The sequence below is a fragment of the Bufo gargarizans genome, chromosome 5 (assembly GCF_014858855.1).
Source record: "Bufo gargarizans isolate SCDJY-AF-19 chromosome 5, ASM1485885v1, whole genome shotgun sequence".
Classification (NCBI taxonomy): domain Eukaryota; kingdom Metazoa; phylum Chordata; class Amphibia; order Anura; family Bufonidae; genus Bufo; species Bufo gargarizans.
This window is the reverse complement of record NC_058084.1, coordinates 318969278-319090486: the sequence shown is the minus strand read 5'-3', so window position 1 is coordinate 319090486 and position 121209 is coordinate 318969278. Positions and strand designations below refer to the sequence as shown.

At 43.4% G+C, this 121209-nt stretch overlaps 1 protein-coding gene across 1 annotated transcript; it reads right to left on the bottom strand.

Moving 5' to 3' along the window:
- Window positions 1–16978: 16978 nt before the first annotated feature.
- RREB1 (ras responsive element binding protein 1) lies at window positions 16979–89757 on the bottom strand. Its single transcript, XM_044292955.1, is given in 16 exon segments — window positions 16979–20268; window positions 20750–20804; window positions 20806–21190; window positions 21192–21450; window positions 23056–23220; window positions 25706–28403; window positions 29906–30095; window positions 34273–34409; window positions 35427–35571; window positions 41103–41266; window positions 42258–42347; window positions 44735–44934; window positions 46265–46381; window positions 49371–49491; window positions 79111–79173; window positions 89447–89757. Coding segments are annotated over 15 exon segments (5199 nt in total). The 5' UTR covers window positions 79123–79173; window positions 89447–89757; the 3' UTR covers window positions 16979–19807.
- Window positions 89758–121209: the final 31452 nt, after the last annotated feature.

Sequence of the window (121209 nt, the reverse complement as noted above, 5' to 3'; positions counted from 1 at the left end):
AACTCTAATATAGCCTGTATAGCATATAACCTTCAGTCCAATCCAATAGTTTTGTATTGAATGACTGAAAGCTGAGGCTGATGTGTCTTGTCAACATGGCTGTTTGCCTTAAAGGAGACGTCCAAGTGGGTGATCCCTCTCTATGACAGTCATATACCCTTATAGGACATATAGAAACACGTTCCCAGGCAGAATTTTAAACTATACCGGAAGACAAAAATAATTTGCTAGATTAATACTTAAATACGAGACATGCTGCTGTACAGCTGCGAGAAGGATTAACTGAACCCTTGGATTTCTCAATTGATTACCAATAAAATGTGGTCTGATCATTATTCCAACTCACAATTATAGACAAACATAATCTAACAAATCCAATAACGGACAGTTGGGCCTTTTGTGTCTTTTATTGGACACATTGACCACCATCAACTACTATAAGTGCACCTAGAGTTTGGCATAAAATAATGCACAAATGTGGCACAATTGAACACAGCTACAGCAGCCAAATCCCCTGCTCCTAGGTTGGCAATATGTGCGCCTTCATGAAAAAGGAGCATGTAGAAAAGTGGGGATTGACTATAGTACGACATTTAGCCACAAAATTGCACCATAATTCCAGCATAAAATTTAGTCTCGTACTAAGCCAACCAACATTTGGTATAAGGTTAGACAGAAGTCTGTTGCCATCCACGCAGCAAACATATCCAGCCTGAGCCACTGTGATGCATTTGGTGCAGGTCTACACAACCTAAGTTTACTCTCTCTACAGGACTAGTAAGTCTACCCCATCCACAGTGCAAGGGGAATTTAATAACCTGCAGCTCCTTTTTCAGCAGCAATTACCTCTAAAACTTACCAACACTTTCCCATACTGTAAATAAGATGAAAAGGCAGTGGCGTGCCTATGTTGTTTGGCACCTGGGGAGGGTCCTTTCTCTGCCCCCCCCCCCCATACTTTAAAAAAAAAAGTAGCCCCTCACCGTAGTATTGCCCTTATTGTACAACCTTCACAGTAGTTTTGTACAGATGTGTGCCCCCTAACAGTAGTTATGCCCACATTGTGCCTCCTCACAGTAGTTATGCCCTACCTGTTACCCTTTCACAGTAGTAATGCCGTATCTGTGCCCTTTCACAGTTGTAATGCCCTCTTTGTACCCCCTTCAATATAATAATCCCCATTGTGCCCCCTTCGTAGTAATAATCCGCATTGTGTTTCTTTCACAGTAATAATGCCCCTTAATAGTAGTAATGCCCATTGTACACCTTTTTTACCCTTCACAGTAATAATGGCCATAGGGCCCCCTTAATAGTAGTAATGCTCTCTGTGCTAGTAATGCCCATTGTGCCCCTTCACAGTAATAATTCCCTCTGTGCCCCATTCATAGTAGTTATGCCCTCTGTGCACTGTGCCCCCTTCACATTAGCAATGTCCATTGTGCCCCCTTCACATTAGCAATGTCCATTGTGCCCCCTTCACATTAGCAATGCCCATTGTCCCCTCTCCATAATAGAAATGTCCATTGTGCCCCCTTGACATTTGCAATGCCTATTGTGCCCACTATGTGGGTGGGGCTTATGCAGATTTCTGGGCTGCAGGCCCCGCCCACACATGCCAGCAGCACGATGTGTCTGCAGGCTGAATGGTGGAGCAGGGAGAAGTCTCCCTGCTTCACTATTCAGAGCTCCGCCGGCCTGAAGGAGGGGAGCGATGATTAAGCATTTGCTTGTTCATCGGGCAATCGGTGGCAGTAATACACTGCCAGATGAAAGTTAACAAGCATTCATGCAAATGGTCGTTAGCGATTATCTGCCGAAAAATCGGGCAGTGTAAGGCCCTTTTCAGATGAGCGAGGTCCTTGAATCGGACTCGCAGCGTGAGTATGTGGCAGCTCCTGTCCTGACCTCCCAGCACTGACGGGGTTGCATAGCATTATATTGATTTAGGATGCTATGTAACCCTTACAGTTCTGGAATGTATTGTGTAACACTGACAATGTTATCCAATACATTCCAGAACTGTAAGGGTTACATAGCATCCTAAATCAATATAATATATAATGCTATGCAACCCCGTCAGTGCAGGGAGGCCAGGACGGGAGCTGCTGCATACTCGTGCATCGAGACCAATTCATGGAACTTAATACAGGCTTATGTCTGTCTAACGTTTTTTTTTTATCTGCCTGTTTTGTCAGTGGAGTATACATTTGTTCCATTTATAGTGAGCTTTGCACCATGCCCGGTAGAAAAAGTTGCAATGGTACTCCGGTCACATAGAGGCATACTAACTAATGTAACCCTTGTAATAAATATGATTAGACTTTAGACTGAAAAAGACGTGGGTATGTTGTGCAACAAATTTACCAAATTATGTGACAATTTGAAAAGTTGTTGCAAAAAACAACAACAACCCCAAATAAGAGCAAAATAAGAGCAAAAAGTTGCACGTTAATACAATCCTTTTATACCACCTACTTTGTGGCTTAATTTAAGCCAGAATTTTGCACTAACATATTAGTACATTTTTGAAGCACACTGTCACACCCTCTTTCAATAGGCCGTGTAACTTTCCAGATAAGCCACACACCCTCATCAGCAGAGTCTAAAACGGTCTATAACACTTAATATGCTGGAAAGCATTTAAATCAATTTTTCGGTGCAAATTGCACCAGAATTTTGGCACAGTAAATAATATCGCTACACCAAACCCCAACTGCGAAACCGCGTAGGAGCATTCTGGTTTGGAGCCACTTCACATGACTCAAGACCAGAATGTAGGGCCTTAAGCTGAAAGAGATGGTTGATGCAGCTAGACAATGACCCAAAGCACAGAAGTAAATCAACTAAAGAATGCTTGAAAAAGAAGATTTCTGTTTTGGAATAGCCAAGTCACAGTCCTAACCTTAAGCCAACTGAGATGTTGTGATGTGACCTGAAGAGGGCTGTGGACGTAAAGCATCCCAGAAATACGGATGAACTGAAGCACATTTGCAGGAAGGAATAGTCCTAAATTCCCATTTCACAAATCTTATTTGCAGCTACAGGAAATGTTTGGTGGAGGTGATGGCTGCTAAAGGGGATCTACAGATTATTCAACTCAGGGGTTCACTTTTTCTCCTAGCACTGTGGAGGTTTACTCAATGTGCTCAATAAAATACACGAATGGTAGTCTGTCTATGATTGTGACTTCGATAGCCATCAAACCACCCTTTATTAGTAATTGAAGTAGAAATCCATTCAATTCCAATGAGTTCACTTGCTTTCTTGCAACTGTGTAAATATACTTTTTATTATGTATAATGGGCAACATGGTAAACCACATGGTGGACATAATGGACGACATGGTAAACCACATGGTGGACATAATGGACAACATGGTAAACCACATGGTGGACATAATGGACAACATGGTAAACCACATGGTGGACATAATGGACAGCATGGTAAACCACATGGTGGACATAATGGACAGCATGGTAAACCACATGGTGGACATAATGGACAACATGGTAAACCACATGGTGGATGGACAACATGGTAAACCACATGGTGGACATAATGGACAACATGGTAATGTTTTACTTTGCTATTTTTTAATCAATTTCAAATGATTTTACATTGATTTTCATCTAAAAGCATTCTGAAATTTGAAAAATGTTTATACATATACCCCTCGCAGTAACCGTAAAATTTCACTTGATCCATGCAGCATTTTAACTCCATTCCACTATCTAACACGTGACCTGACAGGGAAAACGTATACGGTATAAAGTATATCTTTCCTCCTTTTTAGACCTATTTTCTCACTGTTAGACCTGAGTATTGTAAAAGTAAATCAGGTAGTAAACTCTTTTCAACCAGGTTGTGTAAAACTTGCCATACACATTGCAGCAGTGCTCGAATGTACCCAGTAGTGTCTCTTATACCTTTCCCCAGTAGTAATGGCAGAAGCAGGGTGCTCTCCACTTGCCCCTACTGGTAGCAGCAAGGTCAATCCTGTAGAAGAAATACATCCCCACCTTTTCCATTAGTAGTAATAAGATCCCCCCCTCCCCCAAAAAGTTGTAGTAGCAGATGAGTTCCACTCTTGTCCCTTGTAGCAGCATATCTCACAACTGTCCCATGTTGTGGGATTGTCCCGTCCTCAAATGGGGCAGACATTATGCAGATATATCCAGAAGTGGGCATGTAAGGGCGGTTTTACGGATGCTCACAAAACTGTCTCAAAATTTGGAATGAAAAAGTTTAGATTTATGGTAGTAGTAGTAGCAGCAGCAGGGCCCCTACTTTTTCCCTCAGTAGTAGGGACAACAGGATCTTCCTCTACCTCTCCCTATTACAGATGTCCCTTCCCACACTTTCCCCCAGTACTAGTCGCAGATTCCTTCACTCCTTTCCTGAACTAGCAGTGACAGCAGGGTTCCCAGTAGAACTAGCAGCCGGATTTCACCACAAGCATCCATTCGGAATATGCTTGCCCATACATGCTCCTGCAATCTGCCTTCTGCTGCCAGTTACTACACGCTGCTACCTATTCCTGTATTGACCTCTGCAGTCACTAGAGTGGTCAGCTACAGCATCCAGGTTTGCGCATTCAGTTACTCAACTTTTCTATAGACATAAAGCATACATAAGGTCATGTTTTTCTTGCAGAAATCACTAGTACATGTGATTATATGAAAATCCGTATTATATCTAGTTTTGAGAAATGACATCCTCCAGCTGCCTGTAGTTCCCCTTTCACTACAGGTTTTCTGTACATGACTCTACAGTTCAGTGAAAGAACCATACATTTACTGCCAATGACAGGACTGGGTCAGGAACTTCTTGCAGATAAGTGTGTGTGTCCCGTGCCCATGCTGCAGACCGCAAATAGTGGTCCGCAATGCACACGTACAGGCTGAGTGCATGCTATTTGCAGATGTGGACCCATTGACTTAAATGGGTCCGCAACCCGCAATATATGGTCCACATATGTAGTGCGGAAACACGGACAGAAATCCCATGCCATGGAAGAGCTTCGTAATATTAACGTGCCTCCGCGTCGTATCTTGCGAATTGAGGGCCCATTCAAGTCACGTTTGCAGTCCGCAATATGGGCACGGATGGCCTATGCTCATCTGCATGAGCCCTAAAGGAGATGTGCTACTGTAAAGGGAGGGAGGAGGGGTTTTAGTAAAGACGTCTTATTGGCTCACAGCACGTACATCACACCTGGAAAAGCCTGCCTAACAGGCTAAGGGTGTATTCAGACATTGTTGCTGAGGTTCTCTTAAAAACCACATGTGACACTGAAAATATATATTTTTTTACATGTAAAATATGTACAATAAAGGTTTCATCTGTAAAAACTCTGAGGCTAATTACCACATCACAAAACCATGGAAAACTGGTAAAATGGCATCTTATTTTTCAGATGTGGTTTGGATGTTGCTTTTAACTGTACTTCAACCACAATGTCTAAATGTACCCAAAAATGTAAAAAAAATGTTCACTTACAGAAAGCAGAACTACACAATATTATGAAGATTTTGTTTTTTAGGTTATTGCTGATCAGTATACAGCTGCCTAAGGCGATATTGTAAAAAATAAAATAAAAATATTTCAATAGCTGTGCTTTAAACAAAACTATGGAATATTGTAAACTATAATAGCGGAGTCTTCCTTTAACCACTTCAGCCCCGCTAGGTGAAACCCCCTTCATGACCAGAGCACTTTTTACACTTCGGCACTACACTCCTTTCACCGTTTATCGCTCGGTCATGCAACTTACCACCCAAATGAATTTTACCTCCTTTTCTTCTCACTAATGGAGCTTTCATTTGGTGGTATTTTATTGCTGCTGACATTTTTACTTTTTATGTTATTAATCAAAATGTAACGATTTTTTTGCAAAAAAATTACATTTTTCACTTTCAGCTGTAAAATTTTGCAAAAAAAAACGACATCCATATATAAATTTTTCGCCAAATTTATTGTTCTACATGTCTTTGATAAAAAAAAAATGTTTGGGCAAAAAAAAAAAATGGTTTGGGTAAAAGTTATAGCATTTACAAACTATGGTACAAAAATGTGAATTTCCGCTTTTTGAAACAGCTCTGACTTTCTGAGCACCTGTCATGTTTCCTGAGGTTCTACAATGCCCAAACAGTAGAAAAACCCCACAAATGACCCCATTTCGGAAAGTAGACACCATAAGGTATTCGCTGATGGGCATAGTGAGTTCATAGAACTTTTTATTTTTTGTCACAAGTTAGCGGAAAATGATGATGATTTTATTTATTTATTTTTTTCTTACAAAGTCTCATATTCCACTAACTTGCGACAAAAAAAAAAAAATTCTAGGAACTCGCCATGCCCCTCACGGAATACCTTGGGGTGTCTTCTTTCCAAAATGGGGTCACTTGTGGCGTAGTTATACTGCCCTGGCAATTTAGGGGCCCAAATGTGTGAGAAGAACTTTGCAATCAAAATGTGTAAAAAATGACCGGTGAAATCCAAAAGGTGCACTTTGGAATATGTGCCCCTTTGCCCACCTTGGCAGCAAAAAAGTGTCACACATCTGGTATCGCCGTACTCAGGAGAAGTTGGGGAATGTGTTTTGGGGTGTCATTTTACATATACCCATGCTGGGTGAGAGAAATATCTTGGCAAAAGACAACTTTTCCCATTTTTTTATACAAAGTTGGCATTTGACCAAGATATTTTTCTCACCCAGCATGGGTATATGTAAAATGACACCCCAAAACACATTTCCCAACTTCTCCTGAGTACGGCGATACCAGATGTGTCACACTTTTTTGCTGCCAAGGTGGGCAAAGGGGCACATATTCCAAAGTGCACCTTTCGGATTTTGCAGGGCATTTTTTACACATTTTGATTGCAAAGTTCTTCTCACACATTTGGGCCCCTAAATTGCCAGGGCAGTATAACTACGCCACAAGTGACCCCATTTTGGAAAGAAGACACCCCAAGGTATTCCGTGAAGGGCATGGCGAGTTCCTAGAATTTTTTATTTTTTGTCACAAGTTAGCGGAAAATGATAATTTTTTTCTCTCTCTTTTTTCCTTACAAAGTCTCATATTCCACTAACTTGCGACAAAAAATAAAAAATTCTAGGAACTCGCCGTGCCCCTCACGGAATACCTTGGGGTGTCTTCTTTCCAAAATGGGGTCACTTGTGGCGTAGTTATACTGCCCTGGCAATTTAGGGGCCCAAATGTGTAAGAAGTACCTTGCAATCAAAATGTGTAAAAAATGGCCTGCGAAATCCGAAAGGTGCCCCTTTGCCCACCTTGGCAGCAAAAAAGTGTCACACATGTGGTATCGCCGTACTCAGGAGAAGTTGGGTAATGTGTTTTGGGGGGTCATTTTACATATACCCATGCTGGGTGAGAGAAATATCTTGGCAAAAGACAACTTTTCCCATTTTTTTATACAAAGTTGGCATTTGACCAAGATATTTATCTCACCCAGCATGGGTATATGTAAAATGACACCCCAAAACACATTCCCCAACTTCTCCTGAGTACGGCGATACCACATGTGTGACACTTTTTTGCAGCCTAGATGCGCAAAGGGGCCCAAATTCCTTTTAGGAGGGCATTTTTAGACATTTGGATCCCAGACTTCTTCTCACACTTTCGGGCCCCTAAAAAGCCAGGGCAGTATAAATACCCCACATGTGACCCCACTTTGGAAAGAAGACACCCCAAGGTATTCAATGAGGGGCATGGCGAGTTCCTAGAATTTTTATTTTTTTGCATAAGTTAGCGGATATTGATTTTTTTTGTTTTTTTCTCACAAAGTCTCACTTTCCGCTAACTTAGGACAAAAATTTCAATCTTTCATGGACTCAATATGCCCCTCACGGAATACCTTGGGGTGTCTTCTTTCCGAAATGGGGTCACATGTGGGGTATTTATACTGCCCTGGCTTTTTAGGGGCCCTAAAGCGTGAGAAGAAGTCTGGAATATAAATGTCTAAAAATGTTTACGCATTTGGATTCCGTGAGGGGTATGGTGCGTCCATGTGAGATTTTATTTTTTGACACAAGTTAGTAGAATATGAGACTTAGTAAGAAAAAACAAAAACAAAAACAAACAAAAAATTTCCGCTAACTTGTGCCAAAAAAAATGTCTGAATGGAGCCTTACCAGGGGGGGGGGGGGGGGGGGTGATCAATGACAGGGGGGTGATCAATGACAGGGGGGTGATCACCCATATAGACTCCCTGATCACCCCCCTGTCATTGATCACCCCCCCTGTAAGGCTCCATTCAGACATCCGCATGATTTTTTACGGATCCATGGATACATGGATCGGATCCACAGAACGCATGCGGACGTCTGAATGGAGCCTTACAGGGGGGTTATCAATGACAGGGGGTGATCAGGGTAATCAGGGTGATCACCCCCCTGTCACTGATCACCCCCCCTGTAAGGCTCCATTCAGACATCCGCATGATTTTTTACGGATCCATGGATACATGGATCGGATCCACAAAACGCATGCGGACGTCTGAATGGAGCCTTACAGGGGGGTTATCAATGACAGGGGGTGATCAGGGTAATCAGGGTGATCACCCCCCTGTCACTGATCACCCCCCCTGTAAGGCTCCATTCAGACATCCGCATGATTTTTTACGGATCCATGGATACATGGATCGGATCCACAGAACGCATGCGGACGTCTGAATGGAGCCTTACAGGGGGGTTATCAATGACAGGGGGTGATCAGGGTAATCAGGGTGATCACCCCCCTGTCACTGATCACCCCCCCGTAAGGCTCCATTCAGACATCCGCATGATTTTTTACGGATACATGGATACATGGATCGGATCCACAGAACGCATGCGGACGTCTGAATGGAGCCTTACAGGGGGGTTATCAATGACAGGGGGTGATCAGGGTAATCAGGGTGATCACCCCCCTGTCACTGATCACCCCCCCTGTAAGGCTCCATTCAGACATCCGCATGATTTTTTACGGATCCATGGATACATGGATCGGATCCACAGAACGCATGCGGACGTCTGAATGGAGCCTTACAGGGGGGTTATCAATGACAGGGGGTGATCAGGGTAATCAGGGTGATCACCCCCCTGTCACTGATCACCCCCCCTGTAAGGCTCCATTCAGACATCCGCATGATTTTTTACGGATCCATGGATCGGATCCACAGAACGCATGCGGACGTCTGAATGGAGCCTTACAGGGGGGTTATCAATGACAGGGGGTGATCAGGGTAATCACCCCCCTGTCACTGATCACCCCCCCTGTAAGGCTCCATTCAGACATCCGCATGATTTTTTACGGATACATGGATCGGATCCACAAAACGCATGCGGACGTTTGAATGGAGCCTTACAGGGGGGTTATCAATGACAGGGGGTGATCAGGGTAATCAGGGTGATCACCCCCCTGTCACTGATCACCCCCCCTGTAAGGCTCCATTCAGACATCCGCATGATTTTTTACGGATCCATGGATACATGGATCGGATCCACAAAACGCATGCGGACGTCTGAATGGAGCCTTACAGGGGGGTTATCAATGACAGGGGGGTGATCAGGGAGTGTATATGGGTGATCACCCGCCTGTCATTGATCACCCCCTGTAAGGCTCCATTCAGACGTCCGCATGTGTTTTGCGGATCCGATCCATGTATCCATGGATCCGTAAAAATCATGCGGACGTCTGAATGGAGCCTTACAGGGGAGTGATCAATGACAGGGGGGTGATCAATGACAGGGGGTGATCAGGGAGTGTATATGGGTGATCACCCGCCTGTCATTGATCACCCCCCTGTAAGGCTCCATTCAGACGTCCGTATGCTTTTTGCAGATCCGATCCATGTATCCGTGGATCCGTAAAAATCATACGGACGTCTGAACGGAGCCTGACAGGGGGGTGATCAATGACAGGGCGGTGATCAATGACAGGGGGGTGATCAGGGAGTTTATATGGGGTGATCAGGGGTTTATAAGGGGTTAATAAGTGACGGGGGGGGGGGTGTAGTGTAGTGTAGTGTGGTGTTTGGTGGGACTGTACTGACCTACCTGAGTCCTCTGGTGGTCGATCCTAACAAAAGGGACCACCAGAGGACCAGGTAGGAGGTATATTAGACGCTGTTATGAAAACAGCGTCTAATATACCTGTTAGGGGTTAAAAAATTCGGATCTCCAGCCTGCCAGCGAGCGATCGCCGCTGGCAGGCTGGAGATCCACTCGCTTACCTTCCGTTCCTGTGAGCGCGCGCGTTCACAGGAAATCTCGCGTCTCGCGAGAAGACGCGTATATGCGTCCAGGAGGAATAAAGCAACCACCTCCCGGACGCATATACGCGTACAGCGGTCGGGAGGTGGTTAAAAGAAATGTGTCATCAGAAAATAATCTATTCTTTAAATCACATTTTTATGTTAATATATATATATATATATATATATATTTTTTTTTTTATGAATTCACGTTTTTCTAATTTTTCCATGTCACTGCCTATAATAAAAAATTGTATATAATCCTGCAATTTTCACACTGGCCACTAGGTCTAACAGATATTAAAGGGGTTTTCCAAGACTTCATCAGTATCTAATTGGTGGGTGCCTGACACCTGGGACCCCACTGATCAGCTGTTTGAGAAGGCACCAGCGTTGGTAGTAGCGATGCGGCCTTCTTACAGCTTTGCCTAGGCTATGTGACATCACTTTCATTGGTCACATGGCCTAGGGGCAGCTCAGCCCCATTGAAGTGAATAGACAACACTGTGATCAGTGGGGGTTCCAGGTTTTGGACACCCACCGATCAGATACTAATGACCTATCCAGAGGTCTCATAAAACCCCTTTAAGGCTTTCTGTCTTTTGTGAGGAGCTATATGGGCTATAGACACAAAGAAAAGTGTAGTGTGATTTTGTATTCAACCCCCTGTACTCCAGATATCTCTAAATAAAATCCAGTGTGACCAATTATCTTCAGAAGTCACCTAATTAGAAAATAGAGCCTACCTGTGTGTAATTTATTCTCAGTATACCTACAGCTGTTCTGTGAAGGCCCCAGAGGTTTGTTACAAGTGATCAAACAGCATCATGAAAACCAAGGAACACGGCAGACAGGTCAGGGATAAAGTTGTGGAGAAGTGTCTAGCGGGGTAAGGTTATAAAAAATAAAAAATAAAATCCCAAGCTCCAAACATCTCAGGAAGCACTGTTCAATCCATGATCCGAAAATGGAAGGCGCATGGCACAACTGCAAACCTACCAAGACATGGCCATCCACCTAAAATGACAGCCCAGAGCACTAATTAAAAAAGCAGCCAAGAGGCCCATGGTAACTGGAGGAGCTGCAGAGATCCACAGCTCAGGTGGGAGAAACTGTCCAAAGGACAACTATTAGTTATGTACTCCACAATTCTGGCCTTTATGGAAGAGTAGCAAAAAGAAAAAAAAATTGAGAGCAAGTCATAAGAAGTCCTGTTTGCAGTTTGCCACAAGCCATGTAGGGGACACAGAAAACATGTGGATGAAGGTGCTCTGGTCAGATGAGACTGAAGTTGAAATTTTTGGTGTGTGGTGTAAAACACTGCACATCACCGTGAACACACCATCTTCTTCAGCAGTGACTGAATCTGGGCAAAGGTGATGGGAAGATGGTTGGAGCTAAATACAGGTCAATCTGGAGAAAAACCTGGTAGAGGCTGCAAAAGATGTGAGACTGGGGTGGAGGTTCACCTTCCAGCTGGACAATGGTCCTAAACATAGAGCACAGAGCTACAATGGAATGGTTTAGATCGAAGCACATTCATGTTTTAGAATTGACCTGTCAAATTCCAGACCTAAATCTTATTGAAAATTGCTGTTCACAGACGCTCTCCATCCAATCTGATTGAGCTTGAGCTATTTTGCACAGAAGAATGGGCAAAAAAATGGCAGACGGGGATGAGCCTCCCTAGCATCGCTGGTGACGCTAGGGAGACTCCCCTTCTCCCCCCCCGCCTTCCCCCCCTACACTGAATGTTTTCATCCATGTGCAGGGAGAGGCAGCAGTGCCGATGCGGGGACCGGGGTAAGTATATTCCATGTGGGGTGCCCGGCGAATAAGGGGACATTTGATACTTTTGGAGAACCCTTTTAAGGCTACTTTCACACTAGCGTTTTTGCTGGATACAGCAGGATTCCGAAAAAATGCTTCCGTTACTGATAATGCAACCATCTGCATGCGTTATGAACAGATCCGGTTGTATTATCTTTAACATAGCCAAGACAGATCAGTCATGAACTCCACTGAAAGTCAATGGGGGACGGATCCGTTTTGTATTGTGTCAAAGTTTAACGGATCCTTCCCCATTGACTTGCATTGTTGGTCATGACGGATCAGTCTTGCTCCACATTCCATGACAGAAAGAAAACAGCAGCTTGCTGCGGTTTGCTCTCTGGTGCGGGAACGCAACCAAACGGAACACATTTTGGAGCAATCCGTTCTGTTCAGTTACGTTTTGTCCCCATTGACAATGAATGGGGACAAAACGGAAGCATTTTTTTCCGGTATTGAGACCCTATGACTGATATCAATAGAAACGCTAGTGTGAAAGTAGCCTGTTTGTTGGTGTAACGTGAAATAAATGTGGAACAATTCTAGGGGTATGAATACCTTTTCAAGGTAATGTACTTAGAGGTGTTATTTGTCATTGTAATTCTGCCTGTGGTAATAATGATAGGTCTTAATTTCCTTTTCAGTAGCTACTATTATTAAAGGGAACCTGTCATCAACTTTATGCTACCCATACTAACGGCAGAATAAAGTAGAGAGACAGGTGAGTTGATCTCAGCGGTCTGTCATTTATAAGGTAAAATTAAGTGGTTGCTGAGAACCAGCATCACAATCCTTGCAGACTGGGCCTGGAAAAGAGTCCCGGCCACCTGAGAAGAGTCCTGGTTATTCATGAATTCCTGCTCTCCTGCCCACCTGCTGATGACTGACCGGCTTCTACCTAGTTTTCTCTCTTTAGGACAGAACTGCCAATCATCAGCAGAGGGTCGGGAGGGCAGGAGATTATGGATAAACAGGACTCTTCTCAAGTAGATTTGACTCTTTTCCAGGCCCAGGCTGCAATGGTTATGATGCTGGTTCTCAGCAACCACTTATTAGCTCATGAGTGACACACCGCTGACATCAGCATTTCTGTCACCATTTTATTCTGCCCTCATTGAGGTCAGCATAAAGTTGATGACAGGTTCCCTTTAAGCCTAGTGGCCAGTATAAAAATTGCAGGATTTACATTGATGCAGTAGTTACATGAAAAAAAAGAAGAAAACTCACCATTCTAATAAATGTGTAAACATAAAAAATGATTTAAACAATAGGTCATATTTTAATGACATTTTTAAAAGTGCACCCGTCTCACAGCATGATGAAATTCAAATGCACAACTTGTGCTTCTGTCTGTACTTCATCTATTAGGCCTCATGCACAGTATGTATTTTGCAGTCCGCCAAAAACAGATCCGCAAATAATATGGATGATGTTTGTGTGCATTCCGTATTTTGAGGAACGGAACAGCTGGCCCTTAATAGAACAGTACTATCCTGGTCCGTAATGCAGACAATAATAGGACATGTTCTATTTTTTGGCGGAACAGAAATACAGACATACAGAAACGTAATGCACACTGAGTACCTGCCTTTTTTTTGCGGACCTATAAATGCTTCCGCATGCGGTCCGCAAAAAAAGGAATGAAAAACTGAACAGACACGGAGAGAAAATATGTTCATGTGCATGAGGCCTTAGTTTGTGTAGGTATTCATAATTATTGGTACGTTTTTCAGGGTGCCTTTAAAGGCTATGTAAAAAAAAAAATTATGGTTGCATTTTACTCATTTTGGGCTGAAAATATATTTTTTTTAAATTGGTCTTTATTAACAATATTGAGCCATTCTGTGACAAGGGGTTAACTGTTTTTCTAGCTGTGTGAATGGTACTTTCCCATTGTGCCAGTCATCTAATAACCCTTATCTCTAAATTAGTAAAAAGGTCATAAACACTTATTTAGGCCACATTCTTACCAGTAATAATAATATCAGAGAGCAGAAATAAGGAGCCCCTCGGCTCCCTGCCTGACTGAGCAGAGCAAAAATTACAGGTCCTGCTAGTAGATAAACCCACTGCTGTACAAGGAAAACAGCTCGTTTTAATAAATACCAATTGAAAAAAATGATTTTTAGCTCAAAATGTGTACAATGCAATAATAAATAAAAAAAATTGCCACTAAAGGTGGTACATGGGCTTTAAGACCAGGTATTGAATTAATATGAACCAGTCAGTCTGTTATTGCCCACCAAACCAACTGGAATACCTTCATAGTGTCATCATATGGTTCCTAATGGTATTCTTATCTTTTTCAGACTTTTAAATGCACTAAGAATTATCTTTATTCCCTGCTCCAGTAATTTGCTAATGAGCCATTTGATGTGGAGGAAGCCGATACCTACTGCCTTGAACTCATGCTAACCTGCTACTTCTCCTTCGACTGACCTCTTCAGTGTATCTGGCCCTCCTGACAGCTCACTATGCCTCCCAATATCTTGTGCATATGCTGTTGTGTAGGTCTGTTGGCACATGAGCAGTAAAGCTGAGTGTACTCATTCTGACATAAGTTCCTCATTGCGCATGCACTAAACTTCGAGAACAGGCTTGAGACTACATGTTCTTGGAGTTCAGCACATGCACAGTAAGGAACCGAAAGTGGAATGAGTACATCCAAAGCTACTGCTCATGCGCTACACAGCAGTACATGGGAGATATCGGGAGGCTTGCTGAGTTTTATGGCGCTGAAGAGGTTAGTCACAGAAGGGGCAGGGTTTAGATAGTTAGCTAGACTTCGTTAGTAGTTGCCAGCCTTCTTGACTTCAAATGGCTCATTAGGATACAGCAGAAGCGAGGAATAAAGATTAGTACATTCAGAAGTCAGAAAAAGAAGAAAAGAACACCATCAGGAACCACAACATGATACCATAAAAGTATTCCAGTTAGTTTGGAGGGTGGAAACAGGCTGGCAGGTTTCCTTGTCTAAAGGCAGGTTTACACTTCCTGATTTAACAACCAATTGTCAGGAAGGAAGCGTTCCATCCCGACAGCCCGTTCATCGGCAGCACATTTACAAGGGCAGACTGTCGTTCCCAATAATCTGCTTGAATATCGGGGTCCAGTAAATCCACTTTAAAGTCCAGGTTCATAGCTGAACACTGACATATATCCCCTTCTTCAACCACGTAGCCCCTCTGAGATGAGCATTGGAACATTTTATGCTCTGATGCCAACCCTTGCCCTGCGCTGTATAGCATAGGGCAAGGGCATTTTTGTTTACAAATTTACACTGCTTGGCGGAGACTTCCACGTACCAGTGTTCCAGGTGACATCACTGACACTTATGGGCAGGCTTTAGCACTGCGCAGCGCTAAAGCCCACTCATTACTGCCAGTGGCATCACTGGGAATACTGCTAGGCAGAAGTCTCCACCTAGCAGAGACCTGGAAGGTCACTGGCTCTGCTGAAAAAGATCCAGTAATGTACCATGTTGCCTCAATTGCTGGCTTGATTCATTTTTCCATCACATTATACACTTCTCGTATCCAGGGGTTTACGACCACCCTGCAATCTAGCAGTGATAGCCGTGCTTGCACACTATAGGAAGAAGCGCTGGCCTGTTTGGTGGCAGGGAACGTGGGAGATCTTACAGACACACTAAGGCTAAGTGAGCACTTCTTTCCCCTTGTTCTAAAGATCAGTGGGGGTCTCAGCACTCAGACCCCCACTGATCTAAAGTTTTGATATGTCCCTATGACATATCAAAAGTTCACTGAAAGCAGTGCCACTTTAAGGGCCTTTTACACAAACCGGTAATAAGGCAAATTATCTGGAATGAAGCAGGCGTTCGATAACTGCTTGATTTTCAGCGGAGATGAGGGCTAAATTCACACACAGCAATCACTTCCGCTGTATAGAGACAATCGAATACTACAGTGATCAGTTGTCCCCATAAAGAATCATTGTTCCTGGGCAGCAGATCGCCGTTTAGACAGCACAATCTGCTATATAGGAGCAATGATTTTTGATGCTGGCAGAACAACAGGATCACCAGGTCAGTGAGCATCTGTTCTTTCATGGTGATCGCCAGCACCTTTTACACAGGCCAATTATTGAGGACAAGCTTTTATACAAATGCTCCTCTCCGATATTCTGCCTGATCATCAGTCGATGTAAAAGGACCCTTCGGCTAGTTTCACAGCCTAGTTCATTGTATGTAGTGTAGCTGGAAAAGGCCAGAGCACCACCAGGACCCCCTGACTATGGCTTTGTTAAAATCTCCGTTCGGACATCTGTCAGGCTGTGCCGACACAGAGCAGCCTGCCAGATCCTCTACTTCACCTCCGGATCTCCATTGACTGCATTGTGGTCCAGCGGTGATCTAGCCGATTTATTGGATAAATGCAGGGTTTTCACAGGACAAAAACAGTTGCATGCAATAATTTTTTGTCTGGCCGAGAGCCGGCATTTGCGCCAGATCAGGCAGCCGTATCTCCGAAAGGGAAATGTAAACACAACCTATAATGAGACCATGTGGGGAACTAGTCTGTTTCCGGCATTAGTGCAGGGATTCTTCCGGACGACAAAAAAAACATTGCTTGCAGCGCTTTTTCTCCTGGCCGACTCCCGGTACTTATGCCAGAAACCGGCTGACTTTTCACTGGGTTCCATTATAGTCAATGGGGTCTGGCGGGGAAAGGTAGTGTACGTATATGGCAGATATGATGAGTTCTCGCAGGAGGATTTAACGCAAGTGCCTTACTCAGGCCAATTACCGGAAATGCACCTTCCAGAAAACTGCCCCGATCCTTGGCTTGTGTAAAGACAGGCTTTACAATTTTTGGTGTCCAGCCATGACTTTCACATGTTTGTGTACTCACAAAGTGCAGCCTAATATAAGTTAAATTTTAAATATAACATTTTATTGCTTAGATTGTTTCATACAGAACAGCATTTTATTCTGAATTTGGAAGTACTGTACAGCTGAATAAAAAGGAGGAAACAAGTACCAAAACAAAAATGATTCTCTGTTCATGTGGCATAGACCAGTCTTGTACATAATGCATAGCAGCAGTTGAAGTTCCCTTTAGAAAAAATATGAATTTTGACATTTTCACCATGGCTTCCCCTTACAATGGGATGTAGTTGCTAATGTTGTTCATACAGTTAGAGGACAGGAAGAAAATGAATTGGGGTCTGTGGAAATGTGTCTAGCCCACAGGATCATCATCTATGTGACTGGGCTTTTATTGCATTCACAATCAAGTGCTTATCGTAGTGATTTCATGACCTCAACTTTAAATATATGGAGCACTTAATCTGAAACGTAGAAATGACAAAACAAATATTGTACAATAATTCAAAAAAAAAAAAATAATAATAATAATAAATCAATCTGCAAAGCCCTGAGAGGAAATAAAGAGAAAGGAAAAAAGGACAAAAATTAGCTGAACATGCAATCTAAATATCTACGATTCACCCAGAGTTCAATCATGGCATATACTTCACAGTTTAATATCCAAAAGACACAATAGTTTGGGAACAACTCATATTATATTCATTAATGATATATTTGTATTTAGACAAAAGAAATACGATAAAGACCTTATCTATCAGGGTATACATACATTAAATAAAGCTTTCATTCCATTTTCATTATTGCTAACAAACGTCCCTCTGTTCTGATGGGCTGATTAGGTCGGGTACATCACTTTACAGTATAACATGTAACATCAAAAGTCTGGAGACATACAACTTAAAAGAAAATGACTAAAATACAGACTTGTCCTTTAATTGATTCTGATTAATAAGAACACTTTGTAAAAAGAAAATAAGAAGGAATCATTGGTTGTGATTTATCATTCTCCAGAACTAGTCATGTGTCTATATATCTGCTCATCCCATATAGAAATATGTTAGTTTCCAACTACTGTTTTTAGAAAGGCGTCGCTTTAGCTGCTGCTTTGTTAAATTGGTCATTCAGTTGATTGTCAGGCATTGCACAGATACTGTGACAGTGTAGTACTGAATGATCCCTCTCGGATTTGGCCCCCTATTTAGTCTCTAAGTCTAGAACAATTTAGGAGTTATAATAGGAAGCATCTCCCTATGGCCAAATCAAATTTTTAAAAGTTGAAGTGACTAACTAAACGCATAAAAAAAAAAATCAAAAGTAATTTTTAAATCAGGTAAAATGCTTAGGATTAAGGTCAAATACCGCTCTATGGAAATGTGGAGGCAATACCGCCAGCAACCACACACAATGTGCCAGTAGCCAGAACAGGACCTTAGTAATACCAGTCTCCCCGACACAGGCAACCCACGCCATGGACAAATCAGAACTCAGTAACTGATATACGTGTATGAACGGTGTAAAGGGAGGCGTATGGCCTATAATACCAAACATTATACATTTAATTTCAGGTCCTAGAGGTCACAAGAAACCGAGGGGGCAAATTGCACAGTTACAGTAGAGTACTTAATATATAATAAACAGCCCATTCAATATTTGTATCTTACGTGTGATATGCAAAATATACACATACACGTAAATATACCCAACATGCACACTATATATATTTATATATATACACACACACATACAAACACCATTCTTAAACAGGCTCATCTTCAAGCGCCATAGTACATATTCTAATCTAGCTCCTCTTCCTCGCTTTCTTCTCACCAGTAGTACAATCCTGCCTAAAAACAAAGGTCAAAACTTGAAGGTAAGGCATCTTATATTGGAAGACAGCACTCTTTGCTTCGTTTCACAGTCCACCTTCTGTCCTCAACCTCAACGGCAGGACACATGAAAGTCTGCATTTACCTTATTGCGCACAAGCCTCTGTTTTCAACAAGAACAGGGTTGGAATGGTGCAATGCAAAAGAACTGCCAAAGGCTAACATTTTCGGAGAAAAAATAAAAATAAGCAAAAAGTTTATATTTATACATATTTAATAATACCAGGACTCAAAAGTTACTTGGTAATTTTTTGAAAGGCAAATATTGCCCAAACAGTTCTGCAAAATGCAGAGACTAGTAAGCTGGTGAATTCAAGCAAACAGAATTGAGACGTAGGTGGGCAGATCTGTCCATTGGTGGTAATGTTTCTGCTGAATCCTCTGTTGTGTTCATCCGAGGTAGAACGACTACTCAATAATAACACCAGATATGTTATGTGCAGGATCAGGTTGTGATGTTCGAAACTGCTACTTTTTTCTGGCTTATGGCGATTGCCACACGCTTTGTGAATAAATTCATCCAGAGCTTGTAATATGCACAATAGTCCACGGCAAATTCAAAGCTCAGAAATGTTGCAAACTAGCAGAGATCAGGAGGAAAACCTTTCCTTTACCTTGTCAATTTCACGTTCTTCCAGTTATTGGCTGCAGTAACATATTACTTTTTCCACAACCTGAAAAGTCCACCTCTGGAAAGACAGTGATTGATGTACACACAAAAATATTTAATGCTTCAATGGGAAAAGTCCTCTTAATATCCTCTTTTACGTACAAAACTGAATATTGAAAAAAGTGTAATACCAAAACACGTAATAAAGTAGTAAGGCACTCAATATCCATATAAAGTTTTTCTATTTAAACAAAGGTTATGGCACATGGTATGGCCTGCCATAAGCCACGGTAGAAAATTTATCAGAAAAAAAAAAATCAAGTGTAAGTATGATTCTGTCTTAGCGAAGCATGAAGGGCACCTCCTGTCATTGGCTCATTTAGACCCCACAACAGGCAGGGATTCCTCTGAGGTTATAAGATTCAAAGTAGATTTTTCAGGCTCCTTGTTGCTACCCTCTACGTTTTTGGGGTCAGCGGACGTATGGCTGTCTGGATCTTTAATGCTGTCTTTTGGGCTGTCTCTTACAGATGCAGTCTTATTGTTTTGAGATGATTCCTCAGCATCCACATCCACATTGGGGGACTGGCTTTTCTTGCTCCTGGTTGTAGCATGATCTGGCGTATCACACTCATTTTCAGATACCTGATGTGTACTGCTCTGCAATGACTCAGCATCGCTTTCTTCATCCCCTCTAAGCAGCCGTTCCTCTTTGTCGCTTTCCTTCCCTTGGCTTTTAGCATCTCTTAGTTTCTGATGGATTCGCTGGTGACGAACCAGACTGTGCTTTAGAGTAAAAGTGCGTTCGCATGTCTGACATTTGTAAGGCCGCTCACCTACAAATAAAAAGATAAAAGATAAGCATTTTTACCCTGTACTGTACAGGTACACATATATAGATATGTATACTAGAAATAACATGAATTCTATTGATATGTTGAATGTGGGGCTGGGCGTTAGAAGAGAACAGAATCCACTATCTTGGGCAGGAACTGACTCTAGCCTTAATACACATTAGACTATTGCTGGTCAAACCTGCCATTTTTGGCAAGACCAGCTGACATTGTAATGTGTATGGGGAACTCCTCACTTCATCTCATGGGGTTGAGAAAGATCAGGTGATCGCTTGTTATCCCAGGAGATAAGCCACTGATTCTAGTCTCTCTCCCTTGAAAATACATATACGCTCAGCCAAGCCAAGTGTGTCGGCCAACACCTACTGTAGGTATAAGGACAACTATAGAACAAGAGAGAATGACCCAATTGGGTGATTTGGGTTGCATCAATACAAAACAATTTGCCCATGGGCAAACTTACCTGTGTGAGATCTCATATGTCTTGTGAGATCCTGAAGGGACCAAAAACGTTTACCTACAGACTGTGCAGATCTTCTTTCGTTTGTCTGCCTTTGTCCCCGACTTTGGGACCTTGTCATCATCACTTTTATCCAATGAATTTTCCATTTTAGCTTCCATGTTCTCTTCGTTTTCGATTTGCTTCTGACCTAATGGTTCGGCCTCCACAGTAGATTTAGAAACTTTCAAGTCAACAGGCAGCATTTCATCTTGACTGCCTTGCTCATCAGCAGGAACAAGAGTCAAATTACAAGCAGGGGTTGATAAGTCATTGCATTCATATTCAACAGGTTTCTCTTCTCCCTTGCTTACACATGAGTGTGCCCTCTTATGTCTGCCTAGAGTGGCAGCAAACTTAAAATTTTTCCCGCAAACATCACATGAGTTGCTGGAAGCTTGCTCAGCTGGCTGACAGCTTGAACTCAATTAGCTTGCTTGCAAAATTAAGGTCCAGGCTTTTGTTGCTCACAGCATCATCCTCTAACTGCTCTTCTCCATCTTGTTTAGACTCCTCTTTATCTACCGTCTGATTCTCTGCTTGCTTGTTCTTGGATTCCGGTTCACTGCCCGTCTGTGGAGCTTGCTCTGCTTTATCTCTTTCCCCAGAAGTCAGGTCTAGAACATCAACTTCTGAAGCCGACAAGTCTGCATCAGACTGACTGTCTATAAAGAAACATTGACAACAGTTTAGTAGATTGCCCTACATAAACTGCCTCAATTGATTAACAAGTGCAGTGGCCCAACTGAGCACAAGAGGCAGTGTTAAAGGTACCAATATTCTTGACATCCACTGGTCGGTATATAGCCAGGGACAGGTGACGGTATAGTTTTGACAACTACTTAGCAGGTTGCAACTAAAGATCATCTACACACAATGCTAGCTTTACTTGATCTTTGTTACATCATATCTTATAGCCCATTCACATTCAGTTTTGCCTTCACAAATCTGCCTGCTGTCATCTGTAATGCATTAATACTGTGCTGACAGACTCCTGAAAAGCTAAAGGCCCCCATACTCATTATGTTCGATCGGAGATCACTGACATATGATTTTTAGAGGAAGAAGGTTCAGGCAAGTTGTATTTTAATGGCCGATCCTTTGGTGAAAAGTTCTAGCCTGCAATACCAAGCACAGCCACTAAACAATGTACGTCACTGTGCTTGGTATGCTGTGAGGATGCAGGAGTGCTGCTACCCCTTCAAACAGCTGATTTTCTGGGGGTGGATCAAGTGGATACTGATGACCTTTCCTGAAAATAGATCACCAATACCGTATTTCAGGAAAACCCAATTTTTTCACCACAACAGACTATTTTCTGATGTTAAACACTATGGGGGAATTTATCATGCCTTCACTCCAAAAAGTTTTGCATTATTACACCACTCACATTTTTTAAACATGCGTGGAAAACTGGGTGGGGCTAGCTAGTTTAAGGACTTTCACTCCAGCTTGATCACCGATACCGTTTTAAAAAGTCGCAAAGGGACTCCAGTAAGAAAACTGGAGTAGCTTTTGTAGACAAAAGTGTTAGGTTTAAAGAAAAAACTAACTTATTAAATAAAATGCGACATTTGATACAGTTGGTGAAATTTATGCCAATATAGACTCAAGCAAAGCCGATTTCAAGTATTACTCTCATGAAATTCCCCCCCTACATCTTCCACCATGCAAAACAGCAGGGTGTGTTCGGTCCAGATACCATAGGAGAGGGCTGCTGGGAGATGTGAAGTCAGCACTAACATACAAACAGCAGATTTATGAATGCACTTCTGGACCTGAATGGTATAGATAGTTTGCAAAAGAAGCATGATCTACTATTTAGTATATGCATAAACGCTATGACAAAAGCTATACAAATATCTAAGTATATCTAAAATCAACAAAGTTAAGGCTCTGTTCAAACGGGCACAAGGGCATATTCTGCATGATGTGAAGTGTGCTTCCAAATGTATACCAGACACCACCATAAGCTTATTTAGTTGCACTCTTCACATGGGTCGACTAGTGCTTGTTAATAGTTAAAGAAAAAATTTATAGTGACATATACAGGTCAAAACTGCACTTTTGGAATACATTTGGAAAATGAAGTCTATGGACACATCAGTGCATACTTTGGAGGCAATTTCCAACGTATATGCTGACGGTAGAGCCCAAAAGAGGCCGGCCATTTCTGTCCACCATGGACTCTAGGAACATTCAGTTGTGACATATCTAGACACTGAGCTGTAGCTCCTTATTTAGAATAAAGAATAAGCTAAATGTGCTACCTGTGCTATCATGAGATCCAACATCACTTTCTTTAGACTGGGCCATAAGACCGTTTCTTCTTAAGGAGAGGTTGGCAACTCCGTGTTTGCGTAAAAGATGGCGCTCACAGTTAGATTTAGTGGAAAAGAAGGCATCACACTGTGCACACGGGTAGGGCTTCTGACCTGAAGCAGGAAAAAAAGGTCTTTATCCCACTTGCTACACTGTACACAAATGCCACACGTAAGGTCATTATATAGAAAGAATGTATATGCAGTTTAGGAAATAGCGTAGAATGCGCTAAGAGTCAGTAAAGGCACACGGCATTGGAGTCAGGAGTGATGTGGGTTGAAGCAATAGAGGAGGGAGAAGGGAGGGCATAAATATCCTTTAGAACAAGAAAGCCTCTCTAGGCTGGATACAAAAGCTGCATTATGAGCACCCACTCTGCTTTAATCTGCCTCAAGTTGTTCGTTTTGCTGCTAATTAACAGCTAAATCTGCATTAGGAGATTGCACGGACCAATCCTTACTACCAGGCTGTCATGTGACCACACTATGCCTAATTACATGGATATCCGTGCCATTCCTTGTTCATCGGGGAGGAAGGAAAGCAGTGTATCAAATGACAATGTGCAGTGGTCAGCAGTTTTCTACCTCTTAATGACACATATGGAAAATGAATATGTGAGACCACTACGCTGCAGATCCTGCACTAGACGGCAGATGTAACGGGCACTTCTAGTTTAGGGGGTACTGCTGAATTCCTGGGAACATAAAAAAGGAGCGGTCACTTGATGAGGGACAGTAAATCTTCACTAGGGCATTGGGCAGGTCAAAAAATTATGGAATGCTTTATTCACCCCACTACTGTGCTTTATTGCGGTGGTAGCACCTCAAGAGTCTAGCTGCATAAAAACGGCAATATAGATTTCAGATGTTTGTTCTTATATCAAAAGAATCTACTAGTCTACACAGGTCCATCTAAATCTAACGCTCCATCACATAGGGTCAATGTGTGGATCAGATAAGTTATGAAGTACAGAGATCAAGGTATAAAGTTATAGTGCTTATATAAAGGATCTACATTATGGATAATTCGCTGTTAAAGGGGTTTAGCGCTTTGAACAATCTGTTTCTTAGAAAAGGCTCCAGAAATTAAGCAGATCTGATGCTAACAACCACAGAGTCTGTAACCCTACAGTGCCACCAGAGGGGACGCATTACACAGCCTTATCGAAAGCTCTGATCTGCATGTGTAGTGCATAGACATACCGAGGGAGAGTTGTCAAAACTGGTGTAAAGGAAAACTAGCTTAGTTGCCCATAGCAAGCAGATTCCACCTCATTTTTCAGAGCTCCTTTGGAAAGGGAAAGAAGGAACCTGATCCTTTACACCAGTTTTATTGTAGTTGCTCTCTATAAAAGTTGAGGTGCTGGCCTCCCTGAAGCAGAATTCTCCAAACCAGACAACTCCTTTGAATATTTTCTCAAAACATAATGCAATGCTAAGGGCTCATTCACATCTGCATTTAACTGTTCTTGTAGGCCATTCTCGCAGAGGAACAGCCTGCCAGAGTTCACTGGATACGGCATAGCTGGACACAGCCGTGCACCTCCGAAACCACATTGACGATAATGGTATCTGACGGTGATCCGGCCACTTTCCGGCATAAGTAAAAGAGTCCTGCATGCTGGACTTTATACCAGAAAGTGGTCGGATGACTGCTGGATCCCATTATAGTGAATAGGGTCTGGCGGTGCATGGCCGTGTCTGGGGAACTCCGTCAGGCTGTTCCTCTGCCGGAAAAGCCCGCCGGGTCAGTTAAACGCAGATGTGAATGAGCCCTAAGTTCCGAACTACTTATTTAGAATACACATCTATTAGTCAGAGCTGAGAGAAACTACTAATTGTCCCGGCATTTCTGTACATTACATGGACAGTCTACTGACTCCAATGTGTATTTTGTAATGTAACATGTTCACCAATGGTGGCTTGGTGGAGAAATCAGACTCTCGTTGCTAGGTCCCCCACTAGAGAACAACTGATCACTGGAGGTCCTAGCAGCAGGACAACCTATAATCAACTTATTTTCAGGAGATCCCTCTAAAACAAAGGGATTGTTCAAAGTGGATATCCCCTTTAAAACTGCAAGATATACATGTATCTAGTAGTCGTTACACCTGCTATTCTAATTTAAAGATTACAGGTGAAACGCGATAAATTAGAATATCGTGCAAAAGTCCATTTATTTCAGTAATGCAAATTAAAAGGCATTGCATCAATGCAGCTTAAAATTAGAATTTTAAGGTTCAGTATTCTAGGCTCAAAGTGTCACACTCTAGTCATCTAATTAATCCATACCCTCTAAGCAAATGGTACCTGAGATTGTGACTTTGGGGTTTCATAAGTTATAAGCGATAATCATCCAAATTATAACAAATGAAGGCTTGAAATATCTCACTTTGCATGGAAGGAGTCTCTCTCATATATTAGTTTCAACTTTTAAGTCGCATTACTGAAATAAATGTACTTTGCACGATATTCTAATTTTTCGAGTTTCACCTGTAAGTTTTCATGTTACATGTCTTTGTATTTATACCCATAATATGCAGCAAGCTTCAAGATTAGCTGTTATATCTGTCAAAAAAAGCTTGAAGCTGATCCTTACCTGTGTGAGTCAACATGTGTCTCTGTAAGGAGCTTGCCCAGGGAAAAACACGAGGACAGTAAGGACAGGTTATCTTTTGCAAGGAATTGGAGTAGGAGTTTCTTTTTGTTTTTTTATCTTCACCACTATCTCTCTCATCCTCACTAGTACCATTTTTGTCTACGGTATCTTTAAGGTGTTCTGTAGACTGCAGATAAGGACTGAACTTATTAGTGTCAGTTGTGGCCAACATCTTCTCAACACTTGCAAATTCACCGCTTGATTCAAGGTCTACACCCACTGCAATCTTGGGCTTATTTTTAGTTCCCTTCTTTCTACCCCTTTTCTTTGCTCCTATAACTAAAGCAGCGGGATTGGAGAGGTCAGATGGGCTTGTCATGCTTGCAACATTGTGGGATGAATCACTGGAAAGAGGTTCCATATTCTGGATTGTCATCTTGGATTTGGAAGTGCCAGATTTCTCAGTGGTTGGTGGGCTGTTGGCAGCAATTTGAGAACTAGGTGTTTTTATATCAGTTTTCAGCAAAGTTGAAGCAGATGATACTGAAGAAATGATCTGTGCAATGGAAGCCAGTGGTGGCAATTCTTTAGTGGCTGGAGGCTTTGGCAAGAGGGGAGGTGGTTTAGGCCTCAAAGGGCGTAGAATAGTTGCATTTCCAAGAATAGCAGGAGAAATTATTGGAACAGTCAAGTGTACAGGGTTTTTCACTGGTTTGGAATGTGTGATAGCTGAAGCTTTTTCTAGGAGCTCATTGGCACTTAGGGAGAGTTGGTATGGCTGACAACTAAACAGTTGATTGACCGGGCCACATATTTGCTCTTGAGTATTTGGTTGAATCTGTGGGATTTCTATTTCCTGCTTAGCATATTTAGGTATAGAGAGATCAATAGGTTCCATAGAGGAATCTGAAGAGGCAAGAGAGTTGTAGACAGGCTCCTCCTTCACCGGAAACATACATGGGTTTTTGTTCTTTTTAGAAAAGTCTAAAGGTTCATCAAGGTCCAAAGGAAAGCTGAAAGCAGGTTCAAGTTTTAGAGGAAAAGAAGAATCACTCCCATGAAGAAAGCCATTTTGTGGTTCCAGGTATGATGTGGTAGGTTTATGTTCGAGGTAAGTGCTATCCTCCAAAGGCGGAGTGTCTGATCTACTTTGCTCTGGGCTACATGGGCCACACAAGATGTGATTCTCTATTTCTTTTTCTTGAATATGCTGGTGTTGCTTGAGTATGTGGTGAATGCAGTTTCTTTTGGCAGAAAAGGCAGTGCCACACTCTTTGCATTCAAAAAGTTTATTTTTCTGAAAGTTGCTGTGGCTCCTCATGTGTATATGAAGAGCACGATAACTCTTTAATTCTTCACCGCAGCATTTACAAACTGTGTCTGGGGAACACAGAGCATCCACCATTTCAGATTTATTTGTGGATACATAGTCAATGTTCTTTTCTATATCCTTCCTGGTGAGCTTAAGATGCTTCTTACGAAGGTGTCTCTCACAGTTCGCTTTAACAGTGAAAGGATACTGGCATATTTTACATACATACGGTCTTTCACCACTGTGTGTCCGCAGGTGCCGAATCAGTGCCGCTTTGTCAGCCGCAATATAATCACATATGTTACACTGGTAAGGTGATATTCCCAAATGAGTGCGTATGTGGGCCCGCAATACACCAGAGAATGTAAATACCTGATCACAGAAGCGACAAGGATAAAACACTTTTTTAGCTTGGGTTGTTTTTTTGACATTTGATCCAGAAATTATTGATTTCAAATCCCCTTCAGTTACTTCTTGTTTGATCTTTGCCTCCAGGTCTAAAGGCATGAAGGCTTCTATAATACTGTCCTGTTCAAGCTGTGTCTTTAGATCTCGCGGTTTCATTAATTCAGACTTTGGTAGTTGGGTGTTCTGAGTAGAGGAGCTACAGTTGGCTCCTGACCTGGATTGTAAATATATGGCGCCTGTTGCAGATTCCACATTGTTCTTTATCATCCTTAATGGTGGGGGAGGAAGGCTGGGGCTGATGCAGCCTGGAGATGGCTGCTGATTGAGCTGCTGAGGTGGAGGAGTAGAAGCAGCAACAACTGTACGAGGAGTCACTGGCGGCTTTGGCTTTAATGGCGGCATATGTTTAATAATGGCAGGAGACACTTTAGACAAGGGTGGAAGACTTATCTGAGATGTTGCTGAAGTAGCCATCTTTAATATCTGCTGAATATCAGCCAACTCCCCAGAGATAGGTTTTACCACAATGCTGTTGTCCGGTTGTACTGTAAAGCCTTTCTGGAAAGGCTGCAAAGAAAGTAATTTCATATTTTCTTTTGCCGAGGGTAGAACTGAGAATGGACCACCCACAGGAGGTGCTTCTAAAGGAGACAATTTCAGCATGGCTGTGTTACTACCAAGCTCGTGAGGTAGGTTGCTCTTCATAGCTTCTATGTGTATGGCCTGGAAACAGTCTGATGAATTATCCTCCTGACTGACAGGCTTGATGTCTTTGGTGTACTGCAGGCCCAAGGCTGCCATAAAAGCTTTCTGCTCTAGCTCCTCCTCAGTTTTGCGCAGACTATTAACCTGACCCTCCTTATGGGTTTCCAAGTGCAGTTTTAGAGCTGATGGCATCGGGAATGCTTTGTTGCAGATTTCACATATGAAACTGTGCAATTCACTGATGCATCTTCGTAAATTGGTTTCACACCAGACCTAAACCCGTAAACGGGAGTGAGAGAACATATAAATACACAAATCAGTATGGCATTAGAACGCAGACTCTTCAAAATCTAGACTACCCAATCGTAATTTGTGACTATAACCACAAATGTCTCGGTGAGGGGGAAAAAAAAAATCTAACCAAAAGGACAGATTAACCACAACCATATTTGTAACTGTATGATTAGTCCTTGTGTCTTAATGAAAGGTGATCTATTGAGAAGTCATAGCATCTTCATATACATGAACCTTGTCCTATGCTGGATGTGGATGGGTTAACATCTATCTGGGTCTAAGGGCAGACCACTATTTTTTTTTCTCCACATGCCATTTAAAGCCTTGTGAACTGGGGATTAGAATGATAAGCCCTTTACTGCTATAGAAACCCAAAGAGCATTGCATGTCTCACTGTGATACTCTACATCCAGCCTATTGCACAAAACAAACAGCTGACCATCTTCCTTTTGTACGTCTTTCTTAAACAGCAGCTTAGTGCAAGATGCCCTGAAAGACTGCCCTGCCATACCCCCGTCGTCCAAGAGCTTAGGTTCTGTTCTAGCAATTAGCAGTAATTACTTGGGAATATAATGGATTTGGACCAAAGAAATCTGGATATATGGAATATTTACACCCACGTGTTTTATTTAGAAAAAAAAAACGGATCTTAGCAAACCACAAGACGTGGAATATGGTCAAAAACCAATAAAATAAAAAGGAAAAAGTATATTTCGAGTGCTAACTGCACAATACGATATCACAGTGAAAAGCATTCCATATTTGAAACTGACAGTTGCTGAATATTACCAAGACAGCAAAGTGCTTTCTAATTTATGAATTGCCATAGCCAGGGTAATTATATAAAAGGGCTAGGACAGTGGACTGAATCTCTGCCCTGGATGACGAACGGTCTAGCTACATCCCTGGCTTCATATTTCAATGTCCAGGATCAATCTTTGTAGTACTTTCCCACAGAACAGTGCTTCCCTTGCCATTTATGAGACACATACAGTAAACTCTCCAATCATGAAGGGGTTTTCTGGGAGTACAATATTGATTGACCTATCCTCAGGATAAGTTATCAATATCCGATAAAAGGGGTCTGACACCCAGCACCCCCACCAATCAACTGTTTGAAGAGGTCGATTCCTAGGCCAATCACGTTCATCTGCCATATGGTCTACGTGCAGCTCAGGCCCATTCACATAAATAGGCCTGGCCTGCGATGCCAAACAAAGCCTCTATACAATGTACAGCGCTATGCGGTGAGGGGGGGGGGGGGGGGATGCGGCGCTCACTAGAGGGTCGCAGTTTCTTCAAACAGCTGATTAGTGGGGGTGCCGGCAGTCAGACCCCCACGGAAATGATAGTGATGACTTAGTCTGAGGATAGGTCATCAATATTGTACTCCTGGAAAACCCCTTTAAAGACTTTTCTTATTTAACCAGTAACAACATATGATTGTATAGTGCTTTTAACTATAGGGAAATATTCTGTACCTGAGAAATGATAGGGAACTTATTGCAAGAAAAGTCAGTAAAGCCCAAGTCATTAAATCCAGCTGGGATGGAAGGGTTGCTTTGAATGAATGGCTTTCCAGACGGGTCTCTGGGGAGCAGCTTGTGGATTGCAGCATTGTGTCTTAGCAGACCACGGTGGGTGCGAAATGAAATGCAGCAAATGTCACACCTAGGGAGATAAGAAAAAAAGCTTATTCATACACAGATCTGCACATGACGGAATTACACTCGACTGGTTCTTGAGTCCTGTCCTTTAGGCCTCATGCACACAACCGTATTTTTCATTGTGTGCTATCCGTATTTCTTTGCAGCTAGCACAGTGACCATTCATTTCTATGGAACCATGCACACATCTGTATTTTTTTGTTACAAAAATTACAGAACACATCCTATTTTGGTCCAAGAGTAGCCCTTTCTACTGGGAGTGAGAAAAATACTAAATGTAGACGTATATATATATATATACACATACACATACATACATACATACATATACACACACACACACACACACACACACACATACACACTTTTTGAAGTAGTGAAATTGATGTGCACAACTTAGGTTACTTGTCATGTATATATAAAAAGCATAGATAAAATACCTATCAGCACCCCTAGGTTTTAAAATATCCCAGCCAGCTTAGAAGTGTAGAAAACAGAAAGGACTTTATCACCATGATTGGTACTTCTAATTTTGCATTAACTCTTCTCTGTCATCACTTGTCCCACCCCCCTTGTCCAAGAGCAGCGTAATTGTTGGCGTTCCCCTTCTCACAAGGGTGCCACAAAAGGAAAACAAATCCCTGCCATACCTAGGGGGATGTAATAAAAACCTCTCAGGCCAGCACTCAACACCTGTTGATGTGTCTTCAAACTCAGAAAGGCAAACTGAAAGCCAGCATGAAAAGATATCCGCCGGAGTTGTCCCTACCATATAGATGCTTAGCTGGGAGGCCTTGCCTTTAAGCTGCTCTTCAAGGACAAGGCAGGTCATTGCAAATCCACTCTGTGCCCTACAGGCAGCCAGGTCTTCAGCATCTTAGACTGGCACAGGATCGCCTGTCCCATACACGCCATTCTTCTTTCACAGCAGATCAGGTCATATATTTAATATATCAGTAACATCTATACACTCGGCTATTAAAAATGCCAAACTAGATGGTAAAATGCCCCACACTACTTAATAGTTAGTTTTTTTTGGCTTCCAGACATTCTGTAGAAATATACAATTCAAGAAAATTGTACAATTCATTATTTGTCGTAAGAAGATAAGAAACATTACTTTTTAGCCACCCTTGGTTTATGGCATAAAACACACTGGGGAAGATTTATTAACACTGGTGTAAAGTAGAACCGGCTTAGTTGCCCATAGCAACCAATCAGATTCCACCTTTCATTTTCCAAAGGAGCTCTGAAAAATAAAAGGTGGAATCTGATTGGTTGCTATGGGCAACTAAGGCAGTTTTCCTTTAGACCTTTTGATAAATCCCCCATCCGATTTGTGAAGCAGCAGAGAAAAATTTACAACATGGCTTCACCAATGTATATATATATCAAAAGCTAAATAGGACGCCTCCAATTGCATTTCCTACACTACGCATCAGCATAAACCAGTTGCCTACTAAACTCATACACACTTCCATCTGGAGCTGAGAATACCTTGCAGCGCCTGCCCTGATTTTGCCTTTCTAGCCTTGCACATCTTGGCTGCATGCCAGGGCACATTACTTCTCAGCATGGGCAGATGCCTGTAACATACATGATTGTTTTGCCCAGGTCTGGGTACAACACGTCGCGGGCACTGGAGTGAGGAGTCAGATAGTAACGCAATGCGTATGCAGCACTGTCCGGTGGGAGTCAAACATCGGTGTTCTGTTGTGGATTTGCTCCTCAATTAATGAGCTAATTAGCTTTACTGCATAGACATCCAGTCCCCAGGCTCCTCACTTTAGTACCTCTTTAGCTCTTTCGTATGGCAATGCTAATGCTCCAAAGACTGAGGTGTTATTTCATTAATAACCTGTTCTCCACGAGGAGCGCAGGAAATAGAGATCTCAAGGCGTGGTGGAAAAGCTATGGAGGACGCTAGCAACGCATAGACAACTTGACTATTCAGATCCAGTCTCAACCGTGTATCCTACCATTTCCCCCCCCCCCCGCCTCACATACTGAAATGGGAGACATCTCCCCTGTCTCTGTGAACTGACATCAAACAGCTGCACTGGCTTCAGCTGCTAGAAGCAAGGCTCTCACACTGCTGGCTCTCTGAACTTGCAATGGAGGACACAAGGCTCTAAATACCCTCTCCACATGCTTTCATATCCTGGCTACATTTTACCTCAGCACTCCATCAGCATCCTGTCAGGCTAGCAACACCCCCCCCCCCCTTCCCCCCCCCCTTCCCCCCAAAAAAGCATCCTAGTAGGCGCAAAAAAATGAGGAAAATAAAATAAATGTTCTCATCCATGTGTCTATCATCTAAATATGTGCATCTTAGGGGCCTTCAAACAATAGTCCACACGAGGTCTGAGTACTGTAGCTTCATGTGAAAGACTCTTCTGTCATTTTCCAGTGTAAAATTACACATGAACGCAGCAGTCATCCAAACATGCATACACACACACCTCCCTCTACACCAAGGTCTGAAACCATATCATTAGGGCTTCCTATTTTAAGGCTGCTGGTTATAGATTGGGCAGCTTGCCACCCGCATTCCATACACAGTGTAGCCGTTTTGGTCTGACCCAGGCATACGGATCACACAAAGCTCCAAGTACAGGCCACAGATCCTAAGCGAGCACAGACACACACTGGAAATTCTGAACCATCTAAAATATGAGGAGGCCTGACTGTAGGACTCCTGCTCTGTAGAGAAAACTACAAATTGGATCATATAACATTAAACCATCATGTCATGTCTTACATTGTGTGTCTGGCAGGAACACGAATCCAAGATCGGTGACCTATGCTATTATCAAGTTACAATTACAGTCTTTATGGTCACACAAATAGGATGGCTCTAAAGGTGCATAATAAATCATCGTCACTGAAAGAGTAGTACATAGAACATCATGTGAATGGCAAGGGTTGACCCCAGAAAATAAGTGCAGAGTAATCTGCAATTCTAAACTAAATCTCAAATACCAAAAAGATAGTCAGTAGGCATAATATATATATATATATATATATATATATATATATATATATATATATATATATATATATATATATACACACCAGATAATGATGACCTTCACAGGGGCACCCACCAGAGTAGATGTTTCTGAGAAAGGTGGACTGATCCCGTTGGGTTTCTTCTTGTATAAGCATATATCCAAGGCGTTGTCAGAGTCCCAAATACTGTTAGGAGTGTGCCCCGGATGGCAGCACGTTTCCCTTACTCAAACCTCGCGCTCCGTGCAGAGGGCATAGTGATGTCACCAAAGCTACGGAAACTAAAAAGAGGATCGACAAGTAATCCAACGTGTTTCAGAAAATATACTAATTTCCTTCATCATGCTTTCCTTCTATAGGTTTGGTGAGATCACTATGCGTTCTGCATGGAGAGCGAGTTTTGTTGTTTTTGGGACTCTTAACACTGCCGAGGCTGTGGCTATACAGTATGCTTATACGGGAAGAAACGCCACAGGATCAGTCTACCTTTCTCAGAGTCATCTACTCTGGTAGGTGCCCTGTGGTTCGGTAGTTCTGAAGTTCTCTTGTGAAGTCTTTGGTGTACCGGCAGGTATCATTGCACGCAGTAGGATAAGAATAAATGGTCTGGTAGATTTGTTATATTTGTATTAAACAGGTTGCGCTGCCGCTATATATTTTATTATCTGGCATTACTATTCAGCCGATAGCTGGTACCGGCTTGCATGTTGCTGCACCATTTAGATTTGAAGTAAGTGACTGCAACTGTGATTTACTATCTTAATGTAGATAAATGGATGCATGGTCAAGTGTGTAGGCTGTATTACACTGCGAGATGTTCGGGCAGTGCAACCGCCAATGGATGATAGCAAATCCATCGGTACTTTTTTGCACCGGTCTGATTACACAGGCTGAAACTGAATGTGGGAGGAAAGATTGCCACCTCAGCCATTCCTCCCTCATTCTGTTCTGTTGATTATCGGCAGCACATCCTGGATTACAAAGGGAGATGTGCTGCCCATAATCCTGATAAAATATGCCAATCAGCTGAGAAACGAGCGACTGGCCTGTATAATCGATCAGCCGATAAAACAGCAATCAACGGGAATGCGCATTCCTATGCGTTCTTGTATTCACATTTTTTACATAGCACCCTAGAGTAGGGACAAGGCACTTGAAAGCATCCTTACTTTAGAGAGGCTTCTGGATGAGTCTCCATGTGAGTATCCAGGCTAGACTTGCAGGGAAATTCTTTAAAGCACAAAGTGCAGGGAATGGCATCTTCAGTCTTTTTCACTTGCTCAACTTGCTGAATTTCTTCAACCACCTATGGAAATGCAAAAATAATTAAGAAAGAAGAGGGCTAACCTAAATTAAAAAAAAACTCTAGTTTATCATTTAAAAAGTACCTTTTACTGGAAATACTCCACACATCAAACATGGGGGGAGGATTTATCATGAAGAGAATATTTGAAGTCTGTCTGTGTTGGTGTATGTTGCTCCAAATGTATCAAACATTGCACCTTGTCTGTTAAATTTGGCTCATCTTTAAACCTGTCTAAAAAGGCTACTCCAGTTATCCACACCACCTACCTACTGGAGTAACTTTGGGCCTTTTTTTCTTTGCAACTTTTTAAAAAGTCGCAGGGCTAAATCTGGAGTGGAACTTATGAACATAGCTAACCAGGCCCACTTTTCAAAACTGGAGTGAGTAGTGTAAATATGGAAAAAGCAGCAATACTTTTTTGAACAAGTGACCCCCAAAACGTTGCAAAAGCACTTTTTGGGGACTTTTTGAAGACCTAACTCTAGAGTGCAGGGCATGATAAATTCCCCCTATAGTGTCCATGGGGCCTAAAGGTTTCTGTTGGTGACTGAGTAACCAAACTGAATGTATAAACTAGCCCAGTTTGAAGAGACCTCTTCCTAGGCCAGTGACATCACACTCATTGGTCACATGGTCTATGTGCCCCTCAGTTCCATTCAAGTGAATGGGCCTGGGCTGCAATGCCAAGCACAACAACTGCTACTGTGATATCTCCTGAAGTCCCACAGAAAAAAACTGGAGCAGCAGGGCGCATGCTCGACCTGCGCTCCATCAGATCAGGGGAACGGGACCCTTTTTCTTGGGATTGGTGGTGATCCACTGGATAGAGGACAACTTTAAACATAACCCTATAACGGGATCACTGTAGTCCTCTATATCACATTGTGTTACATCTCAGTGATACAGTTCTGATTCAAGACTTTAGGCACAAAGTGGGACAACCTACTACAGGATGCAGCTAAACCACCATCTGTAAAGTAAACTGATCTAGAGCTAGATGTACAAAGACTCAATTACCTTCTTTGCTGGAGGAGCCTCTTCCTTCTCAGTTTTCTCTTCAGGGCTAGATTTTCTTTTAGATGACAACCTCCTTCGTTTTTCTGGGGAAGGGGGACTTGTCGTTACTGCAGCATTTGGATCCTTTTCATGAATTTTCATGTGTCTAAAGCATTATGGAAAATAAGGTTGTTCAGTAGTCAGAACCTGGTTTCTCGCAGTCTCGAGTCTATGATTCGATGCTCTGTGCTAAATCGCAATTCTGTAATCTGCTGCCATATTAGAAAATGCCAGTGCAGTAGTACCAGAGAGGGAATGTTGATCATTGCAGATATCTTACAATGTGGACAAGTGAAAAATATCACAAAACATCAAGACAAATTCATCCAACAAGGACTAGCTTTCCTACTTTACCCATTACCGTTAATTTCATATAGAACTCTACTCGTAATAAAGAGGATTGATGGACTGACCGATGAGACACTGTTAAATATAATTGGCCAACCAAGGGCTGTTGTCAATTTATCCTAGCGGGCTGCAACAACCCCTTTAAAAAAAATACTACTTCCAGATTGCAAGTAGTATATTCCAGTCTGAACGCATACTGTATGGGGAGTTTTATTAAAGGGGTTGTCCCATTAAGACAACTTACCCTCTATTGACAGGATAGGGGATTAGTGTCTCATCGGCAGTGGTCTGACCGCTGGTGCACCCACTGATCAGGAGAACAGGGGCCCATGCTCCCCGTTTGAATGGAGTGACAAAAACGTATGCATGTCTGCTGCTCCGATCAACTCTATGGGACCCATAGAGCTGAATGGAGCAGAAACATGCATGTGTGACCGCTGATCCATTCAAATAGGGAAACACGTTCTCGCGATCAATGTGGGCACCAGCGGTCAGACCACCGTCAATGAGACACTCATCCCCATCCCTTTAAAACTCTAATTTTGTAAGCCACAGAAGTGCCATAGAGTACAACATGGCGAATGAATCAGGAGGCACACACCTCTTAATATATTTAGCGCATCTTGGGCTGTCTAAGTCAGAGATTGAAATCTAGGCCTGATATTTTTTGCACAAATATGACATGTGCTATAATTTACGAAAAGTGGATCAAGTCACTTGATAAATTCCCCCCATAGTTTATGCGATAGACTATATAAACCAATATTGAACATTCACAAGAAACTGCATAGGGACAGCTTGCATGCAATACATAAACCAATTCTATTTGTAACAAGAGAAAATAGTTAAATCATAGACTAATTTCATCCCCAAAAAAGAAATCCCAAACAAGTTTCCAGAGATTGAAGAAAGGAAGTCTGCAGGCAGTGTGCCTGGTGAACAGAAAGCAGACATTGCAAGTCAGTTATCTCCCAAGTCTCCTTATTTGGCATTGGTCTGGTGCTCAGCTCTGTGCTCGCCAAATCCCAGGCGTCCGACACATGACACCGTCATGAGGATGAAGGCCACTAGGCCAAAATGCTCAGGGTAAAAGTGCAGCCATACTGTATTGGTCAGCTTACTGGACAAAGAAACAAGGAAGTTGTGTATCATAAAGAGCATATATACTAAGACTGGTACATCCGCTGTCAGGATGAGCCATCAGAGCAGAAGGTACCATATCACTCAGTGAGTGAATGCCCATTCATGGCTCAACTTGGTTTTATACCAACACGTTTCAGTCCAAAAACAGTGGAGAAAACCTTTAAAAGGTATTTTTTGGGATTGTAATATTATTGATGACCCATCTTCAGGATAGCCTAAAACAAAAGGGGACGGAAGCATGGATATCACTCTGTACCAGGCTTGATAAAGGCTAAGATGTAGCCGAAACTTAGCTGTCTGGTTTTTACTGCACGCATTCTGTAAGGTTTGTCCAATAAAAGGAATACACTTGAGATGCTGCAGTCACCTTTTGTTTTAGGCCATTCGGTGGACCGCTGAGGATTTGTGGTCGTGGAGGTCTGAGAGTGCTGCTCTACAATACTGTTTGTACCATCTTCAGGATAGGTCATCAATATTTGACTGGTGGGGGTGCAACTCCAGGCACCCCTGTGCTGCGGCCTCTTCCTAGGCCAGTGACATCACATCCATTGGTCACTTGGCCTAGGTGCCACTAGGAGTTGGACCTCTACAGATCAGATTTTGATGACCTATCCTGAGGGTAGAAGATCAATATCAAAATCCCAGACAACCCTTTTAAGACTAGGTCTACACAACAATTTTTATAATGATAGTCTATGGTGTCGCACTGCGACATGCTGCAACTGCGACTCGAGAGTTGCAAAAAATCCATTCGAGATGGATTTTTCTGCGACTGTCGCGTTGCAGTTGCAGCATGGCGACAACATAGACTATCATTATAAAAATTGTTGTGCGACAAATGTTGCAGTGTAGTTGTGCCCTATCTGTCGCGCAACACATCTCGTCGTGTAGACCTAGCCTAATATAGGAAATAAAACTAAGACTTACACAAATGAGTCCATATAGGATTTTACAGGGGCTTTTTGTTTCTTGTAATATGGAACTGCATATTTTTCTGGCTTCGGAGGAGAGTGAAGACTTTTTAGAGATTTATCAAAAAAGGAATGGAGATGATTACAACACTGAATGCCCAGTAGATGCCAAAGTCATGAACAGCTGCTTGTACTAAAAAAAAAATCTAAGGGGATCTAAGGGGAAGGTAAGGGGGTAAACATTAACCATATTCCTCTCACAATACAAGCACAAACCTTGTGTGTATTTCTATGCGCTTCTAACTTTGTGGTGTCATCACTGTACACTCCGTAGAATGTGTAGTCAGGGAGGAGAAGAAACGGTGGCGGTAAGTTTTCTGTGATTTTAGGAATCTGAAATTGGACTAAAAACTGCGAGTTCAGTCATGAAGCTCCCTTGGGCTAACACAGGATTGCAAAACTCTTCTTCTAAGAGATCCACCTCAGACAGGCCCTAGTGTCAGGCATCTAAAAGATTTCACTAAGCAGCAGAAACGGTACAGTGCAATGTACAGGGAGAGGCGGCCAACTAAGAGGGCGGAATCCTCCTCCTACGTACTGCAACCAAGTATCAAGAAGGTCTGTATAAAGTGCACCTAGCAATAATAACGTGGGCCAGACAACCTGTTCAACATACAAATCGCTCATCACTGGCCCCTCAGTGCCGCCGACAATGACATATGTAGTGCCTTTTTTTTTAAGCCTAAAGCCTGAAAAACTGGCCATTTAGGTGTCAGGCTGCAATCAAACTTCATTCAGTCCACCCACTTCTCTTATTTCAAGCCAAGAGAAAAAGTAAGTAAAACAATATGAGTAGTTTAAAAAATAAAAAAAACTTGACAGAACAGCACAAAATTTGTATTTTATTTTTTTCAAAGCTGTGCGTCTAGAAAAGGTAAGGAAGCAAACATCTGTACATCACACCGGGAGCTCCTGGCTGAATTAGTCCACCTTAAAGAGGATGGCTATTTTTATTTTATTTCACCCTCATCCCGCCAGACTTGTAAAGGGAAATACACTTAGCTGCTCGGCTCCAGCTCCTTGGCTCTTTTTGTGGTATTCCAGCCCCTATCCTGTAGATTTTCTGCATGGATGGGGGTCACATGCACCACTGCAGCCAATGACTGGCCTCAGAAGTGAGGTATCCCTAAGTAGCATGTGACGTGCCGCTTGGCGACTCGTCACCGTTTAGGCAAGTCAAATGTGGACAACCTCATTAAAATCAATGAAACATGATCTGATTGGTTGTTGCGGATCATATTCATCTACTGAGGGTTGTCACTACATCTAAACAGATTTGGTCCAACCTCAAATTTCTTCTCGTTGGTCATTGCAACTGTCATGTAGCGGAATTTTTTTAAAAATAAACTATGTTTGTGGTCTTCTTGGCTTATCATTTGAGGACTGGTTTGTCTAATGGTTGGCGATTAGTCCCAAGTCTAAGAAGGATGGGACAAGGAGAGCTATTGGGCCACGTGCACATAGGATGATGCTCACATCAACAGGCAAGAGAACGCTTCTGCTGAGGAGGCAGTGAGGGGGAGTGAAATAGGATACTGCTATGTTTGCTAGTCCCGGCCTGTTCAGTAGAACAGGTCAGACAAGTTTTCACTCATTTTTTTCCTGTTTGTTGTGTGAGCTGAGGTGAAGTCCCAGGGAGTACCTTACAATTGTGAAGAGATGCATGACAACCTGGATGATGCGAACATTACTGCTGATCCCAGCTAAGCCCCAGGTTCACTTTCTATTTTGTTAACACCTTGGCTGCTGGTACCTGTCAATATTTCAGTGTGAAGGAACTTTTCAGCTACAGTTAGAACGCATCAACTACATACTCCGTGGGTCAACATTTCCCATTGGGTACACTGTATTCAACCAAAGCTCATCGTGTTCATGTACCTAGAAATGTTGGTTGTGTCACACTGCCAGCTTCTATGTTGATCATATCGACTATAACGAATATTACAATTTTACTCACACATACCAAATTTTTAATTTGAAATAATTTTCCCCCCCATTATTTTAGATTTCAATTCCAAGTGTTCCTGCTCACAGAAGAACAGCAAGTAACCCATCATGGCTGCAGGTCTTAGTGATGTTTTTGCCAATAGGCACGCAACGCTTTAGCCAATGCTCCATTATGTGACTCATGCACCATCAATAGTTGTCAGTTGACAGCTATTATTCCTGATCCGTCTGTACACATGCACACTCAGCTCAGACAGGCATGCGTTTTTAAAAGAGGGGGGGGGGGATTAAGCTAACATAAGCACCTCTGATGGTGGCTTATCTTCTTTGAAAACAAAAGGAACAGGTGTAGAAATTCAACATGACCAATCCTTCTGTCTACCTGTCAGGGGAAAATCAGGACACCCCCAGCTGATAATTTCGCTGGGACCATCTAACAGTCCATAGTCTGCCATGTATGGGCACCTTTGATATAAACTACACTTAAAAGATTTCAAGACATTTACCAAACTTAAGCGGGGGGGGAATAAAAAATAAAAAAAAATGGTGATTAAAATATAGGAGAAAAGTGCAATCTCTACAGGTAGCAGAAATAACGTTCACTACCCTAAAATAATCCAATTCAAAAACATATGCTTGTATGGATCAAACGGGTCAGAAAATAAATTACTCCCAATTTGTGCCAACCAACTAAATAGGAAATCAAAGTTATACAATCAGTCTTCTGGTTTGATATTCTGCAAAAAAAAGTGCACCAGGACGTGACACCTCATCTGTATAGGGGCAGAGGAAGTAGGCCGTCATAAATACAGGATTGTCCTGGCGTATGCAAAGTGTCACTTTGGGGACATCACGCCGAATTCTAAACTGGAGATTGGTTTAAGGCAGGTAAAGTAAAGATCACATATTCTAAGTGCTAGGCTGAATGGAATTGTCCTTCACCTCACCGCCTTTGTTTCAGTGCAGCTAGGCCACTGTTCAAAGGATTGTGTTCTTTTTGGCACCTAGATAAAAGGAATGCTAGCACACCTTCCCGATCTTTGCTCATTTGTACAGCTATACAGCCAATTACAAAGCAGTCAAATGATACTTGCTATGTTGTCCAGCAGAGAGGATTACACACCAGAGAAGCACCAGAAGTTCCCAGGAGCTATTTAAAGGGGTGGGAAATAAATACCCAGCTCATATGTTCTCAGCCCGCTATTCTGTCACTAGACGTCTCACTCACCTGTGCATGTTCCCATTGGTGGTGAAGGACTGCCCGCACATTGAACATCTGTAAGGCCTCTCTCCGGAGTGGACAAGCATGTGGCGGTCAAGAGAGCTAGCAGAGCTCAAGGATTTTCCACAGATGCTACAACTATGGTCTGTCCCACCAGTGTCAGTATTGTGCTGCAGAATTAACCAACAAAATTATTAAAATCATTACTCAACTTTACCTGACAAAAGTTATATCTTTTTTTTTTTTCTGAGCTTTACACTGGTCCCTAATCGTGTCTTCATGTAACAGGATAAAAGGCTATAATATTCCTAGTGATAACATAGGACATTCTTTGTGAAAAGCTTAGATATGACGGCTTCCAAAATGCTAAGGGCCTAATACTCATACACAAAGACATATTACAAGTTAGTCCCTATCTAGGAATTATATTATCCATCATGGGGAGCATTTCTGTATATCCTACATGGCATCACTTAGTGATTTATTTGTCATGAACTTCCCAAAGCAGTCAAACAGAAGAATTAAGGTAGGTTCACGTGGAGTTTTTAGGAGGAGGTTCTGAGGCAGATTTCCCTTCAGCATTTTCAGCCAAAGTCAGAAGTAGATAAAAAAAAAAGAATCTGAAATATAAAGAAAGGACCTATACTCCTTCCTGCTGTATCCACTTCCGGCTGAAAAAAAACTGAAGAGAGTGAACCTACAAATACTAAAACCTAAAGCTGGACATACACAATAGATAACTGTCAGCCAAACTCTCCGATTTCAGCATGGCCAAATGACCATCTAGTGTGTACTGGCATCTTCCAATTCTCCACCGATGGTCAGGGGAGATAAGGAGAGGGCAGATGGACTTCTATCCCATTTTATCTTTAGGCACATCTGTTCTACTGAGCCTGGATTATGTACTCTAGTAAATACAAGGGTTTCCCTACTAAGGTTCTATGCCAAACTGGTTCTCCTTATGAATATTGTCAAGGGTTACTAAGGGGCAACAACAAAAACTCTCATTCGTTGCCATAGGATGGCAAACTGCTAAAAGATGCTGACTTGGGAAGTAGGCAATATCAACACAAAATTTCTCATAAATGTATATGAATATATATGTTTTTTGTCATGTGTTACACAAAACATTGTTTGCATGGAAAGCAAAATTTATAGTACCTGGCGGATGTGCATGGTAAGCTGGTGCTGTGAATTGCAGATCTTCTGACATAAGGGGCATGTATAGGACGACTTTTCCTCCTTTGATTCCTGTTGAATAAGAGAAGGATAACATTTTATTCAGGCATTGCAAATAAGAGGAGAACAAGTAAGCATCTGGAAGTACACCCCTCTTCTAACTGCATAAGGGTACTTTCACACTAGCGGTTTTCTTTTCCGGCACTGTGTTCCGTCCTAGGGGCAAGAACTGATCAGTTTTATCCCCATGCATTCTGAATGGAGAGCAATCCGTTCAGGATGCATCAGGATGTCTTCAGTTCAGTCTTTTTGACTGATCAGGCAAAAGATAAAACCGTAGCATGCTACGGTTTTATCTCCGGCCAAAAAAAAACTGAAAACTTGCCTGAATGCCAGATCCGGATTTTTTTTCCCCCCATAGGAATGTATTAAAGCTGGATCCGGCATTCAAAATACCGCAATGCCGGATCCGACCTTCCTAAAAAAAAATAATCAAAAAATGTGAAAAAAATAAATGCCGGATCCGTTTTTCCAGATGACACCAGAAAGACGGATCCGGCATTTCAATGCATTTGTAAGACGGATCAGTATCCTGATCCGTCTTACAAATGCCATCAGTTGGCATACGTTTTGAAGGATTCAGCAGGCAGTTCCGGCGACGGAACTGCCTGCCGGATCACTCTGCCACAAGTGAGAAAGAAGCCTAATGCTACAATACTGCAAAAATCAACTAAATTTGTCATGTTCTTTCTTAAGAACGGGATTGCAACCTTCTCCTCATGTTGCCTCTAAAGGGCCATGTGTTCTACGTCATTGCCTAGGGGTTCCTGTATTCAATATGGCTTCTATGTAATCTCAGATGGAAGGAAGGTACAGTCTCTCTCTCTCACGACAGCACAAAGATGGTGATGAAACCCTCAAGTGCCTTAACCTTGCTTGTGCCCACCATGGTAGCAATAACTGAGGGCACTCTACACCAGATGATAAAGATGGTCATAAAAGTGGATTATGCAATATAATATATAAAATTATCTCTTTACTTTTGTTTTATGTATTAGACACTTAACTATGCATGTCAAAGAAAACTTTTAATCTAATTTCAGAATCCATTTCTGTAAGGCCTCATGCACACGACCGTTGTTGTGGTCCGCATCAGAGCTGCATTTTTGGCGGCTTGTGTGCGGACCCATTCACTTCAAGGGGGCTGCAAAAGATGCGGACAGCACTCCGTGTGCTGTCCGCATCCGTTGCACCGTTCCGTGGCCCCGCAATAAAAAAATATAGCATGTCCTACTCTTGTCCGTTTTGCGGACAAGAATAGGCATTTCTACAATGGGCTGCCCGTTCTGTTCCGCAAATTGCGGAAGGCACATGACCGTGACGTTTATTTTGCGGACCGCAAAAAACGGCACGGTCGTGTGCATGAGGCCTAAGGCTAAGTTCACAACTGTGTGGAGGTTCCAGCAGGACATTCGGCAGAGTCCAGCCTATGCCAGAACAAAGTACCAGAAGACGAATATATTCTGATGTCTTTCTTTATGTAAGTTCTATAGAATAGTTTTCCCCTTCACATCAGCATATTACCAAACAAGAGAGTAATTGCTGGTTCACCTTGAAGTGAAGAATGACACATAATCCAGGCTGCCATGGCAAATGTCTGTTTGCACAAGGGTTTATCATTAACTGAGGTCCAAACTTTCCTAATACCAGCACAGAGATATCTCAGGGAAGATGCTTGTCTTCAAGAAACTTTTTCTGGTATAGGAAAGCAGGGAGACAGGCCTCAAATGAATGGCTTTTCAACTTTTCATATTGAAAGGGAAGTGAGAAAGGCACAATCTGGAAATCGTATTGAAAATATGTGTTCTAAAGAGTGTGGAGGAGGTGGCAGGGACATACTACCCAAAAGTGCTCTCAGAAAGGGAGGTCTGGTCAGGGGCCACTGCTGGATTTAGAGAACAGGGCTACTAAAACAGGTCAGGAAGGTGAGCAGATCATCAGTAGCCCAACAAAACTACTTATATACCCTTCGGTTCATTCAAAGCATAAAAAAAAATTACAACTTCAGATCACCCCCAACAACCCAAACACAGCCATGGCACACTACAGAAGTTCTGGACGATGAGATATAGGGAGTTGTTTCATAGGGTGCTCTCACTACAGAGCTCCGCCAGCTGTCTGTGGAGGAAAAGTGGTTGTCATCAGTGATATTATTTTTAAGGCCTTTTTACATGGGCTGACGATCAGGTAGGAATGTTTGTATGAATGTTCAAATACATCATTGATCGGTGCTCATTTAACAGAAATCTGCTCATGTGAAAGGGACCTTAGTCACTGATGTGACAGGCAGGTGTTGGGACAACCGAAACACCCCATGAGGACTAAGGCCCTACAACACAACTGCTTGTACCTCAGCTTTTGGGCCAGTGTGTGGGCAACATAAAAATTCCATTCCTTACCTGATTTCTTCTACCAATTCTATGGGGTGGCAGACATTTTCCTGGCGATTTAGTGTTCTGAAGGTTTGCATCATTTTCAGCAAGACTGGTTGTGCTCATCACGGCTGACATCATTGCATTCACTGATGACAAGTCATTTGCGTCTGAACCATTATAAAGGTTGACAGGTTTCATCTGATCTTTTGTGATTGTTTCCTTCGCTATAAAACAGACCAGCACATACATATTTACAAGTGCAAAACATCCTGATGCTAAAAGGCACAAAAAAATAAAATAAATGTAACATCTAATCTACTGAGGATTAATGTTTTCAATGTGTCATCTGCAGTCTTCTGGTCCCCATCCTATAAAATTCCAGATGGACAGGGTCACTTGCCGCTGCAGCCTATGACTGGCCTCAGTGGGGCACCTGACTCTGTCCAGCTGTAAGTTTACAATACAGGGACCGGAAGACCACAGAAGGAAATCAGTGACTTGGAATGGAGTTGCATGAGCAGATAAGTAGAATTCTTTGCATTTTTTTTTTTAAACAGTCAAGTTAAAAAATCTAGACTACACTTTTAAAATGGGTTGTGCCACTAATACCACTATTTCCCTATCCAAAGGGGACAGGGGATATGTATTTAATCACTGGGGATGTGACTGCTGGGACCCCCAGCAATCACAACAACGGGTGTTCTGCAATTGCCCAAAAACTGGAAAAATGATGTGCATGCGTGACCACCACTCCATCCACTTCTAAGGGACAGCCAAGTAAAGCCCGTCGCAGCAGCTCCACAGAAGACACAAGGCAGTGGCCACGTATGCAGGCCAACCTTCTATTCTCATAGGGCAGTTTAGCCTCAGTGACGGACCCCTATTCTCAGAACCCCAGCGATCAAACACTTATCCCCTATCCTGTGGATAGGAGATAAGTATTATTAGAGGCACAACCACTTTGTGGCTTGCTGATTTCAGTCTGCAAAACATGGACATATGTGGAGATCCGTATGGGGTTTGGGTGCGTATGTTTATTTCTGCATCCATTCAGCGGAATGAATGAGTCTTGAACAGAAAGTGGAAGCTGCAAAAACCGACCCCGATTTTGACAGGGAGCTGCCCATCTTCAGTGTTCAGTGCCGTGCAGTGAAGACCTTCCTCACTGCCTGCGCTGCCCTCACTGTCACCCTCATATATTCACTATAAACTGGACATTGTCCGGACTCACTGCTGACAGTGTACCGATGTCAGACAGGGCAATACATATATATATCATTTATCAAACTGGTGTAAAGTAGAACTGGCTTAGTTGCCCATAGCAACCAATCAGATTCCACCTTTCATTTTCCAAAGGGGCTAATAATCCATTATCACTTGCCCAACACATTTAATAAAATAAAAAGGAAGTTACGTTTTAAAGCTGTCAACTTATGTTTGTGTGCTATATATCGCCTAGTGTTCATTTTGGCGATTTATTGACTAGGCTGGAAATCCTCTACGCAGCGAGCAGACATGTACGCGGAAGTACCATAATTTGATGCAAAAGATTACCTCTATTTTCCTTTGCCATGTGTTCAGTAGTGGTTTGACCATCTTGTCTAATACTTTTATCTGTCATAATGGTGGCAGAGACACTGAACGTGGAGTCAGCGGTAACTCTCTCTAAAACTGCAAATGAAAGCACACGTCAGCTCCAGACCGGCACACATTATTTGAATGATTTACATAAAATACTCAAAGTACTACACAACCCAAGCAAAGCAGATAAACTGGACGCAGTGACAGGACCAGGTATGCTTAAAGGGGTTATCCCATGATTTGTGTAAAAAAATTAAAAACAGCCACCATATAGTACATGACAGTCTCTTTCTAACAAAGCTAGAACCAGCCCTGTACCTCACATGGGTCCAGAGATCTCCCCATTCATTGCTTCAATTGCTCTGCTAGATTTATATCAAGCTGGCAGCTCAAGGGGAGTGTCCTTTCTCAAGGGGCGTGTCTTTCTTCTGCAGCTCTCTCCCTATCACAGCTCAGGAGGCAGTTGAAGGATGAAACTGAGCATGTGCGGCCTTCTCAGTGAGCCGGAGAAAGAAATAAAAAAAAAAAACTAACAGCAGGCGGCGCTATACAGATACATTTTATTGGACAACTCAGTAGCTATACTAAATGTTTAATTACGAGCTCTGGTTTCAATACAAGATGCTTCATCCCATTCAACAAAAACAGGAAGACATTTCCTTATGGAGGAGAGATGGCAGAATCCACGTGACGTACCGCAGCCGTTCTTCACACCATACATTAAAATAACTTTGCCCACTGCAAAGTTGTCAGAGTCAGCTGCCGCCAGTCAAGGAGAAGGCTTATATCCCTATATTACTACTTCTGTCTGTAGGGTGCAGCGGTATAATGAGTTGGAGGACTGGGATAGGAGTTTGGAAACATACAGGCAATGCGTCTACAACAGGCATCCTCAAACTGCGGCCCTCCAGCTGTTGTAAAACTACAACTCCCACAATGCCCTGCTGTAGGCGGATACCTGTAGGCTGTTCGGGCATGCTGGGAGTTGTAGTTTTGCAACAGCTGGAGGGCCGCAGTTTGAGGATGCCTGGTCTACAAGGTAGGTTTCTTTGCTTTGGCAGAGGTGGAGCATTTGGAGTGATGGTATAGATCCACTTTCGCCACATAGACATGTTGATCGATGTAGGACTGCTGCGCCTAAAACACCAACATCAGGAAACAAGAGGATGCAGGGAGGAGTGAGAAGGGAAGCAGTGCCTGACTAACTGCGGCCATGGCTCTGAGTCATGCAGATGAAACCTCATGTGATACAATATATATATATATTATATACACACATACATAATGCGTGCAACTCATCAGCTCTCCCAAGCTAAGTAAGGACAGGAAGGGGGAAACCAGGAAGTGCAGCACAAGGAATGTGAGTGTTAGCCAGGGTAAACCCTCCGCTGCCAACTCCTCCAGTCAGCAAAGTGTTAAGGCTCTGGGCAAATTGTGACATGCAAGTCAAGCTAGTCAGTGAAGCAGCGCAAGGATTAAACATCCTGGTTTTCCATGCATAAGGGTGCCAATTAACCCAGCAGTGATGACACCGGTCCTTTTGTTTCCTTACTCAAAGTCATTTTTTTTTTGAACAGCTGACAAAGGTGCCTTTCTACTTTAATCCATAGTTTAGTTTACCGTATATCTGTTAGCTGATGCTTAAAGAGGACCAGTCTCCTCTCCAGACATGTCTGCTTTAGTAACCACATGAATTCCCCAGGTAATAACAATTGTGGAGCATCTATTCTTATGACTCTATGATGTGCCGTTCATGTACCATTCTGTCTAGAAGTTTATGAATGAAATGCCAGCAGTCTGCAGTAAGGGTCCAGCTGAGTGTTACCAGTTTAGGGGGGTTCGCTGCACAAAAAGTGCTGCCAGTGTTAGACTTTGCAGGGGCACACCCCCAACTGGTAACACCCAGCTGGACCTTTATTGCAGACTCCTGGCAATTCATTCAACAAAGGAATGGTACAACATACTGTATGATCATGAGAATAGATGCTCCCAAATTATTACATAGGGAATACAAGTAGTTACTAAAACAGACACGTCAGGAGTGGTGGCTGGTCCTCTTTAAGTAATCAAGCCTATATAAACTGGCTCAGCTTCTGTTAAGGTAGTGAATAAAATCCCCAGCGGATCAGGACGAACTCCACAGCCACTAAAAGCCGCCTAAAATGGGCTGGCCTCTGCAGGAGCATCGCTGGAGGAATTGCAGTGGGTCTTCCGCTGCGTTGTGACCTGCGGCCAAAACTGCCATGCTGCTGGTTTTCTCCCCAGAGGGTGCATGAGATCTCAAAGTCTCATCCACTTTGCTGGGGCTGTAAATCTGCAGCATTTACGCTTTGTGTGGTCACACAGATATTATTATTTTTTTTGCATCTTTTTAGTGCAGTGTGTAGACAGACGCCACGGGTATGTAGATTCATTCCATTCAATTGAGCAAAGCCATGAGCGAGTCAGCAGCATCCAAAGTGAACAACTGCGGTGGATTTTGATAGCGTCAAAATCCTCCATGTGAACGGCACATTTTGCAACCCCCACTCTATGACAATCCCCCAATTACATCCATGACTCACACTAGTATGGTTTAAAACAGGGATGCCCAACCTGCGGCCCTCTAGCTGTTGCAAAACTACAACTACCATCATGCCCAGACAACCTACAGCTATCGGGGCATGCTGGGAAAAGATTTGCAACAGCAGGTTGGGCATCCCTGGTTCACTGGGTCACTAAAGTAAGGTACCACGACCTGATCACCTTCTGAAAGGATCTCATCCTGAGGAATTGTAAGAAATAACATTTTTATCATTTTTCACGGTAATATAGAATACGACTCCTCGTAGACTGATGCGGCCAGTCATTCCCATTAGCTTAGCAGAGGACACGCCCTCATCAGACTATCACAATATGTGTCACTGCCCAAGTATGCAGAGTGGCTCCAACCAGTTACGTAGAAAAAGGCAGAATTCTTTTCAGGTGACCAGTTATAGAATAGAAGTCTCTGATACATGTCAAATGACAGAATTAGATATAAGAGAGAAGATGACATCATAGATCAAGGAAGTTCTACAGGAAGTATTTTCCAACTGACCTTCAACAACCAGGCTGCTCCCTGGCTGCTGGAAAGGCTGGAACTGGCAGGGCCCCGTCGAAAAACTAGCTGGCAGCATCCCTTCAATTCCTCCTCCAGCTGGGCACCAATACACTGCAGCCTGCAGGGGACAAGACAAAAAAAAAGCGTACTTACTCTACGCACTGTAATAAACACACAAGAGAATATTACTCAAAAACAGATGGTCACTAAAATGGTGCTGGGCGATGGTCAGGTCATTATGGCATTGAATGGATAATTTGGGCATTTTCAAAATATTACATTGCCGACGTATTATGACATATCTCCTGGACATTTTCTCACTAGACATAAATGTGTCATGGAAGATTTATCAAACTCCATACGCCAGAAAAGTGGCATAAAAAAAGAATTATTTTTTTTTATACACAATTTGCATACAAACATTATGCAAATATAATTTTTACACCACCCATGCCAGTGTCCGGAAATGGGGTATGGCGATCAGCCTCAGGGGATCTATCATCATTTACGAGCCGGTGTAGATTTCATTCTAGGAGCATGGACTGCCGGATGATGCTCTCAATTTACGTTGGGGCGTACGCATCCTCCGGCAGCACGGGGGATATCAAAATGAGGGTCTTGATATATCCCTCCTATAATTTGCCCTTAGCTCAGGTACCTTGAATCTGCCCCATCGATCAATGCTCTTTATGTCTATTTTAGGGAAAGACTACACCAGTTTGATAAATAACCCCAATAAAGCAGAACTGGCTTAGTTGCCCATAGCAACCAATCAGATTTCACCTTTCCTTTTCCAAAGGAGCTGTCAAAAATAAAAGGTGGAATCTGATTGGTTGCTATGGGCAACTAAGCTAGTTCTACTTTACATTAGTTTGATAAATCTCCCCCTAGGTTTGGGAAACTTGCTTTGGTGGCTTTGCTTGTTCACTAGATAATGTCGTTAGATACCATAAGAACATATTACAGTCATATATGCATGCATGTGAGAAGAGACAAGACCCTAAATACAACGTACATGGCTGAATATTTAAGAGGAACAAGGGGAGTATAGTGGTTGCCAGTAGAAACCAATGAGATTGAACACGTTCACATCTCTGGCAGGGAACAGCCTGCCGGAGTTCACCAGATCCGGCACTGCTGAATTCTCTAGTTTACCTCAGGATGTCCATTGACCTTAATGAGGTCCGGCAGTGATCCGGCCACTTTCCGGCACAAATGCTAGGCTTCAGCCGGATAAATACCCCTACATGCAGCTTTTTCTGTCTGGCCGACAGCCGGAAGTTAGGCCGGATCATCTCTAATGGAGATGTGAATCCAGCCTTACAAGACTCGTAACAGGACTGGTTGTAAAGGGTAACTCCTCCACTTTTCATAGCTTTGAAAAATCTACCTCAATCGGTCTCTACATGGGCTATCTGTATATGGGTTTTGTCATAAGGAGACATTATATAGATTCACAGATTTCAAACTACCTTCTTATTCATCTTATCTGAACAACAAACCCCATGATCTACATCAATCTAGTTCAGCCTACGTAAAGGCCCTGAAGGTCTCATGGAGGCCCACAATGCTCACTTCGAATAGATCCTGCTTCCCCGTGAGAAGGTTGCTTGTTGTTTGAGGGTCTGCCTCTCAGCAACACAGATGATATTCACGGAAGACTGTACGAGGATGTACTTTGCAAATAAGAATTGTGACAGAGACTGATCAATGCAGTACTTCTGGTTTGTCATGTGAGTGCCTGAAGATGCTAGAGCACATTCCTAGTCAAAGTTCACAAAATAAAGAGGAAGCCAGAAAAGAGGATGATGAAAAAAAAAAAAAAAAGTATAAGAAACTGCACGATTTTCTCCTGGGTTGGTTACGATCGGTGTATTAAATCCAATTAAACTCATGCATGTCACATAATGTCTAACAACATTTCTTTAAGCTTTTCAGAAAGGTCTCCGCTTTCGAAAGTGAACTTTCAAATACCCCTGCGAAGGCCTTTCAAATTTATAGAAGGGAGAACCAGTACAAGGAGATTTTCTCATGCGTTTGCTGGAGGTCGGCGCTCGGCGCACAGTCATGTGTTCAGCCCATTAACTTCAGAAGGTAGCCTATAATACTCATTTCACCTGTGGAGGCAGCAAAAAGGGACTGAACGTGTTGCCAAGTTCCCCTGTAGATTACAACAATCACTTGATCACTGGAGGTTGAGTGAATAGGATATCCTGTAATCAACGTATCTTCAAGAGATCCTCGGCAAAAAAAGACAACCCCTCTAAAGGGGACCTCTGGCTGCCGCATGGCCTGCCCCAACAGTGTTTTTTTCTTAGCCTTAGGGCTCATGCACACGGCTGTTATAGAGGGTCCGCAATACATGGGCACCGGCTGTGTGCACCCCGCATTACGGATGCGGACCCATTCACTTGATTGGGTCCGCAATCCAGGAGATGCAGTGCGGAACGGAGGCACTACGGACTACTTCCGTGGGTTTTCTGTCCGTGCCTCCGCACCGCAAAAAAGTAGTGCATGTACTACTTTTTGCAGTGCGGACCGTCGGATCCGAATCACGGACCCCATTCAAGTAAATAGGTCCGTGATCCTCATGCGGCGGCCCCACGATCGGTGCATGTGCATTGCAGCACGGGCCCGGCCAGCACGCGGTCGTGTGCATGAGTCCTTAAAGTTCGCCTGTCACCTCTCCTGACAAGTCTGTTTTAGTAACTACTTGCGTTCCCCATTTAGAAACAATTCTGGAGCATCTATTTTTCCGAGTTTGATGTGCCAGTGATTTATTATTCCTGCTAGAAGTTATCAACGAATTGCCAGCAGACTAATGACGATCCAGAGGGGGTGTTGACAGTGTTTCTGCCCAGTCTTGATATGATGCAATCATTGCTGCCAGTATCAGTCGGGCAGCAGAGACACATCCTTAACTGGTAACACCCATCTGGACCATCACTGCAATCTGCTAGGGATTCATTAATAACGTCTAGAAGGAATGGTGAATCATAGAGTAATAAAGTCCAGAATTGCTCTTACACGGGGGATGCAAATAATTGTTAAAAACAGACATTTCAGGAGCGGCGACAGGTCCTCTTTAAGGCTAGGGAAAAAAAACACACACACAGTCTCATACGGCAATATTGAAGCATTCATGAACTTTTCTGTCTTCAGATTTGAACTTCATCCCATAGCTACGTGTAGTAAACAACAAAACACTAAAATTTATTTTGAAACAGCGAAACCCTTTAAGGATGCAATGTTAAGTAGCAGCTTGTACTCTAGAGGTGTAAAACTAAATGACACACTCCCTTAATAGGTAACCTCCAGGGCAAAATGTAGCGTGCGATAAAACCTGCATGGTCTTGAATGCTCGTGTGAAAATACACACCTTGAAATGACTACCCTAGTGCCACTGGACCTACACAGAAAATCATTGCCGGAATCTTTCATATTCAGTACGGCCATAAACATGCTGGCCTTTCGTGTTGCCTTGCTTTGTGAAAACCACCAGCGATGGCCGTGACGACACGAGTACCTAAAAGGTTGCCATGTCCCAACACTATATCGTATGTATAATACTTATATATGTTCAAGAATAAATAAAAAACAACTGCGAAAACCACGTCACATAAAGTGTGGCTCGGGCTGTACTTTGCCTTGTATTCTCTTCAGTAAGGGCTAATAACGATATGCGGATGAAGCAATAAAAGCTAAAGTAGCTCTGCCTCTGCTGATGCCTTCCTTTTGTAGCCTTGTAAGGCAGGACCCAACCCATCTCCTCTCATAAGAGATAAGAGACCCATCCTAGCGCAGGAGGTGCACCCTTGTGACAAGGCTCACTATTGATTATTTCATAGCACAAAAGTTACAATCATATATAGGCAACAAAGACCTCGCTTATGGATTTCTGCTCCTTTCCTAGCCATGAAATCAATCATCAGTCCTGTCAATGAGATCTGTGTTAAAGGACAAGCCTTAAATAGACATGACTAATGTGAAAAAAAAAAAAATAATAAGTGAGTGAAGGTGTAAAAATAAACAAAAAGACAAATCAGGTGAAACGCAATGATGAGACCTCGATAATAGTATAATAAAAAACTAAAATAATATACTGGTCTGCTTTCTCCAAACTAGTTTGCTCGTTACAAGTGCTTTACTTAGCAGTGCTGTTCTCCTATGGAATGTGTGGAAACCAGTGCACTCTGGGGAGATTAACACCCTGCACACTAGCCAATCCAACCCCTGCATTCATTTACAAAGAGATCTCTTTGGCCTATAATCTGACTATTCACATAATTACAGTCACGCTAATACTAATTTAAAGACGTAAACTCCAGCATTGCCCCATCAGTCTTCTACAATCAGAGTAGTAATGATGGCCAGGCTTAGAAAGATGAGAAACTGTCTGCAAACAGGGTCTAGTACAACATTATTGATGATGATAATAATAATAATAATACCACCAAGTATAAATATGTACATACCAATATGAATTTGTTTGAGGTGGCATTTACTGATGTAGTTCCCCAATTCCTACCCAGATCTCGTACCTACCCCTTATTCCTCATTGACTGTAAACTCATAAGCATGGTTGTTCTGGCCCATCATTGGGCCCAATAATGGAGCCCTAATAAAACAAGTCGCCTAAGGACTAGCAGAAGCTAGAGCCGATCTTGGAACCAGTAACCAGATCTCAGGAGAACATACTGTATAGGCCTGTGTAACTGGACAGGGGTCCACCGTCATCTTATCAAGGAAACAATAATGCTTCCTGATGTCTACTTAATGTTTTCAGTCTATGTTCACCTCTTATACTATTGAATCTTATTAATGTCCTGGAATGGCAACAAGTAGGGCTCATGCGCACGACTGTGTGCAATCCGGAAAACAGGGCCCATGAGTTGGCCGCAGTGCAGTCTCAGAATTATTTTTTTGGTAGGCCCAGTGCCACACTGCATAGGGGTCTTTCATCTAATGATACTAGTGTACGCTGTGACGCTGTGATTTCTTTAGTTTGAACTGAGTTGTATTATGCATGCGCTATAGTTACCTAGATGGCGCTATATAAAACTTTTGACATTCTGATACCACGTAGAATAAGGGCCGTATGTATTTTGCGATCCGCCAAAAACGGATTCACAAAAAATACGGATGACATCCATGTGCATATTTTGTGGAACGGAAGAGCTGGCCCATAATAGAACAGTACTATCCTTGTCCGTAATGTGGACAATAATAGGACAGGTTTGTTTTTTTGGCGGAACAAAGAAAAAGAGGTAACAAACAAATAAAAAATTCTTTTGATGCCTTTCTTGTCACTTTTCCGGATTTACAATAAAATGGGGTTACGTGCTAATGGATTTACTTTGTGCATTGGGACATATAGTAAGAACAGGGAAATGCAGACATGAGATTGTAACCTTGAGGCGAGTGGCGTCTTTATACGTGAGGGTCCTGTGTGCTGGAGGAGGGGACAGGACAATCCCCTATTGGTGCCGCTGCTATACTGTTTAGGAGATGGATTTCCTGCTGCTGCGAACCATGCTGCTACTCTTGGCTCTCGAGGTCTCTTCAGCTGGTTTAGATATTACTGCTCAGAGCTTTGGAACGCTGCCCAAGGGAAGATCTTCCCAGAAGCCTTTTCAGCAGCCTGATGCTTGGAGCTTTCTCGAAGGTCAGAAAACTTATGGACACATAACTAGGAAAGGCAATGGGGGGCTACAAAAACTAAATAAAAGAACCTTTATAGAAACTAGGCATAGTCCACCTCTAGTAGATGAACAGTGGATAACTAGCAAAGGAAAAGCGATGCCAAGGGTTTATTGGTCATGGCAACAGTGCCAAGGCTGCTTTTTTTTTATTTTTATGGAAGCCCCTGAAAATTCCTACTACTGGGAAAAGATGGTGGAGAACTGGTTACAAACCGAAGAGTGTAAATGCAGGCATTTCTGCCGAGTGTATAGTGTAGGAGAAGAAACAATGGATCCGGGTGTAATACTATACTCATAAACAAGCCTTGCAGCATCACCAGGAAGCATCAAGACAACAGCTTCCTGGACAGCACAGCCCTGCCTGAAACTGTACCATGTAGCACCTCCAACTGATAAACCGTCCGCATCCTTCCCTCCCCCAATGCAAAGCACGTTGTTTGCACACTGAAAAGTAAAGCACAGAGGTTACTGCAGCTGTTCGGTAACAGACATGCGATCCCGATTCTCCCGACAATGTGATCCAGCCTCTGGAAATTGGCTGCACTGCTCACAGCTTCGAAAAAACAGCTGAATCCTTTTATAGGAAACTTATCACTAGGTTTGGGCCCACAAAATCACCACCATACATTTATATAGCTAGGTTTTAGCGTTCAGCATTAGGATACTTTCACACTCGCGTTTGGTGCGGATCCGTCACGGATCTGCACAAACGCTTCCGTTCAGATAATACAACCGCATGTACCAGTTCAGAACGAATCCGTTTGTATTATCTGTAACATAGCCAAAACGGATCTGTCTTGAACACCATTGAAAGTCAACGTTTTCTATTGTGCCATTTTGTGTCAGTGAAAACGGATCTGTCCCCATTGACTTAGGCTACTTTCACACTGGCGTTTTGGTTTCCGTTTACGAGATCTGTCATGGGCTCTCACAAGCAGTCCAAAATGGATCAGTTTTGCCCTAATGCATTCTGAATGGCAATGGAGCCAAACTGATGCATTCTGAGCGGATCCTTTTCCATTCAGAATGCATTAAGGGCAAAACTGATCCGTTTTGGACCGCTTGTGAGAGCCCTGAAACGGATCTCACAAATGGAAACCAAAACGCCAGTGTGAAAGTAGCCTATATAATGTGGCAGTTACGGCTGACAGATAATGATGTCACGATGACAGCAACCTTATAATTTGCTCACATGTCATACAAAGAAATAGCTATATTCAGCCTTTCGTAATACCTGGGTCTGCTTGAGAAAGATCAAGCCATTATGAAACCCAGCTATTTCTGTGTGTGTCAAAGATGGACAAATCATAAGGATGCTTTCAACTACTCTATGGAGATCCAAGTCTTCGACAACTGGGGTAAAGGAAAATTGGCTTCAAGGCCCATAGCAACCAATCCGGTTCCACCTTTCATTTTTGAGAGCGCCTGTTGAAAATGAAAGGTGGTATCAGATTGGTTGCTATGGGCAACAAAGCCAGTTCTCCTTTACACCAGTTTTGCTAAATCCTTCCCATTGTGTGCGATTTGAAGTTGAAATTGGGCTGTCTAAAAAGTTCAACCAAATCTCAAAAGCAGGTTGCAGTACCATGCGACTTGTGGCTAAAACTCCACCAGGTTTGGATTTAACAACAGTCACTTCTCTATAGGGCCTAAAAGACAGCAAGACCAAAAAAATGCATGTACAAAATGACACTAAATATACACTAAAATATACCAAAAAATACATTACATTTACAATGTAAGGCCTCATGGACACAACAGTTGTTTTGGTCAGTTATTGTGGCTTGGATGCGGACCCAATCACTTCAATGGGGCCGCAAAAGATGCAGACAGCACTCTGTATGCTGTCTGCATCCGTTGCTCCGTTTCGTGGTCGGCAAAAAGAATATAACCTATTCTTGTCCGTTTTGCGGACAAGAATAGGCAGTTATATCAATTTCTGTCTGTGCTGTTCCGCAAGTTGCGGAACGCACACAGACGCCATCTGTGTTTTGCGGATCAGCAATTTGCGAACTGCAAAACACACAACAGTGGTGTGCATGTAGCCCAATTCTCATTTCTAAAAAACTTTTGATCGGTGGGTGGGTGTGCCAAGACCTCTCCAAGCATTTTGTATGGTTAGACCTCCTATGAGTTAATCTACAGCTAGTGAGAAGAGTTTGTACTTCGGCCTCCTCTTTTTAGCGATGGGCGAGGGTCTCAGCACCCTGTCCACCACTGATCAAAACTTGGGACTGATTTATGATACGTTTTTTTGAAATGATAGATACGCTGCCATTGTAAAATGCATTTTTTCATGAACCGTAAAATACAAGAAAATAAAACTACATGACGGAGCCCTACATAGAAATACAAACAAAATGGACGCCTCCACACTACCGTGGACTGTGGAAACGCCAGGGTTAATACAACATCCCAGATGCTTATCGTGTATAGAAGGACCATGGAATGTAGACTATTCCTCCTTGATGAGGCATCTCTGTCATGTACAGACACATTTCTGCTATATTCTGGATTTTTTTTCCTCTGTAATCACAGAGAACCAAAACACAAAGGATGGGACCAACATCAATACAACTTTCCGAAATGCATTGCGTGGAGTAAAAGATACTCCATACCATTAGATATTAGGGGGATCCAGCAGGTATTATTACTAGGCCTGACCCGTTATTTACTGTCACTTCCTGTGCTTGACACCTTGTCATTCTCATCTATTGTCTGGGATGCGCTATTGCGCTGGCCTTTTCTTGAGTATATTTGCTCCCTTTCAAATGTATATGAAAGCCTGGTTTTACATTGTATGGAAATCTTGTGACACAATTTAACAGGAGTTGAGAATTAGTAACACTAAAGGAAGAACACAAGAGAGCGTTCAGAAATCTTAGAGAGGCGACTTCAAAGTACAATTAGATCTCCAGGCTGTGGATCTGGAGATGCTTATATAGGCTTAGATCTCCATATACAGTATGGGGGACTTTTATCAAATCTGCTACCCCAGTAAAAATGGTGCATGCAACATTTTGTGCAATTTTATTGCGACTTTTGATGAGCGTCGCCACTTTCTTAAGTGGAGTGTAAAGTCGGTTGGGATTACATATTAGATTAGAACAGAGGTCTTATTTATGACGGGCGACTTTTTAAAAATTTGCATATTCACGACAGGCAACCCTCTGGCATTCACCGACAGTGGCGAAACCACATCACACTTGTGCCAAATTTAATAAAACTGAGTGCCATCTTAGTAAATTTGGCTGTAGTGCACAAAACCACCCCAGTCAAAAAAAGAATAGCCTCAAACACCCCTTCAGTGATGAATTTCCACCTATAGGTTTGTTCCCCTAGAAGAGGTTATGTGGCCATACACATCAGATAGAAGTCGGTTGAACAGCAGTTGATCAATCATTTGGTGAACGATCGCTTCGCACAAGGCCATTAGGCAAGGGCTACATGGCGACACCTTTCACAGCCAGGATCGCCGAGTAGTGGTGATCCCATAGAATGAGGGCCGCTGCTGTCTTCTCAAACAGTTGATTGGTGGGAGTCCCGAGTGTCGGAACCCCACCGATCAGATACTGAGGACCTCTCCAGAGGATAGGTCATCAGTATTAAAATCTTGGAAAACACCTTTAATATACAACAAAATTTTGGAGCAAAGTAAGCCAACCAATGGGTGGTGTAAAATCAGACAAAAGTGTCTAAAGATGTGCCAAATGTATCACAGTGGCTCAGGCTGGATGATGCATTTGGCACCTCTTCAGTCTAGGCCAAGTTTAATAGTTTATTAGGATTAGTAAATCTGTCTCAATGCTTACAAACAAAAGATATCATATAACTATTCATTTTAGGTTTTTTTTTATGTGGTGGGGTCTATAATAAATATCTTCTCTTCCAAAGCTGATGCGGATACTGCGCCAAGGTACCCAATGCTTGATGCTAGATATTGACCATGCACATAGTACAAAGCCTGCACAGTGTGGAAGAGGACGGCAGTGTGTTTCACAGTACAGGCGCTCTAAACAAGGATAGCATTTGTCTGCATGAGAGCACCATTCTGCAAGTAATGACTTACAGCTGGAGCACTCCGTCCACTCGCATCAGCTGCCTCTCAAAGCCTATATTAAATCTGTGTTCTTTTGACTATCCTTGCTTGGCTGGACCAGGAGTGCTAGAAGTCATGGGAATACTTCTGCTGGAGTTATAATGGTGTCCTGTATCCATCTCATTAGTATAGAAGATTTCCATAACATTTATTATACATTACTTACACATCCTATCAACCTCATGAATAGCTCCTAGAAGCTTCAGCCTTACAGTACAAGCATGCTTACCAACGTTTAAAGGGGTTGTTTGCGATAATTAAAAATCTCGGACAAGCCCAATAATGACTTAAATATAATTAAACATATTATACTCATGCTTTTCTCCAGCACCGTTCTCTCCGGCAATTCTCCTGTCACAAATAGGAGAGGTGGCTTGCCTGGAAAAGGCATGTGTCCACTGCCACCAATTGCTGTCCTCAGTGGTCTATTACTAAGGACAGTAGTGATTGGTTGTAGCGATCACATGCCACATCTCAGCATGTGACAGTGTCAGCTAAAAACAGCGATTGGCTGCAGCGGTCACGTACTGTATAAGACATGTCACCGCTAATCTTTTATAGTGGCAGGAGAATCGGACCAGCACCGCCAAGAACGGCAATGGAGAAAGGGCTCCATTGTGTACTCAATTTTCTGGATTATCAGATGCCAGATGAGAGGAATTCTGGATGAATTCAAAATAGTTGGTGGCACAGAAATGCAATATTAGGCATTTTTATTTAGTGAGAAAATTCTAGCTCCTCTTGTTACACAGGAATTAATTACAGCAAACATATAGTGGCGGTTTTGATATGCATTGCCTTTTTTTGTTTATAGTCAAAGCATGCTCTGGGTCTGGCGTTTCCCCGCATTTTCGTCCCATAGACAGTCATTATTTTTTTGCCCCGTTTTAAAACCGGCAGTACTAATGCGTACTGTACATTTTAATGGTGTTCTTGCATGGCATTTTTTTACCAATGCATAATTTTCAATGTTGCTCTACAGCACAGAGTCTGTGCTCAAAACATACTATTTGGCCCAAAACGGCACAAAAAAGCAAAAACAAATAAGCAACAAAAATGCTGCAGAGGTTAGTCAACTATACACAATTTAGCTTTTTTTTGTATAGTAGTAAGTCTATAGGAATTTTTAAACTAAGGTTGGGGTCAATTGTGTAATCATATTATGCTTTGGCATGTTAAAAATGTGTTAAAATACAAAATCACCTAAAAGACAAAAAAAATAATATATAATAATAATAATAATAATAATAATAATAATAATAATAATAGTATGAAATTTCATGGCATTTTATACAAGTCCCAAAAACTGCCACAAAAAAAATGATGTGTGAAAGAAGCCTAATGTGGAATTTCACAAGACTAGGAGGCACGTGGCTGAGCACTGAATTAGGCTACATGCAAACGACCGTGTGTGTTTTTGCGGTCCGAAAAAAAAAAAAAAAAAAAAGATCAGTTGTAACAATGCCTAAAAAACGGACAAGAATTTTTTGCGGGGGCTACGGAACGGACATACTGATGCGGACAGCACACGGTGTGCTGTCCGCATTTTTTACTGACCCATTGAAATGAATGGGTCTGCATCCTATCCGCAAAAAAACAAGCAAACAAAAAAAAAAGGACACGGAAACAAACAACGTTCGTGTGCACGAGGCCTTAAGCAATTCCTTGTTATAGCATAACATCTTGAGCAAATTGGATTTATATTTCATATAGTTTTATCCAACCATGCCATTATCGGAAGATGTGATTATGCAGCACGTATTGTATAACACAACCAGACTGAAATAGTAAAAAAAAAAAAAAAAAAAAGTCAAGAGGAAAAGCAAAGCTGGCTTCCAAAGCATCATCTGCAGCATAAAATAGGACACAGTACCAGCATCATGTGCTTTTCCAACATTTGGAAGTCACATGAGGGTTGTAATAAGAGAATGGCAGAGAAGAACTAGTTCAGATGATTTGTTGGCGCCTCCTTTCTAGAGGAGGTGAAGAACGCGGGTAGGCTTCGGAGTCAGATCCTTGCTGTCCATGTGCTCAGGCAGGTGTGGCCATGTAGCAGGGAGATGGCTGTATGTCACACACACAAACCGGTCATCCTACTCAGGCTCTGAAGGAGCCAAGGAATGCTTCTGTCACAGGATAGGTCAGCTCTCAGCAGAGCAGGCTAGCCAGCAGCAGATGCACTATATATGGCCTGTTTACGGCAATAGCCAAATGACACATTAGCCTTCAGCCTAGGAAATATTATAAGGGGGCAGAGGTACATTAACAGGGTCGGAGCCGCACCACCTCAACCTCAATGCAAGAACGCCCAAGATTTGCTGTTAATTCTACAAAGTCGCAGAAGAGATTGGATTAATCCGCATCATTCGTCCACTGCATCAACTGTTACTTATACCATACAATGTGGTGGGTGGCACATAAAAAAAAAAAAAAAAAAAAAAAATCCTTTGCAAAGGTTAGAAGAATCTAGAACGTTAGGAATTAACCTAAAAAGAAAATAAAAATAAAACTTTTTTTGCCATCAGAACGTAGATCTTTAGACTGGAAGAACACAATAGCCTGCCTGGCACTAGAGGGTTAAGAATACTGGCTCTCGACTTCTGCGCTGTAGTATGATGGGCATAGACATGTGCAAGTTCTGTGTCTTAAGACCTAAACAGCAGAGTCTTTCTTTGCCAGCTGCTGTTTCTTATGATGCTTCGTGTCCTTCACAACCCCCCCCCCCCCCCTCCACCACCAACTAAAACATCTTTTAGAAAAAAAAAAAAAAAGACTGCACCTCGAAAAAGTTTTCATGGCGGGACAGGGGTTGTAAAGAAAGAGAAAAGAAAAATAATCAGATGCTACTTAGCAGCAAACAGATTCAGAAAATCTTGTTAAACCTGTTAGACGGCATTGTGTGCCTGGCTGGCAATCATACCGCAGTCCTGAGGCCTGTACGTCGCTACGGGCCTTTCTCCCATCACACCTTCATGATACAAAGCATAGCGCGGCCGTAAAGGAACTACGGCGTATATACACAGGTGAAACTCGAAAAATTAGAATATTGTGCAAAGTTCATTTATTTCAGTAATGCAACTTAAAAGGTGAAACTAATATATGAGAGAGACTCATTACATGCAAAGCGAGATATTTCAAGCCTTTATTTGTTATAGTTTGGATACATGCACACGACCGTATGTGTTTTGCGGTCCACAAATTGCAGATCCGCCCCCGAAAAAAAAAAAAAAAAAAAAAGATGACATCCGTTTTTTTTTTTTTGGGCGGATCCATTGTAAAAATGCCTAAAACAGACAAGAATAGGACATGTTCTATTTCTTTTGCTGGGCTACGGAACGGACATACGGATGCGGATAGCACACAGTGTGCTGTCCGCATTTTTTGTGGACCTATTGAAATGAATGGGTCTGCATCCTATCCGCAAAAAAAACCCAAAAAACAGAACAGACATGGAAACAAACATTCGTGTGCATGAGGCCTTTGGTTGATTATGGATTATAGCTTAGGCTACTTTCACACTGGCGTTTTGAATTCCGTTTGCGAGATCCGTTCAGGGCTCTCACAAACTGATCAGTTCAGCCCCAATGCATTCTGAATGGATAAGGATCCGCTCAGAATGCATCAGTTTGCCTCCGTTCCGCCTCCATTCCGCTCTGGATGCGGACACCTGCTTGCAGCGTTTTAGTGTCCGCCAGGCGATGCGGAGCCCAATGGATCCGTCCTGACTTACAATGTAAGTCAATGGGGACGGATCCGTTTTCACTGACACAATATGGTGCAGTTGAAAACAGATTCGTCCCCCATTTACTTTCAATGTAAGTCAGGACGGATCCGTTTTGACTTAGACTTAAAAAAAAAAAAAAGGAACAATGCAAACGGAACCCTTTGGATTAATTCACTGACTAGAATGCGACACTTTGAGCCTAGAATATTTAACCTTTTCACAAAATTCTAATTTTAAGCTGCATTACTGAAATAAATGGACTTTTGCATGATATTTTAATTTTTCGAGTTTCGCCTGTACAGCATCACCAGCTAGACAGCGCCGTGTAGAGCTAGTCCTTACACATGCTTGAAGGAAACAATCTGCCTGCAAAAGTGGCCAACCTACAAGTCAACTGACTTATTCAGGATTGTATGCAAATACCATGGACCCAAAACCACAACTGCATGCTCGTGGAGCCCCAGTCGCCCAGCAATCTTCTGTTTCCCTTGCTTTAAAAATAGCAACCGTTGGACATCTCCTAAGTTGCTGTAGATGTTGTTACTGCAGCTGAAACAATAGCACAATGCTGGCCTTGCTTCCTGACACCCCCTAAATGGATGAAGCACAATACAAAAAAAAAAAAAAGCAGCGTGCTGAGGCTGTACTCATATCCGCATTGGAGGCAACGTTCACAGCCTATGTCACATTTGACGGAAAACATAGAGCAGCATCCAGCACTATTTCGTCCGGTAAAGTGACTGAGACCTTGACGGAACCCAAAAAAAAAAAAAAAAAAAAAAACAATAAGTCCATGGGGTCCATAGGGCACTGCTGATCTTTGTCATCATAATCCATAGCTCAAGGGGGCTCATTCACACGACCATATTTATTTTTTACAGATCTGCCAGACAAGGATACTGATCAGGGCCTTATGCATTTTTGCGGGGGCTGCAGAACGGACATACGGATGTGAACAGCAAACGATTTGCTGTCCGCATCTTTTGCAGCCCCATTGAAATAAATGGGTCCACATCCGATCCGCAAAATTGCGGAACAGGTGCATACATAAATATACAGTTCTGTGAATGAGCCCTAAAATGGGTTGTCCAGGATTTTACCACTGATGGCCCATCCTCAGGATAGGCCATCAATATCTGATCTGCGGGGGTCTGACACCCCACAAGTCCATCAATCAGCTGTTCTGCAGTAGCTTCGGTGACAGATTTTGGCGCCAGAACTACACGGCTCCATCCACTGTGTAGTGGACAGAGCTGGTTACTGCAGTGAATGGAAGCAACACTGCGATAACCACCTCCGTCAACTACACAATGGACAGCGCTATGTAGTTCCGGCACCAGATCAGCGGGATGCGGGGTGTTCCATAGCCTATCCTGAGGAAAGGGCATCAATAGTAACAGCTCCTTTTTTTCTGCTGCTATGATGGAACAGAAACACAGAATTCACAATGTAGATATGAACTCCGCCTTAGGCCTCTTGCACACGAACGTATTTTCTTTATTTCTTTCCATTTTTTGCTTTCCGTATACGGAACCATTTATTTTAATGGATCAGCAAAAAAATAAAATGGAAGGTACTCCGTATGCCTTCAGTTTCCGTATTGCCGTTCAAAGATAGAACATGTCCTATTATTGTCTGCATAACGGACAAGGATAGGACTGTCAGGGGTCAGCTGTTCCGTTCCGCAAAAAACAGAATGCACGAACATCAGTATTTTTTGCGGATCCGTGTTTTGCGGACCGCAAAATACTGAAAAAGCCAAACGGTCGTGTGCAAGAGGCCTTAGGCTCCATTCACACGTTCGTAATAATGGGTCCGTATCCGTTCCGCAAATTGCGGAACGGGTGCGGACCCATTCATTCTCTATGGGGCAGGAATGGATGCGGAGAGCACACAGTGTGTTGTCCACATCCACATTTCTGGAGCGCACCGTCGATCTTCCGGTCCGCGGCTCCGGAAAAAAAACATAACATGTCCTATTCTTGTCCGCAATTGCGGACAAGAATAGGCATTTCTATGGTGGTGTCGGTCGGGTGTATTGCGTATCCGCAATGCACTACGGACGTGTGAATGGACCCTTAAGGTGTATTCGCACAACCTTATCAGTTTTGCGGTCCCTCCACAGCCTGCACTTTTCTCGGGCCCCAGTGAAAAAAATGCCTATTCTGGTCTGCAAAACGGACAAGAATAGGACGTGTTCTATAATTTGCAAAGCGTGCATGGATGACATCTGCATTTCTTTGCCGCCCCATAGAAATGAATGTGGATTGAATGCAGACCAAAAATATGGTCAAGTGAATACACCCTTAAGGGTATGTTCGCATAGCGGACATGTCCATTTGGAAAATTTGCGGCAGAAACCATGGCAGAAATCCAAAAGGTTACCCTGAAAACTATGGGAGCCGATTTCTGTACAAAGATTGAGCGAGTACATCTACCATACATCTTTTCTGCAGTGATCAACTTTACATCCTGCTTAAAATTCCGGAGGTGGCAATCATTCCTCCCACACTCAGTTTACATCAGGCCGGTGCAAACAAGTGCTGATGTATGTATTATCATCCATCGGGCAGTGTACAGCTCTTACTCACGGTCCTGTTTTTGGCATCAGCACCCATCACAGAGGTCAGCAGCACTGGACAATCCTATAAAAAGGTGCAAGCCTTGCAGCACCCGACCCAGAGGCCTCCACATCAAAAAAATAGAACTTGAGGCAGAGCACCAATAAATACATACACGGGTGAATAAAGGCATGTATATATTGGAGTACTGCCTCAGCTTCTATTTGCTTACCATGGAAGGCAGATTTCTAGATATGGAATACAGAAGGGGCTTCCAGTGAAAAGCCGAGGACTGCTACAGCTTCCTATGTCGATGGCATTATAGATAGAAAGAACAATCCCTTGATGTAAGGTGTCATGCAGAATCCCAGGGCACCACTGGCGCAAGCACCTGAGAGCCAAGAACAGGACAATCTGCACATTTCATTTATGCCACTGGTTTTATTTTACTAGCGAGCACATGGCTGACGAAAATGTCAGACCAAAATATTCAGATTGTAATCTTGCTTGTACCTCATGCATGGAAGGGGGCTAACACTTTGCAAGGCACTGTGCCATGACTTCTTTGTGCAGGATTTGTAATTGGCCAAAAGCAATCCACCCCTAGAAGGTAGCACTGGAAAGCCAGCATTCCACAGCGAAGGTATTTGCAAGGAGGCCACAAATGAGATGAGATGGCCTGCAGACCTGAAATGTGAGTGCCTGGCAACAGAAGAACCTCCTGAAACATGTACTCAGCTTCCAGGATGCTGCTGGTGGTAAAAGCCCTGATGTACCGGCTTTTCACAGTCTTCAAATGGCTTGAACTGTATGGGGGACATTTACTAAGACGGTTGTCCCCCCCAGGGCTGCCATAGTATACAGCTTATTTATGACGAGGTGGGTGCCTTGTAATAAATTAGGCGCACATGTGGCATTCTGAAAAACAACTCCAGCCCGTCTACTTTTTCAAAATAGTAAATTTGCCGGGGACGGTACCCAACACGTCCCCACTTCGCCCTAATCTCCTGTACTTGGCGTAAAATCCCTGAGCGACAATATTTTGGCACACAGGCATTAAAATAGTCTCAAAAAGGCCCTCTGCCTCCTGACGAGTTTTAATACATGACCTCGTACCTGTGCAGATTTTACTGGTCCTAAAGAAAAGAATCATGATGAGGAACTAATCTCAAGGAGGACCTGTCGCCACCCCTGACTTTTCTGTTTTAGTAAATAATGGCATTCCACATGAAATAAAATAATCTGTAGGATCTTGTTGTGTGCTTCCTGGTCAGGGTTATGTCCATGCATTCTTACACTGTCCTATCAGTGGTACCTGTGGCAGACCTGTGTAAGGACAAGCCTTGATTATTTATAGTAGGAAAAACAGATGAACAGCACATGAACAGAGTTCCAAGAAAAGATGCTCCAGAAATGTCATTACATGGGGAATGCAAGAAGTTACTAAAAACACATGTCAGGACAGGTGACAGGTCCTCGAAGACACCGGTATAAAATACAGGAGGAAAATGCTAAACATAGAAGCCGGGTAGGACGTCATTATCACCGACACATTTCGGTAGGCCAGTTAGTGAAAGAATGACAGAATACAGTGGGGATGCAGTTACTGTGGAGAAGTGTGGGATGTTGGGCAGGCTACATCTAACAGTTGTGCACTCACTAACAAATGGTCCATTCATGAAGCAAAAAAAAAAAGTCTGTATGGAGGATTCTGATTCTACAGTGAAATGGAGGGTTGCTGTCTCCTCTCCTCCCACACAGTGGGGTGAGAAGGATAGAGCATGGAAGACTACACGCTCACCCTCTTCATCACTGGTGAACAGTTTTGCCCTCAATAAATCACTTAGTCTTGATATAAAGAGCAATCATTTTGCTGGATGGATTGCTCTGATAGTCAATACATGAAGCCTGGTTCATAATGAAGATCTAAGTGGGTATTTAACCACTTCATCAACAGGGTTCACAGGTCTACCATGACAAGGGGAAAAACATAGTCAAGAGACACTTTGTAAAATATGTTAAAAAATTGAGTCAGAAAAATCAGCACCGTTCTCTTGTTTACTGTAATACTTTTGTCCAACTAATAAAATGGCATAACCTTTTGTTTGGCATTTGCACGTCATCACGTAAACACTTTTTTTTATGACCCTAAAATATAGGGCCAATATATTTTGTGATAGGAAGCCATATTGAAACATAATTAGGCCAATCATCAGGGATGAGCATTTGTAGAAACGCTCATTCCCAATTAGTGGCCTGTGTAAAAGGTGCTGGCGATCACTCGACGAACAAAGAAACCCTCGTCCTTTAAGTGATCGTCGGGCACCAAAAAACTATAAATCATTGTTTCTGTGCAGCATATCAGCCTGTATAAACGGGGAAACAACCGCTCTCCATGGGGATCAGTGATCACAATAGCAATTGCTCATCCCAATACAAAAGACATGATTGCTGCATGTAAATGCAGCTCTCATCTCCCTGACCAGCAAGCAATTACAGGGAATGTTCTCTTTATTCCCAATAATTGCCTGCTATATCGGTCAGCATTATTGCATCAATATTTGTTAAGTCAAAACCAGGAGTGGGTCAAAAACACAGAAGAGGCACAAATATTTCTATTATATCTATTCTTTGTAGGCTCCAAAGTTTGGGCTTACAAATAATGATCATGTGAAACAGGCCTCAGACTACAAAGTCTTTTCCCCTAAAATTTTGTACTATACAATCAAGGCTCTTTTCGCACCGACTTCTATTTTCAGGATCCTGGACAGATTTGATCTGTTACAATCTGATACTGCACAGCTTTTGTTGGCATGCTACCATCAAAAACCGTGAACCTGATAAAAAAAAAAAAAAAAAAAAAAATAGACAAATGTAACCAGAGTCTAAACTATTTTTCTTAAAAAAATAATAAAAATCACTACCTTTACCTTTGACAAAAACAAAGATTTTATATAAAGTAAGGTTCTAATAGAATAAGGGCAGCCTTTCTGTAATACTAATACATGATGCAACACAATCTTTGTGAATTGTCCTTTGGTAATACCAACTACGCATACACCAAAGATAAAGTTATCTTCACCTGCTAATTGTAGACTAGTACCCTGTACGCTAGTTACCCTGGTTAAATATTTGCCCGTTTATCAATAGCGGGGTATATATATATATATATATATATATATATATATTTATTATACACACACACATTGTTCCCTGACTCTTTCTATTTACTAATGCTACATGAAACAGGCTGTAAAGCATCCAGTTTTCCCTCTCCTTAAATCCACCTTAGAGGAATGAGTAATAGGTGCACATCACTGCAGACCTGCTATTGCAAAATCTCTCGGCTAATCTCTCTCTCCCTTCTCTGCTACAAATCTCCAGGCAAGAGGATGCAGGCCAAAGTACAAGGCAAGAACATTGGCCAACTGTTGCTGCAGCCGCTCTCCTCCTCCTCCTCCCACCAGTGTGTGGCTCCTACTCTTGCCAATCACCACCCTGCCAGCAGCTTCCCCGCCCTGCTCATTCTCCCTGACTGACAGCGGTGCTCTGTAAGCAGAAGGTGAAATCCATCAGTGAAGAGAAGAGTAAACTGCCTGTAGTGTCACCCTGTACCATTAACCCTTCGCAAACACCACCCACCCTATAGTTCAGGACGTTGCTTTATCTTAGACATCCTGAAATGCAAAATTTGCATAATCCCCAGAGAAGAACTACTAAAAAATTAAAAAAATTAAAATAAAAAAGTAAAAAAAAAATTAACATTTCACACCTTCTGATGTCTGCAAAGTGATGGAAATATGGACACGCCGGTGGAATCAACACTGCATTACTCTAGCCAAGGGCAATTGCAAAGGGTCACACAACTGCAAAAAGTTTCCAAATACTAATATTCTTTAGGACATTCTTTCCCGATCCCCCCTCCCTCCCTGAATGAACGATAGGCAGAATGAAGCAGACCACATGATTGGTAAAAATAAATAGAAGAAAAGAGCTCTCATCCTTTTAACCTTGGACTCATTTGCTTCATCTGAGTCTGTGGGTACATTCTCTTTGCTAACCACTCAGCACACTGCAAGCTCTGATAATAATGGTTAATGTTTACTGAAACCTGCGCATGAACTGTACTAAACCCGATAGCAGAACTTTGCCTGCTCAGCCCTACAAGCATCCATGCCGTGTTACTTTTTATATTTGACTTTTTATGAAGTTTTTAAAGTTTAACAAGGGGCAAAGTTAGAAAGAAGCCACAGAAATATAAAAAGTTGCATCCCCGTACGCCATGCAAACATTTCTGCAATACTGTCCTGAAGCAGAAGCTCAAACATCATGATGATGGTAAATACCATGGGGGGAGAGAAATGGCAATTGTGTAGAGGATAGAGCTTTAACAACCGTATCATATACTGGTCTAGGTAAAGGTGAAAACTAAACGTATGAAGGTCACACCATCATGTTCCTTTATTATATCATGTGTCTACTTTGGGAAGGTACTTAAAGGGGTTGTCCACAACTAGAAAAACATGGCTACTTTCTTCCTATGGAATATACTTACCCACTCACCAACGTCCCTCCAGATCCCTGCACGGCCGCCGCTGCGTGGATCAAAATAACTGGTGACGGGTGGGGTGAAGCCAATAGCAGGCCGTGGCGGTGACCTGCTTCCTTAGCGTCACCCGTGATGCAAGGGGGCTGGTTACAGTCGCGGCCTGCTATTAGCTGCACCAAACACCCCCCCGTCACCGAGTGTTGTGATCCACGCGACGGGGAGATGCAGCAGTGGCTGTGCAGCGTTCTGGAGGGTCGTGGGTGCCGGGAACCAGGTAAGCATCTTCCATAGGAGGGGCCTGGGCATTGGGGGGTGCCTATACTGTTGGATTACCCCTTTAAGGCAATATCCTCTGGTCGAGACCATATCATTTTGCCAAAACTTTATTTACTCAGTTTGTAACATAAAAAGCCGATTCAAACAACTTTAATTCTGATGGGTCTGAACAAGCCCTAGTAGAGTAGTTCTGCCATTTGATTTACCTTGGCAAGAAAAGAGAAAAAAAAAAAAAAAAAGCCTTTTTCGTCTGACTGCACCTTCCCCCAGCAGCAGGATGCTCTCCAGTGTACAAAGGTAACTTATAGTGTGTACTATCAGAGTGGAACAGCAGCAATAGAACCACAGTCACCCTGGAAGCATGCTGCACCCTATGTTTAATGAACAAACAATGGTACCTTTTAAGCCGGGACCAAACAGGCCGAGCAAGGGGCGGCCAAACAGTCAAAGAACAGAGCCAATGTGATAACATGCAAGAATTCACTCACATACGGTAATAGCCGATTATCTTACCAGAACACTCAACATCTTTACCCCAACACAATATGATATAAAGAGGGTCTCCTTCGGAGATCACTGTCAGCACAGTGCCCGTCCCGCTATGACGATTCTGCCATGTACAATGGGCACTGCACATCATCAACTGTAAAATATTCATAACCAGCTCTAGCAAGCAGTAAAATGAAGGTGCGTCTCTGTATCCCTCCATGGAGTAAGAAGTACAGGCATAACACCACAAAGTTTCTTGGCCCTGGGGAGTGGCAGAATCTATTGTGACTTGAAGGAATCTTAGCAGAGGTTACATGCTGAAACATGGCCTCGCCAGGGGAAAAAAAAAAAAAACACACAGATAGGATCCTTAGACTAGATGTTAGCTTGCTGCTGTTCTTTACTCAGTCATCTTGGAAAGTCCACTCTATACAAATTTGACATATTTTTCTAATGTAAAGTAGAATATTACGCCAAAGAAACGTTCCAATTGCATTAGAAAACATAAGAAGATGATGGCAGCTGCAGAAAAGGTCTTCAGAAGGCACCACCAAGTCTCACTAGTAGGGATGATGGAACTTGTGGTTTCAAGTTCGGCGTACAAGGTTCCGGGTTATCTAAGAATTCTGTTATGGATTCCGCTACCACGGACCATAATTTTTTGGTCCGTGGTAGCGGAATCCATAACAGAATTCTTAAATAACCTGAACCTTGTACGCCGAACTTGAAACCACAAGTTGGCTCAACACTACTCACTAGGCATTGATAGCTAGGCCAGCTAACGTTACATCGGTCCACCTGCCCAAACAGTAGTGCAGAAGAACAGCAAAGCAGTTGCCCATAGCATCCGGCTGGTGACTTGATTGGCCGTTATGGACATCTGCATCACTTTCCGTTTTTCTAAACACAGTCCATTAAGGCTTACAAAAGCCACACAAAGTCAAAACCTGAAGCATCAGGGTTTACAAAGTATACAAAAGGTCTACACATGATGAAAAGGGTTAAAACAAGGAGAAAAACGGCAACAAAACAAACGTTATATGTGAACTTGTCTCAGCCACAAGGCTTGAAAGGAGCAACAGTTGGTGCCCAGAGCATTTATCCCCCTCCCCCCTGCTCTGCATCTCCTCCACACCCTTCCAACAACTATCACAAATCCTCAGGCCTCGACTGCCAGCTGACAGAACTGTTTAGTCAGCAGCAAGAGGTAGAGATACACAGATCTTCTAGTCCATCACTGTGCTCCACATCGCACTGCTGCTTCCTCACATAAATTGTAGTCTAGCAAATGTAAAATTGTATAAATCACAGCAAGCGTAAGCATATGTTCATAAAAGTCTCTAAAAACTAGAACCTACATGTGGGTCTGGATGGGTAACAGTACAACGTTTCAGGCTTTTTAAAGATAAAAAGACAGAAGGAACCAGGCTCGGACTGGCCACAGGTGAATCCCCCAGAGGCAGGTGGGCCCTCGTACACTGACTGTACTATATAAAGATATTCAGTGTACAGCATCAGCCAGCCTGCGCAAAATTATAATAAAACGGAGTCGATTCTTTTACAAACTACCTTTTGTGACTTGATAAAGTGCACTCAAAGTTAGTGCATAGAACAATCGGTCCGATGCCTACTCTTGGTTGCTCTGGGCAACTACTCCACTTTTCCATTGCACCAGTTTTGGTACATTCACCCCACTATATGATTCGAAATCAGCTAACATATATAATGTGAGGAAGATGAAGCAAAGGAATAATGGAGTAGTTGCCCATGGCAATCGGTCTAAATCCAGCAGCTTTAACAATGAGAAATTAAACAAAGACCTGATTGGTTGCTATGGGCAACGGCTCCACTTTCCTCTGCACAAGTTCTTAGACAGTTCCTCCCAGTGCTGGACTGGGGTGCCTAGGACCAACCAGTAAAATGTATTCTGAGAGCTCACTGTGCAGCTACATGCAGATATTTCCTTACTCCTGTTCTCAAATTCCTTAAAATTGCACCAACACACATTTATTTTCTGGTGTGGCCTGCGCCGCAGACTCTTGTCCTGGAGACCTTGTGGGTCATTTACACACACTGGCATTTCACGCTGGTCTTTGATATCCCCTGGGCTGCCAGAGGATGATCTTAATGTATGAGGAGGCGCAAGCCTCGTCATAAATGAGGCGCATCCTCACGCAGTCCATACAAGTAGCCTTACATTTCCTAGAATTGGGGTGTATTCAGACACTTCATTTGGAGGAACCTCTGAAGCACCTTCTCAATCTCCACATAGTGGTATCAATAGGTCCATTGTTAATAAGCCACAGTGAGGTTTCTAAAATGACATAGAAATGTTTTGTTGTCTAATGGCTTCCATGGGGTGTTATTTTTCTATGGATGAAATGTCATTGCATCCTACTCAACCAGACCAACAGATATTGGCAGATGGAAACATCACAGGAATACGTTTGACCGACCGCTTTCTCACTCTGTCCAAACGTAGCATGCTCTGGGTGTGTTTTTTTTTTTCTGGTGCTTTCCCATAGACTTCTCAATAGAACTTGAAAAATGCAGGTTACTAATGTAGGGCCTCTTTTTGAAGTTTCCATCCAGGGGCTGTCCAAGTTTAGGATGGACAGCCCCCGTCTGAACTGACCCATTCAACTGAATGGATATCTTCACATGAGAGATTTTCCACATGGACCACTGGTCCATGCCAAGAAAATCACAGCATGTTGTAACTTTAATCTTTTTTTTCCAGCAACACTCATTCATTCAAATGAATGGGTCTGCAGGTAAAATGAACTGTGCACGGACACCATCCATGTGCCGTCTGTTTAAAAACATCACCATCTGGAACAAGTATGAATTTCCCATCATCCATATGAAAGACTCCTAACAAAATAAAGGTCACCACCACAATAGGAAGCCTCCATCCACCACCATCCACATGAGGCAATACTAATGATAACAGTGACTGGACTTTATATCTTATTTGTGTCAGATATCTGATTGAATTATTTTACCATTTATACAGTCATCTTTACTATGATCTAACATCTAAGGTTGTTGGCGCCACAAAATCTCTACAGAAAAGCCAGCCTTGGGTTATCCGCCTTCAGGGCCTTTTGGACAGACACCCCCCCACATCTCTGGATTTACGGAGGGAAGAATATCTACATGCTCCCCCCCCCCCCCACTATGGTCCCTATTGTCAACATCTGTTTTGAAGGAGGTCACACGTGCCGCTGCAGCCAATGACTAGCCACAGTGCTGACATATCCTGCATGTGTCACACGACCCATCAACATAATGCATGCATGTGGGACACGTCACCGCTGAGACCAGTCATTGTCTGCAGTGGAACATGTAACACCCAGTTGGACAGGGGTCAAGAAGCGGGTCCAGACCGTGGCAGTGGGGGACCCAAGGAACCACTGAACCCTGTGGCGGCAAGTATGCTTCCCTCCACTGGTCCAGTGACATTTTGGGGTGGGGGGGATGGAGAATTCTCTTCAAAAGGCCCCTGAAGATGGATAATCCCCTTAAAAAACACCACATACAAGCTAACACTACCCCAGAATGCCCAGGCTCCTCCTCTAGAGCATACTTACCTGCTGTGTCCCTCCGGATCCCTGCACGGCCACCGCTGCATCTCCCGTCGCGCGGATCAAAACATCCAGTGATGGGGCGAAGCAGCCAATAGCAGGCTCTGACGGTGACCAGCCTCCCTAGCATTGCGGGTGGTGTTAAGGAGGCTGGTCACTGTCGCAGTCTGCTATTGGCTACTCCCCCTGTTGCCGGGTGTTTTGATCCGCGCGACAGTTAGAGGCAGTGGTGGCCGTGCAGGGATCCGGAGTGACGCGGGTGCCGTGGAGCAGGTAAGTATGCTCTACAGGAGTGGCCTGGGCATTCTGGGGGTCATTATTGGGATTGGATAACCCCTTTAAGCTAACAAGAGAAACACCAATATATTAGAAAAAGCCTGAATTAAAATGAATATCTGTCAGGTAAGATCTGACGACATTGTGGAGTGAACGTAGTGCAGATTTATGTGGAGAATATCCAAATGAAGTCTGCACCAAAGCCGCACATAAAGCCACATGATTTATCAAGTTTTTTGTCAATTTTTTATGCTGATTTTCGGCAGATCTCACCGTTCCATTGAAAAAAAAACAAAAAAAAAAAAAAAAAACACACAACACACAACAAATCGACAAACTGCGATTTCAAAATCCACAAAGCAGGTCAATTTCTGCGCCGAAGAAAAAAAAAAAAGCAAAGTGTAGATGAGACTTGTCTAATCTCATACACTTTGCCGATACTGTACTACGCAGCGGTTTTTCTGCACGAAATCGGCACCGCGTGCAGCCACCGTAAAGGTTAGACGCAGTACCGTATTTTGTTCTATAGCAGTGGGCTACGTTATGCAGACTAAAAAGAAAAAAAAGTTAGAAAGCAATAAAAGACAGACATTCTGTTAATAGGCAAAAGCCCTAGAAATAGAGAAGATTCTCTTCACGCCCATTTGCAACCGTTTTTAGATACAAAACCGCACATGTCCAATTAACCCTTTAGAAACTGAAGAATCCCACGCTGTGGCCTAGCAGCAAACATTTTAATGGAAATCATATTGCCATGGCCCATCTTGTTTGGCCCCCTCCCTGCAGCTCTGTGATCTACTGAAGCAACTTCCCCCATCTTGTGGGAGCAGCCTGCATGTTTCACTTCCCCAACCAGTGATGCCTGTCTAGGTGCCCAGCCTGTCTCCAACTCCACTCCTGCTAACCCCTTCAGGGTCGGAGGCACAGCGCATCCATTTAAGTGAAGGATTGGCTCTGGCTCATCCCATTTCTTACATTTTTGACTAGATAAAGGCAAGCAATAATAGGATTAGGGGAAGCAAGATTTAAAAAGGAGTTTAAAGGTTTTTATACACTTTACATCGGGGTCCCTGAAACACAACAGGCTGCACACGTTCCTGGACTTTAAGACTGTTCATATTTGCATCTAAAATGCGTCTGCTAGACAACACGTCTGGTGCCGCTTTTCTTGTGTATGTGGGTGGGGGATCCATCTGAACAAACCCGCCTGAGGGGGTCTGACAGCCGTATAGATGCAAATAAGCATTAATTGTTTTTGTTCTTTTTCTATAATATTCAGGTAAGTCATCAATTTGACAATCAAGTCATCTTGCTGCACCAGTATCAAAAACTAGCACATCTTAAAGGAGTGGTACAGTACAAAGATACTGACGAGCTATCCACAGCATAGATCATCAACATTAGATCGGTGGAGGGGGTTCAACTCTCGGCACCCCGGCCGGTCAGCTGTGTGAGGGCCACTACGACTTCTAATAGCTGATCGATGGGTGCCGGGAGCATCACTCCCTTGCCGATGTGATGTTGAGGATCTATCCTAAGAATAGGTCATCAATATATTTGCACTGCACAACCCCTTTAAGTCTCCCCATGCACATTAGTAGGTTTGGCTGACAATCTAATGCCAGGAGTGCCCCATCCACTTTTTCCTGACAGCTGTAGGGTTACAGTAGGATAGGGCGAACTGAATTTTTCACCCAATCCTTTTGTTTCCAGGAGATAAACTACCACAAGAAGTGTCTGGCAGCAGCTTTCTCCGCTCTGCCCATTCACAACATATGTTGGTTTCCATATATCCTACCGGTTACTGTTGTTTCCCTCTGGCATGGTACAGAAACTCCAGAGGGAAACTGATCCTACGGTTTTCTATGGGACATCAGTCCGCCATAGCATGCAACTTTTTTTGTCCGGTAGATCCAGGCTGTGGATGGTAGACTACACTAAACTTCACAGAAGTCTAGTACACACACACATCAGTTGGGTACAGGTTCTGCATCAAATACCTGACCGGACACAACTGATATACAGTATGTGCACCCACCCTCACCATGAAGAAAAAGACACATCAAAAGTGATATGGTTTATGTCCAATTTAGAATAATACAAAGCATGTAGACGTCTCCAGTGCTATGATGATCATCCGTAGTCCTCCTGTGCATTTGATCTTGCCTTCACAGGTTACTGCACCCTGCCCTTGAAATGTACCATGCAAAAACTACTTCATCATTCCCATGTGATCAAGCAAGTTATTGTGGAGATTATTTTTGGTGCCCTCTATCCCACAGTTTTCCCTCCCTTGCATTCCTCACATTACACTATAGGTCCTAGCTTCTTAAACCGTCTAAAGTAGGCTGTAGCGTGACATACACATCCTATACCAAACCTAAATTTTCATCCCACTCATTTAAAATTTGCTTGTTCCGCAACACAAACCCTATGCATGACGGACTACCAAGAGGCCACGAGTTGTCATGCATTACTATGGATAGTACCACACAACAAACAAGCGTTCTGTCATACACGCAATAATTATAGGTTCTTTCATCTAAATTACATTTCAAACAAGTCCATAGCATTTGTATTTGAATTAGTTCTATCAATGCAATACAATTTTAGAAGGCTTCCTATGAGGGATTGCACTGCAGATGCACCCAGGCCGTGGTGCTTGAGGGGACCAAATGCTTGCTGCCACATAACAAGACAGCAGGACGAGAAATGGGTAGTATAGATTTCTGATGGCAATACATGATAATTTCATCAAAAAGCACCAATGCTAGATGGACCTACTGTATCTTAGGGTGAGTTCACATCTGCTTTGAAAGCTCAGTCTCCATTAAAAAGACCGGACAAAAGAAATCCTGCCCCATTGTAATCAATTGAGTCTGTTGAGCTCCATTTGGGTCCAGTTGTGTGCCCTATCCAGCACTTCCGTTATTCTGCTCCTCTAACGGAAGAAAAATAGCAGTGACCCGGCCTTACTATACAAAGTAATAAATAGGATCCTATACCATGTTAAAGTCATTACATGCAATGGTACGGGGGAATTTACTCCAAGCTATGTCTCTGAACACCCGTAAATACTTCTGTTATAACACTGGAAAGAGCATTAATAACTCACATTACATAGTTATACACAGAACTCAATGAATACAAAAACATTGCAAAGCACAAACGACTGCCCGAAGGGGAAGCATGGCACAGTTGTAGAGTTCCCACAGAGTGTAATAGTTAAACTATTGATGGGAAAACAGAACAAAATGGGGGCTGTGTTTTAGGTGAAAACAAGTGGTCTGCTTACAATAAATAACCAAAAAATGAAGCGTACATACAATCAGTGCTGTCAAACAAACGGAAGACCCATATACATAAGCACAGGTCTGGAAACAACGTGCAATCCTATAGGCTGCCTTATTGTTACGCAGGGTAGCAAAAATATATTAGCATAAGACAGGGATGCTCAACCTGCAGTCCTCCAGCTGTTTCAAAACTGGACAGCCTACAGCCATATGGGCATGTTGGGAGTTGTAGCTTTGCAACAACAGGAGGGCCATAGGTTGGGCACCCCTGGCATAAGATGTACAATTAGGCGCTAACTGGCTATCGGGACCTGGTCAACTATAATGCAAGTTGTTTTCACTGAGATTCGCCATACACCATCAAAAATTCTCACAGCTGCTCCTCAGCATCAGATGACAAACCAACACTTTCTTGGGATGGATCACTTGATTTGAGTAACAGTTTTATTATCCGATGCTGAGGAGCAACTGTCAGAGTTTATAGGAAACCTATCACATAGACATCAAAGTGTTGTCGGCCGAACACTGTTTCTGGTGGAACTAGCCTACATTCTAGTGAGTATGGCTTCCCTGGCAGATGAAGATGGGGCAGAGAAGGATTGGACCCGCTAAATTTTAAAACACAATTCTTTTGGTCTCCCAGAAGATGCGCTTAGAGTTGTCTGGCAGCATTTTTCCCCCCTCTTTCTCCATTGAAAACACATACATGTTCGGCCAAACCAAGTGTTCATCCGACAGCTTCTGAAGGTGCATGGGCACTCTTAGATTGCACGTGGCAAACCTCAGGGAACGCGGACCTGTGAGCGAACTTTCTAGTGCCATGACCATTTACCTTTCCATCACTATTTAACCATATTATTTTCCATAAACTTTTGCAACTTTATCTCAAGTTATGACGGCTGCAGCCAAAGGTAACCTAGTCCATTGTTCACACCGTCCGATGAGTTGGTTATGTCTCTAATCAGTCTACTTGGATTACAAGTATGGCCACAGAAGACTGGTCCCATCATCTTACCACAATAAAGATGTTAATCAAACCGAGATCTATTGTTTGGTTGCCTTTGAAATGCTGATTATTCTAAAGAACATTATCTTATCACTGGTTTTTCATGTCTGGAGAGAGCGGAAATGAAAGGTAGAGAGAGGGAAAAAAAAAAAAGTAAAATATAGCCCTTATATACCTGGTTTTCCATCGGTGAATGCCTGCTCTCTGTCCCAGTCACCACAGGGGTCACTTTAGGTTTCTGCAATTCATTAGTATCTATTAGCAGCGTCAAACTACTCGAGAGTCCACATTATTTTTACTTAAGCATCATTTCATTTGACTATGACAGTGTAGAACATACATGACATTAAACAAGATAATACAAAGGCATTCACAGTCATTCCCATGTCTGGAGGATGTCCTCATAGCATCAATGTAACTGCAATCCAGGCAAATGTAGAAATTGACATGAAAAGACCCCCTCCAATGAACAAGATACTTTCCTTATGGGCCCTTTCACGCAAGTATATCTGTCCATCCTTATTCTGGCCCTGGAATATGCATGGATAACGGATAATATACCATCCAGATTGCTTCGGTAATTCATCCGAATTTACATGCGTATTCCTTCCCCCCTACATTGTTGATGCACTTCCATAGACTACGATGGGCGTATTTGGATGAAAATGCGCACATAACTAGGACATGCTGCATATTTCAAATACTGATGCAAAATATACGGCCAAGTGAATAGCCCCATTCATTAACCTTACAGGGGGGTTCTGGCACACAAAATACACGTCATATACAGATTGGAAAAAATGCTTGTGTGAAAGAGGCCAATATCTTAGGCCACATTTACATCACATATTATATATTTCCATTGTTCTGCTCCATTAGAGGAGCAGAACAACAACAAAAATAGTAAAAGTGCCTAACGGAGCCTCCAAGGCAGAGGTTAACGTGTCCATATTGTAACAAAAAAAAAAAGTTTTTCTTTCTTTTTAGTTTTATAGTCATGGAGTACTACAGTTTTAAGTGCCTCATCAATCATTAAGAAATAAGTTGAGGTCTGAATAAGTTATCGTTATGTGACCTCCTCTGGTTTTTAGGTGGTGCTACAAGCATAGGATCATCTGTCTACGTATCTCCAGTACAGCACCGCAGTTTGAAAGATCTCCAAACCAAAAAAAAAAAAAAAAAAAAGGTGTCCAGCCTTTAATATGTAAAACAAAAAAAACACAGACAAAAATATATTAGAAAATATTTCCCAAAAATATCCTACAGAGAAACTTTCCATGCTGACCAACAATTCTAGGCAGATTGCAGTTGCACACACTACTTGGAACACACAGCATCCTCCCTTCCCAGTATCAGATGATGAAATGATGAACCAACACCCATCAGAATCCTTGTTTTTAACTGCTAGAACAAAACCTGGGTGCGTTACACAGATCCGGACGGAGTGCCACCTGGTTGAGTTTCAGGAGCAGCACATAAGAAAGTGTGCTTTCTGGCTAGGATTCAGTTTTGAAATCTGGCACTGTTGTATATGTTACCTTTCCAGCATCTTGTTACCATCCTGTGAAGGGATTTATCTGCTTTGCTCCTGGAGGGACCTGGACTACACTGCAAGGCTTTTGCAAGCAGGAGTGAAAGCCAAACAAAAAGTAACACCCCCCACCACCTCTTACTGGCAGTACCGTAACCCCCGCTAAGCCAGGAGCCTAGGCAAGGTATAGCAACCCATAATTAGGTATCCGGAGACGGACAGAAAGGTATAATTGAATAGATGCTACTGAAGAAAGTTTTATTGTAATTATCATAGCTACACATATACATCACAACTCTGAGAACTCTACCAACACGTAAAAGTAATACTGGTTGTAAAAAACAACAACATGCAAAAGACATAAGCAGTGGGATCGAGTTATCAAAATCACTGAAGGAAAAGTCCTCCTAGAGGGAAATGAGTTCCCAAACAGGAAGCAAGACATGCGGTCCGGGCTATTAGGTAGTAGCCAACATCCTCTGCAAGAAACTTAACTTGCTGAGGAGCAAGAAGCGACTGTCCAGAAGAGAAGTCAAAAAGGTTTACGTCTTTATAGGTCACATGGGTTAACGTTTGAGTTAAATATTTAAAACTAAAATAAAAATATTAACAGCATCATCTGGACTGCGTTAGGAACGTAGAATATTAATGTAGGTACGCCTGGACCAAGAACCTGGACCACGGGTACAACAAGATAAGGGCTGCGCCAGTTAAGAGCTAATAACCAGCTAAGCAGATAAGGCTCCAGATAAAAGACAGGCAGCAGTGGGAGGGTGATTTTTGTTCCTTATTCCAGGCCAGGCCCTGAACAAGCAGTGTCAGAGACAGGCTAGCAGTAGGGGAGACTGTGGTCAAGTAAATATCTTTAGTCAGCCATCAGCAGGAGATTCTATCAAGAGATCTTCATTAGGGGCAAATAGTCTGGAGCCAGTAGTGCCGGGACGAGCAGCTACGGTATTCAGATGTTATAATTAGCCCACAAAATACTCATAACGACTGTGTTCATCCCACACATTTTTTTGGTCCCTAACATAGCAATGGCTATTCTTGTCCACAAAACGGACATGTTCTATAGTCTGCAGAGCGGCTGCATGGATGTGGACAGCACATGGATGACATCTGTGCACTGTCTGCATTTTTTGTGGACCTCTAGAAATTAAAGGGTCTGCGTCCGATCAGATGTAGACCAAAAATACGGACTTGTGCAGGAGGCCTTATTTTAGGCTGGCTAGGCAGCCTGATTTCCATCTGAACTAATGGTTTTACACAAATTTTGATGCACTGGATCATATGGACAGTTAGTTCTGTCATAATTTTCTCTCCTGCGTTTCTGGGAAACAAGCATACGTCCAGATATATGTGAAGCTGGCCTTATACATGCATGATTACAGGAGCAATGGCTTCCACAGTTTTCAGTAAATACTGTAACTACAAAACGGTTTATTGTAAAGGACCCAACCATATCCATACTACTGACAATCTAATGTATATGAGGGTGGGAGAGGCTCCCAACTGTCCTCCACCAGCACAAGTCATAGGAAAGGAGAGTAAGGACATGTTGGATATCAAGTCACTGCCAGAGGTGTCCGGGTAGAAGTTGGACACATTCACATCTGCGTTTAGCTTTCCGTTTTTCTGATCAGTCAGAAGAACAGAAAAATGAAAAATAACTCTCAGGCTACATACACACCACCGTATGTGTTTTGCGGATCCGAAAAAAAAAAAAAAAATGGATGACATTAAAACGGACAAGAATAGGACATGTTAAAAAAAAATTGCGGGGCTACGGAACGGACATACTGATGCGGACAGCACACGATAAAATGAATGGGTCCGCATCCTATCCGCAAAAAAAAATAATCATTTGTTAGAAATCGGCTAATTTATGACGAGGCAGCCACGGGACTAAATACTGTCACGTGGTCGGTAGAAAAAGGGACTTGCGTCTATTTTTTACGACTAAAGTAGTTGCAATTCCCTTAATAAATGACCCCCATGGACTGCCAGAGGATGCACCTAATTTATAACAGAGCCTGTGTCTCATCATAAATTGAACGCAGTGCAGGGGATATCAAAGACCGGTGAAAACGCCTGTCCTTGATAAATGACTCCCATTGTCTTTTTCAGATATTTCCTTCTCAGCTGCCCTTTGATATGTTACCATCCCAAGAATCATTAAAATTCTTTCTAGCATATATCGGATTTACCAGTTCAAGGTCCAGCTCTGCTCATCGCACCTGTAGTGGGAGCATCTCAGACAGAAACTTAATTTAATTAACAAAAGAGGATCCTAATTCACTGCATCATTAGCCTTGGCAACGAGCGGAGCAGGTAAATCCACTAGGCGCTCTGTTTGCTATGGAAACCAAAAGGTTCCTAAACGTTACCATGTGGTTAACAGCAGCTTGGAGAGGATGCTGCCTCGTACCCCGTCTAAAGCTAATCTTCAAGATGGTTTCAGACAGGGCAGACATCTGTTGCTAACTCAGATCCAGTAAATTGCCTTGATCTCAAAATATGGGATGAGCATTGAGAAGGTGTGATGTCTTATTCTAGGTCTATACAAGGTTTCAACATCTACTTAACATCTACCATCAATGAATTCAATAGCCTTTTCAAAAAGGGCAAACAAAAGCGACTGAAAAAAAAAAAAAAAAGAAGTAAAATGACTCAAATTGGTTACTTAAACAGTTTATCTCGCAGCCCCAGGAGTGACAATGCCTGTGGGGGGTTTCAATTGGTTTTCTCCACCCCTATTAGCAGCAGCATCATGAAAAGCAGGGGGGTCTGCAGGTGAATCCATGTCAAGCTATTCAAATACCTGGCTGCAGAAATCGACAGAGGCTTTTAGGCTCTCACAGCTTTTCTTGTTTGAATCACACTGAGCAAACAGTCTCCACCCGTAACCCACTGCTTTTGTCTGAAGCACCTTTTCACTGAAATCTACCTTTGTTTAATAGTACAACTGCTAACAGGCTCCAGTGAAAGCAACCTAACCTGGAATGTGTCTAAACTGCCAATAAAAATACGTCTTATAGATTGTAAGCTCACCATGCAAAGACCGCCTCCTTCGTATGTGACCCCGGCGATATATTTTAACGCCCATTCCCTTTTACTTGGAGCACATCTTACAAGTCGCACAGTACTATACTGGTTCAAAGGCAATAGTGGTAATGTACCGAGTACAAGGTGCATGAAATAGGACCATGAGGCCATTACTGAAACTGTAATGATCTTCAGAACTGTCAGTCGTTAATCTCCAATTACACCACATCTGCTGCTGCCCCTTCCACTCCTTATCCCTCCACATCAGATTATTAGCAGACATAATGTCATAACCAATTAACCCCAATCTTGGGAAGCCAAAACTTCAACTCCTCTCCATATCCCTAGGTTCAGGTCAAAAGAAACCCCAATGGAATAACAAAAAATAAAAATGATATTTAATACTTAAAAGATTGACACAATAGATTCTGGAATCATATTTACAGGAAGAAAATCATGCAGGGGTCACCTTCATGTAACCTTTAGGAACTATTAACCAGTGCACGACATCTAAGGCCTCGCTCACATTTCCGTTTTTCACTGATAAGTGCTGTCCACATTTTCCACGGAGCGCACACGTGCCCATTTATTTTAATGTATCTGTGCACATATCAGTATTTTTTTTTTACTAACCTTGGGTCACGGAGACATGCACTACTTTGGTCCATGATGCGGACCAAACACACCCACTGATGTCTATGGGTCTGTGAAAATCACGGACACAACACAGAAGGCATCCGTGTTGCGTCTGTTTTTCATAGATGTTTAGAGCGGCAGCGTCCGTGGATAATGGATGACACATGGAGGGCATAAACGGACACACGGATCCTGCACCAGTTATTGTCCAGCAGAAACCCACCGCTCATGCCAGACACTGGTCAGATCCCATGATAGGCTGGATAAGGTGAAGTCCAGCAGGATGTTCCTGTAGCTTTACCGCAGGTGTGAAACCTCTTTCACTCTCTTCCGTGTCAACATCTGTGACAAGACGGTCAGTGTTACAGCCGTGATAATATCTGTGAAGGGTCCATTTTTGCCTTCCATGTGTCATCCATTTCCCCAGGTGCACTGCTAGACTGAAAAGTGATTTCCAGACAACTAAAAAAAACACTGACGGAACCCAAATCTCACAAACCACAGACCAAAGTAGTACACACAGTGGAAAAACAAGGTTGTTTGAATGAACACAGTAAGGCCTCCTGCACATGAACGTGTGCGCCCCCCGTGGCCGTGCTGCGGCCCGCAAATGAACGAACACCGACCGTGGGGCAGCCTCAGCGGATCACGGACCCATTCACTTTAATGGGTCAGCGATCCGCCCGTTCCGCAAAAAGATAGGAAATGTTCTATCTTTTTGCAGAACGGAAGTACGGGACGAAACCACTCCGTAATGCTTCCGTAGGGTTGCATTCTGCATCTCCGGATTTTACTTCAATGGGTCCACATCCATGATGCGGAATGCCCACAGAACGGTGCCCGTGTATTGCGGATCCGCAAATGCGGTCCGCAATACGGGAACGGGCAGCATACGTTCGTGTGCAGGGTGCCTAAGACTGCATGCACACAACCATGTTTATCATCTGCGTGCCATCCAAATTTTTTTGGGATTCAACACTATCCCATTCATTTCTACGGTGCCATGCAGATCATCTATCTTCATTCAGCAGGACCTGCGCTGACGTCACCGAGCTCACCACGTGGTGAGCGCGATTATGTCATCAAACGTCCTTTTGCAGGTCTGGAAAGATGAAGAAAGAAGACAATGCCGGCTGCACGAACAACAGGATGCGGCGAGTTAATTTTATTTTTTAACATCTAAAGCCACATTTTAGTAAGCATTCTGTAATAAAGAATGCTATCCTTTTCCCTTATAACCATGTTATAAGGGAAAAATAATAAAATATACAGAACACCTAACCCAAACTTCAGTGAAGAAGTCCGGGTCTGGGTACCACATTCAGTTTTTTCTCACGCGCGTGCAAAACGCATTGCACTCGCGCGGAAAAACTGCACATCGCAACGCAATCGCAGTCAAAACTAACTGCAATTGCGTGCCTACTTGCGTGGTTTTCCCGCAATGCACACGCGACGCATCCGGAGCAAATCTGGGACAACCGTGTAAAAAAAAGGGCTTAGGGTGCCTTCACGCACTGCAGATTTTGTTGCAGAATTTTCCACGACTGAAAATCAGTTCCATTCACCTGAATGGGGCTTGCGGCTCCACTCAAGTGAATGGAACGGATATTTATTTTTGAAAATTATATACTATTCCTGAGTTTATGTTCCCCAAAATATTCAATTTTGCAGCATATGAATGGAATCATTTTTCAATGAAACAAGAACTACTGTAGTTGAAGAATTCAGAAATGTCCGTTTACAGATAAACTGTAAGATGTGGCTAAAGTAGACCTTTTAGCAGAAAACTGCTCAGTCCACACCTCCAACTTGTGTGGAACCTACATCCTTCACCTGATTGTAGATAACAGGATAAGGAAAATGTCCCACCCTTTACAGCATGTTCGAACAATGATTCATTTGACTTTTTTTTTTGTCTCGCTCTAGACTGCCAGGTAATAAACCTGGTGGGCAAAGTCTTCCTTTCAGCAAGTATAGAATATGTGATGATGCTGTTCAACTCCCGCAATGGTTATTTGTGTCTCTCAAATCCACCCACACGGAGGTCCAAACATAACCCAAAACATACAAGTCTTTCCATGAGAGCCAACATCAATGGTCCATGTGATGTTTCACTGAAATACAACAAGATGCTAGCCAACACTTGGCCTGGTCTAACATCACAGCATCTTCCCAACTCCAAGCCACTAAGACCTTCATTAAATCTTATTAAAAAATGTTTCTAAATGTTCATAGGTGATAAAAAGCAGAGCAAGCTATTTTTTGGGAACTTCCTATCAGCCACGCCATAGAAGAACACTACAGTCAGCCTCTCCTCAGCCTCAAATGGCTGCTTATAGGAGACAATAGATAACACCCTTCTGTGCAGTAAATGGAGATAAGATAGACAGTATCCATAACATATTGTAGTCTTGAGACTGTTCTTTGATGCATTTTACTTTATCAGCTATTGTAAAACAACTAGAGTTGATCTGATCTAAGTATTTCGCATATAAATGGCCCTCGGAAAGTTTATTCCATCACCAGTATCATCAGATAGCACATCATGAATTCAGCTAATCCCAGTGGATACAAGTCAAATCATTTTTAACTAACTAAACACTTTTGTAAAAAAATAAAAAATGCATCTTGCCTTTTCGAAAGATACAAGGGTTAATTTTAGTTCTCTTCTGGTTAGCTGCTTAGCAACACTTATCCTGTGACCTTCGGAGAACTACCTTCTTTTAAAAGGGATAATGAATACCAAGATCCCATAGTACTTTGCCTTTTATTACGTCTCTCTTCATAATGTGAGACCTTTCTTGGGAACTTATGATGCCACCATGGACTTCCTCAGGATAGGACCATTGCTGTTAGTTTGCTCTTTTCACTAAAAGTTGTAGCACAAGGTATCTGCAAGGTCAGTACATAAAGTACAAGGCATGCAGGTTAATCTGAGAAAATGGAAGCATCCTCTACACGCCCAGTATGCCTACAACAAATGTAAAACAAACACACACACAAAAAAAAAAAAATCTGCTGAGCAGTAACTCATTCATTGCAGGGGAAACAGCCCAGAAACGCCAAAGAACTCCAGAGCCAAACAGGCACCAACTAAGACAATGAAACAGGCCATCACTTACTTTCCATACTCTCAGCACCGTCTAGACAGCCTTGAACTGTAGTAGTACCATCTAGATAGAGGAGCAAGTCATCTTTTGAGGTTTATAAGCAACTGGGACAAAAGGTAGCTTATTATCTTGTAGCCACTGACCAAATGCAGAGCCTACAGGTACAGGCACATAGCCTATGCATCTGGCAAAGGAAGGGTTACATGCAAACTCCAGACCATCTGACTGTGACTTGCCCCACACAAGCAAAGATAGTAGGTTGCACAACTACAATGTAATCCAGACTGGTGAGATGAGGTGGAACTCTTGAACATCAGCATAAGAAAAAAAAAAAAAAAAAAAAAAAACACAAGGAAGGAGTATCTGCTCCCTGCAAACTCTCATCAGAGATGTTACAAAGGCGAGTTGTCCTGGAGACATGACGAATGGGCTTCTCTTCGCTGACAGCGGACTACTACTCCTAACTTAGTTCTGGCACTATCCCAGCATCAACAGTTTACTTGTTTGTGGCATGGATGGCAATTATATAATGGTTATTATTTTTAAATGGTGTGAAACAATGCAAAGCAGGTGTGTTACGAATATTTAGAGCCCCACTGTGGGCAGGGACACACTGTGTGGACAGTAAGGCTATGGGGCATAAAACGGCCGCAAAAAAAAAAAAAGGCAAAATGGGCCATTTTTAATCAGCCTTTTTTCATGGATGCCTTTGTGAAAAAACAGCCCCCTGAATAGTATGGGGGCCATCGGTCTAATAAAATGGACAAAATAGGACGGATGTGTCAATAGACCTGTAGACGGTAATGGTTCCGAAAACGGCCATCACATGGCTATTTTTCACTGTGGTGTGAATGTACCCTAATGTGGTGGACAATGACATTTATGTAAAAAACATAAATAAAACACACAATATCCCAAACACCTAAAATATTTACAAACAAAGCTCTACAAGAAGATGCCAAATCATCACATGCCACACATCAAACATGGAGGAACCAGAGCCTGACCTCCCAGCCACTGAGGGGTTAAACTGAGTGAGGAGAGTGAGTACCCTCCATCAGATACACTTCCCTCCCCTAAGTTAGTGCAGAGTATGTATGTTGGTGCTGCTGTGCAGGCTCTTAAGCCGTGTAGAATTTCGTAATGGAATGTGAACTGCTCATCCGGATCTGGGCTCCTTCTATCTCCTCAACCAGTAAGGAGCAGGGGAGGACAGATCTGCTGAGACAGGAGAAATGTTCTCTTTCTCCTCCTCCTTTTATAACCCATCAAGGATGCCTCACGGAGGACATACGGTAGAAAACCCCGGAGCTGATCATACTATGTCGCATCAGTATATAACACTGTACACACACAGCCATCCATATACACATAGCGTGTGGAGGACAACATCTCAAGGACGTGAGCCCACGAGGAGGAAGAGGAAATACATAAGTCTTCAAAACTTTTTTTTTTTTTCCCCACTTAATAAAAATATATAAAGAGTCAGCAACTCTAGAGAAAGTCCATCCCCATCATCTCCTGGAGAGAGCCAAGCACTGGGGGGAAATAATACCCTGCTTCTTAGCAACCATTAAAGTCGCAATCTCCTGAGAGACCTGCTCCCTCCTCCAGTTATCTACTCAGACAGGAACCCCCCCCCCCCCCCCCAAAAAAAAAAGACTTGACAACTTTTTACTGTATCTAACTACATTCCCAGGTCCAAACAGTGGTCAGTTGTGTTGTGGAGGAGCATCTATGCAGAGATGGCTGCTAGGAGGAGGAGTATGGAGGTGAGAAAGTTAGCAGGAGAGGTCTTCTAGATCTGTACTTTGATGCCAGGCTCCTTCCTGTACTCTCATGATGACGATCACTGCTACGTGTGATTCCTCCCCTGATCCACACTCCATGCCCAGCACACGGAACAGATGCTAGTTCATAGACTCCACTTTATCCCATGGGTGGAAAGTTTGTCAAGGCCACCAGGCTGCCCCCCTCCTCTCTCTCTCTCTCTCTCTCTCTCTCTCTCACACACACACACACCAAGTGGTATCAGAAAACAGACGAAAGATACATGGAGGATGCCACAAACACACAAGGACAGGGAGGGGAGAGACACACTTCCCCATCTCTACCCTTCCCAGCTGTACAGAGTCTAGAGGTCCAAGCCCAACTTTCTCACAGCTCCACAAAACTTTAGGTGAACTCACCTTGGCGAGGAGGTCTTCATCTCATAACGCTGGATGCCATGGAGAACGCTTACACAAAAAGAAATAAAAGTGTATAAAAAAGAAAAAAAAGACAAGTTGCTGGGAAAGTTTGATAGGTCCTGTCTACGGGAGGCCACCGAGCTGAGAGCAGCACCATCCAGGATCTGGTGGTGCTTGCTAGTTAAAAATAAACTTTGCTCTAGGAGGAGATGATCTGGCTGGATTCCTCAGCTCAGCCAGTTTAATATGGATGAGCATCAGGTCCTGCAGGCAAAATGCTGCTCTTGGTGCTGCTGCTGTTGCTGCTCAAAGCTGGTTGGTAGAAAGACTTTAACAAGGAAGGGGAAGGAGAGTCAGGAGGGCGGAGAGACAGAGGAGAGAGGAGGAGATGGGGGAGGGGAGGGGAAAAAAAGCAACATCATCTCCTCTCTAGCATTGAGTCACATAACTTCTGAAAAGTTTGTCTTTTATCTTTGCCCCCCCTCTGTTCATAAGATCCTGATCAGACTTTACATGAGGGGCATTCGTTAGAAAGGCAGCACCCTAACCATCTGCTTGCTGCAACTACCTGTGGATGGTGGGACGATGCCTGCAAAGTTCTCTAGGTGGATGATCAGATAGATAGAGCCATAGAGTGTGTGGCAGCTGTCAATGATCTCAGCTGCTCCTTTCAGATGGGACTTCTGTGTAAAATGTCACCACGACAAAGGTCATATTGTAATGACACTCCACAAAGTGACACGTCCCATCCAGCAGGAAAGAGGAGTGTGCCCAGGACCATGCCCACAGTGTCAGTGCCTGGCACTTGCATGTGGAGGTGCTGCTTGGGCAGGTGAGGGACAGAAGGGCGGAGAACTTACAAGCTCTGCGGGAGGGGAAGAGCCTGCAGAGCTGTGGAAAGAATAGTGTGTGGATGTGCAAAGTTCACAGGTCTCATGTTATCTCTCCTTCCTCCAGAGCAGCAGCTGACCTCCATGAAGGATGGCGGAGGAGGGAGGAACCTGGGGAGGCAGGCAGAGCAGGTTAGGTACTTTTCTTTCCTCCTCCAGCAACCCCCCCTCCATGAGTCCTCACACCCTCCCTCCCTGATAAAGAAGCCATCACGTGTTTCATCTCCTGGGGACATGTTACTGAGTCTGCTTCTCCTTTAGCTAAGTGCCTGTTGCAACAAAGTAGCATCCCATCCTAGTTTTATGCAAGGGAGATGATGCCCACCTTGAGGTTTAGCCCTACCTCTCAGGTCTACCGACTGATCCTACCTAGGAGTGAAGTCCACCTGCTAATTGCTTCCAGGTGGCTTGGTATACACCAGGTTATTATTCCAGAAGTTTATGCTGCCTGCTGATCCGTCTACTGTAGAGCAAGCTGCAGAAGCATCCAGGCCACTACATCCAAATGTGGAAGAGTTAAGTCACATGTACACGACTGTATGGATTTTGTGGTCCGCAAAAAATACGGATGACGTCCGTGCGCATTCCATTTTTGCGGAACGGAACAGCTGGCCCCTAAGGCCTCTTGCAAAACGGTCCACAATGCACGGGCACCGACCGTGGGCCAGCCGCATGCGGAACGCAACCCCATACACTTGAATGGGGTCCGTGATCCGTCCGTTCCGCAAACAGATAGGGCAAGTTCTTTTTGCAGAACGGAAGCACGGAACGGAACCCCACGAAAGCACTTTGTAATGCTTCCGTTCCGCACCGCATCTCCAGATTTGCGGACTCATTCAAGTGAATGGGTCCGCATCCATGATGCGGAATGCACACGGCCAGTGTCCCTTGTATTGCGGGCTCACCGCATGCGGGCCGCAATACGGCCACGGGGGCCTAAGGCCTCATGCACACGACCGTATGTATTTTGCGGTCCGCAAAAAATACGGATGACGTCCGTGTGCATTCCGTATTTTGCGGAACGGAACAGCTGGCCCCTAATAGAACAGAATTCTCCTTGTCCGTAATGCAAACAATAATAGGACGTGTTCTTTTGTTTTTGTGAAACGGAAATACGAAACCGAGTGCACACGGAGTAACTTCCGTTTCTTTTGTGGACCCATTGAAATGAATGGTTCTGCATACGGTCCGCAAAAAACCCAGAACGAATACGGAAATAAAATACGTTCGTGTACATGAGGCCTTAAACACATTAAGGGCTCTTGCACAAGACCGTTGTTGTTTTGCGGTCCGTTTTTCACTGATCCGTTTTTCCATATCTGAGGTTTTTTTCTCTCTGATTTAAGTTCACTTCCATTCCGTCATTGCACAAAACATATCCGTATGGTTTCCGCATATGATAATTTTTGCGGATCGTATGCAGAAAGGGTCCATACACCCGGCCGGCACCCCCCATAGAACTGCCTATTCTTTTCCGCAATTGCGGACAAGACTAGGACATGTTCTATTTTTTTGTGGAGCTCCAGCCCGGAAGTTCGGGGCCAAAGCCTAGTGTGCTCTCTGCATCCATTCCTGCCCCATTGAGAATGAATGGGTCCGCACCCGTTCCCGATATTGCGGAACGGATGCAGACCCATTTGCGGACATGTGAATGGACCAAAACAGTAACTTATTAATCACCAAACACATGATAAATATGGGCTGGGCATTGCATTTCTACAGTATGGATCCTCAAAATACGGATGACATACGGATGTGTTCCGTATTTTTTTATTTAAATGGGGCCTCGGACCGTAATTTGCGGACAATAATAGGACATGCATTCCTTTTTGCGGAACGGCCATGCGGACAAACGGAAACGGAATGCACACAGAATAACTTCTGTATTTTCTACAGCCCCATTGAAGTGAATGGTTCCACATACGGTCCGCAAAAAAAACGGAACGGAAGCGTAAAGAAAGTACGTTTGTGTGCATGAGCCCTAATGCAAATAAAGGAGTGATCCTGTCTGGCAGCCCAGGTCTTACCTTACCTCAGCTAACCAAGAATGTTCCCTTGAGGAACCAGATCTACTGAGGTAGCAGTGTTCACACGCTGCAGATTCCTGCGTGGATGCTGCATGTGCATTCAGGTGTGCAAACTTCTTTTCAGCAATGGCATTATGATAAAAGAGGCGTAGGTGTGTGAATTTAGGAAAAAATGGCACAAAGTTCCCATCACCTCACATTTGGGACAGAACTATCAGACGTGCATAAAAAAAAAATTCTACAAAAGTTTTTCATGCTCGACTACAATTTCACCTGCTACAATTATTGCACTTTATAATTGTGGAAGATTTTAGTGGAACTATTTTGTGGCCTCGTAAAAAAGGTATAGTTCTATGAATCTAAAAAAAGTTGGCATACTAAGGCCTGGTTCACCTTTCCGGTTTTCACGGACGTGTGCTATCCGCATTTATCACGGCCAGCACACGTAAACCATTGAGTTTAATGTGTTGGTTCACACATCTGGTTTTCCATTGATCATGGGTCAGTGGAAAACTCACGGAGAAGTGCACAACTTTGGTTTTGGCGGCTCGGATGCGGACCCATTAACTTCAATGGGGCCGCAAAAGATGCAGTCCGCATCCGTTGCTCTGTTCCGTGGCCCCGCAAAAAAATATAACCTGTCCTATTCTGGTCCGTTTTGCGGACAAGAATAGGCGTGTTTACAATGGGCCTTCCGTTCCGCAAATTGCGGAAGGCACACGGGCGGCTTCCGTTTTTTGCGGACCGCAAAAAACGGCACAGTCGTGTGCATGTAGCCTTACAGTCCGCAAATTGTAGATCTGCAAAATACGGATGCGGTCCGTGTTGCATCCACATTTTTTGCAGACCCATTGGTGTAAAGGAAAATTGGCTTAGTTGCCCATAGCAACCAATCATATTCCACCTTTCATTTTTTACAGCTCCTTTGGATAAAGAAAGGTGGAATCTGATTGGTTGCTATGGACAACTAAGCCAGTTCTACTTTACAATAGTTTGATAAATCTCCCCCCCTGACTTCAGTGAGTCCTTGAGTCACATTTTGTGGCCAAGTACAGAACATGTTCTAACCCAGAGATGCCGAACCTGCAGCCCTCCAGCTGTCGCAAAACTACAACTCCCAACATGTCCTGATAGCTGTAGGCTGTCCGGGCATGCTGGGAGTTGTAGTTTTGCAACAGCTGGAAGGCTGCAAGTTGGGCATCCCTGTTCTAACCTTTTGCGAAACGGACATACGTGTACTTTCCGCATTTGTATAAATGTTCCGCCTAAAGGTAGACCGCACAGCCGCTGATGAGTTACACTAGGCGCAATGTTATTAGGTCTCATGAACCCGACCGTTGTGTATTTTGCGGTCCACAAATTGCGGATCCGCAAAACACGGATGGCGTCCGTGTGCGTTCCGCAATTTGCAGAACGACACGGACAGTCATTGCTATAACTGCCTATTCTTGTCCGCAAAACAGACAAGAATAGGACAGGTTATATTTTTTTTGTGGACCACGGAACCGAGCAACGGATGCGGACAGCACACGGAGTGCTGTCCGCATCTTTTGCGGTCCCTTTGAAGTGAATGGGTCCGCATCCGAGCCACAAAAACTGCGGCTCGGATGCGGACCAAAACAACTGTGCATGAGGCCTCAGGGCTCGTTCACACGACCGTTGGTGTCCCATTCCCGTATTGCGGACCACATTCGCGGATCTGCAATACACGGGCATCACTCCGTTGTCATTCCGCACCACGGGTGTGGACCCATTCATTTCAATGGTCCGCAAATCTGGAGATGCGGAACGGAAGCACGAAACAGAACACTACGGAAGCACTACGGAGTGCTTTCTAGGGTTCCGTTCCATGCCTCCGCACTTCAAAAAGAGAGAACATGCTCTATCTTTTTGTGGAACGGAGCGATTGCGGACCCATTCAAGTGATTGGGTCTGCGATCCCCATGCACCTGCACCACGGAAGGTGCCAGAACGTTGCAGACAGCAATTTGAGGTTCACAGCACGGGCACAGGACACCAACGGTTGTGTGAACAAGCCCTTAGGCCTCCTACACACGAATGTATGCACCCCGTGGTCGTGCCACCATCCGTGGGGCAGCCGCAGCGGGTCCGCGATCTGGTCGTTCCGCAAAAAGATAGGACATGTTCTATCTTTTTGCGGAATGGAAGTATGGGACGAAACCCCACGGAAGCACTCCTTAGTGCTTCCGTAGGGTTCCGTTCCGTGCTTCCGTTCCGCATCTCCGGATTTGCGGACCCATTGAAGTGAATGGGTCCGCATCCGTGATGCGGAATGCACTTGGAACGGTGCCCGTGTATTGCGGATCCACAAATGCGGTCCGCAATACGGCCATGGAGCGCAGTGCAGTGTGCAGGAGGCCTTAGTCTATGGTGGTTGTTTGTCAGTTAGGTTCATATTCACTGAGACTGGTCCAATTTATTTGCGCAATAAAAAGTTGCACCTTTGCAGAGAAAAGTCGCATGTCTCCAAGTCAGTCACAAAAAGTCACACTTCACTACTGACAGACAGAAAAGTACACCAGCCCTGGGGTGGCGTAAATTGGACTGTTTTTTGCAACATAAATAGGTCCGAAAAAAGTAGCAAAAATTTGACAACTTCTGAATTAGGCCTCATTCACACGACCGTTTTTTGGGTTTGCATCCGAGCCACATTTTTTTGCGGCTCGGATTTGGACCTATTCATATAAACGGCTCTGTTCCGTGACCCCGCAAGAAAAAAAATAGAACATGTCCTATTCTTGTCTGTTTTGTGGACAAGAATAGGTATTTCTATAAGGGGTCATGCACACGACCGTATGTATTTTGCGGTCCGCAAGACACGGATCCGCAAAAGGCACGGATGACATCTGCGTGCATTCCGCATTTTGTGGAACGGAACAGCTGGTCCTTAAAAGAACAGTTCTATCCTTGTCCATAGTGCGAACAATAATAGGACATGTTCTATTATTTTGCAGAACGGACATATGGAAACGGAATGCACACCGAGTAACTTCCGTTTTTTTTCCGGACCCATTGAAATTAATAGTGCCACATACGGTCCGGAAAAAAAAATGGAGTAGACACGGAAAGAAAATAAGTTTGTGTGCATGAGCCCTAATGGGCGACTCGTTCTGTTCCGCAAATTGCCGAATGATCACTGGCAGCATCCATGTTTTGTGGACCACAAAACACGGAGCCGTCGTGTGCATGTAGCCCAAGGCTACATGCACACGAACGTTAGGGCTCCGTGCCCATGCTGTGGACCGTAAATTGCTGTCCGCAATGCACGAACGACTGTGGGGCAGCTGCATGAGGATCGCGGACCCATTCACTTGAATGGGGTCCGCGATCCGCATTCGACGGTTTGCACCGCAAAAAAGTAGTGCATGTGCTACTTTTTTGCTGTGCCGAGGCACAGCTAGAAACACCATGGAAGCACTCCGTAGTGCTTCCGTGGGGTTCGGATCCGTGCCTCCGTTCCGCATCTCTGTGATTGCGGACCCATTCAAGTGATGCAGAATGCACAAGGCCAGTGTCTGAAAAATCTAAATCGAAGAAAGCGCAAAGGCCTCCAAAACAGGCGCAATTTCAGTAATAAATGGGACCAAACAAATAAGACTGTCTAAGGGCTCATGCGCATTTTGAGGAGCAGAATTCTGGCCCAGAACCGTCCTATTCTTGTCCGTAATGTGGACAAGAATAGGACATGTTCTATATTTTTGCAGATGCCACTGAACGGACAAACGGATTTAGACAGCACAATGTGTGCTGTCCGCATCTTTTATAGCCCCATTAAAATGAATGGGTCCACATCAGACACCCCAAAAAAGGTGGATCGGGTGCGGACAAAAAATAAGTTTGTATGCATGAGCCCTAAACAGCATTTTTTTTAGACTAAAAACAGGAGAAAACACTTTAGTAAACGTTCCCCAATGAGTCAGCAAATAAAATGTGAACAGCATCCATACTGTGCGGATCCGCGATTTGCGGACTGCAAAACGTATACGGTCGTGTGGCCTTCAGTTGTATTCACACTGTGCAGTATGCAAAATCCACATGCATTTTTACCCCGATTTGCCATGATTTTGTAGCAAGCACAGGTGATGCTCAATTAACCCATTAGGCTGGTGCTACACAGCGACGTGTCATGTGACATGGGATCTAATGATTGCCAATTGTATTGCAGCACAGCAGCCATATCACGGATCTTAAATAGTGATACGTCAGGAGACAAGTTGCAGTTGGAATTATTTTTGTTGCGCAACTTTTCTGCGACTTTCTGTCATCAGACACATGGAACTTTGCAGCCCCAGCCTTAGGCCTCATGCACACAGCCTTTGCGCGGCAGTTCTGTGCATTGGGGACCGCAATGCACGGGTCCGATCTGTGGGGCAGCTGCGACGGATCCGGACCTATTCAACTTGAATGGGTCCGTGATCCATCCGCACCGTAAAGAAATAGAACAAGTTAAAATAGTTCAAGTGAATGGGTCCGCATCCGTGGTGCGGGGTGCACACGGCCGGTGCCTGTGTATTCCGGACCCGCTGTATGTGGGCTGCAATACGGCTACGGCCGTGTGCGTGAGGCCTTAAATGGGGGCACATCATGGTAAAAATGCATACTTTTTTTTAGAGTGCAGGTTTTTCCACTTGACAAAAACTGCAGCACAACCGAACCATGTGGACACACCCTTAGGGCTCGTTCACACGACCGCGTAAAGCCCGTGCGGTCCGCAATGCACGGGCACTGACTGTGGCCCAGCCGCATGGGGATAGTGGACACATTCACTTGAGCATGTTTTATCTTTGTGCGGTGCGGAGGCACGGAACGGAACCCACGGAAGCACTCCGTAGTGCTTCCGTAGTGTTCCGTTCCGTATCTCCAGATTTGCGGACCCATTGATATGAATGGGTCTGCAATACGGCAAGGGGCAGCACACGTTCATGTGAACGAGCCCTTATGATGTATAAATTTGCATACCTTTTTTTCATTATTTTTTTCATATACAGGTCCTTCTCAAAAAATTAGCATATTGTGATAAAGTTCATTATTTTCTGTAATGTACTGATAAACATTAGACTTTCATATATTTTAGATTCATTACACACCAACTGAAGTAGTTCAAGCCTTTTATTGTTTTAATATTGATGATTTTGGCATACAGCTCATGAAAACCCAAATTTCCTATCTAAAAAAATTAGCATATTTCATCCGACCAATAAAAGAAAAGTGTTTTTAATACAAAAAAGTCAACCTTCAAATAATGATGTTCAGTTATGCACTCAATACTTGGTCGGGAATCCTTTTGCAGAAATGACTGCTTCAATGCGGCGTGGCATGGAGGCAAACAGCCTGTGGCACTGCTGAGGTGTTATGGAGGCCCAGGATGCTTCGATAGCGGCCTTAAGCTCATCCAGAGTGTTGGGTCTTGCGTCTCTCAACTTTCTCTTCCCAATATCCCACAGATTCTCTATGGGGTTCAGGTCAGGAGAGTTGGCAGGCCAATTGAGCACAGTAATACGATGGTCAGTAAACCATTTACCAGTGGTCTTGGCACTGTGAGCAGGTGCCAGGTCGTGCTGAAAAATGAAATCTTCATCTCCATAAAGCTTTTCAGCAGATGGAAGCATGAAGTGCTCCAAAATCTCCTGATAGCTAGCTGCATTGACCCTGCCCTTGATAAAACACAGTGGACCAACACCAGCAGCTGACATGGCACCCCAGACCATCACTGACTGTGGGTACTTGGCACTGGACTTCAGGCATTTTGGCATTTCCCTCTCCCCAGTCTTCCTCCAGACTCTGGCACCTTGATTTCCGAATGACATGCAACAGTTCAGTGCTGCTTCTCTGTAGCCCAGGTCTGGCACTTCTGCCGCTGTTTCTGGTTCAAAAGTGGCTTGACCTGGGGAATGCGGCACCTGTAGCCCATTTCCTGCACACGCCTGTACACGGTGGCTCTGGATGTTTCTACTCCAGACTCAGTCCACTGCTTCCGCAGGTCCCCCAAGGTCTGGAATCGGTCCTTCTCCACAATCTTCCTCAGGGTCCGGTCACCTCTTCTCGTTGTGCAGCGTTTTCTGCCACACTTTTACCTTCCCACAGACTTCCCACTGAGGTGCCTTGATACAGCACTCTGGGAACAGCCTATTCGTTCAGAAATTTCTTTCTGTGTCTTACCCTCTTGCTTGAGGGTGTCAATGATGGCCTTCTGGACAGCAGTCAGGTCGGCAGTCTTACCCATGATTGCGGTTTGGAGTAATGAACCAGGCTGGGAGTTTTTAAAAGCCTCAGGAATCTTTTGCAGGTGTTTAGAGTTAAATAGTTGATTCAGATGATTAGGTTAATAGCTCGTTTAGAGAACCTTTTCATGATATGCTAATTTTTTGAGATAGGAATTTTGGGTTTTCATGAGCTGTATGCCAAAATCATCAATATTAAAACAATAAAAGGCTTGAACTACTTCAGTTGGTGTGTAATGAATCTAAAATATATGAAAGTCTAATGTTTATCAGTACATTACAGAAAATAATGAACTTTATCACAATATGCTAATTTTTTGAGAAGGACCTGTATTTTAGGGAAAGTTTTTTTGACCTGAAATGACAGGATCCTATGCTGCATTTTGCCCTATATACGTTGTACTGTGCTCGCCAATACTGTATTATATAATTCTGATTATATCAAGTTATCCCGCACCAAAATCACGTGAAATTTTTTATAATTTTTTTGCTGTCACACTGCGACATGCAACATGCTGCAACACGACAGTCGCAAAAAATCCTTTCAAGTTGGATTTTTGTGCGACTGTCGCAGTATGTTGAATGTCACAGCGCAACCCCATAGGCAATCATTATAAAGAATGTAGAGCGACTTTGGTGCGACATGAATGCAATGTAGTTGTACCCTTTTTGTCGCGTGACACATGTCGCCATGCCCTAGCCTTACAGCTACACGGTCAGGTTTGGAAACCAAAATCAGGAGTGGATCATAAAAGGAGAGATAGTATAGCTTTCTCTTTTTGGAAAAATCTGGAAACCTGACCGTGTGGCGGTACCCTTAGGGCTCATGCACACAAACGTATTTTTTGTCCGTTCCGTTTTTTTTTTGCAACCTGTATGCAAAACCATTAATTAATTTGTATGCAAAACCATTAATTTCAATGGGGCACAAAAAAACAGAAATGACTCCATGTGCATTCTGTGTCCGTATGTTCGCATGTCCGTTCTGCAAAAAAATATAGAACATGTCCTATTATTGTCCGTTTTGTGGACAAGAATAGGACATTTCTGCAGGGACCAAATATAAATGGTGGCATGCCCTCAGGCGGAATCCGTGTTTAGTGGACCGCAAACACCTACCTACGGCCATGTGCATGAGATTGGTGGAGGTCTGGCCACTGGAGCACCCAGTGACCATGGAGCATGCACACCGCAGCTCTATCTAGTTCTCTGGGGCTACCTAATTTTGGGGGTTATAACCCCCTAAGCTGCCTGCACATGGTGCAGATTTGTATGTAGAAAATCCACATGAAATCCACACCAAGAAACACATAAAAACCACATATAAATCCACACTATTTACTTCGGTTTTGGTGCTTTTTTTATTTAATTTTTGGGCAGATTTTCTGTTTATGCTAACAAGCCCACTAAAGTCTATGGAGAAAACCACTGTATATAATTAGCGAAATCGCACAAACAATTGACATGCTGCGGATTTTGAAATCTGCACGGCAAGTCAATTTCCACACGTAAAAAAATATGCAATGTGTTTATGAGATTTGGCAAATCTTTTTCACTTTGCTCTCACGCTGTGGTTTTCCAAGCAAAAGTCAGGGTGGAAAAATCACACGTAAACTGCATCGTGTGAAGTTACCCAGGGGTTGTCTCATGTAGAGAAAGTTAATACAAGGCACTCACTAATGTATTGTTATTACCCATGTTGCCTCCTTTGCTGGCTGGATTATACACTGCTCGTATCCAGGGGTTACGACCACCGCTGCAGCGCAGATACAAAAAGGCCAGGACAGGAGCTTCTGCGCATGCGTGCCTATGTGTGCTCCCACGTTCCCGGCCACCAGAGAGGATGGCACTTTTTCCTATGGTGTGCAAGCACGGCCACTGCTGCTGCTTGTTCACATTTGTTTTTTACTGACATGTGCTGTCCGCAAACAGCACATGTATCCATTGATTTTAAGTGGGTTATCCAATCCTAAAAAAAGCCCCCCATGCTGAAAATACTTACCTGGGTCCCCGTTCCCTGCGCCACTCCTGGTCCACGAACCGCCGCTGCTGCTTGTTTCCGTGCCCGGATTGAAAACATGCTGATATCTGAACAGACACATTAAAATCAATGGGTATGTGTGCTGTCCGCAGAAGATGAGGACTGCACACGTCAGTGAAAAAACATAAATGTGAACAAGGCCTAACGTATTTGTTAACATATCAGTGGTCAGTGAAATAATCACTGAGACATGCACTACTTTGGTCCATTATGACCGAACACACCCATTATAGTCTATGAGAAGAAACATGGACACAACACAGATGGTATCCGTGTATCATCCGTGTTTTCTCATTTTTTTTTACTGACCACTGATAGGAGATGCTTTACAAATACATTTTCAGCTGAGCAACGTCCATAGCCTATTGCTCCCCACTTCCTAGTCCTGAGCTGACACACAGGAAATGGCAGGAGATGCCTGCTCAGCCAATCACTGGACCGGGAAGTAGGGAGTCATGGGAAACCCGGTGAGTGTTGGAATGGATTAGTGAGGGCGAGTAATGCTTCATTCTTTAACCCATTCTGCTACTTATGTAAAATAATCTACCTCTTTGATATTCGTTGTAAAAGAGTTGTATAGCACGGTTGTCAGAATGCTGTATGTATAAAGCTGTTATTTGGTCACGATATGTTGGTATTATTTGAGTACTGCATGGCCCTATTGTAACTTAAGCATATGTAGAAAATCCACATGAAACCTGCACCAAGAAACACATAAAAACCACATATAAATCCACACTATTTACTTCGGTTTTGGTGCTTTATTTTATTGTGTTTGATCAGTAAGGCACTGTGGGCATTATACTGTATAGAGCTTTTACGTTTGCAATGTATAGTCTGGTTATATACTGGATGACACCTTAAAGAGTTTGTCCGGGTTCAGAGCTGAACCCGGACATACCCAAAATTTCACCCTGGCAGCCCCCCTGACTTGAACTTCAGAGCAGTTCATGCTCCGATGCTCTCCCTTACCCTGCACAGGACATGGGCTCTTTTATTTACAATAACACACTGCCGGGCGGAGGCTTCTGCCCAGCAGTGTGTTCTGTGACGTCACCGGCTCTAATGGGCGGGCTTTAGCGCTGCCCTAGCTGTTTTACAGGCTAGGGCAGTGCTAAAGTCTGCCCATCAGTGCTGGTGACGTCACCGGGCTCACTGCTGGGCGGAAGCCTCCGACTGGCAGCCCTAAGGAGAGCCCAGTTTGTCACCAGAACTCCACAAAATGCCTTTGCCCTGTGCGATTCAGCGCAGGGCAAAGGAGAGCATCGGAGCATGAACTACTCCAATGCTCAAGTCAGGGGGGCTGCCTGGCTGAAAATGGGGATATGTCCGGGTTCAGCTCGGAACCCGGAAAACCCCTTTAAAGGGGTCGTCTCACTTCAGCAAGTGGTATTTATCATGTACAGAAAGTTAGTACAAGGCACTTACTAATGTATTGTGATTCTCCATATTGCTTCCTTTGCTGTCTGGATTCATTTTTCTATCACATTATACATTGCTTGTTTCCATGGTTATGACCACCCTGCAATCCACCAGTGGTGGTTGTGCTTGCACGCTGTAGGAAAAAATAGTGACCGGGACTGTGGAGGCGCACATAGGCTGGTACTTTTTGTTATAGTGTGCAAGCACGTTCACGCTGATGGATTGCAGGGTGGTCGTAACCATGGAAACGAGTAGTGTATAATGTGATGGAAAAATTAATCCAGCCAGCAAAGGAAGCAATACGGACAATCACAATACATTAGTAAGTGTTTATTAGCTTTCTCTACATGATAAATGTGATTTGCTGAAGTGAGACAATCCCTTTAAGGGGATAAGGGCACCAACAGAACATAACACACAGGCCATCATTCAATGTAAAGCCAGCCCTGGCTTAAAGGGGTTTTCCACCTTCTAAGACTACATGCACACAAACTTATTTTGTTTCCGTGTCCGTTTAGTGTTGCGAGAGTGGATTAGTGGTGTTGCGGGCATGGTTTCGGTTTCCTCCTTTTTCGGGTTCAGCAAGTTGCCACCCCTCAAGTTCAGCGAGTTTACATGCTGGAGACCAGAAGAAGGGCAAAATGGATACTTGGAGCTAGATTGGAGTGGTAGGGAAATGGTGATTTTTTTTATTTTTGTGGTACACTTTGCAGAGCATACTAAAAATGTTGTTTAAAGGTGAAAAGCCCTTTTAAAGGGGTTCTCCGGGAAGAAAATGAAAATAGTTAAATATTACTTTATTATAAATATATTGCCAAATACCTCTCATTAGTTATAATGGCTTGTTGTCTGGGGAGCAATCATCGGGAGAAATAAAATGGCCGCCATCCTATTAGTACACACAAAAGGCTGTCCTAGTCACACAGCAGCACAAGTTACTTCACATTACTGAGGTAAAGAACTGCCTCATCTTCCTCTCTGCTCATCAGGGATTAAGATCCTGAATACAGTTTAATATGTTCTTCAGCTGAATCTCTGTGGCAATGGAGTTCATGAGGAGACATGAAGTACAGAGAGAATATGGGGATGGGGATAATGAGCAGCAGCACTTGTATACAGTCTCCATTACCACAGTCTGCCCTGTCTGTCCTCTCTGTACTTCGTCTCCTCATAAACTAAATTCCCCAGAGATTCAGCTATAGATCATCTGTATTCAGGATCATAATCCCTGACAAGTCGAAGAGGAGGACGAGGCAGCTCTTTAGCTCAGTGTTGTGAAGTAACTTGTCCTCCTGTGTGATTAGGACAGGTTTTGTGTGTACTAATAGGACAGCAGCCATATTATTTCCCCTAATGATTGCTCCCTAGACAAACAAGCCATTCTAAGTAATGAAAAGTATTTTAATTTTCTTAATTCGCGGAGAACCTCTTTAAGGAAATCAGATGACCTTTATGCCTAAACTGGTCACCAGAAGAGGCTGCCAGATCTCCTAATGCTTGTATGAAGCTAGCGTTAGCATTTTGATTCAGTTTCTGCATAGTTTTTTGTATCCAAAACTAGAAATACAGGGAGTGCAGAATTATTAGGCAAGTTATATTTTTGAGGATTAATTTTATTATTGAACAACAACCATGTTCTCAATAAACCCAAAAAACTCATTAATATCAAAGCTGAATATTTTTGGAAGTAGTTTTTAGTTTGTTTTTAGTTTTAGCTATTTTAGGGGGATATCTGTGTGTGCAGGTGACTATTACTGTGCATAATTATTAGGCAACTTAACAAAAAACAAATATATACCCATTTCAATTATTTATTTTTACCAGTGAAACCAATATAACATCTCAACATTCACAAATATACATTTCTGACATTCAAAAACAAAACAAAAACAAATCAGTGACCAATATAGCCACCTTTCTTTGCAAGGACACTCAAAAGCCTGCCATCCATGGATTCTGTCAGTGTTTTGATCTGTTCACCATCAACATTGCGTGCAGCAGAAACCACAGCCTCCCAGACACTGTTCAGAGAGGTGTACTGTTTTCCCTCCTTGTAAATCTCACATTTGATGATGGACCACAGGTTCTCAATGGGGTTCAGATCAGGTGAACAAGGAGGCCATGTCATTAGATTTTCTTCTTTTATACCCTTTCTTGCCAGCCACGTTGTGGAGTACTTGGACGCGTGTGATGGAGCATTGTCCTGCATGAAAATCATGTTTTTCTTACCTTGCAGACTTCTTCCTGTACCACTGCTTGAAGAAGGTGTCTTCCAGAAACTGGCAGTAGGACTGGGAGTTGAGCTTGACTCCATCCTCAACCCAAAAAGGCCCCACAAGCTCATCTTTGATGATACCAGCCAAAACCAGTACTCCACCTCCACCTTGCTGGCGTCTGAGTCAGACTGGAGCTCTCTGCCCTTTACCAATCCAGCCATCTGGCCCATCAAGACTCACTCTCATTTCATCAGTCCATAAAACCTTAGAAAAATCAGTCTTGAGATATTTCTTGGCCCAGTCTTGACGTTTCAGCTTGTGTGTCTTGTTCAGTGGTGGTCGTCTTTCAGCCTTTCTTACCTTGGCCATGTCTCTGAGTATTGCACACCTTGTGCTTTTGGGCACCCCAGTGATGTTGCAGCTCTGAAATATGGCCAAACTGGTGGCAAGTGGCATCTTGGCAGCTGCACGCTTGACTTTTCTCAGTTCATGGGCAGTTATTTTGCGCCTTGGTTTTTCCACACGCTTCTTGCGACCCTGTTGACTATTTTGAATGAAACGCTTGATTGTTCGATGATCACGCTTCAGAAGCTTTGCAATTTTAAGAGTGCTGCATCCCTCTGCAAGATATCTCACTATTTTTGACTTTTCTGAGCCTGTCAAGTCCTTCTTTTGACCCGTTTTCCAAAGGAAAGGAAGTTGCCTAATAATTATGCACACCTGATATAGGGTGTTGATGTCATTAGACCACACCCCTTCTCATTACAGAGATGCACATCACCTAATATGCTTAATTGGTAGTAGGCTTTCGAGCCTATACAGCTTGGAGTAAGACAACATGCATAAAGAGGATGATGTGGTCAAAATACTCATTTGCCTAATAATTCTGCACGTAGTGTAGATTCACCTCACTCCAGATCAGCAGCCATTTTTATGTTAAAAACACATTTTTGTCCAACGCTAGACATAAATAAAGTTAGTAATTAGAAAAAGATATACAGCAAAAAGTCACGCATCTGTATACTGTGTACGTTTTTGATGGATCTGTCAAAAAAAGTGTACACGTGGCATCCATTTGGCAACTGTTAAATGTGTATAGTTATTTTGCCTTTTTATGTTCAGACTTACATTATGTATAGTTCATTTGCTGTTTTAACATACATCTGTGCAATAGAATCCTATAGCTATATTACAGTATTACATCTTATTCTTTTTTTTGCATATTTACTGCATGACAAAAAGTGTAGAAAACTTAGTTTTTTACCAACATTTTCCATGACAGAACACTTCCAGACAAAATGTAAAATATTTGTAAGGGAGGGGGAGTGTGGTATTGAGGACGGCAATACAATTGAATCTAATGCACTGGAAGAGCCGAAGGACCTATGATGACATCACAGGTCATGTGACCAGTAAAATAGGCAGTGGTTGCGAAGGACCTGCGATTAAGTCACCATCATGTGTCCAGTGCAGGAGAGGACGGCAGTGAAGAGGAGAAGTCCTGGGGGTAGAAGCTGTGGTGATGCATGCTACATGAAAAGTGGTAAGTTAGGGAAGAGGCAGAGCAATGCTGGGAGTTATGGTTATTTAACTGGGACTGTATGTTAGTGCTGAAGGGAAGGATGTTATTTACATGGAACTGTGTGTTGGAAGTGGCTGGGGAGGAGGTCATGTTATTTACATGAGACTGTATGTTGGAGGTGGCTGGGGAGGGAGTGATGTTATTTACATGGGACTGTATGTTGATGGCGACTGTGGGAGGCAGTGATGTTATTTACATGGAACTGAATGTTACAGGGATCTGAGGGAGGAAGTGATGTTATTTACATGGGACTGTATTTTGAAAGTGGCTGGTGGGGGGGAATGATGTTATGTACATGGGATTGAATGTTGAGGGGGTGATATTACATGGGATTTCATGTTGGAGGCGGCTGGGGAGGGGGTGATATTATTTACTTGGGACTGTATGTTGAAGGCGGCTGGGGAGGAGGTGATGTTATTTACATGGGACTGTATTTTGGAGGGGGCTGTAGATAGAGAGGGATGTTATTTACATGGGGCTGTATATTGGAGGGGGCTGGAGAGATGGTGTGATGTAATTTACATGGGACTCTATGGTGGAGAGAGGGAAATAGTGTTGTTTACATGGGACTGTATGTTGGAGGGAGGAATATAACTACAGAGGGCACTGCAAACCCAGAAGACATTATAGGCATTCTTATTACTACTGGGAGCTCTATAGGAGGGACTTATAGAGCCGCCTTATTTCTATATTTCTACTAAGAGCACTATGAAGGGCCTTATTACTACTGAGGGGTCTGTAGAGAGTTTTATTACCACTGGGGGAACAATAGGGGGGGCTAATTTCTACTGGGGGCTCTGTGAGGGTATTACTAATACTGGATGTCTCTTCTACTAATGGGGGCACTCTTGGGGAACGTTATCACGGTTGGGGGCACTGTAGAAGGCAGTATTACTAATGGGGGCATTTTCGGGGAGCATTATCACTGTTGGGGGCACTGTAGGTGCAGTATCACTAATGAGGGCATTCTAGAAGGGAATTACTATGGGTGGGACTATAAGGAGCACTATTACTATGGGGACACTGCTATTTCTTCAGGATAGTATTTGGGGGTATTGGGGAGCACAGCGAGCAGCAGGATAACACCGTGGGGACTCCAGGTTGGGGGATGAAGATAGAAATGTGAGGAACCTAAGATGTCTGTATGTCACTCTCTGCAGAGACGAGACGGCTGAGAGAAGTTGTACGGACCAAATGGAGAAGATGATGACAAAGAAGATCTACATTGGATGAGATGTCACCTGGAGGCACTGGATGTGACAGGTATGTGCTGCTGTATAGCAAGTACAGCAAAATGCGGTGTGTGGGGGGTGATGACTTAGAGAACTTGGCCATATTTATTGGGGCTTGGACCCCCGGATCTTTTGAGACCCTAGCAACGCCCCTGGTCTTGGCACAGAGTCAACAGCTGGTCCCATCAGAACTTTATGTGTGCAGCAGCCCGGTGGTCCACTAGTCTGAGGAGTATTATTGTGGAAAACCAATATCAGAAGCGCTGAACCTGATTTAAAGTTAAAGTAAAGGTTACTGCCGGGCCAGGGCTGTTATAGAAAGGGGGATCTGTGGATAGCATTGTTATGGGGGATCTGTGGATAGCACTGTTATGGGGGGAGGAATCTGTGGATGGCGCTGTTATGGGGAGGAGGATCTGTGAATGGCGCTGTTATGGGGATCTGTGGATGGTGCTGTTATGAGGGGGATCTGTAGATGACACATATAGCATAAGATGCTATGTAGTGTCATCCACAGAACCCCTCCATAACAGCGCCATCCACAGATCCCCCTCCCCATAACAGTGCCATCCACAGATCACCCCCATAACAGCGCCATCCACAGATCCCCCATAACAGTGTTATCCACAGATCCCCCTATAACAGTGCTATCCACAGATCCCCCCCATAAGAGTGCCATCCACAGATCCCCCATAACAGTGCCATCCACAGATCCCCCATAACAGCTCCATCCACAGAACTCCCATAACAGTGCCATCCACAGATCCCCCCCATAACAGCGCTATCCACAGATCCCCCATAACAGCGCCATCCACAGATCCCCCCCATAACAGCGCCATCCACAGATCCCCCCCATAACAGCGCCATCCACAGATCCCCCATAACAGTGTCATCCACAGATCCCCATAACAGTGCCATCCACAGATCCCCCATAACAGTGCCATCCACAGATCCCCCCATAACAGTGCTATGCACAGATTCCCCCCATAACAATGCCATCCACAGATCCCCTCCATAACAGTGCCATCCACAGATCCCCCCATAACAGCGCTATCCACAGATCCCCCATAACAGTGTCATCCACAGATCCCCCATAACAGTGTCATCCACAGATCCCCCATAACAGTGTCATCCACAGATCCCCCATAACAGTGTCATCCACAGATCCTCCATAACAGTGTCATCCACAGATCCCCCATAACAGTGTCATCCACAGATCCCCCCCATAACAGCGCTATCCACAGATCCCCCCCCATAACAGCGCTATCCACAGATCCCCCATAAAAGTATCATCCACAGATCCCCCAGAACAGTGTCATCCACAGATCCCACCATAACAGCGCCATCCACAGATCTCCCATAACAGTGTCATCCACAGATCCCCCTCCATAACAGTGTGTCATCCAGAGATCCCCCATAACAGTGTCATCCACAGATCCCCCATAACAGTGTCATCCACAGATCCCCCATAATAGCGTCATCCACAATCTGTTTTGATATGGCCTTTAAACATAATTTTTCAAGTAAAATCATATAAACCCCTTTTTTTTGTCATTTTGGTGTTTTTTCCCGATTAATCGATGAAAATATCGACAACTAATCTATTATTCAAATAATCGTTAGCTGCAGCCCTAGTTTTATGCATTGTGCCCTCTTATCCTGGAGTGAATTGTAGCCCTATGCTTATGCACCAATATAGATGGAGAAAAAAGAAAAGTCTGTCACATGACAGACACCAATGTGTGCCCAATGGACTGTAATGGTGTCTGTTGGGTTTTGGTCATTGCAGTAGAAAAATAGTGGAGACCCTTTCACTTGCATGGCAATGATCAATGGGAATGCTGGGAGAATCAGTAGTGAGTAACAGGCCAATCGTCATTATCAGTAGTTCTCTCGTATGAATGTCCAGCTTTTGGCTCGTGCACACGGCTGTATTGCAGTGTATTTTGCATGGATCCATACAGGGATTTCATAGAGGTGCCTGAGCCCTTGACTATTCCACACAGAGGGGGAATTTATCAAGCATCCTGCTTGAAAAGGGACAAAAAGTTGCCTTGTTTTTGCAAAAATATGCAACTTTCTGTCCATTTGGCCATTTAAGGTCTACTCTCCACTTTAATGGGCCGTAAGTAGCTGACCAATTTTGCCAATAGTTACAACAGAAAACTGGTGTAAATTACACCTGAAATCTGTGTCCACTTCTTGTTAGTGTAGAATTCAGTTTCTAACACACTGACCTTCTCAGAGTTTTCCGTTTTGCCTCAACATCCTTTAAAATAATCCTTTATGAAGGTAGCTGTAATTCTGTAATGTGTTTCTTTTACCTTTATTGCTCCTACCTTCTGTTCTGGGCTGTGATCACATGACCATGTCCATGCAGCTCTTATTTCCTGTGATGTTATGTCCATGGGCGTGTCAAACAGCGCCAGTGATAGGGGAGTGTCTATGTAACTAGCTGGGGGAGGAGCTATAAACTGGAGCTGTGCCAGAGAAAGAGAAGACAGAAGTGCATCATGGGTTTGGTTGGATACAGCAACAGGAAGCCGTACATAGAGGATGGAAACACACCAGAGTGATTGTCTACATGGTAAAAATGGGTCAGAAGAGTCCAAACTGAAAAAAAAAAAACATAAGTAAGGTGTACATGTGGTAAGCAGCTGCAGGAACATCTCAGAAAACCGCTTTACGGTTGGTGTATGACACATCAGTCTAAATAAATTATCTTTGATGGGTTCTGTTTGAATACAGAGGCATTCCCTCCTACAGGCATGTCCTTAGTAACGTTTCATAACATTTACTAGCTTTTTGAATGGCAGGCTGAGCACATTGGAAAAGATGTAGAGGATGTTCAGATTAGGCTACTTTCACATCACCATTTCTCCTTTCCATTCTCCGGCTCTGTTGAGGAGCAGGAGAACGGAAAGAACGGATTCTGCAGATAACTGAGATCTAACTGAGCGTAACGGAGCTTAAAGACCCCATAGACTATAATGGGGTCCGTTCGGTGTCCGCTCAGAATATGATTTTTGAGCGGAGATGAAAGTCCTGCATACACCTCCTGCTCTTTTGGGGTAAACACTCTAGGAACACCGATCCATATAAGTCTCTATGGTACCAATATACATGATCTATAATTATTTTATAAAATGTATAAATTGTTTTGGGTCGGCTGATGATCTCCTGTGTGTAGGGGCAGCCTGACAGTCTGTCCACATCAGCCATCAGAGAAAAGTAACAGATAGATTAGATTTCAACATGCCTGAACTTTGTTCCCCTGGGAGAAGTGTCTGGAGGGGACCAAGGTGACTGCCAGCGGCTGGTTCCTCTCACTCCACTGAAATAACATGCATTACTATCTAATATATATGGCAAGCTTTTCTGATAGTCCTAGTGGCACAATCATACACGGACACCATATTAGTGCATACCTCCCAACTTTTGAAAATCGACAGACAATATGTGTAGCGCGCATCATGGCAGTTTTTTTCATACAAGGCCACGTCTCTAACTCCGCCCAAAGTATAATTGCGGACTCCATGTCAAATATACAGGTAGAAGACATAAATACACTTTAGTAAGGAGCAATTTGGTAAATGTATTATTGCACATTTATGCATTATTTCCCCAGGTCAAAAAGAGGGATTTTTAAGGATCAAAAAGGAACAGAGGGACTTGGGTCAAAAAGAGGGACTGTCCCTCCAAAAGAGGGACAGTTGGGATTCGAGGCATGTTAGTGTACCATTGAAAGCGCTGTTTGAGTGAATACAATGCTGGTCTAAACTCACAGGCGCAATAATTCTCAAAGATCTCCACACATTTGCAAGCTAGGATCATCTCACCTAGCAATCTAGGTCTATACAAGCTGTAGGGGAACCGTGCTGGTGCGATCCAGTGCTGGAGGAAAATAATAACAAGCAATGAAAAAAATCCACATTAACTAATGTTGCCTAGTCTTGACTAAACTGGCCATAGCAGGAGATGGTTGTCAAAAACTGGCGATACCCATGATGGCTTTTCAGCCAACAGATGTTCCTCACAACTCCATCATAAAAATGCTTGTTCAGCTTGGTCAATCATGCATATTTTGTACACAAGATGGGGCAAGTTGAAATCCAGCATGTCCAATCCTTTGTGACCCCCCTTTCCCCAACATGTGCTGTCAGGGTTGAGTTTGTGCCGCCCGGGCTGAGTTGAGAGACTGCATACACTTAAGGTTGATTTAGACGGTGCAATAATCAGGCAGATTATTGGGAATGACCGTTCCCTACAATCTGCCCATGTGATGGTGCAGCCGATCACCTGATGAATGAGCGAAATGCACATTAATCGAGTGAAATTGTAGTTCATGCGGGCACCTAAATTATTGTTTCTGGGCAGCGATCAGAATAGCAACTGCTTACCTTCATACTGTGGAGGTGATCGCTGCATGTAAATGCTGCACTTTACCGCCTCTTAATGAGCAGCCGACTGATGGAAAGGAACACTTCCTTCCCGACAATCTGATGCACCTTTACAGTAGTCTACCAATCTCACCAGACTTGGTGTGTTAGGTCTACAAGTACCTAATGTCCCCCTCCCAAATGACCAGTAGATGTATCTTACATTTGTGTCAATCATAATGTATTGTTACAGAATTTTGGGAGAATATGAAAAATTTGTGTAACCTAAGGCCATATTACCCTTACAAAATTGAGTCTTTTGGTATTGCAATATGCATCAAGTATTTAATTGAAATCCAACCAAATTGCATGTCGGAGCAGTAAAAGTTGACAACAGATCCATTCACACGTCCCTGTCAGTGATGGTTAGTTCGCAGTGTTCGCCAATGAACACATGCGGGCTGCCATCTTGACTCACCCGTCCGGCGATGCACAGGTAAGCCCTTACCTTTGCCAGGAGCCGGTCTGAAATCAAATGCGGTCACCGGGAGCAGGCAGTTCCGAGAACAGCCGCCGGGGGCCTTCATCGGGCTGTTCTCGGAACTGCCTGCTCCCGTTGACCGCATTTGATTTCAGACAGGGTAAATGCATTGTTGATCCGAACACTAAAATCATTATTTCTGGGCAGAAGATTATCCTGTTGTAGATAGTGAACTGCTGCCAAGAAACACTGATTCTACACGACAGTACTGATCGCTCACCCCCATACAGAAGAGATTATTGCTTCCTCTAAATGCAGCTCTCACCTCCTCTGACAATCAGGCAATTGTCAGAAACAAACGGTTCCTTCCCGAGAATGAGGAGAGAGAAGCACTCACATAGTACACTCTTTCTCCTTGCTGGAAGAGACTTTCAACTAAGCTTCCATCTCTTGTAGAGAGAGTGTGCTATGTGAGCGTTTATCTCTCCTGGTTCAAGTGAACCGCAGGGGTCTCAGTGCTCGGATGCCCACCGATCACAACTTTTGTTATGTCGCTATGACATATCAAATGTTTTCCCAAAGTACAAAGACGCTTTTCGACCTCAACATTTGTGGCATATGCCACAAATGTCAGAAAGGAGTGGGTCCCACCTCTGGGACCTGCTCCTATCTCCAGAACAGGGCCCCTGAAGTGAGAGCAGATGCATATATGCAACCACTCTACATTCACTTCTATGGGAATTCAGAAAATAGCTGAGCGTTAGTGATGGGAGAGATCTGTGCATGCATGGTGTCGTCTCCATTTACTGCTGAAAATGGCACACTAGGCTGTTTCCAGCAGTCCCATAGGAGAGGTGGCCATGCGTGCGTGGCTTGCTGTCTGATCACTGCTATAAGGTTGGAAATAGTGGAGTACACTCACTCTGCTATTTTCAGAAGTCCCATAACAGTAAATGGAGAGGACACCATGCATGCGCGACTGCTCTCCCTTCACTTGGGGGGGAGTGGGGGCTTTCTGGAGACAGGAACAGGTCCCAGAGGTGACATTATCTGACATTTGTGGCACATCTGTAAAGTGATATACCATAAATGTTGAGGTGGGAAAACTCCTTAAAGTATTGAAATCTGTTAGGCCTTATTCACACTTTGCGGTAGTTTGTATCAGTATTTTGAAGCCAAACCCAGGAGTGAATGTAAAAATGAGAGGAAGGTTTTGGTTTAAAAATACGAATGCAAAATACTGACCAAACCTGCACTGTGTGAATAAGTCCTAACACATCAGAGCCTATGAAGTGAGAACTTGCTAATCAGGTTGTTGACAGACAGAAGCTGAAACAGGAAGTAAGGAGATATTCCTAAAAGGAAGCAGGACTGATAAAGCCTTGATTAAACTGCCATCTCGGGTCAGTTTATTATGTATGTTGGCAAAATTAGAACAGATCTACCAATAGATCTCATACATTTCTATAAGATGCACATTAAAGGGATTGTCCAGGTTCACAGTTGAACCCGGACATATGTCCTTCTTCACCCAGGCTGCCCCTCTGAGCATGAGCGGAGGCTTCCGCCTAGCAGTGTTACTGGTGCCGTCACCAACACTAATGGGCGGGGTTTAGTGCTGCCCTAACCATTTTACAGGCTAAGGCAGTGCTAAAGCCCGCCCATTAGTGCCGGCGACGTCATCAGGCTTACTGTTAGGCGGAAGCCTCCACCTAGCAGAGACCCGTTATGTCACCTGATCTAATGAAAAAGCCCTTGTCCTGCGCAATTCAGCGCAGGGAAAGGGAGAGCATCGGAGCATGAAATGCTCCAATGCTCATCTCAGAGGGGGATCAACTCTGAACCCAGACAACCCCTTTAACACCAATATGTTTATTTTAGCACCAGTTCAAATTTAGGCTACGTTCACGTCAGCATTTTGATGCACGACTTTTTGTCTGGTCAAAAGCCGTCATTATGCCAGAAAATGGCCAGATCCCTGTTGGATCCCATTGTAGTCAATGGGATCCAGAGGTTCCCAGCATTATCTATATTTTAGTAGTCGAACCCTCACCGATCAAAGCAAAAGTACTTTGAAAGTATAGTTACACTTTTTTTAATTCCACCCGATGTATGTGAACAGGTCCTAAGGAGTGATGATAACGTGTGTAAAGCTCTACGGAATATGTCCGGAGAAAGTAAAATCAATCGATAAACAGGGTCTCTTTTACACATCCGCATCTGATGATATTCTGACAACACGCTCAGTGTTTCATCCATGGAGATGGCTGTGAAGGGTCCATTAATGGTCCTTGTGTGCATTTTTTGCCCTCCGTGTGTCATCCATGTGTCATCCGTGTTCCACATGCACTGTCGGACTGAAAAACATATTAAGGCCTCTTTCACACTACCGTTTTTTTTTTTCGTTTTGCGGTCCGTTTTTTGCGTTCCGTATACGGTCCGTATACGGAACCATTCATTTCAATGGTTCCGCAAAAAAAACGGAATGTGTTCCGTATGCATTCCGTTTCCGTATTTCCGTTCCGTTGAAAGATAGAACATGTCCTATATTTGGCCGCAAATCACGGTCCGTGGCTCCATTCAAGTCAATGGGTCCGCAAAAAAAAAACGGAACACATACGGAAATGCATCCGTATGTCTTCCGTATCCATTCCGTTTTTTGCGGAACCATCTATTGAAAATGTTATGCCCAGCCCAATTTTTTCTATGTAATTACTGTATACTGTATATGCCATACGGAAAAACGGAACGGAACAACAGAACGGAAACGGAACCACAACGGAAGCAAAAAAACGGAACAACGGATCCGTGAAAAACGGAACGCAAAACACTGAATTCAACATACTGTAGTGTGAAAGAGGCCTTAGGGTACCTTTACACTTGCGTTAGAGGATTCCGGCAGGCAGCTCCGTCCCCGGAACTGCCTGCCGGATCCGGAAATCCGTATGCAAACGGATAGCATTTGTTTTCAGATCCAGATCCATCTGACAAATTCATTGAAATACCGGATCCGTGTCATCTAAAAAAACAGATCCGGTATTTATTTATTTCACAGATTTAAAGGTCTGCGCATGCGCAGACCGGGAAACCGAATCTGGTTTTCCGGAACACTTGGTACCGGATCCGGCAATAATACATTTCAGTGGAAATTAATACCGGCATTTCGGAATTTTGGCTGGAGAAAATACCGCAGCATGCCACTGTATTTTCTGCGGCCAAATACTGTAAGAGGGACTGAACTGAAGACATCCTGATGCATACTGAACGGAATGCTTTCCATTCAGAATGCATTAGGATAAAACTGAAGCGTTTTTTTCTGGTATTAGGCCCTGTGAGGAAACTCAATACCTGAAAACTTTAACGCTAGCGTGAAAGTACCCTAAGGGTAATTTAACACTAGCGGCAGGACGGATCCGACAGGCTGTTCACCCTGTCGGATCCGTCCTGCCGCTATTTCGCCGTGCTGCTGGACTGCCGCTCCATCCCCATTGACTATAATAGGGACGGGGGCGGAGATCCGGCGCAGCGCGGTGAGAGGCCGCCGGACTAAAAAGTCGGACAGGCAGTACTTTTAGTCCGGCGGCCTCTAGCCATGCACTGCCGTGCTGCGCCGGAGTTCCGACCCCCGTACCCATTATGGTCAATGGGGAAGGAGTAGCAGTTCGGCGGCACGGCGAAATAGCGGCAGGATGGATCCGACAAGGTGAACAGCCTGTCGGATCCGTCCTGTCGCTAGTGTGAAAGTACCCTTAGCAGCTAAATGCCTTCTCCATGTAATAACAATTCTGGAAAATCTATTCTTATGACTCTACGGTGTGCCATTCCTCCATTATGCCTGCTAGAAGTGATGAATTTATTTCAAGAAGTCTGCAACAAAGGTCCAGATGGGTGTTACCAGTTGGAGGTATGTTCCCGCGCAGTCTTCCATGGGCAGCACTGATGGATAGTGGATAGTACAAGAGAGAGTCATATGCTTCAGAAATGTTATCACATGAGAAATGCAACTATTTGCTTAAGCATCAGGTCCTCTTTAAAGTCAATAGATATGTGTCCTGTCCGTGGAGAACACAGACGTGTGAAAGAGGCCTAAAGGTACGATCACACGGCGTGGTTGTGTCACGGCTGTGATGCGTCCGCGCTGACTCTTGTTTACTACTGACCACTGCACTGTTAGTTGGTCTGCATTGTTAATAGCTGCAGGGTACTGAAGGTGCTGCACGGCCATTAGTAATCCAGACAGACTAAACAGCTGCTCGCTAGTTCACCGCAGCGCGGCACGCTGTGTGCTTGTACCCTAACACAGCACACTAATCTCATGGTCTACATTGCAGGTTTAGGACTCATTTACTTAATTGTGATCCTTTTGCATTTGCCAAAAACTTTAAACGGATTCTGTCATCAGATTTAACCCCTCTAACCTAAACATACGCTCATTTCCGGATTAATAAGAAGAATCCTAAGCTGGCCTTATTAAATTTCACTGTGGCTCTATTTGCCCAAAAAACTGGTTTTTATAACCTGTCAATCACTTCTTCAGCACCGCCTTCTACAGCTCAGCACCGCCTCCGCAATCCTCCCAGTCCCTCTGCCAGATCCCGCGCCTGCGCACTAGGCTCAGCCAATCTGCAGGTCATATCAGAGTTGAGCGAAGTGTGCATCAGGCCGGCGCATGCGCACTTCGCTCAATGAAGCCGCTGCCAGGAGTCCGCACGGGCACATCAGGCTGAGCCTAGTGCGCAGGCTCGGGATCTGGCAGAGCGACGGGGAGGATTGCGGAGGCTGTGCTGAACTGTAGAAGGTGGCGCTGAAGACAAAAGGCGGTGCTGGGCACCGGACAGCGAGGTGTGCGGCCGGGCACCCTATATTAATGGACCTCCCCTTGGGCACCTTAAGTAAGTGATTGACAGGTTATTAAAACCTGTTTTTTGGGCAAATAGAGCCACACTGAGGTTTAATAAGGCCAGCTGAGGATTCTTCTTATTACTCCGGACATGAGCGTATGTTTAGGTTATAGGGGTAAAATCTGATGACAGAATCCCTTTAATATATGGCAGAAGGGAGAAGTATGAAACAGTTTCCTTTGGGAAGATTCGTCATCTAAAAGAAAAAATAAAACTAAACAGGATGGTGCATAGTCCTTGGATACAGTTGTGTACTGGTAATTAGGAAGGAGAAGCAGGGCCTACTACTAGATCGTACATGAAGTTACAGGAACTTCAGTTCTGGACCAGGTACAGCTTGGCACATGGCAGGCAGCTGATTGTGGGCACTAACATGGAGCTGGAAAACGTATAAATGAATGTTTTGATGGAGAAGTGATTATGACTAAACAAAACTTTTCAGTTCCTTCCTTGAACCAGATTAAGAGCCAAGAAATGTCTTATATATTTGGCGCCCCTAGAAGTATCTAGCTGGAAATAAACATATGAATTTGTTTCCTAACGTGGAGAGTTTGGCACACATTGCTCGCTTCAGAACAGAGGTATATGAAGTGTAATTCCTGCTCTGGGATATATGCCTGCGTTCTATGGAAATGTGGGACAGAACCAGGGCACGTGACTGTCGGTGCAACATGTATCAGGCCTCATGCCAGTGAACCACGGGTGTATACTGTCTTCTCTACAGATAACACACGTATTCACACATCTTTGTCTTTACACTGATCGTGGGGTCAGTAGATGCACTGCTTTGGTCCTTGATGCTGATTCAACACACCCCATGATGTCTATGGATCCATGAAAACCACTAACAGAACATGGATTCCATCAGTGTTATGTCAGTGGTTTTCACTGACCATAGTTCGGAGATGCTCTGGAAATCCCTTTTCAGCCTAGCAGGATGACACACAGAGGGCAAAAATCTGGAAAAAAAAACACAGTTAGGCCTTTTTCACACTACCGTATGGCTATTTCAGTGTTTTGCGGTCCGTTTTTCACGGATCCGTTGTTCCGTTTTTTTTTGTTTCCGTTGTGTTTCCGTTCCGTTTTTCTGTATGGCATATACAGTAATTACATAGAAAAAATTGGGCTGGGCATAACATTTTCAATAGATGGTTCTGCAAAAACTGAATGGATATGGTAGACATACGGATGCATTTCCGTATGTGTTCAGTTTTTTTCGCGGACCCATTGACTTGAATGGAGCTATGGAACGTGATTTGCGGGCAATGATAGGACATGTTCTATCTTTCAACGGAAAAACGGAAATATGGAAACGGAATGCATACGGAGTACATTCCGTTTTTTTTGCGGAACCATCTAAATGAATGGTTCCGTATACGGAACGCAAAAAACGGCCCGCAAAACTGAAAAATAAAACAGTACTGTGAAAGAGGCCTTAGTGGAACCACTCTCAGGGTTATATACAGTACAGACCAAAAGTTTGGACACACCTTCTCATTCAAAGAGTTTTCTTTATTTTCATGACTATGAAAATTGTAGATTCACACTGAAGGCATCAAAACTATGAATTAACACATGTGGAATTATATACATAACAAAAAAGTGTGAAACAACTGAAAATATGTCATATTCTAGGTTCTTCAAAGTAGCCACCTTTTGCTTTGATTACTGCTTTGCACACTCTTGGCATTCTCTTGATGAGCTTCAAGAGGTAGTCACCTGAAATGGTCTTCCAACAGTCTTGAAGGAGTTCCCAGAGATGCTTAGCACTTGTTGTCCCTTTTGCCTTCACTCTGCGGTCCAGCTCACCCCAAACCATCTTGATTGGGTTCAGGTCTGGTGACTGTGGAGGCCAGGTCATCTGGCGCTGCACCCCATCACTCTCCTTCATGGTCAAATAGCCCTTACACAGCCCGGAGGTGTGTTTGGGGTCATTGTCCTGTTGAAAAATAATTGATGGTCCAACTAAATGCAAACCGGATGGAATAGCATGCCGCTGCAAGATGCTGTGGTAGCCATGCTGGTTCAGTATGCCTTCAATTTTGAATAAATCCCCAACAGTGTCACCAGCAAAGCACCCCCACACCATCACACCTCCTCCTCCATGCTTCACGGTGGGAACCAGGCATGTAGAGTCCATCCGTTCACCTTTTCTGCGTCGCACAAAGACACGGTGGTTGGAACCAAAGATCTCAAATTTGGACTCATCAGACCAAAGCACAGATTTCCACTGGTCTAATGTCCATTCCTTGTGTTCCTTAGCCCAAACAAGTCTCTTCTGCTTGTTGCCTGTCCTTAGCAGTGGTTTCCTAGCAGATATTCTACCATGAAGGCCTGATTCACACAGTCTCCTCTTAACAGTTGTTCTAGAGATGTGTCTGCTGCTAGAACTCTGTGTGGCATTGACCTGGTCTCTAATCTGCTGTTAACCTGCGATTTCTGAGGCTGGTGACTCGGATGAACTTATCCTCCGCAGCAGAGGTGACTCTTGGTTTTCCTTTCCTGGGGCGGTCCGCATGTGAGCCAGTTTCTTTGTAGCGCTTGATGGTTTTTGTAACTGCACTTGGGGACACTTTCAATGTTTTCCCAATTTTTCGGACTGATTGACCTTTATTTCTTAAAGTAATGATGGCTACTCGTTTTTCTTTACTTAGCTGCTTTTTTCTTGCCATAATACAAATTCTAACAGTCTATTCAGTAGGACTATCAGCTGTGTATCCACCTGACTTCTCCACAACGCAACGGATGGTCCCAACCCCATTTATAAGGCAAGAAATCCCACTTATTAAACCTGACAGGGCACACCTGTGAAGTGAAAACCATTTCAGGTGACTACCTCTTGAAGCTCATCAAGAGAATGCCAAGAGTGTGCAAAGCAGTAATCAAAGCAAAAGGTGGCTACTTTGAAGAACCTAGAATATGACATATTTTCAGTTGTTTCACACTTTTTTGTTATGTATATAATTCCACATGTGTTAATTCATAGTTTTGATGCCTTCACGGTGAATCTACAATTTTCAGTCATGAAAATAAAGAAAACTCTTTGAATGAGAAGGTGTGTCCAAACTTTTGGTCTGTACTGTGTATGTATATATATATATATATAATATATATATATATACACACATATTTAAACCCAGCTGCATGCTCTTGCTATTTTATGGGTTCATCTGCTGGTGTTTTTAATCCATAGATCCATCCATCAATGTTTTGTTTTGTTTTTTTCCCCAACTTCAAAAAAACGGCAATATGTGTTGTGTTTTCTTATGGTGTTTTTACATATTTTCTGTCTTTTTTTATTTTTTATAGAGATCTACACAAGTGACATCAGAACGGCACATACTGTCCTAATTAAATAACACATAGCTTGCAAAGAAAGGCCACAAAGTGCATGTATTATTCACTACTTGTAATAAAAAAAACTCTTCAAAAAGCGAGATAAACCCATGTAACATTAAGAAAAGCTTTTTTCAGCCATTCTTTGGAATAAAAAATGGCAAGCAACATTTATGTGAGATGGAGACTTTATGAAGCTGTACCTGGGATCCAGTAAAGGGGACATGGCACTAGTTGGACCGCTGCAGCTTGTTCAAACATCTTATCTGCATGGGTGCTGAGATTCGTACGCCCACACCTTGACCTGCCATCACTTTTGAAGTCCCAGATAATCTGTTTAAATGTTTCTTGAGGTATGCCAATGTGTACAGGGCAACCCAGCCGTCCCCACTGTTTGCTTTAGGGAGAAAACCTATATAACTGGCCTTTATGTGTTGCAGTAAACACATGCGCTGTGCAAATTTCACGTGTACGTTAAAGGAAACGTGTCACCAAAAATGTTATCTGCCAGTTAAAACCAGATAGCGACACATCCTTTTTATCTAATCTGAATTTATTTTCTGATTGTAGATTTTTTAATTCTATTTTGACCATGATTATGGGGGCGGCCATCTTGCCTGAGCTGTTCTTTACAGCATTTACACAGCATTAAAGCAATTGCTTTACGGCAGCCCCGTGGTCCATAGGCACAATGGTCAGGAGGGGACCTCAGTAACTTCTATGGGAGAGTTTTCTAGGCATGTTTTGTGACCTGTGCAGAGGTCATTGTACAAGGAAAGAATAGATGAGCTCTGACAATCATACATTGTAAATGGTGGATCCTGTCTTATCTATACCCAGAGGTGATATCTCCTCATCATTACAGGCAGATTTAGAATAATATATAACTGCAGTAAAGTGATCTGTATAGACCAAGAAGTGGCACCTATTATTAGGTTTAGTGGCCAGTGCAAAAACTGCAGGATGTTATGGTTTTTATTGAAATATAGATATTGACATGGAAAAATAAAAATA